We start from the raw sequence: 113,287 nt of genomic DNA, 5'->3' as shown, positions 1-113,287 counted from the left end.
CACCGTTACCTACAAGTCGGGCTTTATGCCTCTCAAAAGAACCATCATATTTTTCTTTATGCCTAAAAATCCACATAGAACGAATAACATTAGCATCAGGTGGACGGGGCACTAAATCCCACGTCTTATTTTGAATAAGAGCATTGTATTCATCATCCATAGCCATTTTCCAATTCGGGTCTTTTAGTGCTAACACAGGATTACGAGGGAGAGAAGATTTTGGGACTGTGGTGTGGAGATTGATGTATTTTTGGTTGGGTTTAAAAATGCCATGTTGGCTCATCGTAACAGGTTTGTTGTTAGTACTAACGGTAGGTTGGGAAATAATAGAAAATGGTATATTTGGCGGAGTAGATGTGGAAGGCAGAGTTTGGTTCGGTTGAGAGGTGGGTTGGTTTGAGGTAGGTATTTCAGTTTGGTTTGTTTGATTAGGTTGGGGCCGAAGCGCGGGGGGAGTTGGGACCGGTCCTAGTTGAGCAGGTGGTTGAGAGTTTTGTTGAGTGATGTTTGGTGTCCTTGGACCTGGGCTAGTTTATGTGATAAGGTGATTTATGTAAGGTGACACGTCATTATCAAAAAATTGATAATTGTTTTGATTAAGAGTGTGCAGCTTTGAAAAAGGAAATTCTGATTCATCAAATATGACATGGCGACAAACAATGATTTTATTAAGGGATAGGTCATAGCATTTGTACCCACGATGATTTGAAGGATATCCTAAGAAGACACACGGGGTGGAACGAGATTGGAGTTTATTTATAGTGGTTGATGGAAAGAGAGGGTAACATAAACAACCGAAGACTCGTAGATGGGTATAGGATGGATCTTTTTGAAAAAGAATTATAAGAGGTGATTGATATTTCAACTTTTTATTTGGTAAAATATTCAGTAGATAAGTTGCCATTTGAAGAGCATGGTGCCAAAAATTTGGCGATAAAGAAGCATGAATTAGTAAAGTCCGAATTATATTATTGATAGAACAGATTTTTCGTTCAGATTTGCCATTTTGAGAAGAAGTATGAGGACACGAGAAATGAAATTCCATTTGTGTTACAGAGTTTTTGAAAGGGGCCATTGACATATTCTCGACCATTGTCACACTGAATATTTTTAACTTCCCGATGAAATTGAGTTTTAATATATGCTCTTAAAGTTTCAAAAGTTGGAAAAACTTGTGATTTGCGTGAAATCGGGAAAGTCCACAAAAAATTCGAATAGTCATCCAAATAGAGCACATAATATTTATGATCAGAAGTACTCAATACGGGAGATATCCATACATCACTATGTAATATATCAAAGGGCATAAAAGTGGAGTTATGTGAGTCAATAAAAGGTATTTTAACATGTTTACCAAGAGGACAAGAATGACAGAAGGTTGAATTTATTTTGGAATTAGGAATACAGTTAATCAATTTATTCTTGCAAAGAGAATCTAAAATAGATGCTCCAGGATGACCCAAACGGTCGTGCCAAACAGAAATGGATAAAGCTGCAAACTCGGAAGGAAAAACAGTCTTATTTTTTGTGATGTTGGTGATAGGATATAGCTGGCCTTGACTCTCACATCTCATTAGGACCATCCCCGTCTGAAAATCCTTCACAGAAAAACCGAACGGATCAAATTCAATAGAAACATGGTTATCGGTAGTGAATTTTCAAACGGAAATTAAATTTTATTCTCTTTGTAGATGTCGTGTGAGATGTTGCTCCAGTGTCCATATACCAAGATGGGTCAGACGGAGCACGATGTAGAGTGTGAAGAGCCGCTTCAATATCTGTTAGGCTTGGTTCAGTGGCAGTAAAAGCAGCAGGTTGGGGTTTTGGTCCAAGAATACCAGATTGTTGATATTTTGGGCCAGCATTGGTTTTAGTCCAATACGATGAGTAAGGGCATGGAGGAGGAGCCCAAGGGTATTGTTGCCATTGTTGTTGCCAAGGAAATTGTTGATGCCATTGAGGATACTGACCACGTCCACCACCGCCGTAGTTCTGAGATCCACCCGAACCACCGCCGTCGGTGTAACTACGACCACCTCTATCGGAGTTCTTCCCATTGTTACCGCGGTTACTGTTTCTACCCTGATTGTTGTTATTGCCGCGATTGTTGTTGTTGTTGTTGTTTAGAGAGTGTCGCACAGGATTGGCAGGAGAGGCAAAGGAAGATGAGTTTGCATCTTCTGATTTCATGAGTAAGGCTGTCGGAGATGATTGGTTGCCGGATTCGCGTGCAACTCGTTGAATCATGGTGGATTCTTCTAATTCCAACCGGGATTTCGCCGTTTCAAACGTCGGCAAGGGATCTTGTTGCTGGATGTATGTAACGAATCATGCATATGAATCTGTCAGTCCAGAAATCATCTTCAACACAAGACGAGTGTTGTTGACGGGAGAATCAACATTGGCGAGTTGATCTGCGAGGAGTTTCAGGCGATTGCAATATGCTTTTGTTGACGGGAAATCTTCCAAGTGCGTGTTGGCGAATTGATGCTCGAGGTGGACTACTCTCGAATGCTTGTTGTCTTTAAACATAGTCGTAATTCGGTTCCAACAGCTTTCAGCGGTGTCGTTAAGCACCGGGATGGAGCTGAGAATATCCTAGGTAACAGTGGCATACATCCACTGCAGAACAACCGCGTCGAGACGGTTCCAGAGGTTGGGATCATTGGTCTTTGTTTGTGCAACTCTTTGTCGGGTTGCTTCATCAGTGGGAGGGATTATATGATCAAGTACATTGTGAACACGCGCTTGAACCTGAAACAAGACAGACCAAGAAAGATAGAGACTTGAATCATTGTCCAACGTGATGGGAATGATGGTTTTCACGTTGGTTATTGCAAAGGCAGAGTGAAATTTAGGAGGAGAGGTTTCATCAGGTGAAGGTATGGTGAAAGAAAGAAGGTTTGTTTGGAGTGGAAGAATAAGGATTCAAGATGCGATGACTACAATTTGGTATGGATCAAACCTAGCTGATACCATATAGGAAAATATTTCCATGTCTGTTATTGATTATCAACATGTAATATATACAGGAATTACAAATCCATAATTGGAAAACTAATCATGCCTAATTATGCCTAATCAATGTAAATATTCTTTTACTTTTATCTCATTAGTGTACAATATTTATTCCAAATATAGAATGTATGCGGTCATGTTCTGTCATTTGTGTTAGACTTTATCTTGCTTAAAGTGTGGTATTCAAGATTCAATTGAAATTTAACTACATATTAGTTGCTAATTTGTTATTTATTTATATTATGCCTAACATGTTAGTGCATATAAGTAACATAATCTATTGCACTTGGTAAGTTCAAAGGTGAGACTCTACAATAACAAATGGTTGCTTATGTCTTGAATCAAGTTAAACATAAACACGATGCATAAATTATTTTTTACTCAAATAAACTATAGTTTGATTGTGTGTGTAACTATCACTTATGGTTAATCTATATTAATTTTTTGGTAGTTTGTGGAGCAAACAAGCATGAAAAGCAAGGGATTCAACTTAAAATTCAATTATTGGTGATTGGATAATAAAAAATTATAGAGATTGCTAATCCATCCAAGAGTGAATAATAATCTCAATTTATTCTTAAAATAAATGAAATCAGAGAAGATGATTCTAACTAATATTCTACTGGGCCGAACCGTTAAAAGGCCCAAATACTAGATTCAATTCACCTACTTGTGTTTGTGAAGCTGTATCTCCCTATTTGCAAAGACCATTTGTCCTAATTTATTGTTCTGGTCCAATAAATCACTTAATTAAAATGAAGAATTCTAAAAATATAAAAATAATATTTTATATTACTTAGAGAAAGTTAATTGATTAGAAATATGTGGACATAATCATTTTGGGTTAATGCTATTAGCTTTCTTGATGTCTATTCATGGGTTAAATGCTTATATTTTTATATGTTTCAGATATGTTGATTGAGCCAACTCTTTGGGAACAAGTCATGTGAGTGTTACAGGAAAGAAGTAAACAGAGAATTTTCAACATGAGATTGGGTGGCTGCTTTGCCTTTTCATCACATCTCTATAATTTTTTAATTTTATGAAGAATTTATAATTACATCTTAAACTTACAAATGTTAAAAGATATATGATTACGATTTGATTCTACATTGGCAATGGGATTATTTTCATAATAAATAATTTTATTAGTTCTCACCCCAATCCTATTAGTAGAAATTAATTCTACATGCACATTTCTGAATATCAAAGCCTCTAATTGTGGTATAAAGATTTTATGTTTTAAAAAATTTTATGTCTTCATGTTCCAAGTTAATTAAATTCTACTGAGTAATAAAAAAATAATTTTTATTTGTATGATATTTTTTTTAATTATGTAACACGTTTTAATGAACACAAATGAGACACACAAAAAATGATAAGTAATCTTCCTTCTTAATTGCTGCTTCACATAGTCTAAGGTTAAGAAAGCACGGTTCATGGTTGCAACTTGGAAGAGATGGTTGTCTACAATAGAACGTTCTACTTGAGGACAATGGCTCTATAGCTTTTTAATATTTATACATTCATTATTAATATATCATTTATTACATCATTCATTATTTATATATTAATTATTATTATCTCTTTAAAAAATAATACACAATATGGATAATAGATCATGACTATGTAAAACTTGACATTATCTTTGATTCTTTATATATGCATAAAACTTATTATAACATGAGGATTATTTGAAAAAACTTTTCAGAGTTGTATGAATGATTCAAAATATTATGTGTTAATTAACTTATAAGTTTTGTGAAAAATAATTTTGGACTAGCTATGCAACTATGACTAGTTCTTGATTGTGACGCTCTTGATTCATTTTGGCATATGGAAATTGAAAAATATGTAGAGTATAGAAATTAATCAGAGGTATTTAATTACTTAAATTATATTTTAAGACATAAACCTGACATATTTAAAAGATTGATTCCACACATACGTTCGTTTAAAAACTTGTTTTATTGTGAAAATTTAAATAGACAAACATATTTGTCTTGAAATGTATCAATCTATATTAACAATAGGCCTACTTGATTTACATATTTTTTATTTTATGTTCGAGTTTTACGTGTCATTATAGTTTTAATTTTTTTAATATAAATATGAATATATTAAGTATGTGTATATGTTATGCTGAATAGGCTCTTTACATGGATTAATTCATAGAATGGAAAGTTAAACAACTAAGTAAGAAATTTTGGCATGATCTACTTATTAAAAGGTCAGCCTAACCTTATCTATTATATATATAGAGGTGTTAAAATGGGTTACCTGAACGTGTTCGGGCTAAACTAGACTAAGCTAAAAAACCCAGACATAATTTATGCATATCAAATTGGAACTCAAATTCGCCCTAAGTAGTTACGGGTTGTGACTGGTCGGCCCGCATAACACTAAAAAATATTTATTTAAATTTTAATATGTATCATATTAATGTATAATTTTTATACCGCGTAAACCATGTGAAGAGCACCAGGATAATATATGATTCTTAATTTCTTACTATATTTTAGATTCTCATCTCAAAATTTAAACTTTAGCAACCAAATGTCATATCAAAACCTGAAAAGTTAATTATTGTACTCAACTTCAATTCATCTAAATTACAAACTAATAACTTCATCAAAAATTGTCCAAGATATTCTGAAAATGAGATTAAATCTTTGCACGTTATATTTTTAAGAAAATGTTTTTTTTTGTTTTTCACATATATCCTCGTACTGGAGACAATTATGTTCGAGCTGAAAACATCCATATACATGTGTATTTAATATCCATCTTCACTTCTTATATCTCAAAAATAACAAAGAGGAATACAATTGTTATACATTATTGTGTTAAATGATGTTGTGCTAGGCAACATTTTCCTTAAATGTTACTCAATCCATGTGTAACTATTTGAAGAAGTGATTGTGTTTCAGTGAATTGGTTCAATTAATTAAGATTCAATACGTGAATTATGAACATGTGGTTTCAAATCCTTGTATTTTATTCTACCTTTTCCCATTTCCTTTTTTCTGTATAAAACCTTCTATAAACCTCTACTTTGGATAAATATAAAAGGGAAATAATTATGCAAACTTGAAAGTTTTATCTTCATTATTTTTTATTCAAAGTTCATAACATAATGTTTATTATATATTTTTTATCATAAGTTATTTTGTAAGATAATTTTTACCTAAGGTTTATTACCAAGGCAAAGGTCCCAAAAAAGATTAGAAAAATAAGGAAAAATGGGTAGTCCAAACCTGCTCAGGTAAGCCTGTTGGGTTTGGGCTCCCTTCCTATATGGAGAAAGACTCAGTTAGGCAAAGCTCACTTGTCCCACTTAATTTAATAGACAGGGGTCATATGTGGCAAGTGGGTGTAGGCAATTTATGCAAAAATAGGCAATTGAAAAGTGTGAGAGAATATAAGAAAACTCAACCCGCAGGAACTCCGAGCAGCCGTGTGAAACTCGCAATTGCGTCTTCGTTCACCGTTGGATCGGGCTAGAAGGTTCACAACTTATAGTAATTCATTCTTAATGGTTGGATCGGTAAGACGACGTCCGAGGTGGTAGAAATCAAGCTGTTACAGCAGCTGTGTTTCTGGTTTTTTCTAGTTTTTCTTGTTCTCATTTTCAAGCTTGTTACTCTGTTGTATGTCGTGTTGTTGAGCATGTTTTGTGCTGTATTTTGGAGACACTCTTGTATTCCTATTTTGATTATAGTGAAGCTTGATTGACTGGCTTGTGCCCTTGGTTTTACTTCTCACTTTGGGAAGGTTTTCCACGTTAAAATTTCGGTGTCCCTTGTGTGTTACTGCATTATTTGATATTGCTTCTCATAGATTCTAGAAAGTTAGGGAAAATATTATCCTCTGCATATACTTTGTTAGAGTTTATTTTGTTATTATGTTGAATTTTCCATCAGAGTGACATCAGAGCTCTTTGGGGTTTGAGGTTATTTGACTTGCTTGAATGATGGAGGCAAATACACGTAGAATGATATATTTAAATGACACTAACTATCACTTGTGGAAAGGAAAAATGAAAGATTTATTATTTTTGAAGAATTTGCATATTCATGTGTTTGCTACTAAGAAGCCAAAGTTCTAGTCTGATGAAGATAAGTTTTCAACATCAACAAGTTTATGGTTTCATTCGGTAATATTTAGAAGACAATGTCTATAATCACATTGCTAATGAGGAAAATGCAAAATATTTATGGAAGAAAATTGAATCCTTGTATGCTTCTAAATCAGGGAATAATAAATTATACTTGTTGAATTCCTTGATGAATTTGAGGTACAAGGAGGGAGCTTCTATATCAGATCACTTGAATGATTTTCAAGGGGTCCTTGATCAATTATCAGGAATGGGTATCAAGTTTGATGATGAAGTGTTGGGACTATGACTACTGAATACTCTACCAGATTCTTGGGAAACATTTCGAGTTTCAATTACAAATTCAGCCTCTGATGATATTATCTCTTTAGAGAGTATAAAAGGAAGTATTCTTAATGAGGAGATGAAAAGGAAGGCACATGGTACTTCATCTCATTCTGAGGTGTTTGTCACTGAAAACAAGGAGAGAAGTCATAGAAAGGAACCGAAAGATGATAGAGAAAAGGGCAGAAGTAAGTCCAAGTCCAGATACAAGAATGTGGAATGTCACTATTGTCACAAAGTAGGTCACATACAGAAGAATTGTTTTCAATGGAAAATGGAGAATAAAGATAAGAAGGGCAAACAGAATGAGAAGAATCATGGTGATGATGATCGTGTTACTACTGCTACTTGTGATGATCTTATTATTCTTCATGACTGTGATTTGGTTAATCTTGTATCAGATGAGAGTATGTGGATAATTGATAGTGGTGCTACACTGCATATTACACCAAGGAATGAGTTCTTCAAATCTTACACTTATGATGGTGTGTCAAAGGTAGTTGGTATTGGTGATATTTGTTTGCATACCAACATGAGAATGCAGTTGTTGCTGAGAGGAGTTAAACATGCTCCAGACTTTCGTTTCAATTTCATCTCTGTGCATATGTTTGACGATGGTGGTTATGATAATCACTTTGGTTCTGGAAATGGAAACTCACTAGAGGCAACTTGGTTGTGGCCAGAGGGTAGAAATTTTTTAAATTGTATTAGACAAAAACTTTGGTTGCTAAAGAGATTGTGAATGCCATGGATATGGAAGCTTCTTTGTGGCACCGCAGACTCAGCCATATCAGTGAAAAAGGGTTGAATTATTTAGCTAAAAAGGATGTACTTCCAAGATTGAAGAATGCAGAGTTGGAAAAATATTCGCATTGTATGACTGGTAAGCAGATCAGAGTATCCTTTAAGAAGCATCCCCCTTCAAGGAAGTCAAAGTTGCTTGAATTGGTGTATTCTGATGTTTATGGTCCATTGAAGGTAAAGTCATTTGGTGGTGCACTTTACTTTGTTACTTTTATTGATGATTGTTCAAGGAAGCTTTGGGTCTATGCTTTGAAGACAAATGACCAAGTGCTTGAAAAGTTCAAACAATTCCATGTTTTGGTTGAGAGACATTCTAGTAAGAAGCTGAAATGCATTCGTACGGTGGTGAGTATTATGGACCGTTTGATATTTACTGCAAGCAGTAAGGTATTAGACATGAAAAGACTCCTCCTAAGACTCCTCAGCTTAATGGCTTAGCGGAGAGGATGAACAGAACTTTGGTTGAAAGAGTTAGGTGCATACTTTATGAAGCAAAATTACCTAAACATTTATGGGGTGAAGCTTTGTATACGACAATGCATGTTATTAATCTTAGTCATGCAGTTGCTCTGAATTCTGAGGTGCCAGACAAGATTTGGTTTGGCAAAAATGACAGGTATGATCATTGTGAGTCTTCGGTTGTCAAACATATGTGCATGTTCCAAAGGATGAAAGGTCCAAGTTGGATGCGAAGACAAGGCAATGCATCTTTATCGGTTATGGTGAAGATGAATTTGGCTACAGGTTATATGATGATCCTATTGAGAAAAAGGTTGTTAGAAGTCGTGATGTGAAGTTCATGGAAGATCAAACCATTGGAGACATTGATAAGATGAAGAAGACTACACCCGAGGAAGATAGTAGATTGTCTGATATTGATCCATTTTGGACACCTATACATGATTTGGATATAGTTGGGAATAACATTCAAAATGGTAAGCAACATGATTATGTTGGTGATCAACAGCTTGGAGATGATTTAGATTTTCCCATTGATATTGGTGAGGATGAACATGAGATGTCACAAGATGAGAATATTGGTGATGCTTCTGAACCACCTCAAGTTCAACTTCGGATGTCTAATAGGCAGAGGAACCCATCTATTAGGTACCCTTCTGATGACTATGTTGCTGTGACAGATGGAGAAGAACCTGAATATTATCATGAAGCCATGGAGAATGAAGAAAAGAAGAAGTGGTTGGATGCAATTCAAGAGGAAATGAAGTCCTTGCATGATAATCACACTTTTGATTTGGTCAAATTACCAAAAGGGAAGAAAGTTTTGGAAAACATGTGGATTTATAGGGTGAAGCAAGAAAGTAATTCTACATCTCCAAGGTATAAAGCTAGATTGGTGGTTAAATGTTTCAGAAAGAGAAAATGGTATTGATTTCAGTGAGATTTTTTCTCATGTGGTGAAGATGTCATCCATTAGAATTGTATTGAGTTTGGCTGCTACTCTTGATTTGGAGGTAGAGCAAATGGATGTAAAAACTGATTTCCTTCATGGTGATTTGAAAGAAGAGATTTATATGAACAACCTTATGGTTTTCTTGTAAAAGGGAAAGAAGACTACGTGTGTAGGCTGAGAAAGAGTCTATATGGTTTGAAGTAGGCTCCACGATAATGGTACAAGAAGTTTGAGTCTGTTATGTGTGAGCAAGGCTACAAGAAAACTATTTCTGATCATTGTGTCTTCATTTGAAAGTTTATTGATGGTGATTTTATCATCATGTTATTGTATGTTGATGACATGCTTATTGTTGGGAAAAATATTTCCATGATTGACAGGTTAAAGAAGCAACTAGGCAAGTTATTTGCCATGAAAGACATGGGAGCTGCTAAACAGATTCTTGGTATAAGAATCATGCGAGATATGCAAGAAAAAAAACTTTGGCTGTCACAGGAACACTATATTAAGAGAGTGTTACAGAAGTTCCACATGGAAAATGCTAAGGCGGTAAGCACTCCTCTTGCTACTCATTTTAAGTTGAGTGTTAAACAGTGTCCTTCAAATGAAGCTGAAAAATTAGATATGCAACGAGTTCCTTATGCATCTGTTGTGGGAAGTTTGATGTGTGAAATAGTGTGTATAAGACTAGATATTGCACATGTTGTTAGTACAGTTAGTAGATTTCTGTCAAATCCACGTAGAGAGCATTGGAATGCTGTGAAATGGATTTTGAGGTATCTTTGTGGTACTGCTAGTCTGAGGCTTTGGTTTTTTAGGTGATAAACCTACTCTTGTGGGCTATACTGATTCTGGTATGACTGGAGACATTGATTCCAGAAAGTCTACTTCAGGTTACTTGATTAAGTTTGCAGGGGGAGCTGTGGCATGGCAATCCAGGTTGCAAAAGTGTGTTGCATTGTCCACTACTGAGGCAGGGTTCATTGCCATTACAGAAGCATGCAAATAGTTGCTTTGGGTGAAAAAATTCTTGCAAGAGCTTGGTTTTGTCCAAGACAAATACTTGTTATTTTGTGATAGTCAAAATGCCATTCATCTTGGGAAGAATTCAACTTTTCATTCTAGGTCCAAACACATTGATGTGAGGTATCATTGGATACATAATATTTTGGATGATAGGTTGTTGGAATTTGCTAAGGTTCATCAGATGATAATGGTGTTGATATGTGACTAAGGCTGTATCAAGGTGTAAGTTTGAAACTTGTTGTGAGATCGCTTGTTTGGCGATTCTCTCCACATAGTTGTGAGGGAGAGATATGTTGGACTTGAGCTCCTTCCTATGTGGAGAAAGACCCAGATGGGAAAATCTCACTTGTCTCACTTAATCTAATAGATAGGGGTCAGATGTGGCAAGTGGGTGTAGGCAATTTATGCAAAAAGAGGCAATTGAAAAATGTGAGAGAAGATAAGAAAAATTAACCCGCAGGAACTCCAAGCAGTCGTGGGAAACTTGCGACTGCGTCGTCATTCACCGTTGGATCGGGCTAAAATTTGGACATTAGGTTCACAACTTATAGTACTTCATTATGAACGGTTGGATCGGTGAGAAGACGTCCGAGGTGGTAGAAATCGAGCTGTTACAGCATCTGTGTTTCTGGTTTTTTCTGGTTTTTCTTGTTCTCATTTTCAAGTTTGTTGCTCTGTGTTGTATGTCGTATTGTTGAGCACGTTTGGTGCTATATTTTGAAGACACTCTTGTATTCCTATTTTGATTATAGTGGAGCTTGATTGACTGGCTTGTGCCCGTGGTTTTACTTCTCACTTTGGGAAGGTTTTCCACGTTAAAATTTTGGTGTCCCTTGTGTGTTACTGCATTATTGGATATTGTCCCTCATAGATTCTAGTATGTTAGTGAAATTATTATCTGCTGCATATACTCTGTTAGGGTTTACATTGTTATTGTGTTGAATTTCTCATCAAAGCCCGATCCGAGTCTAGTTTTAATATAACTCGGTCGTTCCGGGCTAAAAAGCCTGGGTTCAATAAAAAATGTGTAATATCATACCCAAACCCTATATATTTTCGGGATTTGGTGGGACGGCCCGACCATGTCAACTCATTTTGACACCTCTAATTATATGGATGATAATCTCGATCTAACATATTTGTGCTCATAATATAGAACAAATTTTCAATATTATATCACATTTGTTCTATATCTTTTAACATATAAGGTTATACACATAATTTAATAAATTAATAACTAATATAAAATTTTGATAAAATTTGATTAAAATAAAATTTAATATATATGGAAGATGAATTAAAAAGATAGAGAAATAGAAGGTGAAAATGAATAATAAATATGGTTACAATTGAAGAGTAAATTATAAAAATATATTAGATTCTAAAAAAATTAAAAAAAAGTTATATAATATAAAAATATTAAAACGGGGGATTAGATATGTCCAATCTTATTAATCTTTCATATTCATTTTATTGGGGAACATCAATCTCCTAAATTTGAAGAGTCAAGAAAAGTCCAAAAACAAGAATAGGGCCTCACAAATGATTAAGCTCTGCTGTCACAATTATCCACCATTCAACACAACCTTCCCAATTTCTCAACCTCCAACTATTATTCCATCACGTGTCCCTCAATCAATGGTCCCCAACTTTCTGGAAACTACAACATTAATGACTCAATAGTAATATAAATTTTATGACTATATATGAATGATTAAAATTAAAAGATAACTATTGATCACATGATCACTTTTCTTAATCTTAATCATATGAACCGAGTCGATTATTTATCATCCCTATTATTAAATAATAAAGTGCTATAAAAATATAAAAACAACTTTACTTTTATTTAAAATAATAAGATGATATTTTTATTGGTAAACATACAAACAAAAACCTTTTTCCAATATGGGATCTTTCAACATTTTCCTTCTTCTCAAATTCAAACATATTTCACTCTCTTTACTAGACGTGGTGGTCGTTTCCACCTAAGTTGTTTCAACCTCTAAATCTTACTTACATCATTAACACCTCACATAGTGTCTCATACGCACGTGGAAGAATTAGCAGCCTTGGACGGTGAAGCCACATCATTGGTCGGTGGCCAAATAGCAACATAACAATCTTGTAATAATTGTTCATAAGTTATAATATCCCTACATCAAATATCAACCTCAATCCATTTGGATATTTGAAATAAATACAATCTAGATAATTAAAGATATCAAATCAGTTATATTTTAAAAAGCAGATATTTGGCACCTATTCTATGGATTCATTCTTCACATGATCTCCAAAGATTTTGTTTTTGGAGAATGATATCAAGAGTTAGTTTAAAAAGTAAATTCAAAATAAAATTAAGAAGGACTATATTAACAATTGTCCTTAATAAATACAAATAAAGTAACTTAATGTTAGAAATTTAAATCCAACACTTTTTGATATAAAAAATATTCTTTCCTATGTAAAACCACTTCTTTTGCTTTCTAAAAAAATATCTTAGAAACACTTGTTAATATTCTCCTATAAAAAATTAACACAATTATTTATAACTTATTGGCCACAAGAAGATACTCTTAAGTTATATTCCTATAACAAATGTATAAGCAAATAGAAGTTGCGAACATCCGGTTCAACCTTCTACGTACTTACATAATTCTACAACTTATATTAGATGAAATTAATTAGTGATCTTCTTAATCTTATATTGGTGCATTTATTTTTCTAATCTAAATTTTTACTAAAAAGTGTATTGAAGAAATGTAAAAGAAAGTGTGTTGTTATCCCTTATCATAAATATCACTGGTTTTCCTATAGTTTTTCCTTATGTGTCTACATTTTTACTCATCTGAATTTAATTCACTATCATTGAGATATTACTTTATTTATTTAAACTTTAATCTTTAAGTTTTATTTTCAAATACTAGCGTTTAAATAGGGACGGACTACAAGACATTTGATGCAAGAATCATATAAGTAGGTTGGGAAATGTATATTTCTAATTATTGTTTAAAAAATATATATGTCAATTTTTATAATAAAAATAATAATATTGCATTTGCTCCCTTTGAGTCTGTCCCTTCTAAGTCTCTAAGAATTCATAACTGAAATGAGAAATAATAGAGTGAAAGTTGATATGAATCATAATTTAAATGAGTAGCAACATTTAGAATTTCCTTCTCCGACTCACAACTTCAGTATCAACTTCTTGATTAGTGTTTGAATTAGAGGCACATATAAATAATTGTGTATAAGTTTATGAGTTTTTTATAAAATAAAAAAGAAAATTAAGCTGATCCTATTTTGGAGGAAAGAATTGGTATAAGAGATAGTTATAAAGAGCCAAATTTTGCCGCAGTTAAAGTTCAAGATTTTATTTAAAAGAAAGAGGTTCTTCAAAGTTCAAGATTTTATTTTCATTTTAATGTTGACATGCATGGAGTATAATTTTGAGGTGAGAGTCAAAGACTTATATCCTTCAAGACTTAGAGTAAACAAAGTTTTTCATATACATGGCAGAAATCAATCCCCTAATATAACATGCCTAATGATTGAATATGCAAGTCCACATTTTTTGGAAAATAATTCTTTTTTGGAGACTACATAATCTATATGCCATCTCAGGTAAACAAGAATTAGTTCCATGTAATGTTCAAATCAATTTATGATATCAATCTTTGATAAATAAAAAATATGTAGTACGTATTGTACTTTTTAATTAACTTATAATTAATACATGTTAAGTTAGTAATCTTTGATAAATAAATAAAAAATAGTACGTACGTGTTGTAATATAATTTTTAACTAATTTATAATTTTAAGTAAATACTTATTTTAGTCTATTGTATTTCTTGATCTTACTAGTTTGATTACTCAAAATTTTAAACACTTATAATGGTTCCAAAAGCTTCAAATATTGGTCAAATTAGTCTTTTTATTTAGAATACTTGATAAAGACTAATTTGACCATAAAAGACTAGTTTGACCCACATTTGAAATTTTTGGGACTATTTTAAGTTTTTCAATTTTTAGGGACTAAATCGGTAAGGTCGAAAAAACATAAAAGACTGAAATAAGTATTTATTCTATATTTTTTAAATTTTAAAAAAAGTATTATACATATTATATACATTAACTAGAATTAAAAACACAAACACAACAAAATATTTTTACCTAACCATTCCAACAACAACAAAAACCTAGCTTGAAGAGTGGGCATGATTCACACGTTTTTTTAATGCTAACCATTCAGGCCATTCACATCCTCAAAGGTTCACTAACTTTGCAACATGATGTTTCAGGACTCAGTTATTCTTTATTGCCCTTTATAAACACATTATAAAAGAATTGTGGTTTTTGGGTACATATAAAGAATTATTGTTGATCTAATTTTTTTATTTATATATTCAGTATTTCAGTCATTATTTATATATATTAATGGTAATTAAGCAGTCAATAGATGATGTATTATCCATTCACGATTTTTTATAAAAGAAATTCAAAAGAAAGAAAAAGGGAGTTTTTTAATAAATAAATTATTCCCATGCAAACAATGATAATGTGTAATCATGGGGGTGATTAATTTTTTTCTATAGGTAGTATACAAATTTCCCCATCTATCCTGAATAAAAATCATCTCTATTAGAGAATTCTAACTTTTTGAAGTGAAACAAAAAAGTGTTGGGAATACAATGTTTTTTTGCTCTCTGTTTCTCTTTTTTCTCTCCTACTATGCATGAACAGTTTTGCAAAGTATATTTCTATTCAATTAGTGTGAGAAAGTCATCTAAGTATTTTAGGATATGATTATGATCTAGTCCTTTGGTTGAGGAATGGGTTTGAACCCTGGACCTACTACCAGTAACAAATTCAAATTGCAACTACCATTACACCAACCACATATACAACATTGTCATATTTCATTTGACTTTTGTATTTATCATGTTCAGTGTAGAAAAAGAAAGAATAAAACAAAAAGACATTAGTAAAAAAATGGAACATCAAGAAGTCACCTTAGCCTAAATTACCTTACAAGTTACAAGTTACAACTAAAAAGTGAGAGAGCAAATTTTGTATAATAAATTTGAGGGGATAATATATGATTTTTTTTTTAAAAGTACTATTGCAATAAATTCTCCTCATGAGACTATGTAATAATATAATATAGTATACATGACCCAATTGTAACTTATAAATTAATAAATTATTTAATATATATGACAGTATAAAGATTTATAAACATGAAGATAATCGTCTATTATTCATTTATATTATTTAATATTTTTTAAAAGTTAATGATCATTAAATACGAAAGAAATGTGGATGATATAATGACAGTCTATGAGTTTCAAACTATTGTATTATCTATTATTCATGTGTAATTATCTTTAGTCCTAAAAAATAATACAAATTAATAATAAATGATTAAATGTATATAAATATTACAACAACGTGAAATTTGTCTAGTAGTATAAGGTTCACTAGATATCTCACAATGACCAAAAGTTAATGTTCAATTCTTATGAGCAACATTTGTTAAAAAATATAACCACAAGTCTAAAATAAATTAATTTCATATTTATAAAATGAGAGGTGAGAATATATCATTCAAGCCACCTAATGCCATTTCTAGCAGTAATATATATAAAGCAACCTAATACCATTTCCCATTTCCAGGAGTAGCAACAATGTGTCATACTTAATATATAAATATAAAACACGGCAATATATTAATGTTCTATAATCATTAACCAAGTTTTGTTCTCAAAGTAGACTGTGTCTCTCTGTCTCTCTGTCTCTATTCTCCTCTGTCAAGGAATCCCTTTGAATTACATTCATTTCGGTTTTAACTTCTGCTTCTTTGATCTTCACCTTCAGGGTTACTCTCCTTCTGGGAACCCCTCAAATTCTATTACTTTTTAGGGTTCCTTTGATACTGAATTGGGTAACTACAAATTCACTGAGTCTAAGGCTTTACTTAGTTACTGCAACTTTATCTGTTCATGGTAAGATTGAATTACATGGTGGAGTTTTTTTCTTCCTATGGCTTGATAAATTCAAGTATAAAATTTGTTCATAAAAAATGTTTTTTTTTCCTATTCTGGGTTTTACTGGTTTGGATTTTATCATGTTGCAGAATCAGCTAAAACCCACTTCTGCTTGTGTATTGGAATGAATTTTCAAAAGGGTCTTTTTGTTTTGTTTTTAATCATAGTTTTGAAATTTGAGGTTATTTGTGGTTTTTCATCAACCCAATGGATTAATCTTCTCATTAATTTTAAAAAGTTTTGAACTTCAAACTTGAGTTATTCATTGCTGTTACATTATCCTATTTTCTGGACATTAATGATTTTGTGATTTATTGGTGTCTTTAGTTGGAGTGCTTTGAAGCTGTCAAAAAACACGTTTTCTCATCAATTAGTGCAAGAAATAGATAAAAATAATGCAAATGTTGTTACTTTACTTTCCTGCTATTGTTGTTTGTTTTGGTTTCCTTGGAGACTCTTTACTCAAAATTCTCCTTCTTGCTTGAATTTCAGCTATTTTCTTCTTCATATTCATAATCAAAAACCTTTTCCTTGAAGTTACTTTATCCCATTCTGGTAGAGTCTGAATTGTTTACATGTGTTGATGTTATGCTGTTATTGTAACGGGGTGCACGAGGGAATGCTACCTTTTAGTTTTATCAGCATGCATGTTTGTCTTAGTCTTTTGAAACTTTTCATCTTGTTATTACAATCAGGACCACACTTGTCATATCTCATACCCTTCTTGTGATTTAGTTGCTTTATGATTTACTTATTCAGTTTCTATTCTTAGCCTCAAATTTGTTTATGTTACTTTTTGTCTCAGAGAGTTCAAGAAGTTTTGACCTACCATTGAACTTGACAGAGGAAAGGACAAGGTTAGTTAGATAAATCTTTGGTGTTTATTTTTAATTATGAAGCACTTTAGCATATACTAAAGTAAAATAAAGGAAAGAGATGATTAATGATGCTGACAAAGGGCCAAAAAAATAAAAGGAAAAATTAATGCTGCTGAATAAAATATGTCCATTTTATAATAATATGGAAAGTTATAGTACAAGTTAAATGTATGTGCCACTGCTCGTGACTAACCTACTACCACTTCTTTGTTGGTTGACATTTAATTAGTCATAATGTTGGCCTTTTACTGTTAATTTCCCTAGTTGTCTAGAATTTTGAGCCTAAGTTGATAAATCATCATCTTTGTTGCTGGAATATATTTTATGGAGCTTGATATCAGTGAATATAAAACTTATTCTTGGAGGTGAATTCACTTTATCTTATTTGTATCAGCAACTATAGTACTCAGGACATGGGTTGCATGGTGTCCACTCCAAAGGATTCTGGTGGAAATAGAAGGAGGCCAGGGAGTATTGGTGAAGTTTCTGTATATGTTCCGGGTTTGAGAATTCCTAAACCTGTTGATTTTGCGCAATCACTTGGTGATTACTTGTCCAAGAGTATAGTGGAACGGCTATCTGCTCTTAGAACTCGTATAGTTGTAATGGCTGCCCAAGAAGGCCCTACAATTTCAAGGACAAAAAGAAAAAGTGCCACCCAACATGGTTAGTTTTAGCCAGGATGTATCATTTAATAATAAATAAGTTGCTCAAATTTACCAATGCGTGATTTCGTCCGCAGGAGGTTCAACACTGGCTGATCTCCAGCAAGCTCTCGAAGACTACTTGCCAGTGCTTTTGGGATTAGTCAAAGATGGTAAAGCGTGTATTAGTCCATTTGCAGTTGATGTGTGTTCTCTCTATAACATGTCCTGATCAATTGCTTGTCTTTATTGTTTAGGAAACCATTTACAATACAAAGTACAATTTGTTTGGGTAAATCAGGAGGATGATGCAGAGGTTACCCCCAACTTGTGTTTATATGCATGCATATTTCCGCATTGATTTGAAGATTAATTTCTATGCTCAGGAATGCTTACCATTTTTTCTTTCTCTTTGCCCCTTTTTGGTGTGTGATCAACACTCTTTGCAGGAAACAGCTATGTCCAATGCTTGGTATGAGGTGTTGTCAGTTTTGCACTTGATGGCAACACTATTGCTGTCACAGGCTAATTTATTACTTCTACCAAGAACATCATCCGATGGATATCAGCCAAAAGTATCAGAAGGTGAGTAATACTGAAACATTTTGGTACATGTCAACATTTTGGTACATGTCAACATTTTCCTTGTTACACTTGCCCTTAATATTGTTGCTTATTAATCCAAACAACCAAAATTCATTCGATAAGATTGCTTTAAGCCTCTGATTGGAGACGGTCATGCCCCCAGTTTCGGTGGCATTGCTGTTTTGCACACAAACTAATGTGTGTTGGGGGTGGGTGTTGTGATTAAGTGGACCCTTCACGTTTTATAACTTAAGATTATCTTTCATAGACCAAAAATATGGCATGAAATGGTCTTTTAATTACTAGCAATTGCTAATTTGTTACATTTCTTCTTGAAGCTTTTAAGAAAGATAATGATCTTTCTTTATAGCCGACCCCACCTAGTGAGACTATGGCTTGGTTGTTTTTGTTGTAATGATCTTTGGTTGTTATTGTTGTAATGGTTGTTCTTTGTATTGTCATGGTTGGTGGATTCTTCCCGTAACTAGGATCTGATACACGTGCATTGCATATGCATTAATGAGTTTCTGCATTCTATATATTTTCATGTCAAGTTATCTATAATTCGGAGTCGATTTTTTTTCCTTCAGTTTGCAGTGCTTTTTTGACCTATTGGCACCACATTAAAATAGCTGATTAATGAGAAAACACATTCTTTGTTGCCTTTTATACTGCAAAACTTTGTTTCAAATGATGCCTTAATAAGTTAATATATATTATTCCGAATGTGAAGTTTGAACATTTGGTCACTAATTAATTACTAGCAGAAAGCAGACGAGCTTCTGTTGATATATTCTTAAAGGCAGCTGGGTATCTGGATTGTGCTGTCAGGAATGTACTTCCACAGTTGTCGCCTGAACTCAGGTTTGTACATATATGCATTGCAACGAATTTGCTTTCACATTGTTTTTCGTAATATAATGAACCATATTCTTTCTTTCTTTTTTGTGTCTATTACTCTTCTCACTGTTGGTTTGGGTTTTAGGAGAAATTTACCGGTAGACCTTGCAGAAGGAGTACTTCGAGCACTCTGTCTACAAGCATTAGGACAGGTATTAATGTTTTCTTTTATATGGACCTACCAAGTAAATTGTCACGTGTTTTGTAGTTCATTGTGCTTGCTCAAATTAGAAAATATCTCTCAGAATTAAGAACTCAAACCCTGTCAAATTTAATGGCTAAAACCATTATGTTCAACTTTTAACCATCTTGCTGCTTCACATTGTTGCCTTAATTAAGAAAGGAATGAATTGATATGGTGAAAAGGAAGGAGTGGACAACAGCATTTACACTAAATTTCAAGTCACAGCCTTATCTTAGTTCCGTCGGTATACAAAAAATGGCGGCCTAGTATACAAGGCTTCCATCTAGTGGAGAGTGGAGAGGGTAGATGTACACAGCTTTACCCTCGCAAGTAAAGAGATTGTTTCCAATATTTGAGCCCATGACCTCCAAGTCACAAGCCGAGCAACCTTACCGCTGCGTTGAGGCTTTACCCATGACCTCCAGGTCACAAGGAGATCAACCTTTCTGTCGGTATACAAAATGTTAATTAAATGATGTGAGGGTGTAAATTGAAGTTATGGAGGGATTATAAAAGAGATGGATATCATCTGGTGCTTGCAATCTTTTTCGTTTAATTTACTTTTTGCCAATTCCTAAGGATAGTTTTAATTAACGTAAAGGCCATGGTGTTTTTGTCTAATGGCGCGCTGTATCCATACAGGAATTTATGTAATTCTTAACTATCAACTTGGTGTATATGTTACTATCCATATGGGGTGGGGAGTGTCTTATAAAATGACATTTCCAATATTGAGTGGAAAGCTATAGATTCCATTTCTCTCTCTCTCTCTGTCATCTATTTTGGGTATACTTGTTTATTTCTTCAATTGTTTTAATAGCTATATCTTCATTTGTTTTAACAGAGTGTAGATATCCAACTTGGAATGGCAATTGATAGTACCAAAGCCACTCTTGCAGTGAAGCGTAGACTTGCATGTGAGATGGTGAAATATTGGCAACAGGTACAAATCAGAAAACTTTCATTGTTATAGAGCCTTTACTATATGATTATACTTTGATTGTAACCTTTCTTGACCATTTTAGTTTTGACCTTGTATAGATTTTCATGTTTGTCTAGTAACAGGTTTCTATTTTCAACCTGATAGGCATATCTGATGGGATTATTATAGGGGCTGTCATTTTCTGCCAGTTCATTCTTACTATGTTGACTGATATATTAATTTGCATTATTTTGCAGGCTCAAGATAATATCATGAACCTTCCATTAGCGAATGGTTGGGGGGAAAAACATCGTCTTTATGTGAAATGGAAGTATGTTGAAGCCAAGGTTTGTGCTCCCCTCCCCATCTGTTACTTGCATCTTGCTATTTAATTACGCCTTATATGTGGTAATATGAGTCGGGTGAAGTTTTATAGTTTACTGATTGGATGACAATAGCTGCAGATGAAAGTCAAAATTGATTCAAATAATGGATTCTAAGATAAAATATGGATTTGGTACCATAACATAGAGAAGTAGAGGGATTAAATTTTAATGCTTCTTAGGAGACCAAGTTTAGTTGGAAATCGCTATTGGGTCATTTGGTTTTCTGCCCTTTCTTTATGGCACTCATTATTTGGCATAATCGGTGTATGATAGGTGTGTTCTAGGTCTTCGGACCATTTTTTGATGGTTAGTTGAAGGTTTGGCATAAGCGAAGAGGCTAAGTTGGTGGTGTGGAATCTATGCTACAATATGGTGCCTTTGGTTACATCCGAACCATTTCTTTTTTAATGGAGGTTTCTTCCTGCCATCTATTTGGTGTATATCATGCCCTCATTGATGGGGTTTCTCAAACAGATATGTTGAGGGATTGGCAAGCATTGGTGCACTGAGTTTCTCTTTTTTCATGTTTTTGTTATGTTTTGTTCTTTTGTGTGAGAAAATTCCTTATCCTCTTCACTCGTTGTAATTCTCTCTTCATGATAAAAATATTTTTTTATGAAAAAGATAAGATACTTCCATTGAAGAGTAAATGGGGATGATTTGGAAGAAAAATCTCATTGACTTGGCAATACGTTTCAGCTTGGTTAATGAAATGCAAACTACTTCCGCTTCTAAACCCGACAATATTATGTTGTGTTTCTTAATTGAGTTATCTTTTCTAATGAGATAAAAGTATGATTAGGGCATGAGACAAGATATCCACAGTGTGACTTGGTCTCTGTAAATGCTGAAGAAATTTGATTTATTATTATTCTTGCTTATACCTCCACGGCTCCATAGCTCTACTTTTAGCATATTCGTGTACAATTCCGGAATGATAATAGAAGATGCATTCAACACAAGCAAGTGATGTGAAGTTCTTGATATGTTTGTTCTAATGACTTACAGGCTGCAGCGTATTATTATCACGGTATGATTCTTGATGAGGGAAATACAGAGAAGTCTCATGGGATGGCTGTAGCTGCTTTGCAAGCAGCAGATGAGTATTTCAAAGAAAGTAAGAAGCTGTGTGAGGCATTCAATGCAGCAACTCCACTGTCAAGGTTATCCATTATATTCCGATATTCCATTATACGCACTGATATGTTGTTATGCTGTTATGTTATTCCGATATTTCATTGAAGAGGTTCACCTTTAATTTTTTTAAGCTCCTTGAATCAACAGTTAATACATGAGTCATTTTATCATATTATGTCATATCATCTTCAGTTACATTTACTGTGTCGGGACTGTTGGCGAATACGTGTTACACATGTGCCAATTTCCAATAACCATGCTGTCTATTCTTCTTATTGCATTAATATCCATGGCACAGACAAGGATGTTAAGATAATATAACGAATGCTTAGAATAATTAGAATGCACATAATGCCTATGTGATTGTGATGGGCCAATGAGCTTTGTCTCATCCCTCCTTTTGAGAAAATGGCAAGTGTTTCTCATTGGCAAGTGGTAGATTTCCTCAGATGACCATGATTTCGATTTATTTACCATCTTTATAGTTCTTTTCTTGAAAAGTGGTACTTCTTTCTAGTAATATGTTTTTTCTCTCGTTGCGGTCCATGTAACTTTCGGTCAATGTGCAGAAATCCACCACTTTGGGGGACCATGAAATATCTATCTGAGAAAATTCCTAAGGATGCTTCAAGCAAGGTGCGAATCAACCGTGATCTATACACTTATGAGAGGTAAACCCCAGAGTGCATGAGTGAATTATTGTCTAACTGTTGTTTCATAATTATTCTTTTATTCTTATTCTTGCTGAATGAAAAGAAGTACAATTCAGAACTAATATGAACGTTTTCTTGTCATATTTCATTACAGAATAATGGAGACAGCGCCGACATTGCCTGATTTTGCCTTGGCCTTGAAACCAGATGAATATCAACTTCCTCCGGTGGATCCCTCTTGGAGATCGGAGAACATGAACGGGGTACAAAGTGGCGCAAACCATGTCAAAGGGTGACAAATGATAAAACCTTATGACTATGCAGTCCTCTGTGAAATGCCAGCTTATCTGAAAGAATGATGTCATTCAATTTCAAGCTCAAGAAGCTTGTCAAAGGGAGAATCTTTTTATTTTAACTATTTTTTACTTTTCTCAACCTTTTCCTTTTTTTCATCATATATTAATTTCTCTCTTCCTCCACAATATTTGAAAAAATGGCTGTAACTGGAAATAGTAATAACACTACTATGCCAATACCCCGAATAATAACATTACTATTTTGCTATAAAGTAAAGCCTGTCGAATTTTCCATTTGTTAAACCAAGTTGTATAAGTGATAATGTGTAATTGTGCATTGCAGAGAAAGAATGATTTCCTTTATGTTGTGTTAAAAGTCAAAGGAATTTGAAATGCAAGGGAATTTATCATATTTAACATTTCTACTGAATGTATGATATGTTTCCTTTATATTTAACAAAGTTTATGATTCCCTTTTGTACTTGTCTTGTTGCATTATTTGCATTTTTCAATGCATGCCTTATTCCTGTTTTCTTCTATTGTTGGATGATTATATGTTTATAGGTTCATTTGAGTCATTTTGCTTCTAAGGTAAGAATTCAGATTTCCTTTTCATTAGAGGAGAAAAGTTAAGTACAAGATAAGAGGATAAGACATACAGCATACTCAATGAAAAGAAAGAAAATAATGGGTTATGCATTTTCACTTGAAAGCTGTGTTACATATTCAATATGTTAGTCACTCATTTCCGTGCCTTGAGAAAATAAAATGTATATACTAATAGTATAATTTTTACACTATTATTACATCATTTACAATTTATAACTAACTAATTATTATTGACTCTCCTAAATATATTACAAACAAATTGTAGATAATATATTGACTGTGTATAAAACTTTATACTGAGCATATATATATATATATATATAATATAGTATTCCAGCTTTTGGATGCCTACATATAGGTTATGGTCAAAAAGAATAATGGCTCTTGTCTTTTAGAAACAGGTATTAATGGCCAGACCATGCTTCCATAGACCATAGAACACAGCTTTCAAGGAGCGCAGTAAATAACAGTAGAATTTGATTGAAAGAATACAACACAAGGTTAACAAACATTATTGATACTTGACATGGAATGTCTTCTCCTCATGGACATATAATTTCAGTTCTGTAAACCATGACAGTGACAATCCCACACAAGTAATTGTAGTGTGGAGCTCATGCAAGATTCATTCCAATGGTAATCAATTTGACTGAGATCTTATTTTATGGCAAAAATATATATATATATATATAGATGCAGTTTTAAAGTGGAATGATTGCTAATCTTTGGTTAAAGATTAGGAAACCCAATTTGAAAATTTAGGACCTCACATATATCCTTATACATGACTCAGTCATGTCCCTCAATTTTTAAAAATCCATTTATGAATGGGTTTTGAAGGTGAAAAGAAAACTTTGGGGCTATGAATGAAAATATGAAATACACACATGACAACATTTTCCCTTCCTTTCCTTCCAAAAGCAAAACAGGTTCGTTTGTGAACTGAATTTTAGTTTTAGAGAAGGAAGGAAAAATAAAGGTTCGGAGTCATTTCACAAATATATTTCATGGCTCCCTACGTTTCCCTTCCCTCTATTATCCTTAAAAAACAAACTCACAAACAGACTCTAAGAGTCTAACCTACCACGAAATTTATTCATGGGGAGGGAAGTGTTACCCTACATACTATTAATCTATTGCCAATTTGCACCCAGCATACATAAGAAAATCTAACGAAACTAGATATTTCACCACTGAAAACAGATCTAGTACACTGGCTCCATAATAATTGAAAGGAAAGAGATATAGTTATCACAATACACTGTAAAGTCACAAAGACTCATGAACTATAACCCAGTTTTGTATACTTTAAACGAGTTAAATGGGTTAGATAATTTCTCAACATATTGCTTCTATATCTTTCAGTTGCCACAAAAAATTGCAATCTAATCTTCTGCTGTGGCAGTGGTTTCATCTCCTTCAGTCAACAGCTTTTGCTTCTCTTGTTCCACTGTAAAAAAACAAATCCATTGTTATGGCTCCTCATTCATAGACTAGTACAATTACTTCAAATGAATGTGTAGTAATTACAAAATCAAACTACTAACGAAGTAACGAACTGTCAGGAAACAATTACAAAGAGCAGGTCACATGCCCATGCCCAACTAAACTAGAATTAATAGATAATCTGTATATGCAGCTATAGAAAACAGTAGCAGAACATGAGATTTGAAATTGCTAATATTAGTCATGCATCTTTATAATTTACACAACACTGAATTGGCAATTAAATAAAATTTAAAACACATTTTTGTTTTATAAATGTCATGCTAAAGTCATTTTTTTATAGTTTTGGCAAAGAATAAGCCCGCCCTTTGTGTAGAAAGTTGAGAGAAGTATTGACTGACATATAACTACTTAAGGCAAAAAATACACTTATGGTCTTTTAGGCTAGTCTCAACTCTCAAAATTTAATTTCCATCCCTAAACTTTTATTTGCTTCAATTAAGCCCTATATCTAACAAAAATCAGACCGATTTTGTCTCAAACACTAACTCCATTTCATGGACTAACATAGATTGCATATATGACACCCAAAGGCAAAGGCATGCAGTGGCAAGAACTTGACAAGTGAACATCTCAGTCATCCTATTTGGCAAAAAAAGGAAGAAAGGAATAAAAAAGAGAGGGAGCATTATATTTCTATTCTTCCTATGTTATTTCTCATCACTCCTTTCCAGCGCTCTACCTAGTTTTGGAGACTAATATAGTCTCTGGTCCAACTTTAGAACACCCACTCATCCACAATTTTGCTAAACATCTTAACCCAACAAGCCAAATAAACACGAGGATGATATAACCGGTACAGTGCAAAGAGATATCAGAATATTTGATAATGGAATTATTGTCTCCATGGAGAAAGACATCAACCTTAACAGCACTTAGCAGTGAGTTAGAAACTTTTTCTTAGATCTAGCCAACAATGTGGTTGATGCAAAGGCCTATGAAGCAAGGGTATCATTTTTTTTCTTCTTTTAAATAACACATCGGATAACTAGCATAACTAGGAAATCCAACAGATACAACAACAGCAACAACCAAAAAATTTCACACTGGGTGGTCTGCAACATGGATCAACAACATCATAATGTCCTACAATAAATCATGTCTGTTTACAAACTATTTAAAGCAAAATCCTTCTTAATGGTTTCTCACCTATAGTTTTTGTCTCCCTCTAAATCTAACTATTGGGTTAATCTCCATCTAGTTTACTCTCCTTACTAGGGCTTCTACTAGTCTTTTACATCATAGCAAGTCCTAACCCAGAAAGAGGGTTGTATTAGTCAATCAACACCCAACGTAAAACTTTGACAAGTGCCAATGACATAAGCGCAGCAGATAAAGAGATGCAATGTGAAAAAAATCTAATAAAACTTATGTTATAAAAAAGTGGCAAGTAAGAGTCATCATCATGGATTTTAATCACATGAATAATTCAATGTGCAATAAGCAGACTACATAAAAGCATCAACAGAACATCCAACCAACTAAAAAAGGGAAAATAGCAGCACTTACCCATTAGTTGATAGAGAGCCTTCTGAGTTCGCCTCTCAAGCTTATCAAGTTTCTTCTGCACATCTCTCCGCAGGTCCCAGTTTGGTTTCTTGGGAGCAATGTTCAGAAACGGATCCTAAAAGTACAACAGAAATAAGAATGAATGGACATACGCATAGCACATACGAGTGTTCAAGACTTGACCCGTCAAACTAACTCATCCTGGGCTAAGTGCAACTGGTTCAAGTTCTTAAAATTAGACCTAACGTGCCTTAAGGTTGGGTACAAGCTATGCTTAAGGCTGTCCCAAGTCACACATACGATAAAAACTTTACCTTTTTATAATCAAGTATAAGTAATAAGACTTCTAAACTTAAATCAATAACCTTTTGTACATACCACAAAATATATTGTGTCATTAGTTTCTAACTTCCTGAATAAACATCAACATAAGCCAGCCGAATGTCAAATGGGTCAGGTCCGAGTTCAAACAAATAACCGAATCGAAAAACCGAAACATAACAAGCTAACCCCATGCTATAAACATAAGATTACTGTGGAGGTGACTGGAAAATAATAAAGTACCTCACTGGGTTCCTCAGGTGGAGGTGGTGCATCAGCAGCAGGGTCTTCAAACTTTGGTAGCACTGCAGGGGCAAGCTTCCCTTCTTGAAGGTGTTTATCATGAGGGACATAGTTACGGAATTTCATGTTCAAATTTCTGCAACAAAATAACATTCATCAACGTTAGCAACAGTTGTTATATATATATATAAGAGTAGAGAAGAATAAGTGAGAGAAATTGAACTGTTGTTGGTGAGTTTCATCTTCATCTTCTTGTTCTTCATGATCTTGTTGAGATTGAGAAGTGGTGGATAATTGTTGAGCAGTTCTGAGAGCAAGGAGTCTTTCACGACGAGATGCAACTGCTTCTTCAATTGAATCTTCTTCGTTACTCATTTCTCTTTCTTTTTCAATTCTCCTTCAATCACTCCACAACCCTAAATAACCCTTTTGGGGTTTAAAACATCATAATAATGAGAGGAAATATTTAGCATCATATATCTATTTCTATGTAAAATAATAATTTTTTGTGGTTATATCAATTTAATTTTTTTACCATTGAGTGTAATTCTAACAACTAAAGATTGAACTGTGAAATAATATTTTTATAGTTATATAAATTTAAAATCTATATATAAAATCCATATCTATAAGCAACACTATGGTATAAGTAGTTTCAGATTGAATTGTGAAATTAATAAAATTGAACCCAATAAATCGGAAAATATGATTTTGTTTTACTATTCAGTTGGTTAATTTTTTAAGAAATTGTTTATAGTCGGTTCGCCTCATAGTTCATAGGTTTAAAATCACAAAACGAACTAAATAATAATTAGGCAATATTTGTAGACTGGATTGGTACGAGGAAAAAAATAACTAATTAAATACAAGTCTCTAAATAACAAAATCTTGTAAATAACATAATGTCATACCTACCTGAACATTACAAAACTTACATGTTTCATTAAAAAAACAACCTATCAAAAACAACATAAACCATAAAAAATAACCAAATTGTATACTTTTTGCGAGTTTTGAGAATCATTTCACAAATGTATTTCACAATGTTGTGAAACTTGAGCCGAACTTCAAACCGGAAGAGGTCTCGTATTAAGGTTTAAACGGTTAAAGTCTTTATATATAATTAATAATTTCTATCAATAAATATATAATTATATGTAAATGTAAGGTTTTATATAATTAATAATCATGTATAATTGTATTGAAGTAACATATCTTTATCTTTTTGGACAAGATTAAAATAAAATATTTGAGTGACGTTCCATTTTTTAATTATTAATTGAATCGTCTGGTTTACTTCCCGGGTTAACGCGGTTGAACTGAGTTTAACACGGTCGGACCGAAATTTCTCAGGTTCAAAGCGGTTTAACTCGAACTCGGTTAAGATTGCAAACCAAAGCCGTTTTCAAGTCTGGTCAGAGGTTAGACGGTCTGATCCTCATAACATTGGTATTTCATGATTTCCCCTTCTCTCCTTTGCCCTCCAAAAAACCAACTCGCAAACTGAGATAAAGAGTGTGATACAGCTTTAGGGCCATATACTTATCGAGTTTTTCTATTCTATCCATACCATAATTAAGGGTCACTACCTTAACAATTCTTCATGTGATTTGGGAGCTGGAATAAATGTCATACCATATCCTCTTTTTGAAGTGCTCAAGGTGACAAAAATGTGAATCATAGGCTAATACCCTACAACTGCTTAATGGTTCAACTGTGCAGGTGAACTCTTTAATATTCCCACAGATATGTCATTGACATAAACAGGGAGGCCATTCCTTGCAACTGCTCAGGCAGTGATATACATTGGACCAAGGAAGGGTCACATTGAAGTTGAGCATGCACAAAACCATTCTTGGCCCAAGAGTCTACATGCAATCTCAAAAGGACACTGTCTTACGAATTTTACACAATTAAGAGTTATGAACAAGTGAGAAGAACAACTAATAAAGGAGCACTCAAGGTCTATTGATTTAAACTGTGGGGTTGATGGAGCCATAATATTTCAGTTGCAATTACCGCTGCAACCAGATACCGAATCATAATAATATGGTTATATAGAGATACGATGCAACTACATTTGAGTTGCATTGGACCATATTATGTTGCATCAAATTCAAAATTAATTTTTTAATTAATCAGTTGAAAATTCATACCGTAATCCCAAACTGCTAACACACGAAACACCTTAAGAACATTCATGGGTTATATGAATGCAGAGTTGCAGACTTCATCGTGAAGAGAAAATGGTCGAAAACCTTTGTTCTCTCTGCCATGACTTGATAAAATAAGGAACCAAAAAAAAAACATGGCCAAGGAAAACAGATAAATCAAAAAGAGATTGCAAGAAAGAGCAAGGAAATATACTATTGATAACTAGGTGAGTTAAGATTAGTATGATAGATATGGAGAAAGTAAAACCAGGAAAAAATCTAGGTCTATTAACAACTTAGACCTAAAATGACATTGCAGAGGAGTTGATTTTGATGGAACTGAAGAGTATCATTTGATTGGTGTAACTGATAACACCTAGTGAGAAGATAGGCATATTGAAAATTTCAAACTTGCTTTGCATACCCACTTTCATTTGGAATTATGTAAGCTAATGTAGTGATTTAATTTGCCGTGAGCGGCTGCAATATTTCGGTGTGACTCCAAATCACAATGATGCGATTGATCAGGCCGCAACGCAACCACTTCGGACCATATTTAGATTGCATCGGATTGCATCAGGTCGCGTCGAATTCAATTTATTTTTTTAATCATAAAATAATTACACCACAACGGCCACAATCCGCATCACAATGACGACAATCGGAGTAACCGCAACCGTTACCACAATCACGACCAAAACCACAATTTAAAACAATGAAACATGCAGCATAACTCTATTAAACTTGTGTTTGAATTTATTGTCTCCACCACAATTGACTTGAACTGGGGTCAATTCAAATCTTAATTATTGAACTAAATATTATTGCACAGTCTGCATGCTAATTTTATGCAATTTTCATAATACTAGTATACAAAAGAAACAATTGGAAAGTTTATTCAATTTGAATCTCTTGTGGAGCTGCCTCAGTTGTTGTTTCTTCTGCATCAGTTTCTTCTTTACTAATACCAGCAGCTTCCGCAGTCCTCGTAATCCAATCCTTGAGGGGCTCTTCATTCAAATCAAGCCTTAAAACACCTGCAAACACCCCACCCAAGAATGCCACTGGTTCCTGCATATACAGCAACAAACAAAAAGTTGGGATAAACAGTATTAAATTGTCAATGCCAAGTTGTCAACCAATGAACATATTTTTTCGCTGATCTTTTTTAGCTCAGTATTGTCGCAACATCCGATATAGCAATACTGCAAGAGTCAGGAGGTGTTAAGTTTTGAGAACATGCAATTAACAAACCAACAAGGTTTGAAGTTGGCAATGCAAGTGTAAAATGTTATGCAACCCATGAACAAAGCAGCAGATCTTTAGTTTCTCCATAAATTTGTATTTCAGTCTAGTGAAAAACTATACTCAAGCACAAGGACCTTCCAAATCATCATTTGTCAGCCGAGGTGATTAAGTGGAATGTGAAAAGTCAACAGAGGTAGAGCTATAATTTGTAATATTGCACATAACATAATGGCAAGTTCAGATGTGAGGTCAGTAATTATTAAAAGAAAAAGTACAAGCATTTCATCTAGCACATCAAAGTTGAGCATTGAAAAGCCTTTGTAGGGACTTGTGAACAAACAAAACGCAGAAAACTACACTTAAAGATGACATGTATCAGAAAAAGATAATGAATTAAGACAATTAACAGAGAAAAGAAGCATTTTTCACTGATGACACATTTCACAAATAAATAAATGGTTTTAAAAGAAGTTGTGGTTCTTTATGTGCTAGTGAGTAGTGACTATCATACGACTCTGTGGTGCTTCTAAAGCCACTTGTATCTGTATGTTTGACATGTAATTCGGTATCAAGTATGCTCGTGAATAAATTAGGAATCTTGATTTCGATTGTGCACCAAAAACCATAAACTGACAATGACTTTTGGCTTTGCATCACATACAGGGTGTACATGATAAAAGAAATCATGCAACGAGATCATCTTGAGATACTATAAGATGGAGCAGTAGTTAACAACTTCATTCATATGTGAAGATATTAAATCAAATTTTACTATCACATGCGGCAGTGACATACAAATTCCTTCAAATGATAACTTAATGTCATATTTCCATTAGAATGGTGTAAGCCTGTTTTGGAAAAAAATCCCAATTTATCTTCCACCAGCAGTTTTATCATTTGATAACTAAATTGTGTATGAATGAGTAGATAGCAAGTGTTTTGAATATGTACAATAGTTAAGCTTCAGTTGAATTCTAAATTATAAGACAAAGGTTTTCATGACAAAATCTGGAGCAGCTAGCTCATTATTTTTAACTATACCATATAGTCCCACCACTCAACCACAAAAATCAAAGAATATCAATAAAGCGTAAATATATTATATTTGTGCAAGAATGCTAAATTTTAAATAAAACAACATTGGCTTTAGCAATTACATATGAAATTAAGGCAACAACATAATTGCATCAGGCATATCCCCATCTACTCCTTAGCCCAATACAAATGCCTGAGACGGGTCTCATCAGATTCGAAGCAGGACAATTCCAATCACTGTAAGAATCATCATCCAAATTCAGACGCTATAACAAGATTATAAAAACATGAGATCATCTAATCTTACTGCTATAACAAATATAATGTATGTCCTGTTATATAGCAAATATATACATACATCCATACATAGATAATCTCCTCCAGAATCTTGTTACATAACAAATCTCAAAGACACAGTTTAAATTAAGGGGTTTTTGGAAGATCTAATAAAGAACTTATTTGATCTTATGAATTTCCTACAAGCTCTTTTTAGCTTATACCTTTAAGCTTATTGGAAAACTTATGAACAACCCATTTTACCTTACTTAAAAAACACTTAATTCAGCTGTTTACCAAACACGACCTAGATGTATAGAAGCCAGATTGGGTTTGTTCACGTTGGAAAATAACAGTGTCAGAGAATTAAAGAGGAAAAAAGTCATAATTCAAAGAGAAAAAAAGGATTAGATAACCTTGAGAGCTTCTTTAAGAACAGGGTCTTGAGCAGGATTATAGAGAAACGCTTTAACCCCATTTCCACGTGAACTGTTATCATTATTACCATTAAAATTAAAACCCAAGCTTCTTCTGCTGCTCATTCCTGCAATCCCTAATGAAGGTGAAAACCTAAATTGTTGCTTCAATTTCACCTATCACCCAAATATATAAATATATATATATATATAAGGTGAGTTAATTAGATGAAAAATGATGAATTGAGAAGAGTGTAGAGAGAATTAAGGAATAACATACAAAAGTGAATGGAAGAGGAGAAGAAAGAAGGAGAGACATAGTTGAGATTGGTTTGGTGGAACACGAAGCACTGAAGAGTGAAGAAACAGAAGACAAGAGAATCTGGTACTTGTACTTGTCAACTATCAGAATATCTAGGATGGAACAACGTTCTGTGAACTGAAACTCGACAACAAAGATCACGTGACCTTTCATTTTATGAATTTGGAGTGGGCTTAATATTTTGGGCTAATTAAGGTTACCTTCATATGGCAAGGTTTCAACATGTCATATTCATATGATTGGTTAGAAACTTTTAAATAAATATATTTTTTTCAATCGATTATAAGAATAACACATTTTTTAGAATAAGATATATGCTCTCTTTATTGACCACAATTTTGTATGGACATCCCATTTATAAGAAAAAAAATCAAAATTCAAATAAATTGTGATACAATTTGATTTAATATTTAAAAAATTATGATTTGTTTCAACTTTGTATAATGGGTTGATATTTTCTTAATTTCTCTCTTCGATCTTTTTCATTTAATTTTGTGATTTTTTTTTATTTTTTTATAAATGATCATGGCTCATTAGCCTTTTGTAAAAGAGGCAGATGATGAGAAATTTTTTCAGTAATGAGAACGAGCATGATCACGTCTATCTATTTTTGGGTAGAAACTAAATGGATCGTTACTACTTGGGCACACCCAACATCCATCTCATTCAGCCAATAATATGCATCTGCAACTTCAGGTTTTGATTGACTTTGGATTACAAATGTAGCATGTTTATATCTAACATTCACATGTTTTCTAGAGATATATTTTTTAGACATAAAATGGAGTCCATTTAAGAATTATTGGTGCATTGCAGGGTTAAAGTGAAAATTTGGTTACTTACAGAAGTTATGGGAAAGTGTAGATGAGACCTATTCTATTTAAGTTCATAGCATAACAATCAATTTATTAAGACCAAAAATCTGTTGGAAGACAACGAAAAAATGTTACTACATCTCATAAATTATTAGAATAATTGTATAAGTTGGATGGCCATTGAGCTTCTATTTGTATTTGCAATGGACTTGTATTGTTTGCAACATTTATTAATGTCAATACTAATTTTTATACCTTAAGAAGTATTTAGTTATTTACATTTCCCCCCTCTTATCCATCACATCACAAAGGCAAAAACATAGAGTTAGGTATCTCCATAAATGTAGTAAAAATCAACTTTCTCTTTAAAATTTGGGTGAACCGAGACTCTACATAATAACTAACCCTTCTACTTCTACATGTCTTCTTCATATAGAAAGTGTCTTGTTATTTGAGTATCAAAGATTATGACAACCAGATGCTACCATATTTATATTTAATATGTAAGTCCTTCTATTAAGTTATGGCACCAGTATTGTCTTCATATTAAAAATTACAGGTGGAGTTTTGAAATTGAGTCATGAGTATAATATATATAGAACTCAATGAATTTTCCAACATACCTTGGCCTTGGCAATTTTACAACAGAACTACATCAAGAAATTTTTTAACTCCTGCCATGCATTAACAATCTATTCTGAGCTAGGATCATTAACTTATGTCTAGTTCAATTTGATGCTCTAATCACTTAGAAAATGCACAACCATGAATGAAACAAGATTTGATACCTCAAATTATACTTGTCTCTTACATTATCAACAGATGAATAGCAGCATGTATGCATTGTGCCATTTACTTGGTTTATATCTCTCACGGTCCACGCATCTTCTCGACAATATGCCTGCTCTTTTCTTCGATGTGACGCCTTTTCTCTTCTAATTTCTCACTCATCTTCTTCCGCAAATCAAGCATCCTTTCCTTTCTCCCCATTTTCCTTGGCATTCCATCTTCCTGTTTGATAGAATGATTTTGTTTCTGGAACTCTAAATTACCCTCCATCTTCTGTTCCGTGGTTTCGTATCCTTTGTCGCTTTGTAACGAAGGTGTCCTAGATTCCATCAAATCTATAGTTTCTTGTGGTCTGTCATTGTCTAACAAAGGTGTTGCCAGTTCTTCCAAACAACTGCTACTCTCTAGAGTTAGTGAACCAGAGGAGGAACTTGATGGAAGTGGAAGAGAATCTGATGATTTTCTACCTGGTTCTTGACTAGTTTCGGCACTTGTTGCATTTTTCTGTTCATTCTCAGGACCATTGCTTGAGGTGCTTGCACTAGCTTCCACTCCACTAGAAGGTTGATTACTAGTATCAATTGAAGTGGAAGTCTTATTCCCGGATTCTTGGTCAATCCATACGAAAGGAGCAACATTCCAAGGAACCCAATCATCCTTTTCTGCTAACATCCATGGGACACAAATGCTTTCACAATTTGGGAGCACTAAAGTTTCCTGAATTGCAGCCTGCAGAAGCAAAATTAATTTCAGTTTGCAGGTAAAAGCTGTTCTTGTCTCCTTTCTAAAGAGACAACTTTAAACACAATTCTTAGTTTGTCATAACAGTACAGAAGATTGAGTATTTGTGTGTATACATAAACACACATATGTCAACAAAAGAAGCTTTTTGTTAAGAATACACAAATAAAAACAACTCTGATCTCCTCTAAGCAAACTCCAAATAAATAAAAAAGATATCTAAGTTCCAAAGTACTTTAGCTGGTCCGCATTGTCACATAGAGCAATGTTTAGTTCCTATGATAACTATAGAGTTATTTGCATTCACCACTTATCAATTGAATCAACTAATTATTTTTAACATGTTAAAGTAGACTATTTGACTAATTAAAGTTAGGTTTGGTCATTAGCACCCAGACAAAATAAAAACAGATATTAACAAAGCCAGAATTCTATATCTATGGCCAAGAACTCACGGGGAAGTTAGATATTTATAATGACAGAACGTTTAGGCATTTATAAAGAAATCCATATAAATAGACAGAAGAAGAAAAGAGGAAAATTGAATTGACTTGTTCTCAAAAAGATTTATCCTGTCTGTATATAATTACTGATTACTAACTCTGATGGTATATGTAAAATATTTCTAAATAGTTCAAACGAATATAGACATGGGAATGATGAGCAAAATATTTGAAACTTGAAAACCCAGAACAGAAACTACAGGGAAAGGGTAGTCTTCAACTATAGTTCTTTCATAAGATAAAAATCAAATAGAAAGAGAGCTATCATACCTTTAGCCTATTGACCAGTAATAAAGCAAAGTGCCCATTAGTTATCTTATGTTCTCCGACCAATGACTCCAAGTTGAAATCTATATCTGGCATTGATGTGAAACCATACCACAATTGATCAGAGGGAGGTGGCTTTATATGTAAACGTAATGTCCCTCTGAGGGAAGCCACTCTTATCGCCAGAGAGAGAGGAACCTTTTGATAAGAAATAATCCGTTAATCAGAGAATAAAACAACTTTAGCTGTCTATAATCAGACTGGTGAATAGACAGTAATAAACCATATGTAGATTATCAAATATTAAAATGTGTCTCTATGTGCATCAAAACATAGAGAAAAATGAGCAGCAAAAGGTTAGTGGGAAGAAGCAACCAATGGAATAAAGGTGAATAATGAAGAGGGGATACCTGTGAAACCTGTTTGGCAACAGAATTAAATATAGATTTCAATCTTGATCCATGAGTCGAGGAAGATGCAGTGCTCTTCACATCTGCTTAGGGAAAATAAGCACATTGACATTATAAAACAAAATACTTTATACAACATTCTACTTATGAAAACTATTTATACTCCCTCCTCCACGTTTTGGAAAGTTTTATTTACCACTGGAGGAGAAAAGCAGAACAAAAACAGCCAATGTGGTATCCGCTACTGAAACAAGGGGGAATTAAACTACAATGAAAACCAGTAAACCAGAACATTTTCCTTGTCACTATTGTAATTGGAAAAACTTATAAATTCATACAGAAGCACCATGGGTGGATAATGTTATTGGTTTGGGAGACCCTGTTCTGTCTTCTATAAGTACCTGTAAACTCAGTTTTTTAAGTATGAAATTACAGCAAAACAAGGTTCACTGACAATCTTAGAAAGTGGTGTGACCTTATGTGTCGAACGGATTAGATGTACTCTGAGTCAACCAATCATGTTCAAGTGAATTTTCAGAAAACAAATGAAAGAGCACAGAACATTGGGTTTGACTGGAGATGGAGAAAATTATTAAGTAATTGGATTTGATAGGACTCAAAGAAAGTAAATAAATAATTGGATTTGATATGACCTATGTACAAAACACTGTTCCAGTCACTACCTTCCTTATGCTCTTGTAAATCATTTGTTCTTTCAAATAGATTCAATTGCTTTCCCAAATATTCAACACCTTCCAGAATATAGGATGGGACAGATCCAAAATTGCTTGGCTCTGGATTTGAATCCTCTGTGCCTCTATGGAGCTCTAACTCACGAACTCCAATCCTTGTTTCAATCTCTAGTAATAAACCTCCGCAATATTCAATGTCGATTTCTAAGGCCCATACCTCACTCATTTCCATAGGAAGAACCCTCATTCCAGTGATACAAGGTGGAACATTCCCAGTATCGATGTCAGTACAGATGACTTCACCAATATAACTAGGAGTCCTCATATTAGACAATGTTCTCTGTAAAAGAAATAGAAACAACGATCATTTATTTCATAGAAACCACAATGAAATGAAGTTTGCTGGGGGAATTCTCTGTAAACAAACAGAAGAGATCAATATTTATCTCATAACCATAATGGAATGAAGTTTGCTGCCCAAAAGAAGTGGCATGGAAAACAAAAGGCATGGTTTAAAAAATAATCTCCCAACCATCATGTGTTGAAATCAAGTAATTCTTGCTTCCATTCACCACATTAAAAAACTGAATACGAAATAGTTGCCTCTCTATCTGGTAGATATACTGAGATATTAAATATGTCCTATCAGTTAAAGTAGCAAAATTACTCCGTGGAGACATTTAGAAAAGGATAGTACCTTCTATATTCTTACTATTTTAAGCTCAACAGAGTTCACCTTGAACCTATAAAATTTGGTCTTTTTTAAGCTAGTAATGGAAAAAGGTCACTTAAAATATATAATATCTCACATCAAGTTTCCAGCAAGAATAAACTAATATTTTCAATTTATAGATCTACAATAACCAAGCCTTAACCCCACTAGGTGGAGTCGGCTACATAGATTGAACGATGTCATAATGCTCTATCATAAATCACGTTAATTGACAAAGCATTGATCTCTAAATTTTTCCTAATCGTTTTGCTTATGGTTTTTCTTGGTTGTCAATTTATAGAACCAATCTTATTAATTCTATCAATTTATAGAACTAATACAGTGCTATCAAGTATATACTAAATAATATCCATCTTCAAAAAACAAACAAAATTGAACAGAGCGACACTCAAACATATAAACATTAGAAGGGAAAAGCTTAAACCTGAATCTTTGCTAGTGTAGATTTCTTTAACTGTGCATTGCCCTTGACATCAAAAAAGAGTCGGGAAATCAACAAATTCCAACATAATGTTCCTTCATCAATACCAAACTTCTCATCAGCACCAGAGATGATAGAATGATGATTCTGGCTTCCAGATTGAGATGACTTTGAAGATAATGGTGGAGGATCGTCCACCAAGGAACTCTTAAGTTGCTTAGCTGTTGAAGCAGTTTTAATGTAGCCAGTGGCCAAAACTGCATCTTTGAAAGGACGAAGCTTGTCGGTCTTAATTTTTTCTTCATTGCCTGACAATGAAGTCCATGTTGATATATTTTCGAAACTGACTCGAGAAGTTCTTTTTGAAATCTTTTTCAAAAATTGACGAACCTTTGCGGAAGTACCATCAGGCTTATTAGCCCTTTCTATTGCCTCCAAATTTGATTCTATTCCAACTGATGGTTTTATAATAGAATGATACACAGAATTTAAGGATGTCAAATAACTGTGAAACTCTTCATGCAACTGGATAAACCATTTGATTTTTTCCTGTTGATCACATGAAACTAGATGCAGGGCCTTACACCATGCTTCTTTCTCCCATGAAGTTTCAAGATATATGTAAAGAGTTTCACTTCCTTTATATAGGACAGAGGTCTTACTTTCCACTTTGATGGGGAACTTGTTTGCCCTATACGATTTATCACCAAACTAATAAGATTTTGAAACACCTAATGTCCTCAATAAATGTCTATCTCTTAAAATAAAAACCAATTTATACACAAAGGCCACAATCTAAGCTATTTACCTTTTTTATGAAGTACGCAAGGCACAGAAAAGGTTTCCCCATTTAAATTGAGTATCAGATTTTTTTTTCAAAAAGAGACCCATTTTCTAAGCTGTACAACATTTCTTGAACCAAAATAAGATGCACAACATGTTCCCTTAGAAAGGAACAAAAGGAAGTTATATAAGAGGAACCACAACTCAAGCCTAATCAATTTAGGATAAGGTGTTCTCCAAATTGTAATATTGGTCATGGATGATATAATGATTGGAGATCATATCATACCATAAGTCACTAGATTTAGATATTTTGATCATACGAGACGATAGGGAATTGACATAGATGTGAACCATAGGATTCAAGCGGTTGGATAAAATGACGGAGTGCTTCAAATGTCATTTGTGATAAAAAAGGTAAAAGTCAAGCTAAAGAAGAAGTTTTAGCGCACAACTATAGGACCTGCAATGTTATATGAGAGTGGATGTTGGGGGATAAAATGTCAACAAGAGAATAGACTTCATGTACCATAGATAAGAATGTTGCATTGGATAAATGGACATAGTAGACAAGATAAGATTAGAAATGAATGCATTAGAAAGAAAGTTGGAATAGTTCTTATTGTAAAAAAGATACTAAAATCGCACCTTAGGCGATTTGGAAATGTATGGAGGAGATTGTTAGAAGCCCCCATAAGCAAAGTATATCAAATGGAAGCTAGTCCAATTCCTGGAGGCCAAGAAAAACCATAGGGGTACTAATAGAGAAAAACTTATAGATCAATATTTTGTCAATAAACATGATTTATGATAGAGTATTATGGTGTCGTTCGATCCATGTAGAAGACCCTACCTAGTGGGATAAAGGCTTGATTGTTGTTGTTATTGGATGATATCAGTGATTCTGCATGCATTATACCTTGGTATTCAAAGAAATCTTAATTAGAATAAGATTTTCACTATGTTAAATTTCTTGCAACCTGACAGAGAACTATCACTTATTTAGATTTAGAAAAAGAAACTGCCATTTGTATTTGTCTGTGCAATCAGGAGAAAAAAGTGGAGGAGTTAGAAGTGGAAAACAAAAAAAAAGGAAGTGGATACACAAAATTAAGTGTAAATGAAAAAACAGATACTCCCTCCACCCACTTATTGAGAACTTTTACAGCTTTGATAACAAATAAGCATTTTAAGTCGAATGGGAATAACCACCCAATAAAAGTGCCTTTCAGATCACATTACCATTTTCTTGAAGAAAGGCTTGATGCTGACACAGCTTGAACTGTGCAGCCCTTGAGTTCAATAGCTATGTGTGAACCATCAGGTTCTCTCAGAATAAGCGATTGATCCTTGATTTGCCCATACATTTTAATGGGGGAAACCTCCAAAAGCTCTTTTTTTCTTTTCTGCTCTCTTGGTGGTTTGTCCAACAAGATTTTTGAAACTTTCTCTGATTCTAGAACCCATAGCACACCCTGAAAGGCAAAAGTAATGAGATTAAGAGTTTGAAAAAATAAAAATATAACTCAGAACTACTCAAACAGGTGACTTTTATGACACCAATCTTTATGCCCAAATCCCAAGTAACCCTTCTCCAAGGGCAGCTTTGAAATCTTTAACTTAAGAACATCAAAACCTAACAGAAAACCTTACTTATTTCCTGGATTCTTCCTACATAAGAAATTTCTTTTCCAAATTTTTCAACTATATTCTCCAGTGAAACTGTTGTAATTAATTGTGTGGTGATTAACAACGATAACAACCAAGTTTTTTTCCTTCTAGGTGGGGTTGGCTGTGTAATGCTCACTTAATAAGACATAAAATTCACATAAGCTTTGAAGGTAAATAAATGGGGGTATTTTGTATAGACCTCTTGTTTGGTTTAAAAATTATGGAGAGAAAGGGAGGGAAAATAAGGACATAAAAAAACCTCCTCTTCAACCTTTTTCTCCCCTCCAAAAGTGGGAGGTTTCGGAAGGGAGGGAAAATGACACCCTGCCCAAGCTGGTCGGACCACTATGTGCGACAAAACTCTCCCTAGTCCCTACCACATGCTACCAAATCTCGGCCGAAGTAGTTCGCCAAAAAATGCATTCCCATTTTGCAATTTAACACAAAACCTAAAAAAACCAATAACACATGTAACTAATAGCATTCAAAATCATTAACTTAAGCTACATTTCAATAAATAAAAAACCAATCGGACCCAATGTGAGAAACAATAACCTGCTTTTTGAATGTAAAGTTTAGGGATTGATTTGGATCAAGTTCTGTTGGTGCAACAAGACTAGAAATTTTGGATTGGTCAACATTGACCTTGTGACGCAACCAATTCATAATCCATAACACTCCCACAGCTTGAACACAAACAACAGAAACAACACCAATACCAAACCCAATTAGGATCAAACTAATAAAACCTAAAACCATTTTCTTAAGCAGAGAAACTCGCTCTGTTCTTAGATCAAGAAATTGAAGTGATAGTGATGGAATGAGTTAGTTAGAAAGAAGCAAACACTTAGTTTCATTCAAGTTTGCAAGGAAGGAGAGACATAAAAGTAAGCAAGCGCGTCGGAGTGAATGATAAAAGTTTTGAATTTTGCTTTGTGAGACTTAATAGTTCAAGTTTTGGAAGTCGTTGGACAGAATTATAATAGCCTATGCTGCTATTAGGGTGAGCAAGACCTCCCTTACTAGCCCACTCCCATGATCATTGATTTCAATATGTTTGGTTTTATGTGTTGAGTTTGAGTTTAAAATTGGATTGGAATAATATTTAGGGTTTAATAAGGGATAACTATGTCTTATTCTGATTCGTCTCATTATTAGTCATTTATCTTATTTATTATTCAATTGAGTATAAAATAATGATATCTTTTTTACTAAAATATTATTAATCTCTAACTTTTTTCCATTATATATATATATATATATATTGAAAATATCAACATTTATGTCATATATCAAATTATACATTCACCCTAATAAATAATATTTAAAAATATGCATTATATTTAATTAGATTGGATTGGAATTCAAAAGGTAGTGAGGTTGACATTTGAAGTCAAATTAACCTTCTTCTCTATGATTAAAAAATGCAAATAAATAGTTAATAATGTAATTATATATGAATTATATTGACAATATATAGATATTATACTCTTATTTTATTATGTTATTTAAGTGTGGGTGTGGATGTTGCTCTCTCATGCAAACTTAGCTTGTCAAACAACCAACCCAACAATATTTTATACACCCTCCCTCTTTGTTTTACTAAGCCCACTTTTGTTTCGACACCTTCAAGGGTAACTTCACTAGCCTATAAAATTGCGTGGAGCCTGAACTTTTCAATCAGCCGAAGAATACAAATTTATGAAATAGAGATTTTGAAAATTTAATTAACTGTGGAATCTTGAGTTGATTATTTTAACAAAATCAAAGTTTTTTTTAGTTTCAAAATTATTCTTTTTATTTTATTTGTAATCATATTTTGATCAACCTTTTAATTTTATTCTTTTGGATAATGTGTGAACACTATAATTAGCTATATCACCAATTACTCTGACGCTTGTCATTTTTTATATTAGTCATGGAGATTAAAAACAAATTTTGGAATATATAAATTTAAAACTTCAACAAAAAAAACAGTTATTGAAATAAAAATTGGATGTTGACAAAAATATATTTAAGCCCAAAATCAATTATTAGTTAAGTCATTAGAAAAATTACAATGCAATTTTATGTGTTTTTAATAAAGAGAAAAGAGTTGTGTGTTGTAAAAAAGTTGTGTAGAGATCAACAAGACATTGGTCTAATAGTGTAAAGTCTCACTGGATTCCTAATATCGACAGTTCAATTCTTAAGAGTGACACTTGTTAATAAGGACAATTAAAAATCCCGAAATGGAATAGTTTCTTACCAAAAAAATATGAGGAGATACCTTTTGTAGTATACAAAAAAATTCCATACTGTCATTCATAATATAAGTGACATTGATTAAATAAAATTCATATTCGTAAATCACGGAATTATATATAAAAACAAAACAGTTTTGTTAACTTTTTTGGACAATGATTTATTTCATTTTTTCAATACAAACTTATTTGTTAGATTTCCTTCAGGGAAAAGTTAGTCAATTCTATAAATAAAAAAAGAACTCACTTACACGTATATGTTTCCATCATTAAAAACAGAATTGTAATGATGAAGAGATTTTGTTTTGTTAAAGCCAAATTAACTCTGTTATATTTTCTCTCGGGTAGGAGAGGCTAAAACCTAGAACCATACTTACCTGATATAAATGCATTCGAGGATAGCAAATATCTTTTATCGAAGTCTCTACTACATCATGATTAAACTTTATTATTGTTCACTAGTCTTATGCTTCAAGGATCAATCCTTAGTTATTTTTTGACCAATCTTACACTTAGATGACTAATTTTCAATTGTTTTTTGACTAATCTCCATCAACATTTATCAATTTTCAACAATATTAAGCAATCCTATCCTTCAAAAAAAAATTGTGTAAGATGACCATGAAGAAATTCTATGATGCACTGATTTATTCATGATTGTGCAGGAGAATAAATAGAATACAATGAGATATTTGAATGCCTAACTAAGCCTATAATCTAGGAGAGACTTTAGCCTAGATTTAAGTGTATATCAATTATGATTAGGTTAGAATATCTCTGATGTTGATGAATAATATAACAACTTTGATTTTGCTTGACTTGATTCCTACATTATCTAGTACACCCCTGCAAGATTGGGTCACCATCAGTGACATCAAGCTTGGACCGGAGAGGTAGAAATTGAGCTCTGGGAAGAGGTTTGGTGAGGATGTCAGCCCGCTGGTCCTTGGTTGAAATGTGAGAGACTTGAAGTTGTCTTAGTTGCATAAGTTGTCTGACATAGTGGTAATCAAGGGCAATGTGCTTCATGCGTGGGTGAAATACTGGATTGGAGCATAGATATGTGGCACCAATGTTATCACAAAACTGTGTAGGTGTTGGAGTGTGTATGCCAAGTTCACTTAATAGATTCATCAACCACATGATTTCTGCAGCTGTAGTTGCAATGGAGCGATATTCAGCCTCTGTGGAGGAGCGTGCCACTGTTCTTTGTCTCTTGGATTGCCATGAGACAGGGTTGCCACCAACATAGATAACAAATGCAGAAGTTGAGGTTCTATTATCAAGATGGTCTCCCCAATCAGCATCACTGTATGCATGTAGAGAGAGAGATGTTGGTTTCTTGAGTGTCAAGCCAAAGTTCAGTGTGTGTTTGAGATATCTCATAATTCTCTTGAGTTGTTGAAGGTGAATTTGAGTTGGTTGGTGCATAAATTGAGACAACTTGTTGATGGCAAAGCACAAGTCAGGTATTGTAAGAGTCAAACATTGCATGGCCATTAGAATACTTCGAAATGTTTTGGCATCTGTGGCAGCAGAGCCATCTTGCATTGTGAGTGGAGTTATGGTACAGAGTGGAGTGCTGGAGGGTTTTGCTCCAGACATATTGAACTTGTCTAGTAGATCACATATGTAGCCATGTTGAGTGAGTAGTAAACCTTCCTTTGAGGGTATGAGTTCAACGCCAAGGAAGTAATGGGGAAAACCAAGGTATTTAAGTGAGAATGTGGATGATAAGTCAGTTATAAACTGTGTTAGGAATGCAGGTTTGTTGCCAGTAAGTAAGAGATCATCCACATATACCAAGAGGAAGGCTTGAACTCCATCCTTATTGTAGGTAAACAGGGAGCTATTACTGGGACTAGTTTTGAATCCAGACTTTAAGACAAAATTCTTGAGAGAGTCATGCCAAGCACGAGGTGCTTGCCTTAATCCATAAATTGGTTTCTACAATTTGTAGACATGAGTAGGGAACACATTGTGGACAAAGCTGGGCGATTGCTGCATGTAAACATCCTTAGCTATAGTGCCTTGTAAGAAAGCATTATTGACATCAAGTTGGTGCATAGACCAGCCACGACTGAGAGCAATGGTCAGAACTACCTTGATTGTTTGAGGCTTGACAATTGGTGAGAATGTTTCTTTGAAGTCAATGTCAGGTGTTTGAGTGAATCCATTTGCAACAAGCCTAACCTTGTGCCTAGAAATGCTTCCATTAGGATTTCTTTTTATTCTGAATAGTCATTTGCAGCCAACTAGATTATGATTCATTTCCCTTGGTACCAGAGTCCATGTACCATTCTTTAATAGTGCATCAAATTCCTTTGAGTAGGCTTGTCTCCAATGAGGTATTTAAAGGACTTGAATTATGGTGGATGGTTCAAGATTGTCAGAGAGATTGTGTTTTGTTGCAGTCAGTATCCTCTTAGGTTTGAAGATGTTGTATTGAGACCTGGTGATCGTAGGGTGATTTCTGATAGGATTGTTGGTAATTGATATATGTGAGGCAGGGGAAGATGGGGTGGATGATAGTGGTTCAGGGTTAGTTGTAGGTGGTGAAGAATGAGAGGCATCTACGAGGTCCATTTCTGATGTTAAAGGGACATGAGGCTGCATAATAGAAGAGGTTGGCAGTAGTGTTGTAATGGTAGCAGGGATTAGTGTATGAAGGGTGGGTTCTATAAGAGGAGGTGTGGAGGAGGGAGTGTGGTTGTTAAAATTGGGATATGGATAGAAGTCTTCAATAAACATTACATGTCTAGATGTATGGACATGATTGGATAAGGGATTAAGGCACATGTAAGCATGTTGGGAGTTAGAGTAACCAAGGAAGATGCAAGGTAGAGATCTTTATTGTAGTTTGTTGTGAGTGTAAGGCCTAATCCATGGAAAGCATATGCAACCAAAGGAATGAAGTCTATTGTAGTTAGGGTCCTATTGGAACAAGATTTCGAAGGGTGATTTCATGTCGATGGTTGGAGATGGCATTCTATTGATTAAGTATGTTGTTGTTTGAAAGACATAAGACCAAAATTTTGTTGGTAACTTGGCATAATGCAACAATGCTCTCCTTGTTTCCACAATATGTATGTGTCTTCTTTTGTTGTACCATTTAATTCTGGTGTATGAGGAGGAGAAGTTAAGTGAGTGATGCCATGAGTAGCTAAGAAAATTTTCAGTTTGACAAATTCTCCTCCATTATCAGGAAAAAAAAAGAGTGACAATAGGTAAATTAAAAACTTTTCAACAATTGCTTTGAATTGGACAAAGATAGTAAACACATCTGATTTATTTCTCATTGAATAAAGCCAAACATATTTGGAATAGTGATCAACAAATATTAAATAGTAGGTAAATCCATCTAAAGACCTAATAGGGGTTGAACCCAAAACATCAGAGTAAATGAGCTCCAATGGTTTATTACTTGTAAGGTGATGATTAGAGAAGGGTAGCTTGTGACTCTTGGCACAATGGTAGGAACTGCATTCATGTGAAGAGGGAAGCTTTGTTAGAATGTGATGACAAGTTATGAGGTGTTTGGTTATTTTTGAGGAAGGGTGACCAAGCTTGTGCTGCCATGTTGTATCAGATTGGAGACTAGCAGTGAGGACTTTAGGAGAAGGTTGGATGATGTTGGATGGAATGTTATAAAGGTCTTGCCTAAGAGGTCCTTGCACCAGAGACTGACCTAACTTCAGATCCTTGACAACAAAAGAATCAGAGAAGAATTCAATAGAGCAATTGTTAGTATGACATAGTTTGGAAACTGACAACAAATTGGATTGAATATTAGGAACACATAAAACATTATTGAGGTGGGGTGGTTTAGTGTTGGTAGGGATATATGATTTTCCAATATGAGAGATTGTCAAACATGTGTCATCACCAACCATGACTCGATCAGACCCTGAATAAGCATAAGCTAGAGTCATCTGTTGTAGATCATGTGTTACATGATGAGATGCTCTAGTGTCCAGAATCCAACTAGAGTTCTGCATAGGAAGGTGATGTTGCGCCATGTTTACTGAAGGTCTTGGTGCAGACTTCTTGGGGTAGCCATGTATTTTATAGCATTTCTTAGCACTGTGACTAGGTTTCTCACAGTATTGGCAGACCAGTTTACAGTGTGGAGGAGAAGAGAGTTGTTGGTCATGATGTGGTGATCTATAACGTGGTTGACCTCTGTTGCATAAGGCTGCATTGGCTGTTGCAACCAGTGGTTCATTATTGATGTCACGATGTAGAATTGACTCAAAGTCCATAAGTTTTTCATGAAGTTCAGCATAACTTATAGGTGTTTCCCTAGTCAGAGAGCAGTAGAGATTTCCTTATAGTCACTACTTAGTCCATTTAAAGTGTGAATTACCAAGTCAGTATTATCTAGAGGGTGATCAATGATTGACAATTCATCTACAATTGCTTTAATTCCTTGAAGGTAAGCAGCCATGGGTTGTGTACCTTTGTTGAAAGTTGTAATGCATTGTTTGAGAGCCATGATGCGGATACGGGATCGACTAGCATACATAGTTTTGAGAGTGTCCTTGGCTTGTTTGGAAGTTTTGAAAGTGCCAAGATGAGTGACTACAGTTGCACTCACTGAGGAAACAGTAGCATGCAAGATCAATTTATCTTGACGAACCCAAAGGGTGTAGGCATGGTTTATAGTGATGGTGGACAATCCAGATGTTTTACTGGACAAGGCATGCTACCATCTATATAACCAAGAAGATCATATCCTATTAAAAAGGACAGGAATTGAAGGCGCCAAGCAGGATAATTGTCAATATCAAGTTTGATGGACAATTGTGAGCCAACATTATGTGCAATTAGCTTGTCCATGGAGCTGATAGGAGTGGTGAGGGGAGTATTGGTAGTTTCTAAGGTGGAGGAGCTCATAGTAGGTAGGATCGGAAAAAAATTGTTGTTAAGCTATGGCAGCTCTTGATACCATGAAGAGATCCTATAATGCACTGATTTATTCATGATTGTGTAGGATAATAAATAGATTACAATGAGATATTTGAACGTGTAACTAAGCTTATAATCTAGGAGAGATTTTAGCCTAGATTTAAGTGTAGATCAACTATGATCAGGTTAGAATATCTCTCATGTTGATGACTAACATAACAACTTTGATTTTGCTTGACTTGATTCCTACGTTATCTATTAGACCAATATCATATATTATGGATCCGGCTGAGTAATGAGTTTATTCCACCATTCAAAATAAAGTGTGATTCCAACTACATAGGATGTATGAGATTCACACTCAACTACAAGGTGTAAATTGAGTACATGGACGAATTCCTTGGTGGAAATGTGGAATCACGAAGGGGCTATAATGGACCATTAATGCTCATCGCGACCAATAAACCAAGTATGACAATTTATTCTCAAGGCTTACCTATTATTGATTTGTTTGTTCAAGTTCTCTTACTATTACATCTATCATAAAACAGAGTGATAAGCTTACTTACTTGTGGTTTGATCACTTGATCCTAGGTGAGCATGACTTGACCAACTCGTAACAATAAAAACTCATTTTGATGAGCCTATATTTTAGAAAATAAACCCAACATGTTTTTTTAGAAGAATTTGAGTTGTACTTTGGGTCGTCTAAACTCATGGTGAAATCTTACATTCACTTAAAATGTACATTTTTCTTACAATTAAGTATATTTAATAAGATTTAGTAACTTAAATTTCTAAAATTTTACAATGAGTTTATTAATATTTTGGAATATATTTCATAAACATACTTTATTTTTAGTTTCCTACTCCCTTAATCATATGATTTAGCCATTCCATAATGTTCATATTTATCTGTTATATTAATATGCTAAGTTAATCTAGCTAGTTCTATTCCAGGTAATATTGGATCAAGATTTGATCAAATTTGAGTATGAGTAAATAGCCCTACTAAGCTATGAGATCTGTTTGGGTTAAGCTAAATATGTCACACACACACTCTTATTTGAGGCTTAGTGGTCACATTAAGGCATCTCCTATACTTACACCTCGTATGTAAAGTTCCACAATCACCCTAAATCCTCAGCCTAAAATTGACAATTCTAAATAAATCAACCTCATCATTTTATCATAAATAGTTTCCTCTTTAAATTTCTTAATCAATAATTCCCCTTCGAAAAAGTTCTTTCTATTTGTTTGTCTTTAAGCATTCTTAAATGTAATTGGGTGATGGAATAAGTTTAATACGTGATTTATCATCATATTAACCATCTTAACTATTAGTTGCAGAAAGTTTTAATAATTTACATATTTACTTTTTCGTTTTAATATTTGGTTTATTTAGTATAAAGATTTGAAGTATATATTGAGAGAATAAAACAAATTTCCTCGACATTGTTTGTTTAGATAGCACATCTTCTCTTTCATGATACATAGAGTGATACTCATTACTGTACATTAAAGCAAAAGTGTACTGGTTTGTTTATACTTGCCCCTAACTTTATCAGTCCAACTCTAAGAGCATTCTCAGTCTTCAGCAAAAGATGCTGAGAATCTTAATCACTTGTTCAACATGTTCAGTTTGTGAGTTTAAAAAAATCATTTTCATAAGCTTGTCAGTAAACTTATTCTTGGCACACAACACTGGAAATGAAAAAACAAAACAAAATACTATTCCTTTGAAATCTGGAATAAAAGTCAACAACAAAAAACATCTACAACATAGAAGAAAAAGTACCAAGTTTAGTTACCTCTTCAAACTGCTATATCCTATTTAAAGGAAAGCAGAATAACCAAATAAAACCCAAGAAAAAAAAAGTACTTATTTAACAAGACCCCCCTAAATAAAACTTCAACTTGAATAGGTTATACATTCTAACTTCAGTTTCTCAACTTTTCAGAATTGCACCTAGGGAGAACTTGAGGGATAAGTATCTCTTGTCCCAAATGGTGTCTCAAACTATATCATGACCAATTATATTAAAGTAAAAACAGAAAAAAAAATAATGAATATTTAACTTTTTTTAATTAACATTATATATTTCAATTGGTTTGGAGTATAGTTTGGGTCACCGTTTATGACAATATATCCTTATCCGAACTTCTGATACTAGAAAGTTAGACTACCAAACTAATAAAAGAGAAGTTACTAGTAATTTACAAGGTATTGCTATCTCTGAAAAACTTGAAATCATGGTGTACAGCATTGATCTGCTTCAACCATGATTCTGCAGCACCAAACAGATCATATAGCATTTCATTATCATATGAAGGGCTTAACCAAACATCTCCTTGAAATCTGTAAGTAGCTAGCCCAAAGGGATATAGAGAGATACAATCATTGTTCTTTCTCTCAAGTTTCTCTCCTATAATGCTACCCCACCCTGTTGGACAATATATATCTTTCCCTAGGTCTATTTCATCATATTTGTTAGCACAATCTGCAGAAAAAAGTTAGAAATGAAGTTACAAAAAAACTGGGAAAGATGCTTGAAATATTATAGGGAACAGAAACTTCATGCAGGAAAAGTGACAAAACTCATGGCCTGAATAACATGAATTTCTAAATCGACCAATCAAACCTAATCCTAGTTATTATTTGTATTGGTGCAAAATATTAAAGGAGGAAATAGTGAACAACCAAAAGAGATATGTTATCCTAAATCATGTCTCATATGTTGTCCGGGACCAATAAAAATATGTCATCTAGATTAATATTTGTAACATATATATAATCTAGGACAATAGATCTCTATTTGTGAACAACACACATCCTAGGCATGGGTCAAAGATAAATATCAACAACCACAATCCAAGTATGTTTTGCAAAAGGAATCTTTGACTCCCTTGAAATCATTCATACTTTTCCCTTTTCCTCATTAAAATACATCAAAACATGCACCAATGTCTGCTAAGTAGTAAATTGCATTGGATGTAGCATTTCTCTAGACAAAACAATTGGACATAAACAACAAGATCAAGTCATAATAGGCAAATTGAGACTGGAGAAAATCATATACACAAGCATTGTCATACATTTGAGACTGTGTAGTTGCTTCAGATGCACAAACACATGATAATTAACCCAAAAAACAAAGAAGGTGAAAGGCCTATGCACATTTGGACGAATGAGTTAAAAAATGCAGCAAAATAAATTCAGAACACATGAAAGTTGCTACAACAGTGCATTCTATCATGTACTCAACAAGTAGTAGCATAAACTACAGATTATTTGATATGTTTTTCAGAAAAAAGTAGTTATATGGATTAGAAAGAAGAAGAAAAACTTCATCAGTGCGTACCTTCGAAAGAAGATGACAATGAATGGTAAGTGAGGAAGCATGTTTCATTTTGCTGACATGGTATGGAATAGATTGGATACCTATTCAATGATTACAAGTGAATATAAGATCCTTCTATCATGGAAAAGTTACATATAAAACTTAAAAAGTATCTTGTATAAGTATTTATGAAAAACACATAGCATCACAAGTATCCTTCTCCCAACTTCAATTATGTGTGATTATGAAATATTGCTATAGATTTCACCAAGTATAAGAAATCACAATAGAAAATGACTCTTTCAATGCTAATTGAAAATGTGAAGCTTTCCTTCAGAGCTTTAACATAGAATTACAGTTAAAACGAGGCCAATTTATCGCGATATGCACACACTACAAGCTATTCAATTCCAAGAACAACGAAATTCCGTTAGAACACAGAACAAATAATTTTGCTCACCAGGCAACAGCCATCCAACTGGCAGGGGAAAGGTCGATATTCTTCGATGTCATCAATTCCGGATGGCCTTCAGCTAATTCAGCTATCTGAAAAAAGAAACAATCAGCGCACACTTATTGTATCAGTGACACATATAAATAACTACTCCTTAGTTTAAAGGATACCTTATCTGCTAAGGGAACCCTCAAGTAAGGTTGAGCTGTCTCAATGTACTGATAGTTAAGGTAGCCAAATATATCTCCTTTTAGCACCTGATCAGAGCTTGAATCAAAATAAATATCCTCCCAATCTTTGCAAGAATTGTTACTTAATGATGATGGTCTAGATAGATCACCACTTCCTAGACCAACATTTGAGGAAACAGGTTTACTTGGTGATCCACATAGATCACTTCCACTACCATCACTTGAGGAAACCGATTCGAATTCTACTTCATCGTTACGATCTCTCCGATTCCTACAAGATAATAAGATTACTTACATTACAACATTTTGTTGAAGGGTTAAGTATATAAGCATATAGCACTTTTTTCTGCACCTTGGGCTAGGAGATTGAACAGGCTTATTGGTGTAGATTTGGATTGCAGATAAAAATGGTACATAGTATTGACTCAGAATATCAGCATTTTCCAACACCAATGGTGTACCAGCACCATATACACTCCATTCATCATAGCAATCCCAGAGATCTTTCAGAGTGAAGTATTCAACTTTGTCCTTAACAATAGGTAGATATTGGTTATTCATATCATTCAAGCAACTCTGCTCAACACAAGATAAATCATTCAAGGAACTAAGGTAATACCCATTTCAACCTTTTTAGTAGAGTAAAAAAAGCTATTTTTCCTTTTTGGTGTTCGCGTAAACTGCTATTTTATATTATTTAATTGAGAAATAAAAATTATAAAAACATAAACTATTATTTTATATTATTTAGTGTAATTTTATTTGATATAGACAAGAGGATCCATGTGACTTTAAACAATTTTTTCATAACTTTACTAGTATTATTACAATGTGAAAGAACCTATTTAAAGTAGAATCTTCAAAAAAAAAAAGTATCTTAAAATAAATGGTACAAGGGAATAAGTTAGATTTTTTTGTCATTAAAATCATGATATATGTTATATTTAATTATTTTTTACAAAATACTTTTAAAATTAAATAAAATAGTATACATATTATATTTTTACTAACAGAATGATATAAGTTATCTCAAAGGAGATATTTTATTCTCTCCTATTTAAAACATGTACCAGTGAGAAGGGAAAATTACGGGGATAGTGCTTTAGTGTAGGTTTTGAATTAATTACGGGTTTGGGGTAGATTTTAGTGGATCTCGTGGACCAGATCCACGAGTTTGGCAAAGTCGTGGACCATAGCCACGATTTCACTAGAAAGTCGTGGACCCCATCCACGATTTCCCTGCAAGGTGTCAGGTCTCTGTAAGTCGTGGACCACGTGCACGACTTTCATGGCAATGTCGTGGAGGGGTCCACGAGTTCCATGCAATGTCGTGGACCATGTACATGACTTACAAGTCGTGTATTGGATCCACGATTTCCAAGTTCTATATATTTCCCCGGCCCCGAGTGTAAAACCACACTGAAGGAAGAACTGAAGTGTATAAAAAAATTGTAGCCTACTGGAATTGAAGAACTCTGCATATTTAAGGTATATATGTTTTTTTATATCTTTTATTTTATATATAATTTTACGTGTTACCTTTGTTTAAATGTAAATATGTTTGTTTATATTTTACTCTATGTTATATGTAGATGGCAATTCTTAGAGATATTGTTAGTGATGAGGAGGACATTGAGCTTTATGATGACGAGGATGATGATGTTCAGATTACCACACATGAACCAGTTAGCGTAACATATCATAATCCTTCATCTTTTTTCGTTAACATTGATCATCAATCTGGACAAGATTTTCTATATAGAAGTACTCACATAAGTAATGATATAGATCTATGAGTTATTTGTTGGTATGCAATTTGAATCAAAGGAGGCAACAATAAATGCGGTAAAACATTTTCATATTAGAAATTCTGTTGATTACGTTGTGGATGAGTCTAGGCTAGATAGATATGTTGTAAAATGTAAATATTATGGTGTTGGGTGTGAATGGAGACTTCGAGCATCAAAAAGTTTGAAGCGTGATATTTGGGAGATTAGAAAAATTAGTGGAAGACACACTTGTGTATCCACTAATATTTCACAAGATCACACGAAGTTGAACTCATCTTTCATCGCAAACTGCATTGTGCAACTAGTATCAGAAGATCCTGGTATACCAATCAAAGCATTAGTGAAGGAAGTGGTAACTCGTTTTGGTTATACGGTCACATATAGGAGGGCTTGGACTGCTAAACAAATAGCAATGACCCAAATTTATGGTGATTGGGAGGAATCATACAAGGAGTTACCTCGTTGGTTGAATGCTGTTCAATATTATGCACCAGGTACAATTGTAAGATATTCAGCATCTAACCTTGATGAACATAATACTTTAGTTATTGATAGGGTGTTTTGGGCTTTCAAGTCGTGCATTGAAGGATTCGGTTTTTGCAAACCAATCCTTCAAGTTGATGGGACGTTTTTGACTGGAAAGTATACTGGAACTTTGTTAATAGCAAGTTCCCAAGATGGTAACAGACGTATATTTCCTCAGTAGCATTTGCCATTGTAGAAGGAGAGACCAAAGAAGCATGGAAATGATTTTTCTACAATCTTCGGACATATGTTACCCCACAACCAAATATTTGCATTATATCAGATAGGGGTACAGGTTTATTAGGTGCATTACGTACTGAGCTCCCTCAATGGTGTGATGGTCATTCTGTATATTGCACCCGCCACGTTGCTAGCAATTTCAACAAGGAGTTCAGAGATAATGATCTGAAAGAAAAAGTCATTGAAATGAGTAAGTGTTGAAATGAATGTCAATTATGTGAAACTGTTTGTATGTTGGATTTTTGTGAATATTTTGTAGGCTATGAATTGATGCGGCCAAGATTTGAGAGAATAATTTGAGAGAATGCTTGTTGTATTGCGTCAAAAAACTCTAGGGCGGCAGCGTGGTTAGATAAAATCCCAAAAGAAAAATGGACCCAATCATATGATGAGGGGAGACGGTACGGCCATACGACGACAAATTTGGCTGAATATGTAAATGCGGTTCTGAAAGGAGCAAGGGTCTTGCCTATTACTGCACTTGTTAGAGCAACATATCATAGACTAAACTCCTGGTTTCTACACCATAGAAATGAAGCAAATAACATGATCAGGGCGGGTCATGTTTATTGCGAAGAATTGAGTAAGGTGATTAATGAAAATAATCGAAAAGCTACTTGCCATATTGTACGAAATTTTTCGAGGGATTCAGGAGTGTCGGAAGTCGAAGTTGCTAGTACCGGTGGTAGTCGATACGCAAGAGTATACACAGTTAGATTAATGGACAACTGGTGTGATTGTGGGGAATTTCAATCACTTAGATTGCCATGTTCACATGTTATTGCTACTTGTGCATCATTGAACTTAGACTATGGCCAATTTATATCACCGATTTATAGGTTAGAGAACTTACAGAAGGTTTATGGACATGAGTTTCAACCCATTGCAAATGAAGAATATTGGCCTTCTTACTTAGGTCCAACGTTCATTCCTAATCCCCTTATGCGTAGGAACCGTACTGGAAGACCAAAAACTACACGTATACACAATGAAATGGATGATTCTCAGTCCCAACAAACTAGAAAATGTGGGTGGTGTAAGAGTGAAGGACACAATAGGAAGAAATGCCCTTTCAGAAGTACCGAAGCCGGACAAAGTTCAAGGCAAAACTAAGTGATGTAATATTCCACTTTTGTGTAATTTTTTGTAATTTTGTAATATTTTTTGTAATTTTATAATTTGTGTAATACAATTGTGTACATACATATTCGGATTTTTAATTACATTAGCACATCAATTTGTGTAACTAATTTTAATACAATTGTGTTCATATATAATTTGTGTAATAAAATTCATTAACACATCAATTTATTACAATTGTGTAATACAATTGTGTAATTACATTAATTTTAATACAATTGTGTTCATATATAATTTGTGTAATAAAATTCATTAACACGTCAATTTAAAATACGCTTTCTAAATATAATCCATTAACACATCAATTTAAAATACACTTTCTAAATATAGTCCATTAACACATCAATTTAATATACACAAATTCAAAATTCAAATTCAAAATTTCAAAATTCAAACAAATTTCAAAATTTCAAAATTCAAATAAATTCGGAAGTACCAAATTCATATTTCAAAAAAAACACAACACATAAATACATCAATAAATATGAATTAAAAAAAAACAGAAAATCAGAAAATTCAATGAAAGTCGTGGATGGTATCCACGACTTTGGTGCAGGTAACTAGGGTTTAATGAAACTCGTGGATGCCATCCACGAGTTCTGTGTACGAAATTTAAAGAGAGTCGTGGATGTCAGCCACGACTTCAATGGAAGTCGTGGACAGCACCCACGAGTTTGGCTCAGGCTAGGTTTAGACAGGGAATCTGAAGCGTGGCTAGGGCACAAGTACCATTGTCAGGTACGAACTCGTGGACCCTATCCACGAGTTTGGTGAAGTCGTGGACCCCATCTACGACTTCCAACCCTATAAATTGAACCCTCCAGCACCTTCATTGTTATGCCAAGCCATCCGAAATCTTACTTCCTAAATTCCTACTTTCTCTCATTTCCCGAAAATTCTATTAAAAAAAATGGAACATATTGGTCCAGGTCCAGTTAACCCCTCCCTTCTCACCCTACAAAAAAATCATGTATCCACCAACATTTGGAATGGTGGAGAAGTGACTTTTCGAGCAATGTACAATTTTTGGCAAAATTTACCTTCTGCACCTATATTAGAAGTTATTCGTAACATGGCATTTGGGCATATTCTCGATATCGGAACAATCGAAATCAACAACCACCTAATTACAGCATTAGTTGAGAGATGGAGGCCGGAGACTCACACCTTCCATCTACCTGTTGGCGAGTGCACAGTAACTCTTGAAGATGTCGCATACCAACTTGGTTTGCCAATAAATGGAGCTCCTGTTACTGGCATTACAAGTGGTAATTGGGAAATGATTTGTCACAACTTGTTGGGTGCAATCCCAACTAACAAACAAAGTATGAGTCAAATAATCCAAATGAGTTGGCTCGACTCAACTTTTGCGGTTCTACCACCACATGCTGATGATGTTGTTATTGAGCAACATGCAAGAGCGTTTATATTACGCATGATTGGAGGCTTCCTCATGCCAGATACATCAGGATCACGAGTCCACCTGATGTAACTCCCATTGTTGGAAGACTTGTCACAGACATTCCAATATAGTTGAGGTTCAGCGGTATTGGCATGTCTCTATCGTTGAATATGTCGTGCGGCACTCATAAGTCACCAAATTGAAATCGGTGGATGCTTGCATTTACTACAGTCATGGGCATATGACCGCATCCCAATGCTACCTCCAAGAGTACACAACAATGACTGGCAAACTTTCCCTTTAGTGCAAAGGTATATTTTTTTCCATTATTTTATTAGTAAAATTCTTCAAATTACAATAGTTTTTGTTTGAAATTATTTATCTAATAATAACTACCAATTACATTACATTTTAGGTGGGGTTTTAGGTGGGCGCAACATCTAATCACCACAAACATCCCTGGTCATGCAACGAACATAATACGGTCAATGTTAGATCGCTTGCGCATTGATCAGGTAATTTCTGTAAATTCTAATTTTTAATATATTTACTATTATTTCTAACTATTCTTGTATTCATTAATTACTAACTTTGTTTATATATTAGTTTGTGTGGACCCCATATAGGAACATTACCTATGTGGGCCCCATACCTGATGTAGTCAGAGCACGTGTACCACTCATATGCTTTACACTTGTTGAGTGGCATGTTGTTGATCGGGTGATGAGACAGTTTGGTCTACAACAACCCATCCCAGAAGATCCAATTAATCTGGAGAAACAACACAAGATGGATCTACGTGGGAAAAATGACTACAACTGGCCTCAAAAGCATGACCAGTGGATTTAGGTTTGGAATAACCGGGAAAACTATGTGGTCAATGGTTTTCCCGATAACCAGCCTTTGTACCATTACTCGCAGTATATGCAATGGTACTTACAAAGGACAAGGAAATACATATCTCCAGATGGAGCATATTCAGCCGGATCGGTAATAACAAAAACATTTCTAAGTATATTTTATTTTATTTTATTTTATTTTGTGATGACATATTCTAACAAATTAAATTTTTCCATTTATTCAGTACAATTTTATCAAAATGATTCGGGATAGATGTGCTCCTACAAATGTGTTTCCAAATCCGTTGCAGTCATTGAATGACGTCCATCACAACTGCAATGAGATGATGCAAGCATTTGCTCAACTAATTCCAACCGCCTTCTCCTCAACTAATTCTCAAGCTCCTCCTCCACAACAGTTCCAAATGCCTTTTGCACCTGAATATCAACAATATGAGAGTCAAACTCAGACGGATACTTTTCCGCAGGCATACACTCAGACTCCTGCTCCTCAACAACAACAACAACATCCGTTTGGGTTTGAACCTTACGGAGCAATGGGTGACTACTCCTTCTCTCAATTACCATCATCTTCACAATTTCAAGGAATGCCATCAATGTTTGGCACTACTTCAAATACTCCATTCTCGGCATTCAACTCTCAACAATATTATCAGCCGACAATGCCTTCCCAAACAAACGATGACGATGAAGATGATGACGATAGTGAAGACGAAGACGAGGAGCAGCCACAACTGGTTAGAGGTGGAAGACAAAATCAATCGCAACAACAACAACAACTAAGAGTTCAACCACCTCGAAGGAGAAAGACACCTGGATGTGGAACATCATCTCATAGACGCCATTAGGATATTTTTTTCCCGCTAATTAAATGTATTTGAATTTTAAATTACAATTTATGAAACTTTCTTCCATTTCCAATTCCATTTTTCTTATTTTTTTAATTTTAACTTACAAATTATGACAATTCCAAAAAAATAAAAAAATACCATACTAAAAAATTACAAAAATACATTAACTTAACTAAAATTATAACATGTTAAATTACCATACTAAAATACAAAAATAATCATTTAACTAAAATTACCATATTCAAAATACATTAATTTTATAACTTAACAAAAAAAAAAGTACGTAAAACGAAATAACCCATGCAAACTCGTGTATGGGGTCCACGACACTGGAAGTCGTGTACCCCATCCACGATTTCAGTGAGGAGAGAGAAAATTAAAGGGAAATCGTGGGTCTGGGAACTAAAATTATCATATTCAAATACATTATTTTAATAAATTAATAAAAAAAAATAACAAATAAAACGTTTCGTAAATAGCCCATGCAATCTCGTGTACCGGGTACACAACAATGGAAGTCGTGTACCCTATCCACGATTTCAATGAGGAGAGAGAATAATAAAGGGAAATCGTGGATGGTATCCACGACTTTCCTGTGAAATCGTGGCTGGGGTCCACGACTTTGCCAAACTCGTGGATGTCATCCACGAGTTTCATAAAAATATCACAATCCCGTAATTAATTCAAAACATACACTAAAGCTGGGATAGTGTAATCAAACTACACTATCCCCGTAATTTCCCCCAGTGAGAATTGTGCTACAAGGTCAACACTGATTTATTTCCACTTTAGACGTGGCTAGAAACAAAAAATGCTCACTACAATTGGACCAAGAATGCATTAATATTATAGAACAAACATAATAAAGTGTTATTTATATAAAGAAATAAGTTACTCTTCCGGTTATTAAAATATTTTATTTAGTCATTTTTTCTAAAAATATTTTTAAAAAATAGAAAAAATATGACACATAATTTATCTGTTACGAGGAAATATTTTATTTTCTTTAGTATTAATTTATAGAGTAAAAAATAGAAAAAAATATATGCATTAATAATATAAGAGTTTTATACATTCCAGTATATTATTCATGACTTATCATTATTAATTCTTAAAAAATATGAATGATACTAGATATTATATTGATGTGTATATATTTTTACTATAAGAATACATATATATTATACTAAAAAAAGTATAACTACATGAGACCATATGACGTGTGGCTTAATAAAATACAAAAAAACGCGTTTTATTAACTCTAAAGTAGCAAAAGCTATTGTCTAGTCAAAGACATTTACTAAAAATATGATCCGTAGATGATTTAACTCAATTATCCGTTATAAACAATATCAAGCAAAGTGAATGTAATAGCAACCTCTATTTTGTTGTTTTTTCCTTTATTTGGCTCCTTATTTCCATTCTCTAAATTGAACAAAGGTCCATGAAAATAATATAAGAAGGTGCATAATCATGTAGCAAGGTGTAACGTAGAACAAGCAAATGATAAACATTAGTGGAGCACCTTTGGAGGAAAATAAATGGTTGCAAAAAAAAATAAGAGTTTAAAATCTATCCACTCACAGTGTAATTTTTTTACACTATTAGTCTATCATCCACCACTGATTTCTATTATTTTTGTTGAGTGTCAATGGTGACTAACAAATCAATTGTAGATGATTGATGACAGTGTAAAAAATCATTCCACTATCAATATATACATATCAAATCCAAAAAATAATACTAATCATAATAATATAAATATGAATAATATTGGCAATTAGGGCCACATTGTCTCCTTGTGCATACCCATGCTCATACAATGCCTAACGAAATTAGGATGGGTATTGACATACCCATTTTTAAATAGGACATGAAATATCATGGATTGTCCGCCATAAACATGGGCATAGCAAGCTTGAGAGCTGCCCTAAATTAAAAGAAAACTAAAAATAATTTAGTACATAAAACATTGCAATATATTATATATTATTTCTTATTTCTTATTTCACAGCTGAAACATTGCAATATTCACGTTATCATATTTGAGATTATATGAATGCATAGTGTGACATTAGAATTCAAAACACAAACCATAACACTTTGTTTTGCATAAACCGGACATGCAGTTAATTGGTAAGATATTATATGTTGGAAAATTGCTATATTGTACTCAAGTAGTGAGAAAATGAATTACTCTTGCCATACTTGACCCATCAAATTTCTTATTGTAATATTCATTGATGTCTGTGGACTATCTTACCTACCCATGACCCATTTGAAATATGTCTGTATAATGAACATACATTTTATGACAGATAGGCACATTTTTCATTCTCAACCGCACAAAACATGCGGGCGAAAGAGCCCATGAGCATGGCTCTCAAATTGCCAATAATATATATAAGAACAGCATTCATAAGTCATAACTCTAACCACTACAAATCAAATACATATTGTTGATTAAAATAATGATTAAAAAATTGCTTATAAGTATATAACAATTTGATTTTAAAAATTGAAAATCTCAAATTAATTCTTAAAAACTCTCGCGTTAAATTATTTGGTAAGAACTTTTTTATACTTTAATTATAATAAAGACATTAAGATAATAATTAATTTAGATTTTTCTATTTTTTTAAAATCCAAATTTAGTTTTATTGAGTTGTTCAAATCATTACGAGTGACCCAATTATTGGCCACCTTCACATATCAGGTAAGATGAAGGAGTGAAGCTATAAGAGTCATATGACAATAAGGTAGAAGATGAGAAAATCCAACATAGAAAGAAAGGATAAAAGTATAATAGAAGAAGTGAGAAATATACTAGAATTAAAAGTTATTTAATATAAACTAAAGAAGAAAGAAATAAAAGAGAAAGAGGGGTGAGTTTTTCTTGAATGAACAATTATGTCATTTTAAATTATTTTATTGGACTAATATAAAAATTATTTGTAAATTTAGGTTAAATAAAATATTTTAAAATTTAAGTAATTAAATTTATATTTACTTAAACTCTTATCAAACTAAAATAATAATTACATTTATAATAGTGTCAATTAATATGTATATTATCTCTTAATCACAATGTAATAGTGTGAATAATGAGGTTAGTTTAGTCATTTTCAAATTTAGTATTTCTTCCGGCTTTCTTCACACATATGAAGAAATAATAATTTGTATGAGACTCACCATAATTTTATTTCTATTTTCTATTTCTCTTTAAAACCAAATTTGAGAAGATATCAAATTCTCCTCATTTTCTCATATCTTATATTCTTTTCCTTCAAAGTAACTTCAACTATATAAAAGCTAAAAAAATATACCTTTGTCCTAACTCAAGGACCAATGGTAGAAAGTAGGGGTGTTCGTGGTCCATTTGGATCGGTTTTTAAGCAAAAAATCATCCGATCCAAACACGTAACTAGTATGCGGTCCGGTCCGTCCATTTATATTAAGATGTCCGATCCAATCCGGTCCAAATATCATATGCGGTTTTGGTCCGGTTTGGATCAGTCTATTTTTTAGATATAAACATATAAATTCCTTCAATTTTAGCCTACAACATCAACAAGGTAATAACCACAACAATGAAGAAAAAATTGATTATTTTAATAGCAAGATTAGAAGCATCGATATTCATATTGTTACAACAGTTTATATGCGTTTTTGCTGTGTTTAGCTTACTGCTTAATGCTTATGTGATATAGTTTAGTTAACTTAATAATATCGGTCCAGTCTGGATCGGTCTGGATCCCAGACGTGAAACCGAAGACCGGACCAGACCGATCGGTCCTTAAAAAATAAATCCAATACGATCCAAATACATTCGGTTTTTGCGGTTTCGGTCTACTTTGGATCAGTTTGCGGTTTTTGTTTTGGACCGGTCTGGATTTGAACACCTCTAGTAAAAAGTAGGTAAAACAAATGCATAATTAAATTTTCACAAACTTCCACATGATCAATCTCGTAATTAGTGGAATTTCGATTTGAAAGTAAATAAAATGGTGAGCCAATCAAAGCAATTGGATATCTAATTAATACTACTACATTTTCTTTCAGTTTAAAATCTATTCATGATAGTGTAAAAATTTATACAATATAGTATATTATCCACCATTGATTTGTATTATTTTTGTTCAAGAATTAATAATAATTAATAAATCAATGGTGAATGATTTACTGACAGTATAAAAAACCTTACAGTATTAGTGTATACATATTATATCCATCATAATTTTCTAATACATAGTGTTAGTCTCTCAATGCTATCAGAGATATTGGTAGAATTAACCGAGTTTTGCTACCAAATTTTTTGTATTATTCTCGTATTTCTACTATTTTACTATTTGATTGGTCGCTTGTTCCCGACACGAAATAAAAAAATGAAATAAAACAAAATAGGTTACCTTAGGTAAAATCCGCTTAGGAATATCTGGTGTGAAACATTGTAGCAAGCGTTCCAGATTTGTGAAAGAACACCATGATGATAATGAAGCCATTATTTTCCACAGCAACTAAAGTCAAAACTCTTTCTCTCTCAATTCTCAGTACAGTAACAGATATGTTTGTAACATATAACACCCTATAGTAAATTAAATACATCAACTTTCCTTATCAGCTTTTGTTTCTTAGAAAAATGAAAATAATAATAAAAGAAAAGTCAATCATAATATCATTTGTTTTTTTAATAATACAAATTATAGCAAACAAAATATGATTTTTTTAATTCAGATTTTTCTTCTGGGGAGAGATCCCATGCATGACACCATAGGAAGAAGATGAATGAGAAGGTGAAGTAGTTAGAGGGGAGAGTAATGAAAAACGCAGCATTGGAAATATGAGGAAAGGAAGAAGAGACAAAATGCACTAACTCACCAATTTAAGAAAAAAATGAATGCTTTTGTTTGAGGAACCAGAAAATGAGAAAATTATGAAGGTGATGAAAAATCAATGAAGGTATAGGAGGGAGAGAAAGAAAGTTGTCATACATACTCTGACTTTTGAGGTGAGTTTAATAAGCTATTTTTATTTAATAAAAATACAGCTTTTGGGTTAGAAATAGAAAAAAAATATAAAAATTAGTTTATTTTCAAAGGGCGATGACTTTTCAAAGAGAAAGAGAAGATTTGAAGAAAGGGTCAAGGGTGACAACATAGAAGATTTGAGCAACAAGGATGGGAAGTTATTGTTTTTCCTTTCTTACCCAAATTTAAATTTTTTGGTACTCTATCACATTTTTAACAAAAGAAATTAATCTATTTCGGGTGTGTGAGTATTCCTCCCAACAAATGTCGTTTACAGAAATCGAACTCTTAAACATTTAGTCATCCAAGTAGGGACGGCAAAAAAACCTGACCCGTGAGTACCCGGGGAAATACCCACAAAAATAGCTTATGGGTGAGAACATGTTTTACGATATCCGCCCTGCGGGTGCCCACGAATTTAATATTTAGTTTTTAATTAAATTTTTATATATCTTTATTATTATTTTAAGATTATATATCATATATTTTATTATTATATCATAATAAATTATATGTATTTGACTATAATTATAAGTATATGTATCATATTATTCATATAATAATCATTTTTACATATTAATTATTACAAATTATATAAATATATAATTAAAATAAAAAACTTATTGGGTATCCACAAATATCCATTACCCGCATATGTAGTCGCAAATATTGCGGGTTTGGTAATGAGAAAACACTACCCATGCCCACCATGCCTCTTGTCATCCCTACATCCAATCCTATTGAAATCTTACATCACTGGATTAACGCATTATTGGTGTCAAATTTAAGTATTGATTTTGTAAGTCACAATAGTGTGGTTTTTGTAGGTTCCTTTCTTATTCTTTCTGTAGTTTTATGGGCTTCATGGTTTAGGTGTCTTTAGTTCCTCCATGATTTTTCTTATTATAATGTATTAATCGTGTCAATCCTTGTTTTTTTCTTTTTGAATTTTAGGCAAAAACAACATTTTGCTATATAGGTACAAATAAATATTGCCAAACAATGGATAGCTATAAATCTGTTTTGACTAAAGGTTCATAAAAATGTATATCTATTTATATATGTTCATATCAATTTGTAAAATTTTCTTTAAAAAAATAATTAGTAAACAAAAACCATGAAGCTGAAATAACAATAATACTAATACAGAGTAAAATTTTATATCATTTTAATTTAACAAACAGTCAATTATTCTATGTGTCAAATTATACTATTTCATATTCAAAAACTCTTACGACAAATTATTTAAAAAAAATGATTATAAAATTTTATTAAGACAAGATAAAGTAATAAATTATATATGGGTGTATGTTTTAAAATATAAACCATACTACATATTGCATTTAAATCAACGTTGAAGGGGGAAATAACTTATAATATTTCTTGTAATTTGTTTTGATGAAATGTATTAGATTAGATGTGAATCAAAAATTGCATAAACAAATATAAAGAGAGAGGAGAAATAAACATGGGCGAGAGAACTCAGACAAAATAAATGATTAGTTACTTGATGATCTAAATACAAAAACATGAATAATAATTATAACAGTTGACCTAATAACAACGAGTAATAATGTATAACATCATTCATTTAGTTAAAAAGTACAATCAGGAAACATGTTGAACAATAAATAAAGATAATATGAGTGAGAGAGAGAGGAGTGAAATATTGTAGAGAGAGAAATGATTATTACTTTATGAGCTAGATACAAAAAAAATATTACAATTATATTCATTCACCAAATAAATGTTCGACTTTCCATTTAACCTTATAATAATAACCTCTAAAAATTAGAAGAGTTAATGCAGTCACTATCGTGTTTTCTCACTTGAGGTAAAAGTCATCCAAATCATAAAAAAATTCTTCCCAAAAAATATGTTAATTGTTGTGAGATGTAAAATTAAGAAATATAATTTTAGTCCTTTAATATTTAAATAATAAAAATTAAAAACATTTCAACAAATCTAATGTATAATTCATGATATTACAAGGTTTAGCACATGCGAAAGGGATATTAATACATTTTTCGATATGTAATTGACATTTGAAACTCTAAAATCCAGTTAAATGACTAAGATTATCTAAATTTGGCATAAATATGGTTGCTTTCATTTTGTCCATAAAAATATAATGATAACTCCAATTTTTAAAGAAATGGCAAAAACCATAAATTTATCTTAAAAAATCAATTTATCTTAAAAACTGTAAATTGAAAAGATTAGATTAAATTTGAAGTTGTGAACAATCGAAAGTGTCAAAAGAAAATAAAATGTATTTGAAATAAAAAATTGGAAATTCCGTAGAATTTAAATTCAATTTACAAAATTTTAGTCTATTCAAAATTATTAAAATATTTATAAGTAATTGTAAATTTAAAGTTATCGGTTCAGATGCTTTAATTCAAAGTATGTATCTCCCTTGAAGAAAAACTAACAATATAACTTTTATAATTTTATTTAAAATTTAAAATTACTTGTTCAATATCTCATTAAAAAAGTTCCAATTCAATACACCAAACAATTTTTTACAAACCATGTATACCTTCTATTGACTCCGGATGCTTTAATTCTAATTACCTAATCTTCCTTAAAAACAATTTATCTTTTATAATTTACAAGTTAATTTCATCTTATTTCAACAAAATAAAAAAACATAAATATTCACACATGTCTTATTATGGGTCACAATGGATAAAGAGGACCCAAGTGTAACAATTGGTAAGGGTGACCACGAGTTTACGTTAGCCTGAATAAGACTTATTTCTTATCCATTTTAAATACTGATGAAGTTATTTTTTAAGTCCGAACTCGAACACTAACTCAATCCTAAATATTGAAGTAGTTAGCATGGATGTTCAAATCTAGACATGTTAAAAAAAAGTTGAAAAACCGATCCCAAATAAATTTAAGATGTAAAAAATTGTATGCTGAATTGTGTTGAATTGATTTTTCAAAAATCGATCTGTTCGTTTCGATTATGGATCCAAATCTACGAATCAAACCGATCCAAACCGATATATTCAACAATCAATTAGTCACATGTTAAATTTATTAATGTACATTTGATATGACTAAAAAATATGTACTCTCTAAGTAATATATTCTTGCACTTATGTAAAATGTTTACAACATAGAGATGAAATTTCTTTTTATAAGTATAATTAATTTGTTATGTTTGTTTTCTCTAATATACAGAAATTAATGTCATCCATCAATGTATCTAATTATTACTTTTGAATGAGTACAGCTTGGTATAAATAAAATGGCTTTACTCATTATCATGACCTTACTTATGTTGTGGCGTTTGATATAGAAAATTTTAAATTTATACCGTCATTGTTTGTTATACTAACAAGGTGATAGGAACAAAGTTGAGGACGTGTGATATTATGATTTTGTAGTATATATAAATAGTATTGTATCAATGTTTTGACAATATTAACATAAATGTGTGTATATTTGCCACGTTAAAGTGTATCAGACTTAATATTTTAGTCATGTTTATGAGTTTGAACTGCATGTATAAAGTTCCTATCTTTTATATAAAAAAATAAGTCCAAGCAAATACAAACCACATATAATATCTTCATCAGATTGGGTCAGATGTTTTTTTTTTGGGTTTCCCACATGTATCCTCACAGTGAAGGCAATCATGTCCGAGCCGGGAACATCCACATGTATGTGAGGTTAACTCTCTCAGCGAATATTTTTCTATCCACAAGACTCGAACCCGTGACCTTGCTTAAGATGAATCAAACATGTACCACTTGAACCAATACTCGTTGGTTTGAGTGAGATGTTTTAATGTAAATAAACCAGGATCAACCACATATTAATTATGTGTTTGGATCCGATGATTTTTTTTACCTACAAATTGATCCTAATTGGGCACAAACACCCCAACTAGTTAACTTTTAAATTTAACCTAATTTTAGACTTAATTAAATATAATGTATCACCCTCTATATAAAATATTATTAATATTATTTATTATTATGAATATATAACATGCCATATGAAATAATATATATTTTTATATTTCAATTGCATACATATATAAAAAAAATTAGAAAATTAGTGACTATGAAATGATTTTGTACATTGTGGCAATATATTATTTGCAAAAAAATGTCCCAAATAGCTAGAAAATAATTGATAAAACACAATTAAAAATATATAATTACACCAACATATAGATCGTCGTAACAAAATACAGTATCTATTTTTGTTCAAAGAGATGAAATTACCATGCATTCACTTGAACAAACACGTGCAAATAGAAGCCATTGGTGACTATAAGACGAGTTGGATATGATCATGTTTGTCCCTCAATCAATCATAAATATTGATGAAGTCTATTTTTTCAACTCAAACCCAACTATAGTTCTAATGAAACCCGACTATATACAATCCAATTGTGATTTGACCAAATGAGCGGGTAGGCTAGAGTCTTTTACTACCCGTTGGAAGTACGTGTGGCTGATCGGGCCTGAGTCTATGTTTTTGGACTCAAAGGTGATTAGTATAAGAGATTTTAAAACCTGTTGCTAAACGAGGTAAGTGTGGGTAAGGTGGTACCCAAACTTGCAAGTCTTAATTATCTAAATATATAGAAAGTATCATAATTGTAATATTATGCTAATTGTGACATTATGCTAATCCTACATTGTTTACTTGTAATTGTATTATCATGCTAAAATCTATAGTTAAATAATATTTTCATCATAATCTTGAAATCCTAATTTTATGTTTATTTGTTGATTTAGTAAAATGATTTGGGTTGAAATCCTAATTATATATTTATGATTTTTTGTACTATCAATGGTATCCTCTTACATGGTAGTTTTTCAGAATGTTGACAATCACTCCTTAGGAATGTCGCTCAGAAGAATCTAGTCATTCCTTTTTGGATGTAGCGGAACCTTACACTATTATATCAACATCTTGTTAGTTGATGTATTTATGTTTGAATTATGTTTTTTATTTCTTAACTATTTTTCTATGAATATAATATCTATGCGTTAAGAGTGTAAAGATTTATTATGTACAACCAATATATTATACACCACTCATTCGTATTTCCTTTTTTTGAATAGACATTAATAATTAAACATCAATGATGAATAATATAATTATAATGTATAAATCTCATACACTGTGAATATAAATATATTTTTCTCTTTTTCTATCTCATCTGATTTAATTGTCATGTTCTTTTTTAGTCTCAAATACATAGTAATTCTCATGTTAAATTTTTAAATGAAAGGATAACAAAACTTAGGTGCCATAACTCATAGGTCATATTAACTCATAGGCACCGTGTTAGTCGAATAGAGTCGCCTTGTTTCTACGCGCCGCACCACCTTCGACCAAGTACCATGTTTCGCAGGATCTTGTCCCATTCTGCATCCTCAGCATGTAGAACCCACAACGCTTCCTTATCTTCCTTAGAAACGCGTTCTCTTACAACAACGCTGTCGGAAACGCGTTCGTACACTCGACGCGCCGCCGGGAATCTTGCCTCGCCGTGCTTCCAACCAACATTAACAGGTTTGAAGATTTTGAATATCCCTCCACTTCATTCCATTTCACATTCACTCACATTTTTTATTAATGTTTTAGTAGGAGGATTTAGAGAAAACCAATTATCAACTTCCAATGCAAGGTTTATGTCTTCAAACGCATCCAATAAACAAGGAAAAAGTACAGACAAGGTTTGTGATTACTTATAATTTCACATAGGTTACTGTACTAGAAAAGTGTTTATTCGAGTTCTTGAATTTTTATGATTGTTTGTTATTTAATCCTTCATAAACATTTTTGTTAGGGTTCTATTAAGTTTCTCTGAGGATTCCCTATTTCCTTTTATCTAACCATCATTAACTTTCTAGATAAATTCAAATTAGTCTAAGTACTTATTGGGAAAATTCATATAGGTAGGTCCCTGTAAAATCAATGGAACCATAAAGATATAGGTAAGTGGGACTCGATTACAAATTTTCATAAGCTTAGGGATCTAAATTATCTTTTTAGTGTAGCTACGGTTCTTTTTTTTCTTTCTTTGTATACTTATTTATTTTCCTCGATGATTTCTGCTGGCTAATAAGTAAAGCCCAATATGCATATTGTTTTTTCCGAAAGCGAGTTTGCCACCAACTGTAGCAGCACCGTTGCTAAAGTTTCGTTCCTTTTTAATGCATGTACCTCGTTGAACTTCGGATATTTCATGCATGCAAGTATTTTTGTTGGAATGTTCATATACTTGAATTTTCTCACAATGTTGAAGTACCATTCACGTAAATAAAACTTATGATTATTTAATTATTTTTAATTAAAACTTATTACTATTTAACAAAGGAGAGTGAGCCTCAACCACTAGTGAGAGTCTTATACACCAGGTCACCATTTTTTAATCCGAAGTGTGTGATTTACTGAAGATGATGATTTTAATCGAGGATTGCAATCTGTGATGATTACTCTGTTGACCTTTTCTTTGTTGTAATTCACAATTAAAATTTTGTTTTCCACTCGTTTGATAGACAAAAAATGACATTACAAACGTTGAGGAGGATCCCTTTAATGCTCCCACCTTTAACATTCCGGAGAAGCCAGTAACATTTGTGGAGGGGGCATCCTACAGTGTCATCATTCTTGCAGGGCTTGGAGTTGCAGCTGCTGCCGGATATGCTGTTTTCAAGGAGCTTATATTTCAACCCAAGGAGTAAACACTTATCTTCTTGCTCAATTTATGTTGTCTAAAATGAAAATGCTTGACAACCAGAACTTTTCTAGTGAATGAGTTGGCATGCTTATTTAGTTTTCGATGGATGAGTGATCACTATCACATTATCATATCCAATGACCACCCATGCATCTAGCTGGATTCTGTCTAATTTTTATTTCTGGCTGTGTTGCATTATGCTATAAAAAATTTGTCATAATTCAGTGTTTTATGTTTTTCTGTTTCTTTAATATCAGTCTGATTGTTATAAGTTGGTAACAGGTACAAGATCTATAACAAGGCTCTCAAAAGAATTCAAGATGATGGTCAGGTGAGTGAACTTTTACTTTCATATCCAACTTAGGTTTTAAAAATTTCATTGGCCAGCCAATATCCTCAATTTTGTTTGGTTAGACGACAAAAGATGCTTATCATCCCAGGTATCACCATTTGTAGGAAGAAGTCATGATAATAGAATTAGTAAGAGTACTTCGCTGATGGAAATGTTTTCAAATTAATCTTGTCGGCTTTTACCATTTAACCCAATGTTCAATTTTGTTAACAATCTAATGCTCAATGTTCTGTCATTGGAGTCAAAATAGCAGATGCTTTGAAGACCTGTAATTTGTAAATATAGAACCTATCTCTTGGGTCAGTCATTTAAAATTCATTCAATATATACCTAACTAGTTAGTCAAACCTCTATAGTGAGCGATAGCGGAACCATGTCATGGTTGAGCGGGTCTCTGCCACACTTTCTCCTGTGGTGTTGCGGATCTGAGTCATGGTCGTCACAGGGTTAATAGTGCCTTTTGTGGTGAGTTTCGTCCATGACTAGGACAAGAGCCAAAAACCGCAGGTCTGCAATCAATTCTGTCACAGACTGAAATGAAAGAAACTGGACCAATGTATGCATTGTGTTATGTGGTGCATTTAGACCCTCCTTTTTGGTTTTTTGACTTTTTTGTGCATTTGGTCATTTGGTGTGTCTTGCAGGCTGTAATAGTATATGGGGTTTAGACTTTAGATTCATTTCTATGTAGTTCATGCACTTTGTTTTAGCCGGTGGATTTTGTCTTGTATATACTGGGATTTTTTTCATTTATTTAGAGATGGTATGCCCTTCGTGGTAGGATAACTTCTTCCTCGTGGTGTGGGTCCATGTTTCTATTTTTGAACCATTCTCTACTCTTTTTTTCCTTTTTCTTTTCTGATGTTTTAAGTTCTCGAGAATTTGAACTTCCCCACTTTTTGTCTTCTAAACACTCTTTACTTTAAAGGCTTAAACTTATCTGAGCTATATTAAATTTGAATGTCAATGATAATAAATTTTGATTTTTATTCATGAATAGGTCTTTTATTTTGTGTACCTATCTATTTTTAGAATTTATACACATGTGATATAATTTACTTATATGTTTTCCCTGAATGTGCCAATAGCGGCCAACCCCAAAAATGCTTTACCGCTCCACTATTTGGGTCTGACTACTTTATATATAGCTCAATTGCTCGATACTGGCGTCATTGTGAAGTTGGTTGGTTTTGGGTGAAGCACTTTATATGCTACAGTTTACCAAAGTTCAGTGTTCAACCCTAGGTAGTCAATTGCGGATAGCGGAGCATAACGGTCAAACCCAAAAACACTATAGCGGGATAGCGGGTAGCGGGATGACCGCTATAACTAAGGGAAAAAATATAAGTAATTTATATTCTAAACATATAAATACACAAAGAAAAAGTTAAAATACACAAAATTATATGTTAAACCCTCCACATATAAATATACCAAAGAACATAATAATATAAGCAATTCATTAAAATCAGGAAGTGTTGAACATGTAAAGAGAGAAAACCAAAAGAAATTCATAGAAGGGAAGGGGCAGAGGGGAAGGGGAAGGGGCAGAGGGGAGAGGGGAAAGGGGAAGGGGAGAGGGAAAAGGGGGAAAGGGGCAGAGGGAAAATGGGGAGAGGGGAAGGGGGAGAGGATTTCATGTATTCTGCTGCAGAAAGAGGAAAAGAAGGAGAACATGAAGTTTCACGTTAGGAGAGAAGAAGAGGGAGGGGTAAATTACCCAAAACCCTAAAAAAAACTTTGCCATGGATTAAAAAATAAGGGCAAAAAGGATTTTTTCCTCTTTAAAAACTAGGGTTCCACACAGTCTTGTTGCCACGTATTAAAAAAATAAGGGCAAAATGGGCATTTCCCATTTAAAAATTAGGGTTCCATTGCATAACCTTGTTGGAGCGGGTTCTGACCCGCGATTTGGCCCGGGAGGTCACTGCTTTCTGACCTGCGACAAGCGCGACGGCCATCCGCGCCGCTACACTCCCCTCCATCGCGGTGGAGGGCCGGCAACCACCACAACGCCGCTATCCCAGCGCGATAGCGCGCTATTGACTACTTAGGTTCAACCCGGGCTCTACACTTTAAACAATAACTTGACAAACCTCTAGACACTTCAGTGAGCAATGAAGGGTGATAGAGTGCATGCATATTTTGCAATCATGTTGTAGCGAGTACCAAATTCTACAATGTATATTTTTTGTAACGTACGAAATCACTAAATCCAAACATGATTTGCTTTGTACCAGGTCAGAGTGAGGATTGGATATCCAATTACAGGCTACGGCCAAGAGAGTAGAAACCGTGCTGCTCGCCAAAGAATTCCTAACAGGGTATGGACTGATGAAGATGGTGCTGAGCATGTAGAGGTAATATTTTTAGCATATAGTCAAATTTATTTGCATGTATAATGACATGTATACATTTTATGATAAATAATTTGATACTTGACAAAGAGGGGGATGAAGAAAAAGAAAGGAAAGAAAAGAAGGAAAGTACGCGACATTGTTACTATTTTATTTTTAATTTTCTGTGATTTTCGAGCTTTTAAATTCTTGTACTATTGTGCATACTTATTTTTTAGCAGTGAATATCAGTTATGTTGATAATATGATTTACAGGTTAACTTCTATATCCGAGGGCCCCATGGGCACGGAAAAGTGTTCGCCGAGATGTTCAAAGGCCCGGCTGACAATGAATGGAAGTTCACATACTTGATTGTGGAGATTAGAGCACCCGCTTCAGCACAATTAATTTTGGAGTCATATGTTCCAGATTACACTCCAAGCAAGTAGCCTAGATGAGAAAAGGTTTCTTTCTGAATCATTCACTGATTACTCAGTCTGTAGATACTAGATAGTTATCTATGTTTTTGTTTGGTAAGGTTGAACCTTTTCGCAACACAAGCTGTTGTAGGTGATAACTCTGGTGCACCAAAATTTCTACCTCCTCTCAACCCTCACTAAGAAAAGGATAGATGATTAAGAAAACAAGAGAATTGTAATTTAATTAATTAACCAGTTAAACTATTGCAAATGTTAGACATGCTATCTTATTCGAGAATCTTAATTACACTCACCAGCCTCTTGTTTAAGAAATTATACCGACCTACCTTGAGGTTTATGTTGTTAATACTTATAGAACTTCAAGAATCACAAGAATTCTAATTGCATATTATTTACTTTTAATTCTAATGCAGGGTTTTTATACTTGGTCCATTTCTGGAGGCTGCATTTTTCATTGATCAGTATTGTTGACCACCCTTGCTAGTACATGTTCCTGAGGGATGAAAATTGAAAGAAGGAAAGACAATTAATGAAAATAGTGAATAAGATGAGAAACTGGATCCTCAAATCTCCCATTCAGCATTTTTTAAATTTAATTTAGAACCTAAGATGGTGAACCTTGACCCAGGGATAAAGTTGTCTATCTTGTGACCTGGAGGTCACAGATTCAACTCCTCAAACAATATTTTCGTTTGCAAGTATAAGGTTGTGCACGATTATTGCCTCCGAATTTCACTAGGTGGAAATCTCTTGCACTTGGTCGTTTTTTTTTAAATTTAGAACTTGAGATGAGGAAAAGTTTGGGCAAGGATGACAAGAGGGATTATCTTGTTCTTGAGAGCAATTGAGAATACCTACCACCTACTTTTGTTATTGTTTACAGTTATATAGATTGGTTTGGGAAGTACATTGAGTAGGTAGCATTCTAATTTTTGAAGGGATGAACACGTATAAGGTGTTTGTAGCCAAAAATAAAATTGGATATGCTAAAGGGTTAAGGACACCTTGTGTTTTTATTTTAAAATAGCATTACAAGTACTTAGAAATGTATTTGATTTTTATGTATTAATAATGATCAACACTATTTTTCATCTGTCATCTACATAATGGATGAACATGATATCACAGTACATAATGAGAGAACAACACATGGATATCCATCAATACATTTTCCAATAGTAACGATAAATCCAACAATACATTTCAATTGAAGAAAAAAAAATGCATTTCTTTTACGATTTTTTTGTTTTAACTACTAATCAGAATTTGCTAGGGACCATGCTGCATTCAGTTCAATGGCTTATCGATTTGAAAGCACTATAATAATGAACAACTTTACAAATAATTTGAAACCACTATATTTTTTGTTTTTAATATTTTTAGAAGAAATTGATTGACTTATAGATTTGATAGAGTCACAAATTTTATGTTTAAACTTTAAAGTGATTAAATCTAATCTGTTCATATCAGTCTTCGTACCTTACCAATAACAAAAATGACTTAGATTAATCATGTTAGATTATCAGTCAAACCGAGTTGAGTGTAATAATATTGCAAATATCTCTTTTCTTTATAGGCAATTTTGGATTCCACTTTTTTCCTTAGAAGACAAGGGATTTTCACACTAAAAAATCAAATTACACTCAAATAGATTACAAATTTTTTTGTCTTCCATCCCTTATCATTTGCTAGTGTAAGAAGTAGGTAAATGTGTTAGAAAGAGAAAGAAAGAAAAATGATAAATAATAGGTGGGCCAAAGAGAGATGAAGAACTGTGATAATAAATAGAGTAAATACTCATTTTGGTCATTCATATTTTTAATCTTATCAAGTTAGTCTCTAATAAATTTAAATTATTCATTTAGTCCTGAACAATTTAACATGGGCCTACATTAATCATTGTGTACATACGTATTAGTTAATGTTAATGGTGTGGTCGACATGGACTGTCAACTGTTGACTTAGCAAAGACGTTTTCCATCCACGTGAGCGTGTCGTGTCTAATACATCACTGGATGATGTGTAAAATTTTGTTTTTTTTAAACGATGTTGTTTTGAGTGTCTTCTTCCATCCCATTTCTCTCTTCCATTATCCCCAAATCTCAATGTCTCGCTAAGTCGGCAGTTAACAATCCACATCCACTACGCCATTAGCGTTAACTGACAGATGTTGACGGAAGGATTAACATGAGCTCATATTAAAATGATTGGGGACTAAATTAGCATTTTAAATTTATTAGAGACTAACTTGACAATGTCGAAAAACATAAAAAACTAAAATGAATATTTACTCTAATAAATAATAATAACAACACAACAAGGTAAGGTTTATCCTTTCTTACTTGGAGTACAAGAAATGTTACAAATAGTTCCATACACAAACAATAAGCACCAGATACAAACATCAAACTTGTAATTCATGAAAAACTAAAACCAGCGAAAAACTTTTATAACATCAGAAGTTATGTATCTGATGATGTCTTGCCCATTACCTTCTAAGGTGACTCTAATTAAATCTACCAGTAGAATACTACATCCAATAATCGCAGCCCACACCAAAACAATCCAAATAGGAAAAACATACTTAACCAGAAACTTTCTCAACTTCTTGAGTTTAAGTTGACGGTAGACGTTAGTAACTCGGTTAATGATTTCATCCAAATCTGCTGTGTTTGTTGGCCTAACGGGGTTGATCTCATTGAAAATTTGCACGACTTTTGCATCACTGAGTTTTGTCTGAATAATTTTCTCATCCACCAACACCTTCACATCCTTAGCAGTCTTTATAAGAGATCTCATCAATTCAACATACCTTGTTAAGTATAAATTATTTGATTGAGTCAATGACTCATATGCCACCAAGTTTCTCATAATCACTTCTGAATTAAGATCCAATCTTATCTTAGGCAAGTAAAATGTGGACCCTTCAAGTCGCAAAAGGTTTTCACTAGATGAGATGGTTCCATAAGCTGGGTTGAAGTGGATCCCACCTCGATGAAGTTCTGTCACTGATGGAATCTCAACATCCATGTTCAAATTTGTTAACTTCTGAACAAAAAATCCATGTATGCTCTTAACTATTCCTAAGAGACTTGTAATGGGTTTCATGAATGGAAGGTTAACCTTGGTAAGAATATTATGGACAATTACAATTGCAGGATAACAGAATCTTAATAAAACTACTGTTAGTATAAGTAACAGTGCAACTAAACTGAAAGAAACAACCAGAATACATAGCACAGGAAGAATCAAGATTAAAATTAAACGCATTATGATACATGCCGCATCGTAAAGGCACCCTTCGCCTTCTTCTATTATAGGTTTGCCATCCGGCATAGTCCCCCACACAATGATATAGTACATAAGAAGGTACATATTTTTCAAGCCAGTGAAGTTATTATTATCACTTTGTTCTGCATTTTTATCAGGATTGAAGTTGGGATCATACTCACGAGGATTGAAGTTGGGTTCATATTCATCAGGATTGAAGTTGGGTTCATGCTCATCGGGATTGAAGTTGGGTTCATGTTCATCAGGATTCAAGTTGGGATCATCCTCATCAGGGGTGGGGTTTGGATCCCGCAACATCAAATGGTACATGAGATCCAACAAATGAACATTTTTCATAGGTTCTTCAGATTCATCGGAGAGTTCCTGGTCTGAGTAGACGAAAGGACACAGCGCTTTACAGAAATGTAGCATTTTAGAACCCATATCTTCATATTGTGGATGTGGTTTTTCAGTTTCCATGTTGACGACAACGACTTTCATGATTTCTTCTACAATATGAATAGGAATTTGATTTTCCAGCATGAAAATGTCCCTGATGATAGCATCTTTTGTCAACTCTACACCACCATAGTTAACCAGTGGCATCCTGTGTTTTGCAGCAAAAATGGAACTTTTCAGGTCTACTTTGGTCACAGTTTCAACACTTTCTTCATCTTCTGTTACAATGACCGAATTGCTAAGCAAATCGTAAAGGAATAACGCATCCACGGTCATCAAGTACAAAAGGGTATAATCTTTGAACACTATGCTAGTGTCATAACAATCATGAATAAGGGAAGCAAGGTTAGAGTTACTGAGTTGTTGAACTACTTTGGTGAGGACATTAGTGTGGTTGAGGACACTGGTAAGTGCAGATATCTTCAAGTAATCAAAGCAGATTTGAGGAATGCAATGATGATATGGACCAAGTCCCACGAATTGAGGTGTGAATGCTTCTGGCTTGGTACAACTCAGTGACTTTGGGACACGGTACACACAGAATGTTGCATGGTACTTTTGATGTTTCATCAACTCTTCAACATTTAACACTGCATGGTCGACAATAATATTGTTGGGATTAATGGTTATTGATTTTGAGACTGCGTTGGAGGCCATCATTAGTTCTCTATGGGGTTAATTTTGGGCCGTGTTTGAAATCTTGAATGCATGATAACGTATATATATAAACTGAGATAAAAAGTCTACATTATTTAGTTCTGTTTATTACCATCCCAGTCTGTCCATGTGTTTAACAACCATACCTTAAAGTTTCAACTTCAAACTATGAAGAAAAGAAGTGTGAACTAAAATATGAGGACGTGACAATATTAATAAAAATCTGTTTACCATATCCTCTTATACACTGATCTACATAATTAAAAATATGCTATATCAATTAAAAAATTTAAACATTTATTATTTTTATTGTTTTTGTTTTATTATAATTAATATGAGACAACATATGAAACATGATTTGAGACATTTGATCTATATGAATCACACACAAACATGAATCTAAATTCATTGGAGTATATTTATACCACCTCACTCTAATTATACACTCGTTTTCAGGATTAGTAAACTCTATCTCCACCTAAGCATCATCATCAATGATTTCTATACTCAATTGATTAATGTAGTTTAGGAAGACTTGATTATTTAACTTTGTTAATATTGACTTTCAATTTTAATTAACTTACTAAAAATTGTCATTGTCTTAGAAGTAGCAGACTAGACATGTGAATCCACTAAAAAATGTTCCTTTTTTCCGCTAATTAACACCAATGACCATCACACAAAGATGAGGATCACCTGTACCCATTAGTATCCCCAATGGTGTACCAAACCAATCAAAATTGGTTATTTTATTGGATTTGTTTTTATAAAAAACATAAATAAATATTTTATATTATTTTGGGAAATATAATTAGTTAGGGACAGAGGGACAAAGTTTTTTTGGGACAGAGGAATCCATCAGACCTAATAGAAGAAACTTTTATATATTGACCTTTTCTATAAGTTTAATTTGTATAAAAGATGAAAAATAAAAAATATAGAGGTAATATGATTTTTTTTTAAAGATTTTTTAATTTCGAGCTGTAAAATTAATATTACTATTTAAAGAAAGAGCAAATAAGGATGATAAATATCTGTCTTTTAGCACATAATTTGTTTTCGACTTTACTTAAGTTTTTCTTATAGGATTTTAAACTTCATTTGTGAACGAGGCCTAATATAATTGGTACATGATTATATTCCTTAAACAAGATTTTAATGATTCCATATTTACCGCGTGTGTGAAAACTGAATTTGGTGATCTCTAAACATTTGAAAATGAATTACTTTAGGGCTGTCAAATTAGGTAACGCTTGCTGTCTTAGAGGGAGGAGTTTATGTCGGATCAGATATAGTGCCTTTCAAAATGATAAATATATCAATTTCAAATGAAATACTACTACTTTATTTACTAAATATGTGCCCAGGAGCGCACATTAAAAAGAAAAACCTAATATAATATTATAAAAAAGATTTAAATACATTTTTGTATGTTATGGTGATTGAGGGGCAATAAGCTAGGTTGGACTAAGCCGTGAAATGGTATGACATGATCACAACGTAATGAACATTTAAACTATGAAATCCTTAGTAATTAATGTGGAAACAATACTAATGAATCTTGGTAGATGAATCATTGAATAATTAATGATGGTTATTCTAAGGTCTTGAATTATTCAATGAATATTGAGAATTATGAATTCCAACTTAGAAAGTTGGAGTAACACTTTTCAAAGTGTCTTGAAAAGTATGACAATAATTTAATCCTTCACTATGTCTTTATGATGGAGTTTTCCTCCCCTTAAGTATATATATAGGGGACTTGTGAGGAAGAGATACAACAAACAAGTAAGAAAAACAACATAGAGAGAAAGTGAGAGAGTTTATATCCACATAATGTGAGATTTATATTCCTAGTGAGATACTAGAGAGTTTGGGGTCCATCCTTTTTGGGTGAGATTGAGTGTTATCCTCTTTGTAAGAGAGAGTCAAATATTATAATCATACTTTCTATAGTGAAGATATTTTCTGGACTATGTCCCGTGGTTGTTTACTTCTCACATTAAGGAGATTTTTCCACATTAAAATTCTTGGTGTTACTCTTCTACTCTTCTCTATTTTCTTTATCCACTTGCCGCTTCTGCAAGTGCCCATTTTGCATCACATAGAGGAGGGAAATTGGTTCAGAATTTCCCAACAGTGGTATCAGAGCTCCCAGGTTCATTCGGGGAGCTTAGCCTGTATAGTCCAAGTCGGAAGGAGCTGCTAATATCTCATTTGATGGAGATATGTTCAAGTTGACAACTGACAACTATTCCTATTGGAAGCCCATGATAGAGGATTATTTATACTGCAAGGATATGCATGAGCCTATTTCTTGCAAAGACAAGCCAAAAGATAAGGGTGAAAGCTGTTGTAATGATTCGGAAGTATATTGTTAGAAGTTTATTTGAGCATGTGTCCACCACATACACAAATGCTTATGAGTTGTGGTCGAAACTTGAATATATGATTCAAAAGAAAACTCCTAGAAATAAAGCATCTCTTATGAGAAGGCTGGTGAAACTCGACTACAAAGATGATCAGAGCATGATAGAGCACTTGAATTCATTCAAGGGTCTTGTCAATCAATTGACAAAGATAGATATGAAGATAGATGATGAGTTATAAACACTTTTGCTACTGAGTTTGTTGCCTGAAAGATGAGATACATTGGTGGTCACGCTCAACAACTCAGTCCCTGATGGGAAGGCCTCAATGGACACTTTTCAGACAGTCTATTGAATGAAGAATCCAGAAGGAAAGAATGGAGTACATCCTTCCACTCTGAAGCAAATATTGTGGAGAGATGTGGAAGAAGTGAAACTCATGGGGGGAATTAATCTTGTGGAAGAAGCAAAAACAAATTTAGAGGTCGCTTTCAATCTCGCATGAGGTCAATAACATGCTATTATTTTAGTAAAGAAAGACATAAAAGATCTGAATGCAGGTCCTTAAAGAGAGACCAGAAAGCTGGAAATGTCCATGAAGATTTAGTTGATCCAAGGAAAAATGGTCATAAGTATACCACAACCGTCACCGCAGATGATGATGTTCTCCTCATTGGAGAAGACAATTACCTAAATGTTGCATATGGTGATTGTGTTTGAATCGTTGACTCTGGCCCACATGAAGGTTTCTTCTCAAACTACAAGAAAAGTGATTATGGTACTGTGAAAATGGGAAACCATGTTAGTAGTAAAATTGTGGGAATCAGTGATATTGTGCTGCTAACAGACACATGAGGAAAACTTATACTGAAGGAGGTGAGACATGTCCCAGATATGCGTCTCAACCTTATCTCAACGGGTAAGTTGGATGATGCTAGTTTTGTAAGCCATTTTGGTGCTTGAAAGTGGAAACTAGCAAAAGGCAACCTCATTATTTCTAGAGGCTCAACGGAAGGATCTTTATACATTATGCAAGGAGGAATTTGTTCTGGAGAAGCAAATGTTGCTACCGACTCCAAAGATCTTTGGCATAGGCGATTGGGGCACATGAGTGAGAAGGCACTTCATATTCTCGCCAAAGAGCACATTCCAGGTATAAAATGTCAAATTTTATATTCTTGTACTGATTGTCTTTATTGTAAACAACATAGAGTCAATTTTCAGAGAACAGACAATCCCTCAAGGAGAGCCACAAGTGAAACATCACGTCTTGAAATTAAACCTTAAGACATTAGTTCCATGAGCCTTTTCTACTTATAAACCCTTTCACTCCTTCTCGTATATCCATTGTGAGATTTCACACTTGAACAAACCAAAAATCTCCCCCTTACGTGTGGGTACCACACACTTTCCGGTCCGCTCCCCCTTAAGTCCACTATGACCCATCCGAACAAACCCTTTCACTACTTGTTGGACCAGACTGCGACCGGAGAGCCTCCAACTACCAGGAAGTTCCATTGTTACTGGGGTATGGGAAAAGTAGAGACCCACAAGTGAGACACCACGTCTTGAACAAAAACTTTAAGGCATTAGTTACATGAGCTTTTTCTACTTATAAACCCTTTCACTCCTTCCCGTATATACAACGTGACTTCAAAATTGAATAAATCCAACAACCCTAATGTAGCCAAGGCTAACTGGAAGGCAGGGATGATAAGCATGAAAGAGTAACGGACCTCAACAATTGCTTGCCTTCATTATCACCGACAAGTCATTCTTGGCTGCATAAGACACTCTGCCTTTTCATGCAAGTCCCTCTTAGGTGATTATATGCTACTCATTTTTCTGAATGATGCATCTTACTCACTATGGTTATGTATATATATATTCAAGGTTTTCATTTGTCTAGTATGGTATCAATATAATACACATTATATGGTTCTTCACCTAAATTCTAAAAGTAGCAAGTGGCCCTTACCTGCCAACCAAAAGCGATAAGAAGTGGCTCCACCTATTGATGTAACTAAACAAGTATTAACTTCAGCAACACAAAGCAAAGACTTGCAACTCAAATAACTAACAAATTGAGCATGGAACTGCATCTACATGGAACTACATCTAGCCTTCTTCCAAATCATTAATTCATAAGGATGTATTTAGATCTAATTAGCTTCTTTATACATTGATGAATCGAGTCTAGAATTGATAGCCTTTAGTTTCTTGCTTAACAAGTAAACAAAGTTAGGTAATTTTCTGTTTTCACAATTCTACATCAACTTTGTATTGCCCTTGGCTTCTAATCAATTCAATAAGAAAGATGAGTTCATTATTGTGCAATCAACAATATGGTATTAGAGCTAGTCTCTGATTACCAAAGTTGCACAAATCATTCTCAAAATCCCATTCTACATAATTATCTGAATTCTTCCGTATAATTCTCTGAAATCCTCTTCTGGAATTCAATCATGACGAATCAGATGAGCTTCAAATCAGATCGTGAAACCTCATCATTTCTCTATAATAGTGATGTTCAAAGTCCTTTTTACTTGCATCATGGTTAGAATCCAAGAGTAGTTTTGGTTACACCTCCACTAGATGGATACAACTATCATATGGAGTAGAGGTATGAAACGTGTTTTGCTCTCTAAAAATAAGTACAAATTTGATGGAACAATTCTTGTGCTTAATCCAATAGATCCTGAATTTGATGTGTTGGAACAATGTAATACTATGGTAGTTTCATGGTGTTGGGATATAATGTATTCCCACGAACCAATTTGTCATGTTTATAATAATAAAGTTATATTTATTATTATCTTATATCATATTCATTTTTTGCCAAAATAATTAATATGAAAGGTCCTTGATTAAAATTAGAGACTTATTATTATAATAGAGATTATAGTAATGTGAAATAAATCTTTTTATAATTTTAATCTAAATTGTTCTTGATCATAGGATTATTGAGCTTATGACACTATTAATCCAGATAGATCAATATATGTGTGATGATCTTTATTAGATAAAGATTAATAGATCTCATTTATTAAATTACACATATAAATGGTGCATATAGAGATATGACCATTGAACTGACTCAAAGGAGAATTCCTAATGGTTAATATATTATATTTGAATTGTCAATATGATATTCCAATGAAAAATATATTTTTTCCTTAGACTTGAGATTACCATAGTAATTAACAACTTATTTATTATATTTTGATATCGGACACCTAATGCCTTATGATATTAGTTGAATGAGTATTGGGTATAATTAAATCCTTGTAGAATTAATGATTAATCAAGAAAGAATCCATCAACTCATGGTAATGAGTTTGATCTCTATAGAAATAAAGACCTTGGCCTAGGGGAATTGAATGAATGAAAAAATGAGTTTCTTAAGTCATTCACTATGAGTAAACTTATTATAATTTGACAATTATACTATATTCTAGATTTAACATAGAGTTGTAAAGATGGAAGGAAATATTATATTAATCTTCTAATGGTTCTAAAGTAAAAAATATTACTTCATTTCTATCCGGTCGTTAAGGAGTGTTGCTAAATGCCAACCTTGATTAGTAAATTAATGAGTTAATTTACTACCAGTTTAGTATTGAACCTACGAGATCACACACTAACGAGTGTTCTGATTTTTGTTGGACGATAAAATATTATTGATTAAATTAAATAGTTTAATTTGGTATATTTACTTTTAATTGGAATATTATTATATTTTTTGCTAGCACAAAAAATACAAATAATATTATTCAACCATCTTTAATATAATTAAGTGAGATTTAATTGTAATATTTCAAAGGTTTAAAATTGATACAGTTTTAAAAGCAAAAAAAAAATTATGCTAAATTAAGGAGATTTTGGTTTTATATATTATAAACCAAAACTCACATAACATACATGGCAAAAAAGTTACATAAGCAATATACAAAGAATAATATTGCTTTCTTTCAACCCTTTCATTTTGGTTTTGTTTGAAATACTATAATTTTATTTTGAGTTGAATTTTTGCTCCACGGATAGTGTTGATACAACAAGGATTGGTCTTGAGGTGGATACACGTGTAAGATTTTCATACTTTTGAAGGAGAACTTTTTCAAAAGCCATCGCAATCTCTTGAGATATTTTTACAAATATTTTTTGTCTACTTATTATAGTGTATGCATATTTTAACATAAATAGATAATTATTTTTCACTGTACATGTTATGAACATGCTTACTAAACCTTCAATTGGTATTAGAGCAAGTTTTTTAATTTTTAATTTATGCTACAATGTTAATTGGTTTTTTGAAACTGATTAAATTATTTAGACAATGATGACTTGAAAGTTTTGAGTTGTGAATAATCTTTTTATTTCATCACAAGGTGATTGAATGAAATTATTGGGACTGAGATATGAACCCTTAAAATTATTCAAACCCTTAAATTTTATTGAGGGTAAAATGCAAATTGGTGGAATATGAATTTTTAATTCAATATGTTGAATGTTCTTAATTTTTATTCATACAGTGACTATTTTGTTGATTTGATCACATATTTATTGACTTTTACATTCATCACATGACTTGAATGTTATTGAAATGATGAAAATTGCAACTAGTATACTACACATGTTGATTATAAAATTGTATCAATGTTTATTACTCTATGAGTTTGTTGTATGTTGATATTTGCAATATATATAACCTCATAGTTATTAATCACTGATGATTATTTAGTATATAAATGTATAAATTAGATTCACAACTACAAATTCAATTATGAATATATATTTGAATATATGCTAATCATAAGTTTCATATGATGAAGTGTGATGGACAAAATTATTTTAATGTTCTTAAAATTATGTTGTATAATATACATGTTTTAAGAGCGTCTTAATTATTTAATTTCTAGAGACGATCTGATTACCAGATGACTTGTAATTAAGAGGATTAATATGGTATGTGATATCAATCAATCAAGAAATAATTTTATCACTAATCACCTAGACTACTTAGGGAGTGTATAGATTAATTTAATTATACTTATAGAAATGACTTGAAAAACAAAGAACTATTTGATAATTTTGAATAAAATTTTATGTGATACATTTGTCTTAGAATGTGCATTAGAAATGACTTGACAACCAAGTGTTGTTCACATTTTTTTTACGGCATTTATTTTATATTTCCGCTAGAAGAAATATTTATTTCTTTAATTGATATAATAGTAAGTGAGAGTATTTTATTTGTGATATATCTCTTTACATGAATATATTCTCACATATTTTTTTTAAATTGTATAGATATCTCGACATGTCTTATTTATCATTACGTTCAACTCCCACAGATGGAAAGTTGGTTGGAAACAACTTTCATGTTTGGTACCAAACTCTAAGAATCATTCTCATTCACGAGAAACTTATCGATACGATCGATAAGCCTGGTATGCCTGAACCAGTCAACAAAGATGATATTGAGGCAGTTTTTGCTTATAAGAAGTACTTAGAGGACTTGATGAGTACAAAATGCCTCATCTTAGCATCAATGAGTCCTGAACTCCAGAGGTAGCATGAGAACGTGGACCCAACTGATATCATCGCATATCTTAAGAAGATGTATGGTGCACATAGTAGGACAACTAGATACCAGTTGTTTAAGAATCTATTTAGGTCCATGTTGAATATGAATGCTCAGGTGTGACCTCATGTTCTAAAGATGATTAGTCTTATGGAACAACTTGAGAACTTGGGCTGCAAGCTTGTGAATGAGTTATCCCAAGATTTGATTATGCAGTCACTCCCCGAGTCACTCCTTGACAATGTAATAGTTTTTTTATATTGTCACAACTTCATCCACCGTTCATTTTCAATTATCATTGACCCTAAAAAAAAATGCAAATGAAGAGTGGGTGATGCATTGACTATGTATAAGTATTTATACAATGCATTGATATATCACTCATGAACATTGTTCTAAACAAAATATATACATAATGAACATTGCTTAATATTAAGGAATAAAAAATAATTCAAACAAAATATTAATCAAATATGTGTTACAATGCATACAACTTCATATATCTTATGATTGCTTTTAATAGAATATCGGTAAAAGAATCAATTCCAATATCACCACTCAATCAAATCATAGATATTGTTTTTTTTATTAAGTCATAAATATTGTTTTTTTTTCTTTCTATAAGGGTAATTGATACAGTATTATTTTTTTAGAGGCTCAATTACAAAAACAAATTATGTTCAAAAAATTGAAATTTCATTTATATTATTTGCAAGAGTATTATACTTAATGGATACAATATTATTATCTTTATTTTAGATTGAGACTCATTATATTTTATACTATAGATGTGATGATTTTAATACTCTGAATTCCCACATATAAGTATGCATGTACAAAATTAATTTTAATATCATTATTTTTTTGGTTTCTCACAAGTATCCTTGCACTGGAGGCAATCTTGTCCGAGCCGAGAACATTCACATGTATGTGGTGCTAACTCTCTCAGCGAATATTTTTTTATCTACAAGACTCGAACCTAAGACTTGGCTTAAGGGGAATCAAACATGTACCACTTGAACTAACACCCATTGGTTAATATCATTAATTTAAGTCAATACTATGTGCTATTTTTTTTATGTATATCATAGGTAAACATATCCCTTATATTCTTTTATATAGCTATCCTCGTCATTTTTCAAGTTTTTAATTTCATCCTTTTGTATTAAAGTCAACCCGTATGAATAACTATATGAATCATAATTCTAGTTATTGTTTGCCATAAATTGCACAAATTTTCTATCTTGTTATTGCCACATATTGCTTACTTATTCTACGCGTAAAAAAAAACGCATATTATTAGCTAAATAAGACATAATATAATCATAGAGCACATAATATAACACACACATAACATACATGGGCTGCTCTTTAATATTTTAATGTAATGTGTAGCATATATTGGTTGCACTTTAATCTTATAATATATGATGCATAGCATGTATTATTGTTTCTTTGTCATAAAAAATAGAACTTTATTAATAATCTATGTACCGTGGTACATTACTCTTACAATAGTTTAAAGTGACAATATTAAATCAATTTATTATCACAGTCAAATCAAATCCAATATATTAAATTTTAAGTCATAAATACAGGTATATGAATAATATAATTGTATAATAAAAATAATATCAGTAGGAGTAAACTACTATTTTTATTCATTTAGACAAATGTAACCTTCTTATCATAATAAAGTCGATTTTCAAAGATGTCACTCCTTTAGACAACTCTCTTTTTTTTTTTTGTAATTTGAACAAATTCATAAATAAAAAATAAATAATCATGATGTAGCGCAGGTGTGGGACACAACACCTTTAGAAGTGGATCATGTTTTAGACAAGGATCTTTCTCCTTTAGTGTAGCTTTGTTTTCTTTATTCCGATGTACCAAAAAAATAAAAAAAAATATTAATATGCATAGTAACAACAACAATAAAAAATATTATCATCTAATAGATATAACATTATTATCTTCAGCACTATTCAATAATTATAACATATTAGCTCATTCTATAAATAATAAGATTGAATTCCTACTATGTAAGTTTTAAAAATAATAAATAATATTATTGAGAACATTTTAAGATCTATTTAAATAATTATTATTAAAAATAATTATTTTGAAATAAATTCATTGCCTATCATTTTTAAGTGAGGTAGAATATCAACATATTTTCTTCTTATTAATTGTAATATTATAGTTTATTCTATTAATAATAACAATGAATTCCTACGATTTAAGTTTTAAAAATGATATGAATTGAGAACGTTTTAAGATCTACTATTTAAATGTCTAATTACTAAATATTCTATTTAGTATTTTTAAAATTTCAAAAATGATTAAATGATATTATCTGCGAATGTTCTAATAAGATGGAATTCCTACTTTTTAAGTTTAAAAAATAATTAAATAATATTAATTGAGAATGTTTTAACATCTATTTAAATAATTAGTATTACAAATGATTATTTTGAAATAAACTCATTGTCTATCATTTTTTAAATGAGGTAGAATATCAACATATTTCCTTATTAATTGCAATATCATAGCTCATTCTATTATTAATAAAAATGAATTCCTACTCTTCAAGTTTTAAAAAATGATAAAAGATATTAAGTGAGAACATTTTAAGATCTACTATTTAAATGCACAATTACTATATATTCTATTTAGCGTTTTAAAGTTAAAAAAATGTCTAGATGATATTAATTGAGAATGTTTTAAGATCTATTTAAATGTGTTTCATAATATTTTAAAGCATAATTTTAAAGTAGAAACAAATTAAGTTTAATAAAAAATAGCTAACTGAGAACTAAAATCAGCAAGTCAATGAATTATTGCAACGAAATATCCTAATTTGGAGAAATTCCTTAACACCTAAAAGTAAAAATATGAACTTTTAAGTTGATTATCAAACTGAATGACATATCAATAATTAAAAAGAGGAAGACAACTTCTACCAGATATCTATAGCATCATTATTAAGCTTTGCAAATAAATAAAATAGACAATAAATATTACAATAAATAAAAATATATCAATATGCATTGTTGCAATAGTAATAAAAAATAATAATCCTCTAATGGACATATTATTATTATATTCACTTCTATTCAATAATTATATTTTTAAGTGATACAAAATATCAACATATTTTCTTATTAATTATAATATCATAGTTCATTCTATTAATAATAAGATTGAATTCCTACTATTTATGTTTTAAAAATAATTAAATAATATTAATTTAGAATGTTTTAAGATCTATTTAAATAATTAGTATTAAAAATTAATACTTTGAAATAAATTCATTGTTATCATTTTTAAGTGGGGTAAAATATCAACAAATTTTCATATTAATTGTAATACAATAACTCATTATATTAATAAGATTGAATTCATACTATTTAAGTTTTAAAAATAATTAAATTAATTGTGAATATTTTAAGATCTATTTAAATAATTGTAACACCGTGAATTTTTTATGAATGTTGTATTAATTATGTATTTTAACAAGAATTAATTTTAGAAATTAATCGGTAATGATTTAGGCTAAACCATAGTTGAGTGTTAGTCTTGTTTTGTGAATTCCTATTTTTTGGTAAATGTTCGTAAATTTCTATGACGGAAAGTTTTTGAGCTGCTGTCGGGCCCAAATTCGGCCCAATAATGTGTTTTTGTGTTCCTTAGCTCGGAATTCAATTCCGATTGCTCTGTTGGCTTCAAAAAACTGTTTCGAGTCAAGATAGACATCAAGTTTGTCCATGAGGCATTTCTAAATATTTTTCACTCTGAATTCTGTGTTTTGAAGTTCTTTCCGTAAACTGAAATCGAAAGATTTTTAATATCCAACCGAGTATTAGCTGACAACACTCGAACATGGTTTAGTCACAAATGTTTTTCCGAAGATTTTCACTTTAATTTCACAAGTGAAACTTGCATGGCAAGCAAGCAAAAGTACTTATCTCTTACGCAAAACCCCTTAAACCCTTCATCTACCGATTACACAATTTACTCTTTGAAAACCTTTGGTTTTCCCCTCCCCAAATAAGACTCATTGTCTTTAAAAGAGCCCCCTCTAACTTAGAGAAACCCTTGGCATTTCACTCTTTTTCTTCTTCTTCTTCTTCTTCTTCTTCACTTTGATTCTCAAAAACTCCAAGGTAGGCCTTCATTCTTTTTCGCTATTCATCTCTTAGAATGTAACCGTTAAGTGTTTACGAGATTTTAGTATGATGTTTATACGCATGTTACGAACATTTTCAACTATGGAAATTTTCTAATAATCTTCCTATCTCCTGTTATACTCAAGAACTCAAAAAATGGGTTTTCATGAATTTAGAAAATCGTTGTTTTGAAACCATGAAATCTTGTTGTTCATGGGGCTGTTTTAGTGTTTAAAAATGTGCATGTTGTTGATTTTGATGAAAGAGGATGATTATGAAATCAAAGGATGTTTTGATTTAAAATGTCATTTTGAGTATGGGATCAACCCTTGTAAGGAAGATGTCGAAATGACCATGAATATGATGGGAATCGTGAACGAGACTTTCGAGGATAAATGATGGTTCAAGAATATGAATCTTGGACCGAATGGATGAAAGTCTCGAATGTTCTTAAAATATATTAAAATGATGTCTTTACCTTATAGTTAGCAGGTAAAAGATTTAACTCGCAAATCACTGATTGACTTTTGTGTTTAGTTTCGAGGCGTTTAAAGTCGGACAACCTACCCATTCACTTAAAGGAGATCAACTACTCTACAATCCAAGGTGTGGGAGAATACATCGTGACATAGTGGTGTCCGAATATGGCATCCGAATCTCCCAACTACCTCAAAAGTTGGTAGTTATACTTGTTTTATTTTTTTAGAAATCGTACTTAACCAAATGATTGCGTGCCTGGATTAAGTACAGATAATTTCTTAAGCTGTATGCCCTAGGATAGCTTAAAATGTCAAGTATTGTGGTAGTTATCCAATAAGGAACACCACTCGAGAAACTAAAACACGTAGGGGTTGAAAATAGCGGCGGTATTTGACCCAGTGGCCCAAAAGGTTGAGAGAGTGGGCCTGGCCACTAAGCCAGACACGCCTGGCCACTGGACCAGGCATGCCTCAGCGAGCCAGACACACCTGACCACTGGACCAGCCACGCATGGGCGAGCCAAACACGCCTGACCACTAAGCTAGCCACGCCTAGGCGAGGGCCAAACAGCGTACTTGGTCTGTTTTTGGCGGTTTTGGCGCCGGGGCGAGGATCAAATGGTGATTTTGACCAGTTTTTGGTGGATTTGTCGCTTGAGCGATAGTCCCTCGCTTGTGCGAGAGCCAGGCAGAAACTTGAGCATGTTTTGACGAATTTGTCGCTTGAGCAACATTCTCTCACCGGAGCGAGTGACAGACAATAATGTTGATTGTTTTTGACTGATGAATTGCTTAGGCAGTAATCCTAGCTTGACTGCGATGTATATTTAACTCTTGGTAAAGACCGTGGCTCAGATGATTGAGTCTGGTGCCCAAATCGATAAACTTATATAGTTACATTTGTTCTTGCGCCTTATTCTGGCAAGGATTCCGACGATGATGTCGTGAGCAAGGCGATGCTAAAAAAGGATTACATGATACCACACAATGAGGTCGTCTGACCATAAGAGGCTTAACCATGTGGCCGTCTAGGGTAATTCAATGATGGTTCGTAGTGGTAAGCATGTTATTCCTATATTACGTGATAACGTAAGATCGGATCCCACAAGAAGCATTCCTTTAGGAGATGTCTTAGGATGGGCCGATCGATATAAAAGACTAATTAAAAGATTTAATCGGCTAACTTCAGTTAGTGTGCATACTCATTATGAATAATGAAGTAGTGGAGAGGAAATTTATGGGAGACGAACGAGTCCTGCGATGTTGAGAAGGACGGCTATGGCGGTGATTCGTCAGCAAAGTCTTGAGGGCGAGTCTAGGTGAGACGAGTCCCTTGTATTCCTCGATGAGGTATTCTGTTTGATTGGATAGTTCTCACAACACAAACTATACGATCTCTGACAACCCCTTTTTGCAATCAGGATCGATGAGAGGATGCCCAAAAAGTGTTTGTTACGACACCATCCTGAAACGGACAGTTCTTTGGAACAAATTGATCATATATCCTTGCGAGGAATATTTTTGGTGCATTCAAATCGGCTTATTATGGGACCCGTACTCTCGGTTATTTCCGAATAGTTTATTGGGAGGATATTGGTGTAAGGATTGATGAAATAAACATAGTATACATACATTGAGTTAATGGATATTGATTCTCATAGTTTGAGATATAATATCATTCATCATTTGCATTTAGGTATCCAGAATATATTGTATATATTGTGTGTGTCTATCTGGATGTAATATTCTGTGTAATTCCGTGCTGTCAATGAATAATATTCATTAGATGTCTTACTCCCTTTTCTTTCTGCTTGTCTTCGGTTCTCGTTATCGTTCAGATGAACCGTACCGCAAGGATTCAAAGCTACCGATTCTCGATGTCCCAAGAGGGGACATGGAGTAGTGACAGACACTGGTACACCTACACATGCCCTTTGCCTTAGAGCTGGAGATGGTTTGTGATGGCTCCATGATGCGCTTCCTCTCACATCATGCAGACTTGGAGGCTTATTTCACTTTACCTGCTCGGAGACTAGCACCTATTGCACCATCCATTGAGAGTGTGATTCCTCACGGACCCACTACTGCAGAGCCATATACTCGAAGACAGAGTTTGGACGATGTGCTTAATTCCCAACCATGGAAGAGAGCTACTCGACGGACGATGCTCAATCCTCAGGCAGATGCAAGAGCGGGAAGTAGGTCACAGGGTTCATCCAATGACTCGAAAAAGGAGATGGAGGCTGGAGAGGAGGAACTGGAAGCCGAATAGGAGGACTACGTGGAGTTAGTATGTATAGAAGACTCCATTGAGGTGGTAGACCTTTCCTTCGATTATGAGACGAAGGAGGACCCCAACGAGTGTCCTAGTGCACCTGCTAAAACTGGAGCTAGTCACTAGCAGTCACTTCCATTTCTATTTTTCCTTTGAAGAGAGAATCTGTGTAGGGTACTTTTTAATATGTTGAATAAATCGGTTTACTTTGTATATTTTCAGTTTAGATAAGATTTGATTCCACTTTGTTTTTCGTACAAACATTTTTCGTTTTTTCCCATAAAGAATTATTCCACGATATGTTAAGTGGCTTTTGATTACCATTAGGTAACGATTGTTGTCTTTTATGAAATTTAGGTTAATTAACATGATGTCCCAAAAAGAATCAAATATAAGGAAAATAAGTTCATATAATATTATTCAAAAAAACATTTACCCATTTTTGGGCAATGTTGTTGGAGTAATTTTCGGGGTGTTACAACATGGTATCAGAGTGGTTCTTTTCTGTTCGGTCTTGGGCATGGCCTCACATGCTTTCTTGTGTGACTTGGTGATGTGAACCCAAATGAGCCTAAGAAAGATAATGAAGAACTAAGAAGCATAGGTGGGCCCATGACAAGGGCAAGGACCAAACTTATGCAAAATACACTTAGTCTACTCATAAAAGGCATCAAGGAAATTACCCCAAGCTCAAACCAAGGGAGTTCTCACCTCTTTTATTATGTCACTTTGCATGTGGGCCAAAGTGGGGAAAATAATTCCCAACCCTTTTAGTAGGGCACAACCATGTTCTAAGCATGGCTATGACATATTTATTGTGTCCTAAGAGGGTTCAATCAAGCTTTTAATTTGTCTTTGTGTTATTTGAATTTCAGAATAAATGATTATTTGAAGAGCATTAATTGCAGTCAACACCATTAAAGATGACATGGGAATTTCGTGCAACTCATTCAAATCAAGTCAATGGAGGTTAATTTTATGGAGTAATTCGTGCAAGGCTTAAATTTTAGTCAAGCATGATTAATCCTTGAAATGTATTTCGTGCAACTCATTCAAAACAAGTCAAGGGAGATTAGTTCATGATGTGTGTTTTGTGCAAACCATTAAATCAATTCAAGAGTAATTATTCCTTGAAGTATTTCGTGCAAGACCATTAAACAAGTCAAGCATGGTTAATTCAAGGTATGATTATTGTGTAATACATTCAACCAAATAAAATTCACAATTCAAAACCCACATCAACTCATGAAGACTAAGGCATTCAAGGGTAGCCGAATTCTTCCCAAAGAATTAAGGAATCCTAGACTAAAATACATTGTTACTCTCACTTGGTTAAAGCTTTTCATGGAACTCAAGACTCCCATTAACTCATGTGGATCACAACTTTCAAAGGGGGCCGAATTCTTCACAAAGGAGTAGGGAATCCTAAGGTAAATGCTTTGTTCCTTTCAAATCAATTAAGGCACTTCATAGAATTCAAAATTTCCATTAATTTGTATTTTGAATCACTTAGGATTTCCCATGAGGAATTTTTTACCTTGGTTATTTCGAGTAACTCATGGTTGGAATAGGATCCAATGTAACCAACCATGAAGTGTAATTTTCCTATAAGTGTAATTTTCATATGAATGAATGACAAGTTTGATTTTGAGTGAAAATTAAGGATTCTTCGTTTGTGTGAGAGCATTGTCTTCTCCAAACTTCTTGGCTGAACCAAGATTAAAAGTTCTTATCAAGAACCATGTTCTTGTGGCGAACATCACCCGAGTTATCGACATCTTTGTTGTGGCACCTATCACCCTCACTTCTTTACCATCTTATTTTATCTTACATTATGTCTTTGCTGCCCAAATTTCATCTTCAAAACAGCCCCTAAAACCGTGGGCTTAGCAATACCAAACAAGATAGATTGTTTCAAAAAGAATCTCCAAAAGAGGTTCTCATCAAGTGGTATTCAGAGCTAAGGTTCTTGCTTGGTGTTTAAAAGTTTCTTTCTTGTTGGCCGTGTGTTCTTTCTTTTCTTTCTTACAGTCCAAAAACAAAAACCAAAAGTGTCAAAGTCCAAAAACAAGAACAAAAAAAAAATAGTGTCAAAACAAAGTGTCAAAAGTCTAAAACCGAAAACCACAAGTGTCAAATTCCATAAGCAAAACCGTGTCACATTTCTTGCTAAGTTGGGTGTTTTCTTTCACAAATTCGTGATTCTACCTTGGTTAATTCAAGAAATTGCGGAGGAGAGTGAGTGTTGAGTGAAATACAAGTGAGTTTGAGAGTTACATTTTCCACCAAATATTCGAGTGAAACACAAAGTGAGTTGAGAGAAAAATGTCTAGTGAAAGTGGGAGTCCACCATTGTCCCCAAGGACAACAACACTTAATGCTATGATGACAACACAATTTGAAACCTTAAGAAGGGAGATGGAGCAAATGAGAGTGGAGTATGATAGGAGGTTTGGATATCATGCAAACGATTATTCAAGTGATGAAGGGGAAGAAGGAGGAAGGAGGAGAGCAAAGAGAGGAGCACGTAGGGAGGAGAGGCTTGAAGGGATTAAAGTAAAGGTTCCCACCTTTATTGGGAAAAATGATCTGGAGGCATACTTAGAATGGGAACTTAAGATGGAGCAAGTATTTGAGTGCAAATCTTACCAAGAGAGTAAGAAAGTTAAGGTGGCTGCACTTGAGTTAAAGGAATATGCCTTGATTTGGTGGGACCAACTTAATAAGAAGAGAAGAAGAGTGGGAGCCAAGGCCATTGATACTTGGGTGGAGATGAAATTGGTGATGAGAAGGAGATTTGTCCTTAGTTCATACCAAAGGGATATTCACAACAAACTCCAAAGACTCACTCAAGGGTCTAAGAGTGTTGATGAGTATTTTAAAGAAATGGAGTTAGCTTTGCTAAGGTCCAATTTTGAGGAGGATATGAAGGCTACTATGTGTGAAATGTTTCAAGTGCTTAGGCCTTGGACATATTGCTTCTCAATGTCCCACAAGGAGAACGATGATCATGAAAAATGGAGAAATAGAGTCTCAATTCGAGGGCTCTAGTGATGAAGAGGATGATCATGAGGAGGAAAATGTTACCATTCCCGAAGGAGACTTATTTATGGTGAGGAGGCTCTTAGGAAGCCAAATCAAAGAGGAGGATGCAAGTCAAAGGGAAAACATCTTTCACACAAGATGTTTTATGGATGGTAAGCTTTGTTCCTTAATTATTGATAGTGGAAGCTGTGTAAATGTGGTGAGTGCAAGATTGGTGTCAAAACTTAATCTTGTGACTAAGTCACATCCCACTTCTTACCGGTTACAATGGTTAAGTGAGGTTGGGGAAATGCTTGTTAACAAGCAAGTTGAAATAAACTTTTCAATTGGAAAATATGTGGATTCTGTTGTATGTGATGTTGTTGACATGTAGGCTAGCCATATACTTTTGGGTTGTCCATGGAAATATGATAAGGGAACCACACATGATGGACGTACTAATAAGTTCTCTTTTGAGCACCAAAATCGCTAGGTTGTGCTATCTCCATTGTCACCTAAGCAAGTCGATGAGGATCAAAAGAAATTGAGAGAAAAGATTGAGATGGAGAGAAAAGAGAGGGAGAGAGAAAAATTGTGTGAAAATTCGAGTGAAAAGAAAGTGAAAATGAGTGAAAAAAAAGAATCATACAAAAACAAAAAGAGTGAGATTGTGAAAAAAGAGGGGTATATGGCAACAAAAGGGGAAATAAAACATGCTTTGATTTCAAAACAACCTTTGTACCTACTTTTTAGTGGGGATATTTATGTAACCACTAACCCTTCTAAGGAAGGAGAATTGCCTAAGTTTGTTGAAAATTTATTGCAGGAATTTGGTGATGTGTTTCCTAAAGAGGTACCTCACGGGTTACCACCATTGATGGGTATTGAGCATCAAATTGATCTCATACCAGGTGCATCTCTACCTAATATGCCAGCCTATAGGTGTAACCCAACCGAAACAAAGGAAATTCAAAACCAAATTGAGGAGTTGATGCAAAAAGGATGGGTTCAAGAGAGCCTTAGCCCTTGTGCTGTTCCAATCATCTTGGTGCCCAAAAAGGATGGCACATGGAGAATGTGTACTGATTGTAGACCTGTGAACAACATAACGGTAAAGTATAGACATTCAATCCCAAGGTTGGATGATATGTTGGACGAATTATATGGTGCCACCACCTTTTCAAAAATTGATTTAAAAAGTGGTTACCATCAAATTCAGACCCGAGAAGGTGATGAGTGGAAAACTGCTTTTAAGACCACTTACGGTTTATATGAACGGCTTGTCATGCCATTTGGGCTAACCAATGCCCCGAACACTTTTATGCGTTTAATGAACCATGTCTTAAGAGATTTTGTGGGTAAATTTGTTGTGGTTTATTTTGATGATATCTTAATCTACTCTAAAACCTTAGATGAGCATCATGAACATCTAAGGGCTGTTTTGTTTGTCTTGAGAAAGAAAAAATTATATGCTAATGTTGAAAAATGTACCTTTTGTGTTGACCATGTAATTTTTCTGGGTTTTATGATAAATGAAAATGGGGTCCATGTGGACCAAGAAAAGATCAAGGCCATCCAGGATTGGCCTACTCCCAAAACCGTGACTGAGGTTAGGAGTTTTCATGGGTTAGAAAGCTTCTATAGGAGGTTTGTTAAGGATTTTAGCACCTTGGCTTAACCCCTTAATGAACTTGTGAAAAAGAATGTTGTTTTTCATAGGGTGAGAGACAAGAAGAGGCCTTTAACAAGCTTAAGGCCAAACTTACTAGTGCACCTGTTTTAATGCTTCCAAATTTTGATAAATCATTTGAATTAGAGTGTGATGCTTCTAACATTGGAATTGGAGTTGTTTTGATGCAGAAAGGTCATCCAATCTCTTATTTTAGTGAGAAATTAAGTGGAGAAGCCATTAATTACTCTACTTATGATAAGGAATTGTATGCTTTGGTAAGGGCACTACAAACTTGGCAACACTACCTACTTTCAAAGGAATTTGTGATTCATAGTGATCATGAGTCCCTTAAATATCTTAAGGGCCAAGGTAAGTTGAATAAAAGGCATGCAATATGGGTTGAGTTCTTGGAACAATTCCCATATATGTTAAAACACAAGAAAGGTAAGGCCAATGTGGTGGTCGATGCTCTTTCTAGGAGCACACATTGCTCTCCACTTTGGAAACTAAGCTGTTTGGTTTAGAATGCATCAAGGAATAATATGAGCATGACAAAGATTTTTCACAAATTTATGTTGCTTGTATGAATTCGGCTCATAATGGCTATTTTAGGCACAATGACTTTTTATTTAAAGAAAACAATTGTGTGTGCCTAAAAGCTCCATTAGGGATGTGTTGGTAAAAGAATCCCATGAAAGGGGTCTAATGGGACACTTTGGTGTTCAAAAGACTTTAGACATGTTAAAAGAGCACTTTTATTGGCCACATATGAAACAAGACGTGCAAAAATTTTGTGAAAAATGTATAACATGTAAAAAGTCCAAATCAAGGGTCATGCCACATGGCCTTTACACCCCGTTAACCATCCCGGATTCACCTAGGATGGATATATCCATGGACTTTGTTTTGGGGCTACCTAAGACAAAGAAAGGCAATGATTCCATCTTTGTGGTTGTTGATCGATTTTCTAAAATGACACACTTTATTCCATGCAAAAAGATTGTTGATGTTAACCATGTTGTTGATTTGTTTTTCAGGGAAGTGGTTAGGCTCCATGGTTTACCATAAAGTATAGTAAGTAATAGGGACACTAAGTTCCTAAGTCACTTTTGGAGGACCCTATGGGAAAAGCTTGGCACTAAGCTTCTCTATTCAACCACTTGCCATCCTCAAATGGATGGGAAATCTGAGGTTGTCAATAGGACTCTTTCCACCCTCCTAAGGACCATGATAAAAAAGAATATAAGGTCATGGGAGGAATGTTTACCTCATGTTGAGTTTTCCTACAATAGAGCAACTCATAGCACTACTGAATTTTCTCCTTTTGAAATTGTATATGGATTCAATCCACTAACACCTCTTGATTTGTTACCTATTCCCAATGAGTCTATTTTGAAGCATATGGATGGATGAGCTAAAGCGGAGTATGTTCAAAAACTACATAAGCAAGTCAAGGCTCAAATTGATAAAAAGAATGAAAGCTATGCAAAGCAAGCCAACAAAGGGCGTAAACAAGTGATATTTGAACCCGGAGATTGAGTTTGGGTACATATGAGGAAGGAATGGTTTCCTGAACAAAGGAAATCCAAACTTCTTCCTAGAGGAGATGGACCATTCCGTGTGATGCACAAAGTGAATGACAATGCCTAAAAACTTGAACTTCCAAGTGAGTATGGTAACATAAGTGCTACATTTGATGTTTCTGATTTAACTTCTTTTGATGCAGGTGATGGAGAATTAATTTCGAGGTCGAAATCCTTTCAAGAAGGAGGGATGATGTGAACCCAAATGAGCCTAAGGAGGATAATGAGGAATTAAGGAGCATAGGTGGATCCATGACAAGGGCAAGGACCAAACGTGTACACAATGCACTTAGCCTACTCATTAAGGACATCAAGGAAATTCCCCCAAGCTCAAACCAAGGGAGTTCTCACCTCTTTTATTATATCACCTTACATGTGGGCCGATGTGGGGAAAATAATTCCCAACCCTTTTAGTAGGGCACGACCATGTTCTAAACATGGCTAGGACACATTTATTGTGTCCTAAGATGTTTTCATTCAGCATTTAATTTGTTTTATACTTTTTAAATTTCAGAATAAATGAAGTCCTTGAAAAACATTAAATAAGGTCAAGACAACTTGGGCAGTTCGTGCAAAGCATTCAAGCCAAAGTCGAGCAGGGAGGATTGTCGTCCAAGCCTAGCAATTTTGTGCCGTCCACAAAGTTGTGTCATCAAGTCAAGCATGACTTAAATGGCATGGGAATTTCGTGCAACTCATTCAAATCAAGTCAATGGAGGTTAATTTTATGGAGTAATTCGTGCAAGGCTTAATTTAGTCAAGCATGATTAATCCTTGAAATGTATTTCGTGCAACTCATTCAAAATAAGTCAATGGAGATTAATTCATGATGTGTGTTTTGTGCAAACCATTAAATCAATTGAAGAGTGATTATTCCTTGGAGTATTTCATGCAAGACCATTAAACAAGTCAAGCATGGTTAATTCAAGGTATGATTTTCGTGTAATACATTCAACCAAATCAAATGCACAATTCAAAACCCACATCAACTCATTAAGACTAAGGCATTCAAGGGTAGCCGAATTCTTCCCAAAGAATTAGGGAATCCTAGACTTTATGCATTGTTACTCTCACTTGTTTAAAGCATTTCATGGAACTCAAGACTCCCATTAACTCATGTGGACCACAACTTTCAAAGGGGGCCGAATTCTTCACAAAGGAGTAGGGAATCCTAGGCTAAATGCGTTGTTCCTTTCAAATCAATTAAGGGACTTCATAGAATTCAAATTTTCCATTAATTTGTATTTTGAATCACTTAGGATTTCCTATGAGGAATTTTTTACCTTGGTTATTTCGAGTAACTCATGGTTAGAATAGGATCCAATGTAACCAACCATGAAGTGTAATTTTCCTATAAGTGTAATTTTCGTATGAATGAATGACAAGTTTTATTTTGAGTGAAAATTAAGGATTCTTCGTTTGTGTGAGAGCATTGTCTTCTCCAAACTTCTTGGCTGAACCAAGATTAAAAGTTCTTATCAAGAACCACATTCTTGTGGCGAACATCACCCAACTTATCAACATCTTTGTTGTGGTGCCTATCACCCTCACTTCTTTACCATCTTCTTTTATCTTACATTATGTCTTTGCTGCCCAAATTTCATCTTCAAAACAACCCCTAAAACCGTGGGCTTAGCAACACCAAACAAGATAGATTGTTTCAAAAAGAATCTCCAAAAGAGGTTCTCATCACTTGGTGTGCTTAATCGTTTGCTTGAATTATCCAGATGAGAATACGACCCATAGATAATTTCAGTAGGAGAAGTATCTCATACACGTCTAATGTTCACAATTTTAAGATGGTTGGACGTGGAGCTGCTAACCTAGACTTCACGGCTGCAATAAATGCAGTGATTCAGAATGTGAATGCAAATTTGCATCATCTGAATCAACAACAATCCCAACCCAACCAAGGACTGGCTCAGTATAGGGGCTTGGACGAATTCTGTCGTCGTCAACCCCCAAAGTTTGAAGGAGGTTTTGCACCAGATGCTACAAATAACTGGACCTAGGAGTTGGAAAGGATCTTTCGGGCACTTATGTGCACTAAGGAGCAGAAGGTCACCTATGCGACCTATATGCTGACTAAGGAAGCTGAGAACTGGTGGGAATTTGACAAACGTCATATGGAGCATGAACAACAAGTTGTCAACTGGATAACTTTCAAAGATAGATTTCTGCAGAAGTACTTTCCTGTGGATATGAGGACCGAGAAAAAGATGGAGTTCTTGCATCTGCAGCAGGGAAGCATGATAGTTGGGGAGTATGCTGCGAAATTTGAAGATTTGGTGAAGTTTGCCTCACATTACAAACAAATGGGGAATGAAATTTCCAAATGTGCCATGTTTGAGGACGAACTCAGACAGGGCCTGAAGGTGATGTTTGTACATCAACTGATACCAGATTTTACAACTCTGGTTAACTGGTGTCGGCTTTATGAGGAAAATGTGAAGGCAAGGAATGTGGCACTGAAAAGTGTCGTACCACCCGGAAATTCCTATGGTCCCCAAAGGAATTTCGGGCATGGACATGGAAGGGGAAAACCCTTTAACCGCAACTAGAAACCCTATGCTTCATCATTAGGGAATCAACAGAGAAATTTCAACATTACAACAACAATGGCTTCTGACAAGGGAACAATAGTAACAACAACAACAACAACAACAACAATAACAACAACAAAATGAGTTTACCGGTTGGGAATTCTAACAACAACACACCACCTTGGTGTTCGAAGTGCAAGGGGAAGCACTCTAGTATCAACTGCCCTATATGCTATCACTGCAACTAGTCTGGACACATCAAGCCGATGTACCTTAAACTGAAAAGTGAAGAAGTGAATACTGTTCAAGTGACAAGACCTAAGGCCAAACGAAGGATGTTCACCATGAGCGAAGCTGAGATTGAGGGCAATGAGGACCTCATACAAGGTATGTGTCGTATTAACGAGACTTCCTTATCTATGCTATTTGATTCGGGTAAGATCCATTCTTTCATATCTAATAATGTTGTCAACTGATTAGCATTGCCTATAGTCTCCCTACCCTATGGCCTAATTGTATCCACACCCATTAATGAACCCGTCATAGTGTCAACTATGTGCTCTAAATGTCCTATAACTTTAGATGAATGAACCTTTGTAGTAGACCTGATATGTCTACCCTTATCCCAATTAGATATCATCTTAGGGATGGAATGACTGTCTAACCACCATGTTCTTCTAAACTACTTTAACAAAACAATAATCTTTAGTGATCCTAAGAACCTCAATGAATCCTGTTATGAAACCAAAAGCACCACTGCTAACCAAATGAAGAAACTCTTGAAGGATGGAGCTCAAGTATTTATGCTGCTGGCATCATTGGAGAAGAAAGGTGAAAAAGAGATTTAGTAATTACCTATGGTTAGGTATTTCTCCGAAGTTTTCCAGGATGACATTCCTGGTTTACCCCTAGTGCGAGAGATAGAGTTTTCTATCGATCTGGTTCTTGGAACTGGACCGATCTCTGTAGCTACCTACAAGATGATACCATTGGAGTTAACATAGTTAAAGAAGCAATTGGAAGACTTGCTACAGAAACAGTATATCAGACCTAGTGTTTCACCATGAGGTGCTCCAGTGCTATTTATGAAGAAGAATGATGGCAGTATGCGGCTGTGTACTGACTACCGACAGTTGAACAAAGTCACCATCAACAATAAGTACCCATTGCCAAGAATTGACGACTTGATGGATCAACTAAAAGGAGCTATCGTGTTTTCAAAGATCGATCTTCGGTCAAGATACCACCAAATAAACGTGAAGTCAGAGGATATTCTGAAGACTTATTTTCGGACGCGATATGGTCATTACGAATATCTCGTGATGCTATTTGGTGTTACCAATGCTCCTACATTGTTCATGGATTACATGAATCAGATTTTTCATTCATACCTCAACACATTTGTGGTCATATTTATCAATGATATCCTGATTTATTCGAAGGATCATGAGGAACATGCGAAACATATGAGGATATTGTTGCAGATTTTGAAAGACAACCAACTCTATGCCAACTTGTCAAAGTGCGAATTTTGATTAGAATTAGTGAATTTTCTTGGGCATGTGATATCAAGTGAAGGAATTGCTGTAGACCCTCCTAAAGTAGGAACGATGATGGAATGGAATTCTCCGAAATCTGTAATAGAGATCAGAAGCTTCCTCGGTTTAGCGGGATACTATCAGAAGTTTATTGAAGGGTTTTTGAAGTTAGCGTTGCCACTCACTATGCTAACCAGGAAAGATAAGGATTTTATCTAGATGGCGAAGTGTGAAGAAAACTTTGAAGAATTGAAGCAAATGTTGACTACAACACCTGTGTTGATTCTACCAGACCCGAAAGGAAACTACAACGTGTACTGTGATGTGTCTAAACAAGGCTTAGGTTGCGTGTTGATGCAACAACAAAAGGTGGTAGCTTATGTTTCAAGACAATTAAAGACACATGAGCAGAATTATCCGACACACGACTTGGAGTTAGTTGCGATCGTATTTGCTCTCAAGATCCGGAGACATAACCTCTATGGAGTAAGATTTGAAGTCTTTAGTGAACACAAAAGCTTAAAGTATCTGTTCGACCAAAAGGAGCTGAACATGAGGCAGAGACGATGGATTGAATTCCTTAAGGACTATGACTTTGATCTCCAGTACCACCATGGGAAAGCTAATGTGGTGGCTGATTCCTTGAGTAGAAATTCCCTGCATATGTCAACCATGATGGTTAGGGAGATGGAATTGATTGAGGATTTCGAGAATTTAAGCCCCGCGATGCAAGTAAAACCTAGGAGTTTGATGTTAGGTATGCTTACAGTAACAAATGACTTTCTGGAACAAATGAAAGGTTTGCAATATTCCGATCCAGAACTGTGAGAGAAGAGAACCTTGTTGGCTAAAGGAGTATTGTGATGCAAGAACCGAGTCTGTGTGCCAAGAGACGCTGATTTGAAAATGGCAATCTTGGACGAAGCCCATAAGATCAAACTAAGCATTCATCCTGAAGAAGATGTTCTGGTGGTCCAGTATGAAGAGAAAAGTAGAAGAGTATGTCTCGTGCTGCTTAACATGTCAGAAGGAAAAGATCGAGCACATGCGACTTGGAGGAGAACTCCAACCTTTGGATATCCCCATTTGGAAATGGGATAGCATTGCAATGGATTTTGTGAGTGGATTTCCTCGGACTCAAAAGGGTTATGATGCAGTTTGAGTGATAGTGGATCATTTGACAAAGACAACTCACTTTCTATCCATCAATATGAAATACTCCTTGGAAAGGCTAGCAGAGTTATACATCAAAGAGATTGTCCGATTGCATGGTATTCATACAAATATCATCTCAGATAGAGAACCATGTTTCACTTCGAAGTTGTGGAATGGTTTGCAAACAACCTTGGGTATCAAATTGAGTATGAGTTCAGCTTACCACCTGCAGACTGATGGCCAATCCGAATGGACTATCCAATCTTTGGAAGACTTGCTGAGAGCATGTGTGTTGGAACACTCTGGAAGTTGGGCGGACTATCTGCATCTGATAGAGTTCACCTACAATAACAACTTTCATTCGAGTATCGACATGACGCCATATGAAGCTCTTTATATCAGGAAGTGAAGAACACCGTTGTTTTGGTTTGAAGTAGGGGATAATCTGATACTAGGACCCGATGTGGTTCAGCAGACAACGGAAAATATAATATTGATAAGAGAGAACATGAAGGCAACTCAGAGTAGGCAGAAGAGCTACTATGACAAAAGGAGGAACCCTTTCAGTTTTGAGGAAGAAGATCATGTCTTCATGAGGGTGGTTCCGACAACTAGCAATGGCAGAGTGCTTAAATCCTGTAAGCTTACCCCTAATTTCATAGGACCATACCAAATCCTTAGAAAATTCGGACCATTAGCTTACCAAATAGACTTGCCACCTTTATTGTCAAACCTACATAATGTCTTCCATGTGTCCCAACTCAGAAAATACATTAGTGACTTGTCGCATATCATCGAACCCGATTCAATCCAGCTAAAGGCTAATCTCACTTTTGAAACTATACCCTCGAGAAAATGCGACTTGAGAGGTCAAGGAGGCCATAAGAGAATCTTACCCCTATATGTTTTCTTAAGAAATACTCTTAATTTTTTAGGACGAAAATCTTATCAGTGGAGGAGGATTGTAACACCGTGAATTTTCTATGTATGTTGTATTAATTATGTATTTTAACAAGAATTAATTTTAGAAATTAATTGGTAAATATTTAGGATAAACCGTAGGTGAGTGTTAGTCTTGTTTTGTGAATTCCTATTTTTTGGTAAAGTTTCGTGATTTTCTGTGACAGAAAGTTTTAGAGCTGCTGTCGGGGCCAAATTCATCCGAATTAGGCCTAATAACGTGTTTTTGAGTTTCGTAGCTCGGAATCGAATTCTGATTGCGCCATTGGCTTGAAAATACTATTTCGAGTCAAGATAGACATCAAGTTTGTCCATGATGCATTTCTAAATATTTTTCACACCGAATTCTGTGTTTCGAAGTTCGAATCGTAAACCGAAATCGAAAGATTTTAATATCCAACCGAATATTAGCTGACAATAATCAGGCATGGTTTAATCGCAAATGTTATGCCTAGTATTAGCTGACAATACTCAAGCAAAAATACTCATCTCTTACACAAAACTCATTAAATCCTTCATCTACCCATTACACAATTTGCTCTTTGAAAACACGATAGCGCTTTGAAAACCTTTGTTTTCCCCCTCCCCAAATCAGATTCATTGTCTTTAAAAGAGCCCCCTCTAACTTAGATAAACCCTGGCATTTTAATCTTCTTCTTCTTCACTTTGATTCTCAAAACTCCAAGGTAAGCCTTCAGTCTTTTTTGTTCTTCATCTCTTAGAATCTAACCATTAAGTGTTTACGAGATTTTAGTATGAAGTTTATACACATTTTACGAACATTTTCAACCATGGAAATTTCTAATAATCTTCCTAACTCTTGTTATACTCAAGAACTCGAAAAATGGGTTTTCATGAATTTATAAAATCGTTGTTTTGAAACCATGAAATCTTGTTGTTCATGGGGTTGTTTTAGTGTTTAAAAATATGCATGTTGTTGATTTTAATGAAAGAGGATGACTATGAAATCAAAGGATGTTTTGATTTAAAATGTCATTTTGAGTATGGGATCAACCCTTGTAAAGAAGGTGCTAAAATGACCATGAACATGATGGGAATCGTGAACGAGACTTTGGAGGATAAAGGATGGTTCAAGAATATGAATCTTTGACCGGATGGATAAAATTCTTGGATGTTCTTAAAATAGATTAAAATGATGTCTTTACCTTAGAGTTAGTAGGTAAAAGATTTAACTCGCAAATCATTGATTGATTCGAAGTCGGATAACCTATCCATTCACTTAAAGGAGATCAACCGCTCTACAACCCAAGATGAGGGAGAATACATCATGACATAGTGGCGTCCGAATACGACACCCGGATCTCCCAACTACCTAAAAATTTGGGAGTTATATTTGTTTTCTTTTTCTTAGAAACCCGTACTTAACCAAATGATTGCGTGTATGGATTAAGTACAAATGATTTCTTAAGCTGTATACCCTAGGATAGCTTGAGAGAGCGAGCCATATATGTGTTGAAAGGTTTTTCTGGGGGAAGGTAGGGTTTCCCCTCTCAACAAATCGTCCTGGAAGTAGTGCCAATTTGTTGAAAGCAGAAATTCCCTCAATTAGGTGTGTTTCCTTTTTATTTGATTAAGTAAGTGAACTCGGTTTTATTCTTTGTTCGCCCTCTTAGCTTTGTTGAAATAAATTCCAACGCCGGTATAATGGTTTCAAGAATATTCCAGTTACAACTTACTTCTAATAATCATGTGAATAAGTTATTCATTCTTTGCCCGATCTCGGGTTCCTTTTAAGTGACCTTTATATATTTACTCCCTTTCAAGTTCCTTTTATTAACAAACCAAACTTCTTCCTTAAGGAAGGTTGGTATTAAATAATAAATAAATTGCGGAATGTAAATAACAATAAATAAAAGTTAGTAAGTTAGCTTCATCAGTTTTGTGTATTAAAATGTGTTTCAACAAATAAATTTATTGATAACACTTTACTATTTTAAATTTACACCTCTTTCAAGATTCAATTGTAGTATAGTATAGGGTTATGTCGAACCACAAAGAATTTCCTAATAGAATGAATCATATGAACATGTCAATGCACAAATAATGAGTTCAACATATTTTGTTGGTTTTTGTTTTGAATTGAATATAAACAATTAGCAAGAAACATAAACTAAATATTACCAAATTCTTGAGGAGACAAGATCATTTTGAATAAGGAAAATATTTCTCAACTTCTTATGAGTTTGAACTACTGAGACAAGTTCTTATGTTTTACTTTGGTTAACTCCAAACACCAAGTTCTAAAATCCTCCTTTTAGTGTATGTCCTAAAATGGTAGAATGATGATCACTTATATTTATTACTAAACAATATTACGTCCATAAAGAGACTAGGTTGTCACACCCTAATCTTGACTACTCTAATATTGAAGTAGTAATGAATATAAGATTTTAAGAAAATTATGCTTAACTTGGCAAATAAACTAAGTAGTACAACTACTTCTTAGTTTATTTGTTAAGTGTTTGAGACAAGTAATTTTATGAATTGAAATCAATTTTTAGGTGATCAATCTAAAAAGAGCATTAAGAATTTCTCAAACAAGTAAAATTAATCAAAGCACTAACTTGAATGATTAAAATTCAAACTTTTAGAATATAAGAAGAAGTAGAAATACATAACCATATTCAAAAGAAATTGTTAGGAGCATGAGCCATCCATCCAAGCATTGGATGCTTTAAGTTCTAAATGAGATTATAAAATGAATTTTTGCATCTCATTTGCCTTCGAGTTCCAAATGACATTACAAATTTGATTTTTGCATCTCATTTGGCTTCTCCTTTTCTCCTCTTGAATTATAAACTAAAATTACAAAATTTACTTAAATAAAGTTCCTAAGAACTAAGAACAAGAAGAGAGAACTTCATGGAAGAATTTCTAGGCAGAATGGTGAATGATAGTGTGAGATATCATGTTCTCTGTTTGAATGAAATGTGCCTCTATTTATAGAAATTCCCTAGGGCCGTGGAGATGCTTGTTAGCACCACTCAGCAGCTGACCAAACTCTTCAGCATGGGTTTGGCCACTTGATCAAGCAGCTTTGTCACCTCCTTATGCTTGACTCACCAAAGCTAGTTGTGAGCTATGGGACCAGCTATAGTGAGCTATTTTGAAAAGCCTTTGGTGGGCTACTTGAAGTGATGTCATTGGTGACTTCATGGTTTGCTTGATGGCTAAGTCAAGTCTGGGTGCATACCGCTTAGCACACCTGTTGCACCGCTAAGCTACTTGTTTAGCAGTTTTGACCGTGCTGACTGGGACATGGCCTGGTGCTTGCTGATCTGGGTAGGAGTCTGGTGCTCCGCTGATCTGCTTGGTTGCACCACTAAGCTGCTTGTTGAGCAGCTTGGGCATGTGCCAAGCTCGTGTCTGACCGTGTCAAGCTTGAGTTCTGATCGTGTTAGGACTAGTCTGGTGCTAGGCTGAACAGCCAAGTAGGTCTGCTCAGCTGCTTGCTTGAGCAGCTTGGTCCAGGTCAGGCTGGTGTCTAGGTCAGCTTAGCGTGGCTTGGTCCACGCTCAGCTTCCTGCTTGAGCACCTTGGTTTTGAATTTTTTTTCTTTTCGACCATGAGTCTTTTGTTTCTCTTCTTTTATTCTTTCTAAATCCTACAAAATACATAAAAAAGAAATACAAACACAAATATACAAGATTGTGATATTTTATACAAAAAGTATTGTTTTAAGTTGGTTTTTCTCAATTATGCTTAAGATAAGTGCCATAAGAGTGTATGAAATTTAAGTATGTTTGGCACTTATCAATACGCCTTGCCACTGGACTAGCCACATCTTGGTGACCCAGACACGCCTGGCCACTGAGCCAACCACGAATGGGCGAGGGCCAGAGATCGTGCTTGGCCTATTCTGGGCGGTTTTGGCGCCCGAGTGAAGATCAAATGGTGATTTTGACCATTTTTGGGTGGATTTGTCGCTTGAGCGATAGTCGTTCGCATGGGCGAGAGTCGGGCACAGAATTGAGTATGTTTTGACAAATTTGTCACTTGAGTAGCAGTCTCTCGCCCGAGTGAGAGATAGACAATAATGTTGATTGTTTTTTACTGATTGATTGCTTAGGTTGTAACCCTAGCTTGGGTGTGAAGTGTATTTAACACTTGGGAAAGATCGTGGCTCAAATGATTTTGACGATGACTTTGTGAGCAAGGCGATGCCCAAAAAGGATTACATGATACCACACAGCAAGGTCGTCTGACCGTAAAAGGCTTGACCATATGGTCGTCCAGGGTAATTCAGTGATGGTTCGTAGTGGTAAGGATGTTATTCCTATATTACGTGATAATGTAAGATCGAGTCCCACAAGAAGCATTACTTTGGAAGATCTTGTAGGATGAGCCGATCGATATAAAAGACTAATTAAAAGATTTAATCGGCTAACTTCGGTTAGTGTGCATACTCATTATGAATAATGAAGTAGTGGAGATGAAATTTACAGGAGACGAATGAGCCCTGCGATGTTGAGAGGGACAGTTATGGTGGTGATTCATCAACAAAGTCTTGAGGACGAGTCTAGGTGAGTCGAGTCCATTGTATTCCTGGATGAGATATTCTGTTGGATTGGACGGTTCTCACAGTGCCAACTAGACGATCTCTAACAATCCCTCTTTGCAATCAGGATCGATGAGAGGGATGCCCAGAAAATGTTTGATACGACATCATCCTAAAACGGATAGTTCTTCAGAATAGATCAATCATATATCCTTGCGAGAAATATTTTTGGTGCGTTCAAATCTGCTTGTTAAGGGACCTGTACTCTTGGTTATTTCTGAATAGTTTATTGGGAGGATATTGGTGTAAGGATGGATGAAATAAGCATAGTATTCATACATTGAGTTCATGGATATTGATTTTCATAGTTTGAGATATAATATCATTCATAATTTGCATTTAGGTATGGGGAATATATTGTCTATATTATCTGTGTCTATCTGAATGTAATATTCTGTGTAATTTCACACCGTTAAAGAATAATATTCATTAGATGTCTTACTCCATTTTCTTTCTGCTTGTCTTTGGTTCTCGTTCAGATGGACCGTATCGTGAGGATTCAGAGCTAATGATTCTCGATGTCCTAAGAGGGGACATAGAGTAATGACGGGCACTGATACACCTACACATGCCCTTGTGCCTTAGAGCTAGAGATGATTTGTGATGGCTCTACGAAGCGCTTCCACTCACATCATGCAGACTTGGAGGCTTCTTTCACTTTACCTGCTCGGAGACTAGCACCTGCCGCACCATCCATTCAGTCTGTGATTCCTCACGGACCCACAACTGCAGGGCCATATACTCGGAGACGGAGTTGGGGCGACGTGTTCAATTCCCCATTATGGAGGAGAGCTGCTCGACGGGCGATGCCCGATCTTATGCAGGAGCGTGAAGTAGGTCGCAGGGTTCGTCCAATGACCCGGAAGAGGAGATGGAGGCTGAAGAGGAGGAACTGGAAGCCGAAGAGGAGGACTATGTGGAGTTAGTCTGTATAGAAAACTCCAATTAGGTAGTAGACTTTTCCTCCGATTCTGAGACAAAGGAGGACCCCAATAAGTGTCCTAATGCACCCGCTAACATTGGAGCTAGACATTTCCATTTCCATTTTTCTTTTGAAGAGGGAATCTGTGTAGGGTAATTTGTAATGTGTTGAATAAGCCAGTTTACTTTGTATATTTTCAGGTTAGACAAGATTTGATTCCGCTTTATTTTTTGTACAAACATTTTCCGTCATTTTCAATAAAAAATTATTCCACGATATGTTAAGTGGCTTTTGATTAGCATTAGGTAAGGATTGTTTTCTTTTCCACAATTTAGGTTACTTAACATGATGTACCGAAAAGGAATCGAATATAAGGAAAATAAGTTCATATTTGTAATATTAAAATTTTTTTACCCATTTTTGGGCAATGTTGTTAGAGTAATTTTCGGGGTGTTACAATGATTAGTATTAAAAATGATTGTTTTGGAATAAATTTATTGTCTATCATTTTTTAAGTGAACTAGAATATCTAATGATTTTCTTATCTATTTACTATTTAACAAAATAAACTATCACCACCTCATCAATTGCCACATGTCATCTCCTCCTTCACGCCACCTCATCAATTGCCACATGTCATCTCATCCTTCATTTCCCCCCTCCTAATGGTTCCATGGTAATTATATGTACATTCCCATACTATATTTGTTCTTCCTTAACAATTATTGCATTTAATAAATAATTATTGCATTTTTTATGACTACTTAAATTGCATTTGAATTATTATTAGGTCTATGACTCTCTCTTTCTCTTCCATTATTCTTTTATCTCAACAATCTTCTTTTTCTCCAATTTCATTTCTCATATTTGTTATGTCTCTTCATTATCATCTTTTTTTCTTTTCTTTCAATCATCATCTTTAGAATGTACTTTTTTATTTTTTATAAATATGATCTTTAGTACATTTTTCATTTTTTTTTTGGTTTATTTTGTAGATCTTTTCTTATTATATCATTGATTTTTTGTATAATTTTCATTGATTTCCTTATTTTATAGACATGTTTTCACTAATTTCATTATTTTGTAGATATATTTTTCCAGCAATTTTATCCTTTAGCGTCTGATAAGCAAAGTTATCTTCCTCAAGGAAGATCAAACATTCAAAACATATGATATGTACCCAATCTCCATTGTATTATATATTCACTTACAATATTACATTTATTTGTCTATTTATTTTTGTTAATAATATATTTATGTCCTCTTCTTATCTCATTGTTATCATTTTCTCTATTTATTTATAGTTTGGTTCTCCCCAAAAACATTTCTGCAAATTAATTTTCTCTATATGCATCTCTTATCTTATTTATGCACTTTTTTATTCAAACAATCATTATTTTATTTTTTTGTTTTGTATGTTTCAGAAACACCTAGAGTGTATCATCCTCTAAAATAAGGTAAAGATTGGCTTCATCATTAGTTATCCACTCACTTATGAGTTTTGTATTTTATTTTATCCATTCAAAGATTTTTAATATATATTGCTTAATACACTCATTTTGGCTCAATATTTGTGCTCTTGGAAATTTTACTTAAACCTCATTACCTTATTTAATTGTTTGTTTAGAAATTTGTATTGTTTGGATTGTCAATAACACAATATAATGTATTTGTTCTTTGTTTCTTGATTTTTAGCATTATTATATATGAAGAAGAATACTATCAATAATTCAAAATGATTTATATTATTATTACACATTATTTTTATAATCTTAATACATAATATTAAACTTCCAAAAAGTTAACATGGTTAAATAATATTTTGGCTATAAAAAAGTTATCTATATACAATTCAAAATGACTTACATTATTATTATAATATGAATACATAACGTGTGTAAATGCTTCAAATATTAAACTTCCAAAAAGTTAACATGACTAAATTAACAATTGCCTAAGAAAGTTAACCTATAATGTGGTTAAATGATATTTTGCATAAATTATTTAACATTTTGGCTACTGTTAACGTGTTAACTATCAATAATTCAAAATGATTTACATTATTATTACAATCTGAATACATAACGTGTTCAAAATATTAAATGCTTATTATTATTATAATCTGAATACATAAAGTGTTCAAAATATTAAATGCTTTAGATATTAAACTTCCCAAAAGTTAATGTGGTTAAATTAACAATTTCTACCTAAAAAAGTTAACGTGCATAATAATTGTATAGGAAAAAATTAACGTTTTCAAAATATTAAATTCTAATAATGATAATGATAATTGCTAGCTTTTAAAATATTAACTTTTAATTTCCACAATCTCCTTTTATTTTCATACTTATTCATCTCTCCCTCTCTTAGTTACTGTTAGAGAAAAACAATATTGTATTATCCTATGTTGTTCACAATTTGCTTTACTTTTA

At 33.8% G+C, this 113,287-nt stretch overlaps 9 protein-coding genes across 15 annotated transcripts in view; 2 read left to right on the top strand and 7 right to left on the bottom strand.

Annotated features, from left to right (window-relative positions):
- Positions 1–166, bottom strand: part of LOC109353829 (putative uncharacterized protein DDB_G0277255) — a 5,867-nt gene extending 5,701 nt beyond the window's left edge. Inside the window, exon 1 of the mRNA XM_019596191.1 lies at positions 4–166. Coding sequence (XP_019451736.1) covers positions 4–166 — 163 coding nt within the window. The remainder of the gene's footprint in view (positions 1–3) is intronic.
- Positions 16,442–23,746, top strand: LOC109354264. 3 transcript variants are annotated; one of them, XR_002108533.1, is made up of 14 exons: positions 16,442–16,705; positions 17,553–17,604; positions 18,023–18,291; positions 18,368–18,442; positions 18,527–18,585; positions 18,719–18,854; positions 19,622–19,718; positions 19,840–19,906; positions 20,783–20,881; positions 21,118–21,207; positions 22,255–22,409; positions 22,953–23,054; positions 23,191–23,548; positions 23,641–23,746. XR_002108533.1 is itself a non-coding variant. In XM_019596631.1 (13 exons), exons 3-13 carry the CDS (start codon positions 18,039–18,041, stop codon positions 23,330–23,332), a joined length of 1,275 nt encoding a protein of 424 aa, XP_019452176.1. In that variant the 5' UTR covers positions 16,442–16,705; positions 17,553–17,604; positions 18,023–18,038; the 3' UTR covers positions 23,333–23,746. The 3 variants fall into 3 exon arrangements, 2 of the variants coding, with proteins under 2 accessions (XP_019452176.1, XP_019452177.1); XM_019596631.1 differs by having other exon boundaries at positions 23,191–23,746; XM_019596632.1 differs by having other exon boundaries at positions 18,020–18,291; positions 23,191–23,746.
- Positions 25,098–27,960, bottom strand: LOC109354266 (coiled-coil domain-containing protein 12). Of its 2 annotated transcripts, XR_002108534.1 has the most exons (5): positions 27,744–27,960; positions 27,521–27,656; positions 26,957–27,071; positions 25,253–25,391; positions 25,098–25,205 (listed from the first exon to the last, which is right to left on the bottom strand). XR_002108534.1 is itself a non-coding variant. In XM_019596633.1 (4 exons), exons 1-4 carry the CDS (start codon positions 27,893–27,895, stop codon positions 25,327–25,329), a joined length of 468 nt encoding a protein of 155 aa, XP_019452178.1. In that variant the 5' UTR covers positions 27,896–27,959; the 3' UTR covers positions 25,104–25,326. The 2 variants fall into 2 exon arrangements, 1 of the variants encoding a protein (XP_019452178.1); XM_019596633.1 differs by having other exon boundaries at positions 25,104–25,391; positions 27,744–27,959.
- On the bottom strand, positions 30,408–33,123 carry LOC109353827. The gene is made up of 3 exons (XM_019596190.1): positions 32,929–33,123; positions 32,649–32,825; positions 30,408–30,744 (listed from the first exon to the last, which is right to left on the bottom strand). Exons 1-3 carry the CDS (start codon positions 33,121–33,123, stop codon positions 30,568–30,570), a joined length of 549 nt encoding a protein of 182 aa, XP_019451735.1. The 3' UTR covers positions 30,408–30,567.
- On the bottom strand, positions 34,356–41,720 carry LOC109354392. The gene is made up of 7 exons (XM_019596866.1): positions 41,351–41,720; positions 40,367–40,599; positions 38,345–39,032; positions 37,179–37,527; positions 36,496–36,578; positions 36,089–36,283; positions 34,356–35,303 (listed from the first exon to the last, which is right to left on the bottom strand). The coding sequence occupies exons 1-7, from the start codon at positions 41,552–41,554 to the stop codon at positions 34,656–34,658; spliced, it is 2,400 nt and encodes a 799-aa protein (XP_019452411.1). The 5' UTR covers positions 41,555–41,720; the 3' UTR covers positions 34,356–34,655.
- Positions 47,345–47,934, bottom strand: LOC109353826. The gene is made up of 2 exons (XM_019596189.1): positions 47,748–47,934; positions 47,345–47,634 (listed from the first exon to the last, which is right to left on the bottom strand). The coding sequence occupies exons 1-2, from the start codon at positions 47,932–47,934 to the stop codon at positions 47,345–47,347; spliced, it is 477 nt and encodes a 158-aa protein (XP_019451734.1).
- Positions 50,063–53,222, bottom strand: LOC109353825. Its single transcript, XM_019596188.1, has 6 exons — positions 53,094–53,222; positions 52,285–52,508; positions 51,912–52,203; positions 51,748–51,833; positions 51,309–51,388; positions 50,063–50,447 (listed from the first exon to the last, which is right to left on the bottom strand). Exons 1-6 carry the CDS (start codon positions 53,220–53,222, stop codon positions 50,164–50,166), a joined length of 1,095 nt encoding a protein of 364 aa, XP_019451733.1. The 3' UTR covers positions 50,063–50,163.
- LOC109354913 (probable mitochondrial import inner membrane translocase subunit TIM21) lies at positions 69,025–74,495 on the top strand. 4 transcript variants are annotated; one of them, XM_019597727.1, is made up of 7 exons: positions 69,025–69,317; positions 69,396–69,481; positions 70,307–70,488; positions 70,771–70,819; positions 73,081–73,200; positions 73,453–73,640; positions 74,028–74,495. In XM_019597727.1, exons 1-6 carry the CDS (start codon positions 69,146–69,148, stop codon positions 73,624–73,626), a joined length of 783 nt encoding a protein of 260 aa, XP_019453272.1. In that variant the 5' UTR covers positions 69,025–69,145; the 3' UTR covers positions 73,627–73,640; positions 74,028–74,495. The 4 variants fall into 4 exon arrangements, with proteins under 4 accessions (XP_019453272.1, XP_019453271.1, XP_019453269.1 ...); XM_019597726.1 differs by having other exon boundaries at positions 69,393–69,481; XM_019597724.1 differs by having other exon boundaries at positions 69,390–69,481.
- Positions 76,045–78,003, bottom strand: LOC109353824 (putative UPF0481 protein At3g02645). Its single transcript, XM_019596187.1, has one exon. The coding sequence runs from the start codon at positions 78,001–78,003 to the stop codon at positions 76,045–76,047; it is 1,959 nt and encodes a 652-aa protein (XP_019451732.1).

This window comes from Lupinus angustifolius, chromosome LG08, assembly GCF_001865875.1.
Source record: "Lupinus angustifolius cultivar Tanjil chromosome LG08, LupAngTanjil_v1.0, whole genome shotgun sequence".
Classification (NCBI taxonomy): domain Eukaryota; kingdom Viridiplantae; phylum Streptophyta; class Magnoliopsida; order Fabales; family Fabaceae; genus Lupinus; species Lupinus angustifolius.
Note: the sequence above shows the minus strand (reverse complement) of the source record. Positions and strands in the feature narration are given on the sequence as shown.

What these genes read in the sequence shown, in the direction of transcription:
- LOC109354264 (XM_019596631.1), top strand. Translation starts at nt 18,039, where the DNA reads ATGGGTTGCATGGTGTCCACTCCAAAGGATTCTGGTGGAAATAGAAGG. An exon ending in TTTGGGATTAGTCAAAGATG is followed by an intron (nt 18,443 to 18,526) that starts GTAAAGCGTGTA and finishes TTTATTGTTTAG; the next exon opens with GAAACCATTTACAATACAAA. An exon ending in TGGTGAAATATTGGCAACAG is followed by an intron (nt 20,882 to 21,117) that starts GTACAAATCAGA and finishes ATTATTTTGCAG; the next exon opens with GCTCAAGATAATATCATGAA.
- LOC109354266 (XM_019596633.1), bottom strand. Translation starts at nt 27,895, where the DNA reads ATGAGTAACGAAGAAGATTCAATTGAAGAAGCAGTTGCATCTCGTCGT. An exon ending in GATGAAACTCACCAACAACA is followed by an intron (nt 27,657 to 27,743) that starts GTTCAATTTCTC and finishes ATTTTGTTGCAG; the next exon opens with AAATTTGAACATGAAATTCC. An exon ending in GGCTCTCTATCAACTAATGG is followed by an intron (nt 25,392 to 26,956) that starts GTAAGTGCTGCT and finishes GTTTTTTTACAG; the next exon opens with TGGAACAAGAGAAGCAAAAG.
- LOC109353827 (XM_019596190.1), bottom strand. Translation starts at nt 33,123, where the DNA reads ATGAAAGGTCACGTGATCTTTGTTGTCGAGTTTCAGTTCACAGAACGT. An exon ending in CTCCTCTTCCATTCACTTTT is followed by an intron (nt 32,826 to 32,928) that starts GTATGTTATTCC and finishes TTTGGGTGATAG; the next exon opens with GTGAAATTGAAGCAACAATT. An exon ending in TTCTTAAAGAAGCTCTCAAG is followed by an intron (nt 30,745 to 32,648) that starts GTTATCTAATCC and finishes CTGTATATGCAG; the next exon opens with GAACCAGTGGCATTCTTGGG.
- LOC109354392 (XM_019596866.1), bottom strand. Translation starts at nt 41,554, where the DNA reads ATGGTTTTAGGTTTTATTAGTTTGATCCTAATTGGGTTTGGTATTGGT. An exon ending in ACTTTACATTCAAAAAGCAG is followed by an intron (nt 40,600 to 41,350) that starts GTTATTGTTTCT and finishes TTTGCCTTTCAG; the next exon opens with GGTGTGCTATGGGTTCTAGA. An exon ending in TTGCCAAACAGGTTTCACAG is followed by an intron (nt 36,284 to 36,495) that starts GTATCCCCTCTT and finishes TCTTATCAAAAG; the next exon opens with GTTCCTCTCTCTCTGGCGAT.
- LOC109353826 (XM_019596189.1), bottom strand. Translation starts at nt 47,934, where the DNA reads ATGAGCTCCTCCACCTTAGAAACTACCAATACTCCCCTCACCACTCCT. An exon ending in TCTTCTTGGTTATATAGATG is followed by an intron (nt 47,635 to 47,747) that starts GTAGCATGCCTT and finishes CTGTTTCCTCAG; the next exon opens with TGAGTGCAACTGTAGTCACT.
- LOC109353825 (XM_019596188.1), bottom strand. Translation starts at nt 53,222, where the DNA reads ATGAAAGTCGTGCACGTGGTCCACGACTTACAGAGACCTGACACCTTG. An exon ending in TTGCCAAACTCGTGGATCTG is followed by an intron (nt 52,509 to 53,093) that starts GTCCACGAGATC and finishes TGTGTTGAGCAG; the next exon opens with AGTTGCTTGAATGATATGAA. An exon ending in GGGTTCCCTTAGCAGATAAG is followed by an intron (nt 51,834 to 51,911) that starts GTATCCTTTAAA and finishes TTCTTTTTTCAG; the next exon opens with ATAGCTGAATTAGCTGAAGG.
- LOC109354913 (XM_019597724.1), top strand. Translation starts at nt 69,146, where the DNA reads ATGTTTCGCAGGATCTTGTCCCATTCTGCATCCTCAGCATGTAGAACC. An exon ending in AAGGAAAAAGTACAGACAAG is followed by an intron (nt 69,482 to 70,306) that starts GTTTGTGATTAC and finishes CTCGTTTGATAG; the next exon opens with ACAAAAAATGACATTACAAA. An exon ending in CTTATATTTCAACCCAAGGA is followed by an intron (nt 70,489 to 70,770) that starts GTAAACACTTAT and finishes AGTTGGTAACAG; the next exon opens with GTACAAGATCTATAACAAGG.
- LOC109353824 (XM_019596187.1), bottom strand. Translation starts at nt 78,003, where the DNA reads ATGGCCTCCAACGCAGTCTCAAAATCAATAACCATTAATCCCAACAAT.